The sequence below is a fragment of the Mustela putorius genome, unplaced genomic scaffold, assembly GCF_011764305.1.
Source record: "Mustela putorius furo isolate JIRA1106 unplaced genomic scaffold, ASM1176430v1.1 tig00004007_pilon_pilon_pilon, whole genome shotgun sequence".
Lineage (NCBI taxonomy): Eukaryota > Metazoa > Chordata > Mammalia > Carnivora > Mustelidae > Mustela > Mustela putorius.
In genome coordinates this window covers 8,087,107-8,229,626 of record NW_025422145.1, presented here as the reverse complement: position 1 = coordinate 8,229,626, position 142,520 = coordinate 8,087,107, and the positions used below count along the sequence as shown (strand labels likewise).

General features: G+C 50.3%; 4 long non-coding RNA genes across 13 annotated transcripts; 2 read left to right on the top strand and 2 right to left on the bottom strand.

The window, feature by feature from the left end:
- The first annotated feature begins 27,744 nt into the window (after positions 1-27,744).
- On the top strand, positions 27,745-36,529 carry LOC123389716. 2 transcript variants are annotated; one of them, XR_006604359.1, is made up of 6 exons: positions 27,745-28,303; positions 30,349-33,189; positions 33,872-35,166; positions 35,258-35,452; positions 35,960-36,126; positions 36,408-36,529. It is a non-coding gene; the product is annotated as an uncharacterized LOC123389716 (long non-coding RNA). The 2 variants fall into 2 exon arrangements; XR_006604358.1 differs by having other exon boundaries at positions 27,745-33,189.
- Positions 36,530-36,899: 370 nt separating this feature from the next.
- On the bottom strand, positions 36,900-57,120 carry LOC101672792. Its single transcript, XR_001179087.2, has 5 exons — positions 57,080-57,120; positions 54,374-55,389; positions 41,462-41,552; positions 39,021-39,119; positions 36,900-36,991 (listed from the first exon to the last, which is right to left on the bottom strand). It is a non-coding gene; the product is annotated as an uncharacterized LOC101672792 (long non-coding RNA).
- A 94-nt stretch (positions 57,121-57,214) lies between these two features.
- On the bottom strand, positions 57,215-134,254 carry LOC101672592. 9 transcript variants are annotated; one of them, XR_001179075.2, is made up of 11 exons: positions 134,085-134,254; positions 132,227-132,282; positions 132,046-132,135; positions 126,604-126,746; positions 125,207-125,466; positions 124,005-124,141; positions 111,760-111,859; positions 99,455-99,626; positions 89,997-90,184; positions 81,628-81,759; positions 57,215-57,258 (listed from the first exon to the last, which is right to left on the bottom strand). It is a non-coding gene; the product is annotated as an uncharacterized LOC101672592 (long non-coding RNA). The 9 variants fall into 9 exon arrangements; XR_001179080.2 differs by having other exon boundaries at positions 89,997-90,179; XR_006604347.1 differs by lacking the exon at positions 134,085-134,254 and adding an exon at positions 132,942-133,182.
- Positions 95,666-103,107, top strand: LOC123389714. The gene is made up of 4 exons (XR_006604350.1): positions 95,666-96,110; positions 96,460-96,770; positions 97,469-97,702; positions 102,485-103,107. It is a non-coding gene; the product is annotated as an uncharacterized LOC123389714 (long non-coding RNA).
- Positions 134,255-142,520: the final 8,266 nt, after the last annotated feature.

The following is a 142,520-nucleotide window of genomic DNA, read 5'->3' as shown; positions in this document are numbered from 1 at the left end:
CTGAGGGCTGGAATCCATTTTGCAGAGATTGGCAAGACCCGTCGCTTCTGTGAACCTCAGTCTTCCATCTGTGGAATGGGCCCACGAGTAGCCTGTCACTGGGCGTTCTTAGAAGATGCAATATACAATGTGCAGAGCTGGAACACACGGGTTCGCTACAAGTGATGGCTTTGACCGGGACGGTGACCTGAGAGCTATTTCCATCTGGAATCGCGTCAGATCCGCCCCTCCTGCCTTCTGCGGCCAGGAATCCAAATTGTTTCTTCCCTTCCCTAATTACATCTATTTGCTTTTTCTCTGTCTTTTGTTACATAATCTGAGATATTAGACTCTTTGGCTGTGAAGGTTGAATTCTCTTCTAATTACAAAAAAAAAAAAAAAAAAAAAAGGCTCTTTCTTCTATTAGTTCTGATGGAAATTAGCATCATACCTCTCTCCCAGCTCTGGGGGTAAATCTTGGGCCCCCAGCTCTACTGCTGAACGCAGGCGTTGGAGGGAAGCGGGCAAGCGTCCCTCCCTGCCAGAGGCCCGTGCTGTGGTTAAGAGTTGTGTAGACCTGAGACTGAATCCGGTAACAAGCCACGTGACCCGGGGCAAGCCGCCTCACTGTTCCAGTGTCACTTTTCCCAACTGTAAAGTGCGACTAATCCTTACATGGTGGCATTAGCGTGTGTTCTCGTGCTGCTCTAAGATCTCGAAGGGTGAAGGTGGGGGTCTCTCTCTTTTCCTTTTTTTGAGATTTTATTTTTTTTTTTTTTTTTATTTATTTTTTTTTTTTATAATTTTATTTTATTTTTTTTTTTGAAGATTTTATTTATTTATTTGACAGAGAGAGTTCACAGTAGACAGATAGGCAGGCAGAGAGAGAGAGGGAAGCAGGCTCCCTGCTGAGCAGAGATCCCGATGCGGGACTCGATCCCAGGATCCTGAGATCATGACCTGAGCCGAAGGCAGCAGCTTAACCCACTGAGCCACCCAGGCGCCCCGAGATTTTATTTTTTGAGTCCTCTCTACACCTCATGTGGAGCTCGAACCTACAGCCCCGAGATTGACAATTGTGCGCTCCACCAGCGGAGCCAGCCAGGTGCCTTGAAGATGGAGTCTCTCCATGTGGCACCTTCTCCCACCTGTCACAGGCTGCGTCCCGTCATGCCACACGCCTGGGAGAAGCGTGGTCCACCCTCCTGGATGTTCCCACGTACCCCATGGAGCCCGCTGTCAGAATTCCCAGGAGACCAAACGCTATTCTCCTAGATCCTAGTAACCAGTGCTGTGCTCCTGGATCCCCTTTCCTCACGCTGTTGGGATGCAGAGAGGTGGTGGTAATTTCTGGACTTGACTCAGACCCGCAGGCTTTATCACTTACCCAAGACCGTGGTGTCTCCCCAGCGGCATCTTTTCTATACACCAGAGTGATCGTCTCAAAAGAGAAGCCTTTGAAGGACCCGTCTCAGGGATGGCTTACATAGCTCATCCCTCACCTTTGATGTCCCCACAAAACAGAAGGGAGGGAAGGCTTGCTGAAGCCGGGTCGGCGGGGGAGGAGTGTGGATGGGGGGCGCAGTGGGTGAGGGAGGTCAGACCATTCGCACCCTCTGCGCTGTGGCTCGGGTTTTCCGCACGTCACTTCTTCACCTGCAGTCCTGTGGTGGTGGGAGGGTTCTGGGCCACATGCTCCAGATCTTGAAGGAGAGGCAGGACAGGCAGGAAACCTCAAGAGACCCTGCGAGGAGCCCCGGGGGAGGTTTTGTTTTTTTTTTTTTTTTAAATATTTTATTTATTTATTTGACACAGAGAGAGATCACAAGTAGGCAGAGGCAGGCAGAGAGAGGTGGAAGCAGGCTCCCTGCCGAGCAGAGAGTCTGATGTGCAGAGTCCTGGGATCATGACCTGAGCCGAAGGCAGAGGCTTTAACCCACTGAGCCACCCTGGGGCCCCCCCCCGGGGGGGGGTAGTTTTGTTGTCTTGGCTCTGGGGCCCCTCCCCTCTAACACCACACCCACGGTCTGTGCAGCAGGACGTCGACAGCCAGCAGGGCGGTCCGGAGAGCCTGGCACAGCCTGCAAGTCTTCCCGTCAGCCAGGTCTCCGGAGTAGCCGGAAGGCAGAGGTGGGCAGGAATGGCCAGTGAGGCCTGGGGAGGGGAGGAGACCTGGCCTTCGGAAGCCTTTGTTCTGGAACTTGACGGGGTGCCCTCAGGGAGGGAGGAGGCTGCGTGCTGGGGAGAGGCTGCGACCTCTGGAGGCCTGTGGGAGCCTCCCCGGGCTTGAGCCCTGAGGAGCCTGTATGTTCTGGGTCTCCACTCTGTCTCCAGCTTGCCTGGCGGGGGGCTGGTGCCCTCCCCGGGTCTGGGAGATGGGGTGTTTGTGCATGTGTGCCCGCACATAAAGGGGGCAGAGAAGCACTCAGAGAGGAAGTACACAGAATTCAGAGGGAAAGCAATAGGAGGAGAGGAAGGCAGCACGGAAGGAAGGAGTGGGGAAGGGAGAGAGGGAAGTGAAAAATAATATCCCTGCATCTTGCAGAGGGGAAGGGGACCACCCGGCATCCCGCAGCTGGGTGGGGGCGGCCGACTCTGGGCTGTCTGTGGGCTCCACATCTGGTCTTGCAGCTTCCCCTGGAGGAAGCACCGCTGGTGGACCTAGTCATTGCTGTTCTCAGGAAGCAGGATGCTGTGGACCCTCAGGGAAAGACTCTTCCAGCCTACCAGGCCCAGAGCCACCAGCACCCTGGCAATGACACTGACCTAGGAACAGCAGCAGCTTCCTGTGCTTGGTTCTTGGGGTGCAGAGCGAGGGGCGAGCGGAGGCAGGGCTGAGCAGTGGGCACCATACCCATGAGCTGCTCCGTCAGAGCCCAGCCTGACCCTTCCCGCAGCCCCTGGAGAGGGGCAATGAGAGTCTGCTGATGTCAGAGTCTTGGTGGGGGCTGAGCTTCCCACAGCCTCTTCTGGCCTGGGGCATAGCCATTAACTGGCCTGGCAGCACAGGGTCAGCTGTTGCAGGAACTGCACATCTCCCTTCCTCTCCAGCAGGTGTGGAAGGTCAGGAAGCAGCCCGGTGCCATGGGGAGAGCAGGATGTGGCCAGGCAGAGCTGGAGTCAACATCCCAGCTGGACCGCCTTCTAGCTCCGCATGTCGCATGTCGCCGCACTGCCCTGAGTCCCTGCTCCCTCCTTCTTCATGGGGCGGGGTGGGGGGGGGGCAGAGATGATCACAGTAAAAATGCATTTGCTGACATTTGTGGAATACTTATTATTCCAGATGCTTTAGGGCATTAACTCTCATTTATCCTGCTAACAAGACAGTCTGGGTTTCTATTTCTGCCGAACATTGTGGCGTGATCCTTGTCTGCCTCACTTCTGTGGGCTGGCTGGGCTCAGCTGGTGCTCCTGGCTTGGGGTCTGCCGTGCAGGGGTGGGGTCAGATGCCCCTGTGGGGCCAGCTGAGTCTGCTCCCAGGCGCCGTGGTGCTCTTGGCCGCTCTCTGCATGGGCTCTCAGCCTCCCGGACACCTCCCTGTGACTCTGTCACAGCATGGTGGCGTCTTCCTGTGACAAATTACCACCAGCGTAGCAGCTTCCATAATACGCATTCATCAAGTCGCAGTTCTAGAGGCCAGGAGTTTGGGTACGGCTGGCTCAGAGAGGCCGTGGTTTAGAGCCTCACAAGCCCAAAAATCAAGGTGTGGATGGGCTGTTCCTTTTGGAGCCTCTGAGAGTGAAGCCACTTCAAGTCCTTACAGGTCGTTGGCTGAATACAGTAACATAGGTGGGGTCCCTGCTTCCAGCTGGGGGCTGGCCTGGGTCCCCAGAAGCTGCCCCCACTCCTCTCCACGTGGCCCCTCCAGCAGCGGTGGGCCCTTTCACGCTCCGAACTTCCCTGACTTCTCTTTCTGCTGCATGTCTGTGCTTTGAGCTAGAGAAAGTTCTCTGCTTTAAGGGCTCATCCGATAGACTGGACCCACCTGGGTGGTCAGGATACTCTCCCTAGCCAGACGTCCATAACTTTATCACATCCGGATAGCCCTTGTTTTATTTAAGGTAACATACAGGGTCTGCACCCCCCCCAAGAGGTCTTTACGTAGCTGCATTTCTACCTGGCAGCGGATTTGCACACGGCCAGGCCAGTGAAAGGCTTTGTCTCCCGCCCAGGGTTACTTCTGCTGTGTTCTATGGGGCGGAGCATCATAGGCCCCAAGCAAATTGAGGAGGGCAGAGAGGTGGACCCTGGGTCTTGGTGGAGAGTTGCACCGCAGGAGAGCATGCAAGGGTGGGGGGGATATATTGTTGGGGCCAGCTCTAGAATATAAAACTGGCAACGCCGCCCTGGATCCTTCTTATCTCCATTTATAAGTGGGGAAACTGAGACCCAGAGAGGTGACAGTCCAACAGTCTGTAAATGACAGGTGGGACTTGGAACAGGCCGGCTCAGCACCCGCACACGACAGCATCAGACACATTCGAATGCACGCGAGGGTCTGAGCACAGGGCCCGCGTGAGCCAAATGTGTGACTGTTAGCTGGAGTGTCCTTTATTAGCGTTCGTAGGTGCCTTGATTTTGGACTTCCAGCCTCCAGCACTGTGGGAGACCGAGTTTCTGTTGTTTTAAGCTACCACAAAATTTTTTTTAAAGATTTTATTTATGGGGCTCCTGGGTGGCTCAGTGGGTTAAAGCCTCTGCCTTCAGCTCAAGTTGTGATCCCAGGGTCCTGGGATGGAGGAGCCTGCTTCCACCTCTCTCTCTGTCTGCCTCTCTGCCTCCTAGTGATCTATGTCAAATAAATAAAATCTTTTTTTTTTTTTAAGATTTTATTTATTTATTTGACAGAGAGAGATCACAAGTAAGCAGAGAGGCAGGCAGAGAGAGAGGCGGAAGCAGGTTCCCCACCAAGCAGAGAGCCTGATTCAGGGGCTCTTGTACCCCAAGAACCAAGCCAAAGGCAGATGTTTAATGGCTGAGCCCCACAGGTGCCCAAAACTACCACACTGAGGTAATATGTTAAAGCTGCTGTGGGAGACCAGCCAATACAGCATGGCCAGAGGGCCTGTGGTTCCAGGCCTTGAGGTGGAGACAGGCAGGGCCCGGGTGTAGGAGGCGGCGGGGGTTTGCATATGAAAGGCGTTCTCTAGGGCATGTCAATTGCTATGAGGAATTAGCTCTCCCTGGCCAGGCCCATAAGATCCCAGAGGCCAGGGCATCATGAGGACAGAAAACAAGCAAATAGACTAATCCACAAGGGAGGAAGGATCTGCTTCAACTTACCCATGAGAGGACCATGAATCCAAGACTTCACCAGGGGCCATCGCTTGTAAATGAAGGTGCTGGGTCACATCTCAAGCCACTTCAAGGAAGTCCTTCCTGAATGAATAAACGTGTGAGCGAATGAGTGTTGGGATCCTGTTCCCTGCAGAGAGTGAGGCTCCTTGGTAAATAGTGGGGCTAATTTGAGGGATATGTTGGCTATAGGTGCCTCTGCTTTGGTTAGCAAATCTCATTGGCAGAGACTGCCTTGTCTGATTTGAGTTTTGTTTTACTTTGCTAGCACAAGCTAGGTTGGCCCTCTAGTCAGTGAAAACTTTGGCTCTGTAACTCTATGTATTTTGATTCCTTGGACACCTTTGCCAATATGTCGGTTGTCTTGTTAATGTCTATGTGGAGTAATCGTAATTATAAACATAGATATTATTGACTGAGCTTCTGTTATGTGCTAAGTGCTTCAGAAGGGTCATCTTGTCTGGTCTCTGTGTTGTGCAGTGATCTCCATAGTAATGACAGTAATATGACCGCAGCAGTGGTTGGTACTCATAGGAGTGGTAATAACAATATTTACGGAGCGTGAGGCATGAGGCCCCGGGATGTACCCTCTTGTTGTCCCCATGCCCATGTGGACATTCGGGTGGAATCTCAGATTCTCCCCAGTGCTCTTGGCCTCCTGAATGAGATGGCGTGATTCGCAGGAAGAGAACGGGCTATCCTTCTGCCACTGCCATCTCCCCCACCGGCCCCCTGGGGACTGGGAGGGCCCCTTCCCCGCTGGCCTCCGTCTGGAAGGTACAGAGAGACCCACTGGACTTGGGGAGCTGCCGCTGTTCTGATCAGAGGGTGCCCTGGCTCATGGGCAGACCGCTCGGAATTTCTAATAGAAGCAAAGGGCACCTGGGGTGCCTGGTGGCTCTGTGGGGGTAAAGCCTTTATCTTCAGCTCAGGTCGTGATCCCAGGGTCCTGGGATTGAGCCCTACATCGGGCTTTCTGCTCAGCAAGGAGCCTGCTTCCGCCTCTCTCTCTGCCTGCCTTTCTGCCTACTTGTGATCTCTGTCAAATAAATAAAATCTTGAAAAAAAAAACCACCACCACCAAAAAAAACAAACCCCAAAAAACAAAGGTCCTTGATGCCTTAACTGCCATGTCCTCAGCCCTTGGGACTGGAGTGACTTTGGGGCTCCTGGGAGAGACTGCATGCTCTGCCCCCCTCATTCTTGGCACCGGCTCTGCTGTTCCCCAAGAAGACAGCAGGCACCAGGCTGCCTCCGCTGCTGAAGACACGGTGTCGGGGGTGAGGGAGGAGGCTTGCTGTCCTTCACTGATCCGCCACTGATTCCATCCATGCTTCCAGAGACAGGCTCTCAGAGCGACACTACAGTTTGAGAAAGAGAACCCTCTTGAGCTCCCATTCCACGACGATCCTTCTTCCCACTTCTCTGCTTTCCTTCCCAGCCTGTTCCTAGGTAGTGAGAAAACCCATCTCGCGTTGGGCACCTGCTATTTGCTAGCAGAGAAGGACACACATGCGGGAGCTTGGCTCTGTGGGGTCCTGGGGCTGCCGCTCGTAGCTGTGGGACTCTGGGCAAGTGACTGGCGTCCCTGAGCCTGAGTTCGGTCACCTGCAACGTGGTGCAGCAGCATTGCCTACATCCTAGTTGCCAGAAAGGTTAAATGAGACGGGTGGGTTAACGCCTGGGCCTGGTGCCCGGTGTCACGTCAGTGACCGTGGATGGAGGCTCTTGGTGCGTGGGTAGCTGCTGGCCCCCTGCAGGCCATGGCCCACTTCCACCCGGTCCACTCCACCTCGTCCTTAAGATCTCGGCTCCAGCAGAGCCTCCTGGCGGATGCCCTCCTGGTGAGGGCTGCTCCTTGACCTCTGCCCTCTCCTGGGCTGCACTCCCCTCACTGGGCGATGCTCTAGTGTCACGATGGCAGCGTTGCCTGCGGTGCTGGGCTTGGTTTGCATTCAGAGGCCATCGGCTGGGCGTGCACAGTGAAAGACCAAAAGAACCCCCCTGGCTAGAAGTGCATTTTTATCCTGTTAACCAGCTAGTTTCGCTTCTGTACGAACCCTTGCTTTTTCTCTTGCACGGCCTAACCAGCCAGTTCTGCTTCTGTAAGACTGTAAGACTGCTTTGCTTGTTTCGCGCGCGCGGGCCCCCTGAACCAATCTGCTGTCGCCAAGTATGCCTGTTCAAACTGTCAACCAATCAGCTCAGCCCCACCCGAAACTTGTTTGTATCTGTCTATAAAAACCCTGCACCAACCCAGCTCTGGACCTCTCGGCGTTATCGGCAACGGGCAACGAGCGGCACAGAGGTCCAGGTTCGAACCTGCAATAAACGACCCTTGCTGCTTGGCTTTGACTCACGTCTCTGGTGGTCTTTTAAGGTGGGAGTAATACTCAGTTGGCATTTCACACAGCAGCCCCACCCGGGGGAAAGGCAGCCCAAGTGGGTCCAAGTTGATGACTTGTTGCAGCTGACTGTGGAGAGCGTGGAGGCAGCCCTGCTCCCCCAGCTGGGGCCGGCACTGCCTTGGGCCCAGTCAGGAGACTGAAGGCAGGGCTCTTGGAGGCCCCCCGGGAGAGGAGGGTGAGGACGGAGGAAGTCGGTTCTTCATTCCTTGCCTCGACCACTCTCGAAGGGTGAGAGTCTCCTGGGTGGGCTTCATTCCCTCCCTACAGTTCTGGGAGACTGACAGGATTGGTGAAGGCTCAGTAGCTTTTACAGTGCTCTTGGGACAGACTTGCCAGGGACTGTCTCTGCTTAACGACTGATGATAATGACACCGGTTGGAGCCCAGTGCATATCACCCGTTGGTAGATTTCACTCGCAGGATCCTGCCGTCCCTTTGGTAACACGGCAGTTTGGTAGCTAAATTTTGCACCCTGGTCTTAGCCGAGTCACAGCAAACCAGTTATCCAGGTTCCTGGGGACACATTCATCCAAGCCTGCTTTGGATTGTCCTGGGAGACAGTCAAGGATCGAGGTTGTGGGCTTTGGGAGAGGAAGACTGGGTTCCAGTGTTGGCTCTTCCATGTTCCAGCAGCCTTGGACAGGTGCCTTCGTCTCTCTGAGGCCCATCTTGCTTCTGTAAAACGGAATCATTAGCAGGAGGAGCACGGGGCAGTGAGTTCAAGAAATTCTGTTTCTTCATTGAAAAGTCAATCAGGCTCCACTGCATCTCTTGACCAAAGGTCACAGCTTCCTGTCCAGATAGCACTCGGCTCACACCTGTCCTTGTCTCCAGATTCTGGTAACTTCTTTCTTCCTCCTCCTCACCTCGGGATTATTGTTCAACAAACTAACTTTGTCTCTCGTATCTTTTTGCCCTCCTTAACCCTTAAGCCCTGGGTCCCTCCTCCCTCCCTCCTCTTTCCTGGGGCTCCCCCCCTGGGGTCCACACGTCCTGCAGGATTTCACATCTGTCTGCATTGCTGTAGGCAGAAGGCCCATGGCGTCCACATCTCACCCCCATTCTCGAACCATAAAAATGTGAATTAAGAACCCCCAGATCTTAGGTATCTATCACTTCTCCTGGGATCATTAGATTTTTCACAGATGACTTTGAATAGCCAAAAGAATGAATCTTTAATGGTGGGAGCACAGGGATGGCAGGGCGGGGCGTGGGGGTGGGCAGCCAGGAGCCTGCTCAGTTGGCCCTACACCGGCCACGCTTGCCTGAGAGCTGTGCTCAGTAGCTCAATGTATAGCGACCAGTTTTATTATCCCCACGTGGGAAAACGGAGTCTGAGAAATTCATGTGGGATTCTAAAGAGACCAGATTTACTATTCTCTAAAACTTTCCCAGAGTGAAAGACAGAGGACAATGCTAATAAAAAACAACAGGCTCAGTTAAATGAACCAGAGAACAGATAACAAATCTCGGAAACCAGGGACTTTGGCTGGCCGATGTAGGCTGGGGAATATTTAAGTGGGAAAAACGGGTAGAGAACAGGGAAGGGGAAGTTTCTCCCTTTTTGGCTGGGATGATGCCATCTCTCCCTCTGGAAACTAGGAAGCAGAGGGCACATACCTTCCTTCCTTAGTGACCTCAACCGGTCTGACAACAGGTGGAGGGTAGATTTTTTTTTTTTAAAGATTTTACTTATTTATTTGATAGACAGAGATCATAAGTAGGCAGAGAGGCAGGCAGAGAGAGAGGAGAAAGCAGGCTCCCCGCCGAGCAGAGAGCCCGATGTGGGGCTCCATCCCAGGACCCTGGGATCATGACCTGAGCTGAAGGCAGAAGCTTTAACCCACTGAGCCACCCAGGTACCCCGAGGGTAGATCTTTTTTTTCCAGTCTCTTTGCCTTTTCCTCCTCCTCCTGCTCTCTCCTCTGTCTGTTTTCTGTTTTTGTCTGTTGCAAAAAGCCCTGACAAGATGCTAGTTGTGGCGGGAGGCAGTTTTACCAACATCGTCTTCGGTTTGCCACTTGCCAGCTCCCCCGACCTTGGGCAGGTGATATTAAGGGAGCTGAGATCTAGTTTCTTTTGTGGGTGGAAGGGCTGTGGAACTTGCTAGAAATGACACACCTAAAGCCATTATATATTGTCTAGGAGCCACAGTCAATTAATAAATGTTAACTCTCCTCCTTGTAACAAAATTAGCCAGCCCCTACTGCATCTGATTAATAAAAGTGCATTTGAGAGAGAGGGACAGAGTGAACAAGGCACTGTCTGTATCTGTTTTTTGCCTCTGAAAAGAGGTACCTGGAAACAAAGGGGGTGAAGCTGCCTGTTTATAAATGTTGGGTGGGATTGTGATTCTGGTTTTAAGGTGTGGAGTAGGTAGCGGTGGTTTTTGAAATGCAAATGTGCATTGTGTTACCATGACAAAGACGTGGCAAGGAAATAGAAAATCACAGAACTTAAGTGGCAGAACAGACTTTCAAACAAAATACCTCTAATTTCTGAGCCCAGAGTGGGACAGAGGGTCGGGAAGGGTGCAAATGTGCTTATCTGGACAGCAGGACAATAACTGAAGCCCTATTGTCTAGAGTTTGAGATGCTTGCTTTTAAACCTTTTAAGAGCTCTGAAATTAAAATGTCTTTTGTGTGTATTTAATGTAGATTTTTTTTTTTTTAAGGCTGGAAAAGCTGTTTATAATCCTCACTGTCTATCTTACAGGCAATAGAATCTTAAAATCAAGCAAGATTTGGTTCTGAAATCAAAGCTGCCTCAATCAGTGATCAATCCAGAATGAGGCTCCTTTTCCTCTTCTGTGCTATAAAGAGGTAGACCAGTTGCCCGCTCAGTGTCCTCCAAGCACTAGAGGGCAGAAGGTGTTGGTGTTCTACCTCCTTTTGGCGTCCGTCTCTACATGCCTGTCTTCCTGTGTTTGTACTCTGAGGGCCCTTGGGGCCAGTGGCACGATCTGGCTGTGCATGGGAAGGCCGGAAGTGCAGGGAGTGGCCACCACTGGAAGCAGCCCCCCCACCAAGGGCTGCAGATTCCTCACCCCTTCGATGGGAGCCGGAGGGGCGTTCAGCACTGTCTGCCGAGAGTCACCCAGTGGTACTGAGCGCCATTTTGTATTCAGGGGATCTTTCTGGATAATGCATGCTTGGTTGTCTGTCTGTCTCTCTCCCGGCCTCACTTCCCTCCCTGTACACCTGCCATCCCCTTCCAGATGAACTACGTTCACTAGAAAACCTGCGCAAAGGTTCATTTTATGTGTCTGCTTGATTGGGCCACCAGATGGCTGGAAAAAAACCAGGATTTCTGGGTGTGACTGAGAAAAGCAAGTGGCCTTCCTCCATGTTGATTGGGCATCACGCCGTCCATCGAGGGCCTGCACAGAACCAGAATGGTGGAGAAATGAGCTGCCTTACCGCGGAGCTGCAGCAGAGCTCTCCTGGCCTCGGTGCTCCTGGACCTGGGGTGGAATCTCCACCCTCAGCTCTCGGACCCTCAGAGCATCAGAGTAGGCTGCTGACTCTCCTGGGTCTCTAGCTTAGAGATGGCACACAGGGGGACTTCTCAGTCTCCGGAATTGTGTGGGACAGTCCGTTATCATTAATACTGTATCGTATTGGTTCTGTTCTCTGGAGAGCCTTGCCTTGAACACCTTGTCTCGGGGTCTGTTCCTGGGGAGCCCAGCAGAGATGGCTGGCCATCTGTGATTTTGTGGAAGCAGCTTGACCTCAGGAGCAGGTACTAGGACCTTTCTCTAGGGGTTCCTGTCGATACTGAAATGGCTGGACAGCTGTAGAGCATTAGACAGAGAGCTGCCTTTAAAGCTAGATGACTCTGTTCAGGTCCCAGAATTGCCTCTCACCACCTGTGTAAGCTTGGACATGTCTTAATCCTGGGGGAACTCAGTTTCCCCATCTGAAAACGAAAGGAGTAACCTCCTTCACCAGGCTAGAGCAAAGCTCTGAAACAGTGTGCTTGTACGTGGAAGGACTTCATACATTGAAGTGCATGCAGCATGAGCCTTGCAGTTGAGAGGCTTTGGGACTTAGGAGAAGGACACAGACCTTGGGGTCAAACACAGCCTTGTTCTGTCCCCGACTGGCTGTATCTTATCTGCATGCACTTGGTCAAGTAACTTAATCACTTTGAGACTCAATCCCTCATCTGCCAGACAGACACACTTATTAGGGTACTAAGGCTATATTAGTTAGGGTACAAGGCTGTAACAAAGAGGCCCCTAAACAGCGGTTTTAAGTATATAGAAGTCTATTTGGTCTCTCACACAAGAGTCAAGGTGAGTGTTTCAAGGTGGCACCTCCATGAAGTCATTCAGAGACCCAGATCCCTTCTGCTTTGTTACTCTGCTAATATCAGCATGGCCAAGTGGGCTCCCCAGCAGTACACCAGTGGAATGGGGACTAGCATCTCCTTTGAAGGAGAGGACATGGAAACTCAGCAGCTCTGTTTAGTTCCCATTGGTCAGAGATGGTCACATGGTCATACCTGGTTGCAAGGGAGGCTGGGAAATCTCCTCTCTTACCTAAGTGCCAAAGCTATGTGTCTTGCTACAGTTTGGAGTGGGGCTCTGTTACCTCCTTGTTGTGAAGCTTAAACCAGATCTTATCTGCCCAGAGCTGTCACATGATACATATAGCCTCGATGATTTAGTTGCTATTTGTCTTTATTATTAGAGTGGGAGACAGGAGGTTCTGGATCCTGAGGATAAGTTGAGAAGGGGCATCTGTACTAAGTCAGAGCCTCCTACTTCCCCGCCCTGCTCCTGTGTTCCAATTCCATTAGCACCCCAGCCCTGGTTCCGTGGTTTCACTTTGTGAGTGAATGTACTTTCAAGCCATGGCTGGGCAGGGTGGTGGGCTAAACTGGAGAAATTCAGCGTTGGCTGGGATGATCAAGCAGAAGACATTAAATCTGGGCTCGCCTGTCTAGCCCACCAGCATCAGTGAAACCCCACCTGGGTTGGGGGGACATTTGTCCGAGGGGTGGCAGAATGAAGGAGAAAGGAGAGGGATACGGTGACTAAGCCAGGAGCCTGGGAACAAACTCTGGATTCCACTCCTTCCTTTGCCTTGAACCTGCTGAGTGGCTCTAAGCATACCTTTGTGTCTCCCTTGCCCACTCTTTCCACATCTGACTCTGGTTTTTTATGAGGCCAAGGCAGACCATTCAAAGAGTATTTATTTATTCACCTCCGCCTGGCTTTTTCAAGGTTTGTTTGGGAGGTGAAATTCATGTTTGGGTTTGGTTCAACTTCGGACTTAGGAACAGGGTCCATGTAGGCATTTATTCTAATGGTGTTTATTGAGCACCTACTGTATGCCAGGCAGTGCCGTTGTAGGTTCAAGTTGCTCATGGGTAGAGGGTGGTGAAGAAACAAGCAGGCTTCCCCTGCAGTCCCATGAGTGCTGGAAGGTGGGCTGCGGGAGTCAGGGCTGACCCTGCCCAAAAGACTTCAGGAGAGGCAGCAGTTTGAATTAGCAATAGGAGGGGCTGATGTCTGCTGCATCTTTCCCATGTGCCGGTCCCTGTGGGATTGCAAGCAGTATCTCACAGGTCTTTCCTTTAGCCCCAAGAGGTAGGTTCTGTTATTCACACCAGTTTACAGATGAGAAGGCTGAAGATCAGAGAGGTTAAGTAACTTGCATCAATTCACACAGCTTCTAAGAGGCACAAATGGGATTTGAAGCCAGGCCTGCTGTCAGCACACTGCAGTCCCATAAGCCAAATCCTGGCCCATGGTTTGCTTTTATAAATGGAGTTTTATTGGAACATAGACATGCCCATGCCTTTGCCCATTTTCTGTGTCTGCTTTTCCTCTAGCGGCAGAGCTGGCTCTGCACAGACGTTCATTGAATCCTGCTTTGTTACGTCCAGTTCTTTCATTCCTACGACGGTCTGATTATTGCCTTATACCAGATGGAGAAACTGAGGCAGCGGCACTGTTGCTCATCCGAGGTCACCCAGCAGAGTGGCGGCGGTCTGGTCCCTGAGTTGCGCAGTGACTGTCCTGTCCTTCCAGTCCTCCCTGTGAGGGCTGCTCCTTCTGTTTAATTTTCACATTTCATATAGCATGAGGAAGAGAAAAGGTACTTGTTAGAGCCGGCTATGAGCAGATGTCAAAATATTTTCTGCAGCACCAGAAATGTGCATCGGGAAGGAAAATCTCAAGGACCGGGACTTTCAATATTTTCCTTTGTGGTGACCACACGTCGGGGGCGGGGGAGCTTTGGCAGCCTGCCCCAAACGGTCTGACCACAGGAGGCTGTGAGCGGGCTGGAAGAGGCTGTGGGTGATCGCTTTGGGCGACTGGGGTGGCTGCAGGGTTTTAATCAAGGTGACGCGTGCGAGGAGCTCAGACCGCATCTGACAACTCGGAGGGTCCCCACGTGCATTTGCGCTTCTGTGTACTAGAGCCATTCCCAAGGAATATTCTTAGTCGGGGGCGGGATCTGAGTTTCTCACCTGCAAGCTTGTTCTCCCTGGTCGTGAGGCCTCAGATCGCTGTCAGGCTGCTCCTGCACGCTCCTGGTCCCCGTTCCGCTCCCCCGCCTTCCCCTCGGGGCTGTGAGCTCCCCCAGGGCTCCGGCTGTGTCTCCCTTAGCCCCAGGCTGCAGAAGGCCAGCCCCAGAAGGATTTGGCATGGTGGTGGGGCCACCTGCTTTTCTTGTCACTGTTGTTATTATTTTGCTACTATTGCTTCTACTTGGTGCAAGTGTTGTTGAAAATCTTCAGCTTTGGAAAAGGTTTATTTCCAACCCCCTCCCTGACACCCCCCCCCCCCCCCCATGAGCAAACACCACACTTTACATCATTACAGGAATTTAAAGAAACAAACCACAGTTCATTTCTGAAACTTTGCCCCCACCTGAAGGAGAGCCTTGGAGAAGATAAAAGGGACGCCTCTGCTGAAGCAGGGCTGTCCCCTCCCATCCTTTAGAGCGATCAGATTATGGACTGTCACAGGAGAACGGATGGCGGAGGCAGGAGGGCGCGTGCTCCCATCCGCGTCCAGATGGTGCCACTTACTAATTCACGTGTCACTGTTGTGCACGGCCCCGGGGAAGTGTCAGCCACGCTTTCACGTGCTGAGCCCGAGCAAACTGAATGGGATACATGAGCTAAGAAGTGGACATGACTTTGCACCGTGCCAGGCCCGCAGCAAATGCTTCACACCCCCTGGTCACTATTCCTGCTCTGGACTGAAAGCGGTTCCTACCTGGGATGACTGTGTTGGGTACCCGCGATGCCTTGACGGGCAGCCCCCCCAAAAGGCCTATCCCTCCCCAGAACAAGTGAATGGGACCTTGCTTGGAGAAAGGATCTTTGCAGGGGTCATTAAGTATCTTGCGATAAGATCATTCTGGATTATTTGGTTGGTCTTGCCCCCAAATTCAATGAATGGTGAATTTGAGAAGGGAGAACACACAGAGATAGAGGAGGGGACACTGAAGAGACCACTGTGTGATGACAGTGAAAGAGACAGGACTGGGAGGGGCATGGACACTAGGCCAGGGAAGGGCCAAAGATCGCGGCGGCCACCAGGCGCGAGGAGAGAAGCCTCGGAGGGAACCAGGCCTGCCGACACCTGGGTTTGGATGTCTCACCTCCAGAACTGTGAGAGAATAAGTTTCCTCTTTTGTTTTAAGCTGCCCAGTTGCTGGTCATTTGTTGCTGTGGCTACAGGTGAGAGACCAAAAAAATGCCCCCCCCCCAAGTGCGTTTCTAACCAGCTAGTTTCGCTTCTGTACGAACGCTTGCTTTTTCGCGCGTGTGCGCGGGCTAACCCGCCAGATCTGCTTCTGTAAGATTGCTTTGTCATGCTTTGTCAGCTTTCGCGCAGACCCCTGCTTGTGTACACGGGTCCCCCTGACCCAATCCACTGGCGCCAGGTATACCTGTTCAAATTGTCAACCAATTAGCACAGCCCTACCCGAAACTTGTTTGTATCTTTTTATAAAAACCCTGCACCAACCCAGCTCTGGACCTCTCGGCGTTATCGGCAACGAGCGGCGCAGAGGTCCAGGTTCGAACCTGCAATAAACGACCCTTGCTGAGTGGCTTTGACTCACGTCTCTGGTGGTCTTTTAAGGTGGGGGTAATACTCTATTGGCATTTCACAGGAAGCCAGTGCAGTACCCAGGTTGGATGGTGCACTTTTCCTTTCAAATAAACCTGTTTTTTGCTCGACCTGGGATGTTTGGCTCCCAGTGTCACTCTTGGTCACACAGAGAGTTACTTTATTAACCCAAGGGGCATGTCCACTAAGTGCCCTGCCTTTATAGGGATCTGGGCTGCCGGTTGGCTGACTTGTGAGCTTGGTAAACTTTAAGGTGTCGTGCGCATCTGAGATTCTTTGATCGAAGGGTGGAGTAGGGACTAGGAAGGGGACATTTGAAGACTTTTCTTAGTTCTTCATTCTCCCTTCCGTTTTCCGTCCCTGCGGACTCCCAACCTGGGGATTGTGCTACAGCTTCAGAGAGAAGCAGTCACACTGTCCAACGAAATTACAGCCCCAGCCACGGATGCAACCTGCATGTACAGTGTCTTTATTTATATAGTTTTAAAGATTTTATTTATTTATTGGAGAGGGAGAGAGAAAAAAATGAGCTGAGGCAGAGGGACAAGCAAGCTCCCTGCTGAATGTGGAGCCTGACATGGGGTTCGATCCCAGGACGCCCAGCATCATGACCTGAGCCGAACGAAGTCCGATGCTTAACCCACTGAGCCACCCAGGTGCCCCTGCACACACAATTTAAAATTTTCTGGTGGCCACATTAAGAAAAGTGAAAGGAAAAAAAAAAACCCAGGTGAGATCAACTTTTTCTGTTATCACTATTTATTCATTTTGGTTTTTCAGCGATGTGATGACCAGCTTTTCCAAGCTGATGCTAGAAGAAGTCTTTGAACATAAGGTTTGATTTTCCAAGAGAGTATTACGAAAAATAGAATGAAAGAAGTCATCCCAAATAGGAAGACTGGTGTTTCTCAAAGAGGGTAGTGTGTGCCATCCTGGGGGCACGAAGGATCATTCCAGAGGGTTGTCGGACCAGACATTAAAGAACTGCAAATCTTGTGGCCGAAGATCCTTTTTTAGCTCCTTCCCCTTCCCCGATGGCTCCTAGCGACAGTCTGGCTCACCGTCCTCTGTCTCGAACTCCTGCTGATCTCCCATTTAAATAAGATGAAACAAGCCTCAGGGTCAGCTGCTTCTTCCTGCCGATTATGGAAAATCATGCCTGTTTCCCATTAATAGTGATAAGAGATCTTACTGGAAAAGTTATTTATTTCAGTAAGAAAAGCAATTTGGTCTGGAGGACAGTATTAGGTAAGCAATTACACGCCAATGCTGAAGGTGATATGCGCTTCACGACGTCAGATAGACGGTCCCAGCTGAAAGTGTGCGTGCGTGCGTGTGTGTATGCACACCTTGGAGTCACACAGCCGGCAAGTTTGCTTTTCGAGCTCTAAGTCCCTGGGATGCAGGTGTTTATGAACCGAGGTAAATCACTTCGAACAGCAAACAGCAGCGCCAAATTAAAATCCCTCAGCAATTAAAGGGCAAAGCTGTCACCGGTTATGAAATACCCACTGGAATGAATAAAGCAGCACGAAGGTTATTTTAGAAAGACGTCAAAACTATACCAACAGCCCCAAACCTGAGCGAATTTTCCCTCCTCTTTGGGTAGGCAGAGGCCAGCCAGATGACCTTCCCTTGACTTTAAGCCAAGCCAGAGACACCCGCCTCGTCGTTGGCGGCCACCTCTAACGAGGGCAGTGTGTGGAGAAGAGATAGGTGCCTTGAATCCGTTTTTCACTAGAGAATCCGAATGGAGTCGGCTGTGCACAGGATGTTTACTGCAATCTCAGACTGCAGGCGGAAGAGTGGGAAAGATGTAGGGAAATCGATGTGTTCAAGCCTTCTTGAAGAGCTGTGCCCTTTCAGAAAGAGAGGGACCTTCTGCAACACCCACGACAGCTAGCCTAGAAGGAGCATCAACGCATGGAAATAAACTCAAGGCTGCCGGACCTCTCTCGGTTACGCAGACTAAGGAGACACGTGATGACTAAGTGAAGTACATGAGCCTTGATTGGATTCTGGGTTAATTAATTAATTGAAGGAAAAGAACATTCCTGGGCGTGTTGGGGAGATTTTCTCATGGACTGCCTGTAAGGTACTAGGATTGTCTGATTAAATCTCGTGGGCATGCTAACGGCACTGTTGCACAGCGCTGACGCTGTTGGACGTATTCTTTTTTTTTTTTTTTTTAGATTTTATTTATTTATTTTTCAGAGGGAGAGCAAGAGAGAGCACAGGCAGACAGAGTGGAAGGCAGAGTCAGAGGGAGAAGCAGACTCCCCGCGGAGCAAGGAGCCCGATGTGGGACTCGATCCCAGGACACTGGGTTCATGACCTGAGCCGAAGGCAGCTGCTTAACCAACTGAGCCACCCAGGCGTCCCGTGTTGGACGTATTCTTGAGAAATATAAGCTGAGGTACTAGGGATGAAATGTCACTATGCTCCCGGTTATTTGCAAATAACTCAGCAAAAAAAAATGGTCAGATAATCAAATGTGGCAGTGTTAATGACTGATAAACCTAGATGAGTCTTGGTGTTTCTGATCCTATTATTATTTGAACTTTTCTATGGGATGATGATAGATTCTCATAAAACAGAGGTGGGAAAAATGTCCCAACTGCATGAATGGGCTGCTTCGTGGTTTTCCTTGCTTCTATGGAAATGTGCATTTGGTAGTTTAAGTGTGTCAGTGGGACCCCTTAGAGGTTCTGGTTTCAGTGAATGGTCTCTTTTCTTTCTTTTTTTTTTTTTTTTAAGATTTTCTTTATTTGACACAGAGAGATCACAAGTAGGCAGAGAGGCAGGCAGAGAGAGAAAGAGGGAAGCAGGCTCCCCACTGAGCAGAGAGCCCGATGTGGGGCTTGATCCCAGGACTCTGAGATCATGACCTGAGCCAAAGGTAGAGGCTTAACCCATTGAGCCACCCAGGCGTCCCGAATGGTTTCTTTTTTAGTGCACTGTCCGTGCAGTCAAGGCTCCTTAGGGAAAATGATTCTCTTCTGGGCTCTAGAGGCATTAACAGACCACAGAAGTTGCCTCTGCTTTGGGACTTTGTTCTCTGCTGGATGCAGGGCAAGATGATTCTGCTCTTCCTGCCGCCCATGTATTTCAGGCTGATGGCATCTCCCTCTTGAATCGGGGCAGTGATTCTGAGGGTCTAAGCTGGGTTGGCAAATAAATGGCACACCTGCTTATGCTGCTAATACTGGCTCCCTGGAAGACCTCACTAATCAATCCCAACACAATGCTCCAGCCAGTCACTACTAATCAATCATGGAGAAATAATCACTTGACATTCTGGACAGCACCCTCCCCCTCAAATTTTCAAGCAAAACAAGTATAAATTCGAGTTACTCCAAACCTATTACAAATGCTGTTTTGTGGTCACTCATCCCTCCCCATAACCTTCTCCTACCAACATAATGCAACAGGACATTATCTTTCCTAAAATCACTTTTAAACATCTGGGGACTTCCGTTGAACTAATACATGCTGCGTTTCCTCTGCTAGGGCACCTCTTACCCATTTTTCTTTCTTTTTTTTCCCCCCTATTTTTCAGAAGATTTTATTTATCTGACAGAGGGATAGAGAGCACAAGTAGGTAGAGCAGCGGAGGGAGAGGGAGACGCAGGCTCCCTGCAGCCAGGGAGCAGGGAGCCTGATGCGGGCTCAATCCCAGGACCCTGGGATCATGATCTGAGCCACAGGCAGCCACCTAACTGACTAAACCACCCAGGTGCCTCCTTATTTTTCTGATGTTGGAATTTCTCTTAGCTGATCCTCTGGGGGCCCTTAAAAAGTGCCAACACTTAAAAAAAAAAAAAGCTAATTGAAGCATATTTTCTATACTGTATAATTCATCTGTTTCAAGTGTGTAACTCAGTGATTTTTTTTCTTTAAGTGAATTTACCAAGTTATGAAGCTACTGCCCAGCCCTAATGACAGTCCTCATGCCCATTTATTGAGGCCCTCAGACTCAGACCCGGGACTCACACCAGGGGCTCCCCTGGTTCTCAGGCTTTTGGATTTGGACTGGAACCATGCCACCGGCTTTCCTGGGCCTCCAGCTGGCAGGCGGAAGATAGTGGGATGTCTCAGCTCTAAAATCATGTGAGCCAGTCCCATGGAACAAACTTTCTTCTATATGCTTGCATATTTCCCATTGGTACTGTTCTTTTCGGGAACCCTAACTCACCCAGGGGTCACACTGGAGGACTGATCATTTCCTCTCCGTCCTACAGATGTGCTCCAGGCCTGCTTGTCCATCCTTACATGGCTGGAGTCTGCAGAAGGGCCTGGGGCTGGGCAGCTGGTGGTGTTCATAAAAGCCTCCTTTTTGCTTGTTTTTCTGTGGCTAATCCTGGGAGCAGAATGTGCCGGCGACACCCTGGCAGATGGAGAGGAAGACCTGTCAGTGCAGAGAAGTACCCAGAGGACTGCTGCGTGGAAGGGACTCAGGGTCTTCTTATCCAAAGCAAACACCATGAAATTACAGTATCTTGGAACTGGAGGACATGGAGGGCAGACTGCGGAAGCTCCACAGATCAGCCTGGAACATTCTGGAACACAGCCCCTGCTGTGTGCTAGGCCATATTGCTTTGTTGCTCTGGGGAGCCTTCTTACGCTATCTAAGGCCAGATCATCTCTCTAGAATCCCTGAAGGATGATCTTCCTTCCTTAACTTGATCACCTCCAGAGATGGGGTGCTCACTGCCTCACCTGGGTCTGGGGAGCTGAAATGATGCGCTCCTGCTTAAATGTCACCACGTGCAGATGAGAAGCACAAGGAAAAGAATGTGTTTTTTCACCTGCCTTTTCCAAATGCCAGGTTCCTATTAGAGGTGAGTATGCAGATGGCAGGATTTGGATCCGTTTCCTCTGGCTGTGTTATTTTTTCTTCCTTTGGTAGTTTCCAGAACATTTTTTTTTTTTTTTAATTTTGCTGCTGCTCTTGATAATTTTCAACTCCCACCTTCTTAGAACACTTGCTTCTCTGGGTTTCAGTGTCCATTCAGTCTCTTGGTTTTTTTTTTATCCTGTTCACTGACAGCTGCTTTATAATTCCCCTTTCCTGCTTTCCCGCCTCTGCCCCAGGCACAGATTCAGACATTTCTGCATCGACCCCTGGTTTCTCTTGGCAGCGAGTGGTACTTAGAGCCCATAGTCTGGGTGCTAGGGGGTGCCTTTTTTGGAGATAAAAATACATCTTGAGTTTATAGGAGACTTTTAAAAAGTTCTTTTAAAAATATTTATTTATTTATTTAGCACAAGTAGGGGGAGGGGGAGAGAGGGAGGAAATCTCCAGCAGATTCCCCACTGAGTGCAGAGCCCAGCGTGGGGCTCAAGCCCACAGCCATGAGATCATGAGCTGAGTCAAAAACCAAGAGGCCGATACTTAACCAACTGAGCCACCAGGTGCCCTAATACTGAGTCTTTGGGTGTCAACTCAGGACGAGCAGATTTTCTCTTAACCTCCCCAATTTTACATCCATGCCTTCTTTCTTCCATACCCAAGTTCCAGGAAAGCCTACATAATTACGCATTTGCTTTATTTTATCACGCACAGAATGGTCTCAGGAAAATAATAACATTCCCCATGATGATTTGATGAATGAAAACAGACTTTTGTTTGCTGTCCCTTTTTTGTTCTTCATGTATTTCTTACTAGGGATGCTTAAAAATTAGTTTTATTTCTCCAAAGACTTTATTTATTAGAGAAAGAGAGAGAGAGAAATAGTGGTAGAGAGCATGAGTCGGGAGGAGAGGGGGAAGCAGGCCCCCACTGAGCAGGGCACCTGATGCGGGGCTCGATCCCAGGACCCCAACATCATGACTGAGCCACCCAGACACCCCCGAAATCACTATTTTTAAAGCCACCCGACTAAACTTTTTTCCATATGGGGATGTCACCAAGTCGATACACAGTTAGGCTCATTGGTTTCATTTTGTTTTTAATTTTTTTTTTTTTAAAGATTTTATTTATTTATCAGAGAGAGAGAGGGAGAGAGCGAGCACAGGCAGACAGAATGGCAGGCAGAGGCAGAGGGAGAAGCAGGCTCCCCACTGAGCAAGGAGCCCGACGTGGGACTCGATCCCAGGACGCTGGGATCATGACCTGAGCCGAAGGCAGCTGCTTAACCAACTGAGCCACCCAGGCGTCCCTTTGTTTTTAATTTTGAGGAACTAAAACAATTTTGAAATTTAAATTTTTAGGGGCACCTGGGTGGCGCAGTTGGTCAAGTGTCCGACTCTGGATCTGGGCTCAGGTCATGATCTCAGAATCCTGGGACTGAGCCCTGGGTGGGGCTCCACGCTCCGCAGGGGGTTTGCTTGTCATCTTCTCCCTCGGCCTCTCCCCCTGCTTGAGCGCTCGCTCTCCCTCTCTAAAATAAAATAAAATAAAATCTTAAAAAAAAAACCATTTAACTTTTAAGTAAAAAATGTGTTATTTAAAATAGCACAATATTTTAAAGTCAAATCGAAACAATTTGTTCAGCGACATCTAGTTTCTCCCTCTTCCCCTTCAACTGTCTCTTCCCTCCCCCTGTAGGAACTCATTCTTATTTTTGCTTTATCTTCCCATTAAAAAACATCTGTTCATATTCCAGCTCTTTTCTTAGGTAAATGGTAACAAAACAGACACAATTTTCTCTACCTTGCTTTTCTAATAGGACATCGTGGCGATCACTGCGTAGCAGAGGGCAAGGCTCTGCGCCTTACTTGGAGAGCTGTGTCGTGGACAGGACCGGCTCAACATACCGTGTTATTTTAACCAGCCCCCTTCTGAGGCCCCAGGACCGGGGATCCCCAGTCTTGTGTCGTCATAAGTGATGCCCCAGTGAGTAGCTTCCTGTACCCTTTGTCATTCTGCCAGCGTATGTTGGAATAGATGGTTAGGACTCGGATTTTGAGTCAGTGGACAAATGCCTATGAAATTTTGCTAAATGTTGCCAAATTCCCCTCCATAGGAGCTGGGCCCTTTTATATGCTCGCCAGTAACATCCAAGAGGCCTGTTTCCCCACCACCTACCACAGGAGGTTGTAAAACTTCTGGGAAATGTTTGCCAACCCCTGGGCGGGCCTTGCTTCTACCTGACAGTGTGCTCTGTTTATAATGTTCCCGAGACCATGCCACTCCCTTGCCATCAAACCCCGATGGCTTCCAGTTTCAGCCTCCAGCCCTCTCACCCTGGCAGTAGAGTCCTCCAGGATCGGGTGACTTTCTCCACCTGTGACCTCATCTTGCCACTCTCTGCCCCTGGCTCTGCTCGTCCTGGCCATCCCGGCCTTGTCTCTGCTCTTCCCTCTGCAGCACTGCGGTCAGGCCTTTCTTAGGGCCTTGGCATGCGCTTGGCTCTCCTTGGGACTCCCTTCCCCCTTGACACAGCTGCGGCCTCTCCGTGTTCGTAAACCAGCACTGCTCCTCAACGAGGCCTGGCCTGACCGACCACTGAAGGCATTCCTCTAACCATATGTCCCCTCCTCACCCTATTTTTTTTTTTTTTTTGTACTGATTTTTTGGTATTGATTGACTGATTGATTATAAGTTCCTTGAGAGAAGAGCCTTCCTCTGACTTTGCATCCCAGGACCCCTGGTGCCTCGCATGTGATAGGTACTGGATGCGTGTCAGTTCAGTGGATGAATGAATTCCAGCACCTGTCTTGCCTGGGATTTGCTTCGCATGTTCATTCCCATTGTCCGCCAGGAGAGGGCGCTCCTCGAAGTCAGGCATCCCGTTTGGATTCATCTCCGCAGCCGTACTCCCTTTCCTCCTGGCACTTAACAGGAGCTCACGGAGGGCAAATCCCAAATTCGTGCAGCCTCAAGCTTCTACAGTTTGAGAGACAACATCTCTAAGCAAAAGAGTACAGAATTACAAATAACAAATGAGGCAGAAGGCTTTGGGAGAGACCCATCGGGGAGACAGCCCCTGAAGCTTCAAGCAGGTGACTTGCGGGGAAACCCACCTCTGGGGCTCATTCAATGCCTGTCGAATGAGTAAATGAGCCTAGGGTAGATTTGTAAATGCCTGAGTTTTACAGGTTTCGTTTTCGCTGGGTAGAAGCACAACGAAAGCTGTGGCAGCAGGACAGGGTGACCTGCTTTACTTCATCCTTGCGCGTAATTAGGGTGTTTTTTATCTTTCCAATTTAAGGCTGCTTTCGACCTCAGGCTTGTACCCAACGGGGAGGAATATAATCAGGCATTGTGGCATTTCACTGAGGCCGTGCTGGTAGGCAGCTGCTAGTCTGGCCCTTCTGCCTGCCAGCCTCCTTCCTTTTGTTAAGAGCAAATCCATTTCCTTGTGGAGATTCATCCTGTGCCCCTTAATTCTGGTGGCTCAGGCGGGGGCAGAGCTGGGTTCCAGGTAAAGAGGTGCAGCCTGGGCCTGTCGAAGCGGCATATTTTGACCCCCAGCTCTGGTATTTTAATTAACACTCACTTGTATAGCCTGTGGACTGTGTGTTGGTAACTGTTCTAAGCATATTACAGATGTAAAGCAACCCGTTAATTATTAATCACCGCAAGTCTTTGAAGGAAGTATATTATTATTCCCATTTTAGAGGTGGAAAAATGGAGGAACAGAGGTTAAGACTGTTGTCCAAGGGACACAGCGAGCGGGTCAGTGACACAGCAGGGATTTGAACCCAGGCAGTGTGGCTCCTGACCACTCCATTAGTTCAGGTGAGAGGGCAGAGAACTGGGGTCTCCCCCCGCCCCCAAGCCTTCGGACTACAGCAGAGGATTTCTCTTTTTCTCAGGAACTCCTGGCTTCACGTGGAAGCTGCAAGTGTCCGGGGTCACGGTGGAGAGCCTGAGGGGGTCGTGCTGGGTTGGGAGGAACGCGGGCACCCTCTAGGGGAGACGCTGTTGCCGCCCATTCTCAGCCCATCTTGCCTGGATGCCCACGCTGGAGGGAAAGCAGGAGGAGGAGGAGGAGGGAAACACAGATGATTACCTACTTTGTGGTAAAGGACACACACGGATGCAGTCACACACACTTGTAAAGTGGAGACAGCAGGGTTTGCACTGGCTTCTGACATCGCCTCACTCTTCTGCCTTGGGCAGGCAAGTCAGGGGAACTCTCTGACCCTCAGTCTCTTTATCTGTGAATGGGAAGTCACGGTAAAAACACCTAGTTTGCAGAATGGTGGTGAGGATGATGCCAGATAAAACACATGCAGGGTTTTTAGTTTCTGCTGTCTTTGCACGGCCTCATAGATAATCAGTGGATCAGAGGGTTAGGGCTGGGTTGGATCTGGTCGTGCCCACTGTCTGCCGACTCTCGTGTTCTACCCAGTGCTGCTGCTGGCCAGCTCAGGGTCAGCTTCGGCTCTCAGCCACCCTGGGTTTTGGTGTTTGTGTTTACGTTTAGCAGGGAATGTTCTGGTAAAGGAGCAGAGAGCCATTAATGAACGTATCATTTAATCATGGGAGACCATGAGCAGGTGCACGAATTGTATTATGATCCGGTCACTTGAAGTTCGTACTGTGATTCAAGCTCAATGTTTGAAGTATTTTTAAGTGGGAGACCAGATTTTCAAGTACAAGGGAGGGAAAAAAAAAAGAACAATTACCTAAAAGTGGTAAAATTAGCCTCCCTTCATTCCTGGCCTACAGAAGAGCGTTCTGCCTCTGTCACTTCTGTACCTTCATGGCTCATCCAGGCCACGAGGCTCGGGGGTATGGGAGAGTTCGGGAATGGCCATGTGATCAGAAGCTGCCACAGAATAATTCTTGAGACCCGGAAAGGCCAACTGGTGAGTGTGAACGCTTCCTGAACGGTTTGAAAGCCACAAGGCATGTTTATCTCTGTCCCATCTGGTCCTTGCTGGGTGATGAAAATCACAAGAGGTAGATGCTCATGTGCCCATTTTTCCAAGGGTGTTCACCGAGGTTCAGAAAGGTGACGTGACTTGTCTAAGGGGAAGGGGTGGTGCGGGGAGTGTCCCAACCATTCCCTTAGGCTGCCTGCGGGAGGCCCAAATACGGTGAGAACGGAGGCATTTCATCTCAGGCTGGGGAGAGTCGGGGGCAGGGGCAGGGGCAGAGGGAGAGGCAAAGACAGACTCTCAAGCAGACTCCTGGCTGCGCACAGGGACTGACATGGGGCTCGGTATCATGACCCTGGGTCATGACCTGAGCTGAAATCAAGAGTCAGATTCTCAACCTTCAGAGCCATGCAGGCCTCTGTCCTATTGGCTCTTCCTATGTGGGGGCGGGCGGCGGGGGCGCTTGGTGTGCTTAGATCTGGCCTGGAGTTCACAGGCCAGCCATAAATCAGTTCTGAGCCCTGATTCTACCTCATCTTGTCCTTCACTGTCTCCTAGACCCTTTCCACCTGTCCAGAATGGCTGGATTTCCCTAGGGTGTCTGCATCCCGTAAGTGGGGCCTCAGCTTTCTCCAACTCAAAAAACAGGTATGCATTTATGCATTTATGTTCATAGATCCCTTCTATTTGTGGCTGTAAGCCCTGGCTCTGCAGTTAGGGTAGTGATATGCAATTTCATTTTGCAGTAAATGTGTTTATGCTTTTTAAGAATGTATAGATATAAAAATATTTAAACAGCCAGCAGGCATGGTGGCAGATACGCTAGTAACAATACGCAGAGGTTTACTGAGTGCTTGCTCTGGGCCAGGCACAACTCTCAGTGCTTTCTACGTACTGGCTCACTTAGTCTTCACGCCCATCGAGCTTGGTTTGATAATCTGTCCCACTCTGCCGCGGAGCATTCTGGAGGCGCTGCGACTTGACCATCTTGCCAAGGCTGCATGACGAGGGAGGGATGGAGCGGGATTTGAACCCAGATCCTGGCTCCCGAGTTCCACTCCTGAGTGGTTGTGTATGTGGAGTATGAAGTGACGTCTGGGGAACGCTCACCGGGGCTGTGGCTCGGGTGACTGGCTTCCCTGGTTTGCCTGAGACTCCCTGTATTTTAAACCTCGAAGGGCCATGTCCAGGAGATTCCTCAGCCTCTTCCTCCCGTCTCAAGTCTGCTGCAGACTCTAGGGAGGTGGCGTCGCTGCAGTGCCGGCACCGTGAGCCGAGCACGTGCAACCGACCCGACACGCCAGGTCTGCACGGGTCTCGAGGCGTACACATACGTATCCAACCACATGCAGAACATCCTGAAGCCCTTGCCTAAAAATAAGAGTACAGCGCCCGATTGCTGTGACGCTTGCCTTATTGGTATAAATAAGAGAGTGGAAACATCCCGTATCTCTATCTACAGCAGGGGAAGAAGTGCCACATCTGCATGTGCGGAAACACGAAGCTGGGGCCTGTGGGCATGTACCATGCAGGAGAGAGAGACCTCACGGGCAGGTCGGAAGGGAGAGCGATGTTGCTAACGACAGAGCGGGAGAGAGCTGTCCTCTATTTAGCTCTGTTCCCACCGCGAGTCGAGCAGTTTGTAAGTGTTCTCTTAATTCATCCATACAGTCCCTGTGGTGGGCCACTAGGACGACCGTGTCTGTTTTACAGATGAGGAAACTGAGGTGCAGGAATTTTCTGACGGTCACCACGCTCACACAGCCGGGAAGCTAAGAAGCAGAGACTCAGATTCAGGGAGCCTCGCTCCCGGGCTGGTGCTCCAAAGCCCCGGGAGAAGGGCGGGGCCCGCTATGTAGAATCAGCAGGTAAAAATGGGCTCTTGGGCTCTGACTCCTTTTTTTCTCTTTTTTAAGATATTTTATTGATTTGACAGAGACATAGGGAGAGAGGGAACACAAGGGGGGGGGGGTCAGAAAAGCAGAAGCAGGCATCCTGCTGGGCAGGGAGCCTCATGGGGGGCTTGATCCCAGGACCCTGGGATCATGACCTGAGCCGAAGGCAGACGCCTAATGACTGAGCCACCCAGGCCCCCCTCCTTGTTTTCTTCCCACGCTTGTGGAATGTCCCGTTTCCTGCTGACGGACAGGCGGTGGCGGGAGTGGGGGTGTCCTATGTTTTTCTAACTAGTTCTGCAGCCAGCACACTCGTCTCTGTCTCCTCGTGCCCATTGCGGGCTGTTTGCCTAGGACGGTGGAGGGGGCGGAGTCATAAAGATGTTCCTGGATTCCCTTTGTCCGGCTCTTCGGACACGGATCTAGGTATTGCTGGGACGGGGTATTACAGGTGCGCGTGAGTCCCAAGTCCGCTAACTTCAGACGTGCAGGTGACCCAGGCGGCCCGAGTGCACGCGCCCTTCAAGAGCCGAGCCTGTTCCCTGGCTGGGCGCAGAAGAGGAAGCGGGAAGGTGCGAATCAGGAAGCCTGAAGGGGTAGAGAATGCCACACTGGAATGAAGATCGAGGGTCCTCGTGGAGACGAGCGGCTCTAGAAGCTGAGAGCACCCCGCAGCGGACACCCAGCGAGGACATCAGGGACCGCTTTCTGCCAGTAACAGGAATGTGCCTGGAAGAAGGTCCTGCGCTCCGGAAAAGAGCACAGCGGCCCTGAGACCCCTCGCCTTCAGTCTGAGCGGGGACTCTGGCCGCACCAGGCTGAAAGCTCCGATCCAGGGAGCCGGGACCTGATAGGTGGGTGCTATTTTAAGTTGTTCATTTGTTAGGCAACCACAGAAAACAAGTGCAGAGCATTTCTTAAAAAGTGAAATCAAAGGTTCTTTGCATTTGAAATCTTGATTCTTTCAACAAAGAGGCATTGCCCATCCGGGGAAGAACTGCTCCAAACTTTGGGGGCCCAGCAGGGAACAAGTAAGCCACAAAGTCCCTGCCCTCTTGGTGCTGACATACTGTGGAGGTGTGTGTTGGAGGAGGCAGGTGAGAAACAAAGGGATAGGTAAAACGCATGTGTTTCTGGTGGTCTGTGGATGCTATGGAAGAAGGGCAGAGAAGAGAGCGGACAGAGGAGGAAAGTGTGTGTGTGTGTGTGTATGTGTGTGTGTATATGTGTGTGTGTATGAAAATATGGCTCAGGATATATGTGACCTGGGACTAAACACTTAAAGGGAATGAGTCACGCGGGGAACTAGGAAAAGAGCATTCCAGGCAGAGGCGCTAGCGAGTGCAAAGGCCCTGAGGCAGGGACATTCCTGGTGATTATGAGGAGATTTTAGGGCAGAGTGAACAAGTGGGAAAGCCATAGGAACTGAGGTCAGGAAGATAACTGCATCCAGATGGACAGTGCTCCATTCTGCCATGTTGGAGGAAGTCCTCTCTCCACCCTCCCACGCTTGCCAAGACCTGTTGAGATCAGATGTAACATGTTTTATCAGCTGGCTGGACGATAACTGGGAATCCTTCCTGACCTCCGTTGGTCATGTGCACCTCCTTTCCTCCTGGGGCAGGTCTAGCCCCAGTACATGCATCTGAGTCTAGTACAGACAAGAAAGCTTGACATTTCCATCCGTATCTCCCAGGGCGTGGGGCACAGAGAGGCTGTCTCTAGGCTTCTCGTTCCAGTGCCTTGCTCTGGCCATACGTGCTTGTTTTCCCGCTCCTGCTGGAGATACGTAATCAGAACGCAGTGAGTGAGGCTGATGTTCCACGGGAATAACCTTGAATCTACTTGTACATATATTTGCAACATTTGGGACTAAATTTATTCTTAGCAACAGATTACTTGATGACACACCTCACAACTGCTCGCAACACCATACCTTGGTTGAGACTTGCTGGCAGAGCGTGGGCACTGTGTGGTGTGTGTGTGTGTGTGTGTGTAGCGCGTGCATGCGCGCACGTGTGAATGGGTGAGAGAGAGAGCAGACCGGCATGATTTTTTCCCTCAGAACCACAAGGTTGCTTCTTAGATACTGGCTATTTCAAACTGCCTCAATAAACAGGACCGAAATGCTCTGTAACATTAGAAGTGGAATCTCTAAGAACCCACTTTAGGTGTCCTCGGGGGTGGGGGGCTTCCCTTCGCAGCTGGCTGGGACCCTTTCTGTGAGGTCTTCCCGAAGAAGCCTCTTGGGTGGGGGCCCCAAGATGTCCCTTGCCAGCAGCGGAGTGAGTACCTTGGGACCCTGGTCCTAGCTGTGTGAGGACAGAGGCGGAGATCAGTGTGAAGCCCCTACCAGCCAAGGAACACCAGAAGCCAGGAGAGAAGTCTGGAAGGATTCATCCCCCCAGACCTCAGAAGGACCTGACTCTGCCTCCGGCTTGATCTTAGACTTTGGTCTCCAGATCTGTAAGACAATACAGTTGTTGTTGAAATCACCCGGTTTGTGGCAGTCCTAGGAGATGAACACACAGAGAAATACAAGTAGTGGGGAAGAGGGAAAGGCAGAGTTGGGGGTTGGGTGGGGCGTGGGGTCAAGGACATAAAGAAGGAGACGGGTCTGGCATGGGATCTAGAACATCAGCTCCCCATTCACAGGAAGGGGAGTTACAGAATGGGAGCAACTTGCAGGCTTGGGGATCAGACTTGGATTCACATCCCGAGTCCCCTGTGTGATCTAGGGCTGCTTACTTCACTTACTTCACTTCGGTGCGCCTCGGAGCACCCATCATTCCTAAAAGCCTCATGTTACAAATCAATTTATTCTGAAGGCCCATTGGATAACATGAAATGCTATCAACGAACTTAATATAAAAGAGAACTCCATTATATGTTTTTACAGACATTTGGTGAGAATGAAACTGCAGGCCCTTATTATAAAGCTACAAGGTGATTGTTTCCTTTGGGGCATCTTTTCTTCTTCGATGGGCAGGGCTGCCTGCAGCATTCAAGACCGGAAATCTCCAGCCCTGTGGACGGACAATGTTGCCTTTTCTTGGTGACTCACCCCGCGTCGGGAAAGTCATTCTGCATTCTGCCTTCCAGGAGTCCTTGGAACCGTGTTCAAAACTAGGGTCACCTATCTGGAACGGATCAATGTCATTCTGACATACGTGAATGTTTCTGAATGCCACAAAAGTTTTTGAATGGCAAGTGCCAGGTGGCACAGTTTCCATGGTGATGTGGGAAGCCCACGCCAGCACGGAAGGTGCTAGGAGGCGGGTATTAAACACTTGTGTGTGTGTGTGTGTGTTTTTTTTTTTTTAAACTTGGGAGACTTCTTTGTAGGGAGACTAGTCCAAAAAATGTGTAGGGTCATCATTCGAGGTAGTGTGAGTTTGGGGTTCTCTTGTCCTCAGCAGCTTAGGTAGCAAGCCTCGTGTGTGTCTGTGTGCCTGTTTCCTTGTATGTATCTGTGGGTGTATGTGTACATCCCTGTGTCTCTGAGTGTGTGCATATGCCCATCTCTGCGCGTGTTCATGTGTGTGTCTCCGTGTGTGTGTGTCTGTGTTCAGCTGCGTGTGTGCATGCTGTTACTCCTTTTTCCCAGAACCCAAGCAGACGTCACCGATCAATTTCATCAAGCCCCACACTCCACGTCTCCCTATGCTAGCCACGAACTGGGCTTGACCACTAGAGGAAACCGAGGTGCTTTTCCAGGTCTCCAGTGTCTAGGTCAAGGTGCTCAGACTGACATCTCATGCTTTCAGAGCCTGTCTTTATTCCCTGCCAGAAACTTTCTGCCTCAAGCAATTCCCTGAGCTCTAAAAATGCCCATTCCTCCCTGAGCTTTTGAAGTTTTCCTCTCAACTGACAGGGGACTTGTTAAGCATCTGCCTTCTGGAATCAGCCTCCATGGGTTTAATTCCTGCTCTGCTATCTCTTGAGTCAGGCAGCTCCAAGCCTGACTTGGACATTCAACGACAGAGCCTCACCTTCCTCTTCTGGAATTCGCAGAGGCTCATCCTAACACTACTTCACAGGGGTGACAAGAGCAAAACAAGATGACCCAGGTAAGGTCCCCAGCCCAGAGTCCGCCCCAAGTGAGCTCCGTGTGTGGAAGTGGCAATGACTGTTCGCTGTGTTCTGACACTGCATGTGGCCACTGACATACGGTCAGTCTCAGTGTGTGTGGGGGTCACCTTTACCTGCTTTGCACAAGGTGGGAGTTGCCACTGGTGACACTGCCTGCATCTCCAGACATGAGGGGACCAAAGTTTGCCTGAGCTGGGAGCCTGGGTGCTCCTGAGGGCAGAGGCTCTCAGCCAGCGTGTGCAGGATGAATGGGGAGCAGGAAGGGGCTGAGACGCCACTGGATCTTTCTCTTGCAGGCCTGGGGTCAGCACTGAGGGTCGGGGACCAGGAAAAATACTGGTCTAGGAGGTCAGGGAACAGCTTAACACCTGCCTGGTGGCTACCTGTAGGGCCCTCAGTGGTCAGTTACGGAGGGCAGGTATTCCAGCATCGGCTGTACTGATGTTTTGGACCGAATGATTCTCTACTGTGGGGGCTGTTCTGTGCTCTGCAGATGCTTAGCAGCCCCCTGAGCCTCTGCCCATCACATGACAGGAGCAGCCCCCATTGCCAGTCAGGGTAACCAGAAAGGTCTCCAGGCATTGCCAGATATTCTCCGGAAGACGCTACGCGGCCAGTTGAGAACCACTGGGTCATGACTCCAGTGATCAGCTGTGCTCCCAGATCTTGGCTGGGGGATAGCCCCCCGTCAATAAGGCAAAGGCTGGGAAAGGTGGGCCTGTCCTTCCACCTGCAGAATAAACCAATAATCTGGAATTTTCGAGGCTTGGCATGGGGGTTGCTGAGATGCATCCCACGCCCTATCCAAAATCTTAGGCACTAACTTGGACCTATGGGGACAAGGACAAAGCCTAGGAGCTCGCGACTAAGGTAATGTCCTCTTTGTGTTACCAGGTGAGTAGGGACTGGGTTGTGTTGGGAGGGGGAGGAGGAGACTTGGGATATTTCTGGGATTTGGGAGACTGTGCAGTCTGGTCTGGGGTCAGGCTGACACCTAGGGCACAGGCTTGTGTGGCCAACAAAACCTGGGTCTTCCCTTTTTCCCTTCCTTACCTGCGTAATTCAGCTCTGTGGGCCCAACTTGGTTCAGATCCTCCCGAAGGCCTCTCTGACACCTGTCCTCTCCAGCTGCCTTAGGGTCCTTCTCTGGTTTTCCCCCATCCCCGTCCCTAAGCATAGCAGGTTCTGCCTGACCAAAGAGCCACAGCCTCTGCTATCTGGTCCACTTTTGTGCACCCAGTACCTAGCAAGAGGACCTGACACAGAGGCCTCTCTATTCCCAGCAGTTGGCTGATGGCCCACTAGGGCCTAAGCCCCCCAGCCAAGCACAAATCATTTCCAGCCCCGGAAAGGGTTGCAAGGGGTGTCGGTGCATCACAAAATGGGGACATCTAGTCTGCTGGTCATGGTTGAGGTTTCGTGTCCCTCTCGTGTCCCCATAGAGGGACCAGTTGTCCCGGTTCACCCAGAACTAAGGGGTTTCTTGGGACAGGGAATGTCAACATTGAAACAGGCAAAGTGCTGGACAAATCAGGAGGAGATGGATATTCTAGTTCGTGCACCTGCCTGGAAGATTGACTCTAGCACACAGTTTACATCCTGGAACAAGGTGCCAACGTAGTGTCAGAGTTAAAAGCCCGTTTGACAGGTGAGAACCAGGCCCCCAAAGGAGACGGGGACCAGGGGCAGGGTGGGAATTGGAATCCTAGAAACTGGGAGCTGGACCCAGGGACTAAACAAAGGCAGTGACCATTTAAGGGGTTCTTTCCCCTGTGGGGGTCCTGAGTTTATCTCCATTGAGCTCCTGGAATCTTTAGAAGAATCTGAGGGTCTGGGTGGCCCCCAAGCCAGGGAATGAACTGCTAGCTCAAAGGATGTAGCTCAAGGATTTCCTTTGGATCCCCACTCAGCCTTGAGAAGCAGAAGCCATGAATACCATACCTGTTTTATCATAGAGGAAACAGACCCAGAGAGAGTCCTCGATCTGCTCGGAATCACACAGTGAATTGGCAGCACTGTGTGGATGAACTCACGATTTCCACTCTTAATCCATTGCTTTGTTTGAGTTCTGTGTTAACACAAAGGCTCTAGAGTTCAAATCATGGCTCTCTGCTGGTAACCAGTTTTGTGACCTTGGCTAAGTCATTGGACTTTCCCAAGCCTTGATTTTCTCACCTGTAAAATGGGTGTAACTTGTACACTTCTTCTTAGGGTTGAAGCCTCAGTGAAATGGTCCATGTAAAGAGAGATCTTAATCATACAGGAGAAAGCTCCCAAGGACACAGTAGCTGTCACCTCTAAACGCCGCACAAATACATTTTCCTTTGCAGGGCCAGGTACGGGGGCTGGAACCCAAGGGATCCATCATCTCACACCCTCATGGCCAGAACCAACCGCCAGGTTCTAGGTTCTCAGAAGCTGCCCAACTTCCTGGGAACCACGCATCCCTCCTCCCTCCCGGGAGCCCAAATTCCAAGAAATGCAGCTAAAATTGGCCCTCGAACAGCTTTTGCAGAGCACGTCGCGGCTTTTTTTGGGTCTAGAGAGCCGGTTTCCATGATGAAAGTGGCACAGAAGGAGAGACCCAGCTAAAAACAGCCACCGCCCAGACTGGTTGTTCGCAGGATGCCGCCTCCCCAGCCTCTTGCGGGGTTTGGACGCCTCACTTCCGCAGCCGCCGCCGCCGCCGCCGCCCGTCGCCACTAGGTGGCAGCATCGCAGCGCGCGGCGGGGACGGCGCCCCGGGCCGGCGGCCGAGAGCCGCTCCTGAAAACACTGCCCATAAAATACGCACCAGCCACAAAATTCTCCACTAAATTATTTCCCTTTCATTTGGGGTCATTTATGTGCTTTGCAGGAGCTCCGCGGAAGGGTCTCTTCGACGGGCCGACCTAGTGCCGCCCCAGCACCGCTCGAGTCTGCTCCCCGCGCCCCGGGGTGTCCCTGACGCGGGCTGATCCCCCCACCAGCCCCCCGGACTTAGCAGGGTCATCTTGCCTCGGGTCCCACGTCGCAGCAGAAGTTTGGAATTTTCCAGAAGAAGTGGCCTAGCCCTGGGGGAGGGGAACGCCCCCATTTGGGGCCTGTGGTCCTGCCCTGCAGAGCCCCTGGCTTCCCTGTGTGGGCCTCAGGGATGGAGTTTTGGCTCAGGAGTGTGGCTGCCTTGCTCTTAGGTCCCCAAATCGTGGGGAAACAGGGCCCTGGGGGCACCCACCTCTGAGGCCACGGTGAGGAGTAAATGAGTCCCCATGTGAACGGGACGGTGCCCGCCGCCTCTCAAGGGCTCCCAGTCCAAACTACTTGTCATGGTTCCTCAGTGTCCCCAGGGGCTGGTATGATGGTGCCCCACAAGGAGTAACTCAGTGGGTCTGCCCTTGTTTCAGAGGCAAGAGGGGGAGGTGGAGATCATCTCCAAGGTCTTGCTTCTCAAAGCCTAGTTCGAGGCTGGCAGCAGGCGACATAGGTACCCTCCTTCGAAACGGGGTCTTGGCCCCATCAAGCCCACGGAGCCAGACCCTCCCTTCACAGCACCCACAGGGGCTTCGTGACACCCTGAGGTTGGAGGGACACGGCTCCAAGGCACCTTCCGGCCTCGGTGGGCTGGGATTCCGCACCCACGTCCCAGGTGAGTTCTGTCTCCCAGATTCACAGCCATCAGAACAGCGACCGTCAGGCAAGCCCTGCGTTTGAACACTTTCTCCTGCTTTTCTGGAAAGCTTTCTGCAGCTGCCTGGGTGCTCTGGTGTGACGGGAGGTGACAGGCTGCGGTGGGCCTGGCTGTGCTCCATGCACTCCCGCAAGCGCCCAGATCTGGCTCACCACGTGCCTGCAGATCCTGCTGGCTCCCTCTGGCCTGGCCACAGCAGTCTCCATCCTCCCAGTGACTCTGGGACCAGGAACTGACACTGTCTGTGAGTCCCCCGCTCCCCACCCCGCTCCTGACCCTCAGCCCTGCAGATCCCTTGGCCAGAGCGTTTCCTCACTCAGCTCTCTGGGGAACCATCCCCACGTCTGCCTGGCCCCCTGCCTGTCTCCCCTCCCCAGCTCCCCAGATCCCCTGACTCGCTTCTTCCCACTTCGCTCCCCGCAAGCTGGCCTCCGAGCCGAGCCGTTCACTGCACGCTCCGAAGTCCCGCACCCGCTTGCCACTCCTGTTTCAAGGTCTGCTCCCCCTCGGCCTGCTAGCGACCTCCGATTTACCCTGTGTGCCCCACCTCTGCCTGCCTGCCCCTCTTGCTCTAGACCAGCGGCCGGCTTGCCACATGGCCCACGGCAGGCCTGTTTACAGATCAACAACCACATGGCGGGAGAGAGCTGAGCGACCACACGGTCTGCAAAGCCTCAAATATTTACTCTCTGGCCTTCTGCACGCTCCAGCCTCTGACCTCCCCTGAGTCCTCTCCCATTTCCACCCGCAGTGACCCTGTCCACCCTGGAAGGTCCGGCTCCAAAGCAGCGGCACTGGGCATTGCTCGTCAGCACTGATAGAACCTGCCGTGCGCCGGGATGGTGTCCTCGTTCCCGGGCCGCTCACGAGTGACTAACCCAGCCTCCTGGGATCCGAAGCACCTCGAGAGCTTTTAAGGTGACAGCTCGAGGCCCCTTGTTTTATTATTGTAGCGTTTGGATGGGCTGAGGTCAGCTGCCTGCCCCGATTCCCTAGCACTCCGCCCAGCAGTTGTCTGTCCCACACGGAGGGTCACGGTCACGGTCACATCGTGAGGGTCACACACTGTGGGTCCTTACAGTCCACTTGGATGAACAAAGGAATCTCTCTCCTCCCTGGGCCTGTTTCTGAGTTCTCCCCCATGCTTCTGGCATCTGCCGGCCAGATGATACTTGACAGCACGCCTCAAACTTTCACAGGCACCACAAGAATCACCCGAGAGCTTGTAGGGATGCAGATGCGGATTCTCCGGGTCTGGGATGGAGCCCAACCAAGACTCTGCATTTCTAACGTGCTCCAGAGGCTGCCGAGCCGCAGGCCAACACTCGGAGCCACAGAGATTGGTTCTCACCTGAGGATCCCATGGGGGCTTTTGCATGCCCGTGTCTGGGTCCCACCCCAGACCATCTGAATCAGGCCATGTCTCCGGGTGATTTCGGTGGGTAGCCACAGCCACCAGCCCAGGAGCGAGTAGAAAGGCAGGTGCTTAGGCTCTTCTCCAGAGCCACAGAAGCAGAAACACTAGGAGTAAGGCACGAGAACCACAAGAACCACCAAAGCCATGAGAGCCATGAAAACCACAAGAAACCACAAGATCCACGAGAACCACGGTCCTAGGTGTGCCTGACCTTGGCTCCACCCATCAGCTCCTACCTGGTCTGCCTCTGGCCACGCCCATTCAGCTCATTCTTTATTGGCCTGGATAGTATGGATCCGGAAATGACGATATGTCTAGAGGCCTCTTCTGCTTAAAACATTCCTAGGCTCGCTGTCGCCCTCAAACCTGCGGAAGAAGAAAGGCTCTCTGAGGTCTGAACCTTCCCAGCTCTCCTCCTACAGCATCCTGGGCCCTGTTCCTCCCTCCATGCACCCCCTGCCCAGCCCAGCCCAGCCCAGCGAGACGTAACCATGCATAGTCCCCAAAGTCCGAACACTTTTTCTCTTTCATATTGGTGTTAAAAGTGCCTGGTCTCAGGGGCACCTGGGTGGCCCATTTGGTTAAACAGCTGCCTTCAGCTCAGGTCATGATCTCGGGGTTCTGGGATTGAACCCCACATCAGGCTCCCTTCTCAGCAGAGAGCTTAGCTTCTCTCTCTCTGCTGCTCCTCCTTCTTGTGCTGTCTCTCTCCCTCTCTGTCAAATGAATAAATAAAATCTTAAAAAAAAAAAAAGTGCCTGCTTTTGAAGGACAAAAGTCAACAAAGGGATTTCTTATGGGACGGGGGCTCGGATCTGCTGACCAAGGCAGAGACTGAAATCAGGCCTTTTTGGCGATCTGAAAAGAGCTGGTTGCCTGACCTTGCCTGTGCTAACTAGAAAGCCCACTTGGGCAGAACACCTATTGCCTTGCTTCCGGCAAGTGTTTTTTGGGGGGAAATCTCTGGTTCCTTTACTTCTTGTTCACATTAGCCTTCAAGCCGGTAGCAGACGTTTTGGGGGACACATGTAGGGAAAGGCCATCCACCCAATTCTGCAACCTCCAGCTTTGTTTCTCTACCACCCGTTAGCTCCAGATGTTCGAAACCTGGTCTGTCCATTGGAATCCCCAGGGAGCTTATAAAAAAATGTTGACATCTGGCACCCATGCCCAGAGAGTCTGTTTTAATTGGTTTTGGGGATAGCCCAGGCATTTTTTTTTTTTTAAAGAACCTCACCCCTTACTTCTGATGATCCCAATGAACTGCCCCAGTTGAGATCTGAATTTGGCTAGAGACCTGTTCTTTGAGTCCAGAAAGCCCATTTGATATGCGATAGAACAAGCCAATTTGATACGCTGTGCCTGAGAAATGAGGGGCCTGGGTCCCACTACCTGAACCCCAGTGCAGTTGCCAATTCAACACAAAGCTGGGGCTCCCGATCTTGGAGGCATTTGTGCAAGCCCACCCCCAGGGGCGGTGGCTGGATCTAGCAGTAACTGCATCCCACATATATTTACTCTTGATCTTTAAGGACACTTGGCCAGGTAGAGACTATCTTGGTATCTCAGGCTGGTGAACCAGGGTTTGGAGAGCTTTCTGAAAGCTCCCTTTCATCAGCAACTCCAACCTGTGCTAAGTGCTCTACGTTCAGTTCCTTATTAAATTACCCCAGGAAATAGACATATTCTCACTGAATAGGAGCTCAGAGAAGCAAAGTTACATGACTAAGGTCACACGACTAGTTCACACAGCTCTTAGAGACCAATGAACCTAGACTTTGGATCCCTTTTAAAAATAACCCCCAACTCTACTTCTCTAGACCGCTCTAACCTTCATCTCCAATATGGAGCAAACATTAGGGAAAAGAAAAAAACCAACACTTAATGTGAACCCAAGAGATCTGCAACTTAGCGTCAGGCTATCTGCATACAAATTTCCCCTTTGCAGTTTCAGCTATCAGGAGAGAGTCTAATCCTCGCCGAAGCACGCCTTCGAGGTTGTGTTGGTAAAAATTACTTTATGTAATGAACTCTTAGATCAATTCTTATTGAAATGAGCTGGAATTAGATTTTTGCTCTTCCCATATGTAATGCTTTCAATTCGGTGATGAATTACCTGAGTCGGCAGCAAGCTGACATTTCAATGCGGAGCACACCGTGTGAAACCTGCTTGTTTGCTGGCCCTTTGCGCAGCGAAAGCAGACCTACTGGAGTGCATTTTTTAATTTAGCAGGGTTGTTTGATAGAGGTGTTTCCCCCCCCCCTTTCTTTATTCAGGGGATATTTGCCATTTTACCATTTGGATTCATTTCTTTTCAGAATCTCTCCTGGGTCACTGTGTGGATATGACCGATCATACAGGTACACGGATACCTCATCCGTGTGTGTGACTTACCGCATCCCTGCAATCGCCTCCCTGCACGCTTTCTTCATCTTTGAAACCGAAGGACCGCATCAGGTCACCGTTTGCCCAAATCCTCCAGATCCTGAGGTGCTGAGAACAAAATGCAAGAAATGTTGGATTTAGCAAAGTCAGGACCTCTGCCTTCTGAAGGCGACCTGCCCCTTCTTTCTTCTCCGTGTTCCCGTCCCCAGCCTATAAAGGGAGGACTCATCCCAACACGCCGGGCCTCTTCCCCCGAGTGTGGGAAGCAGCTCTGACTCCAGCTCCTGGTTCCTTAGGTGCCCGGAGAGCTGAGGAGAGCCTGCCCGTCCACGGATCCTCTTCTCTGGCCGTGGACGCCACAGCCAGAGGCTGAGCTGGGTGTCCACAGGCAGGACCCTCCGCGGGGAAAGTGGAGAAGCACCTACAGCACTTGGTGCCAAGTTGTTTGCTTGGGCGCCCGCTGTCTTCCAACCGTCTCTTCCCGGTGAAGTGACCCTCTCTATCCCGAGTCATTTCTTTTTTTGACTTCGAGACTGTTTTATCAGGCACGAATATGGCTACTCTATCTTTATTCTGTGAGTGTTTGCCTGATGTGACTTTCTCCATCCCTCTTCTCACGTTCTAATGGATTAGCTTTTTGGCAGGGGGGGTTTTGTTTGGTTTTGTTATTTGTAAATAGCATGTAGCTGGGTTTCTCCTTCTGCAGTCTGACCATCTCTTTAATTGGGATGGTTATCCCATTTACATTCCTTGTGAACTCTTTCTTTCCTTCATCTATCATCTATTCATCCTATCTATTCATCCTATCTATCTACTCTGTCCGTCTATCATCTATCTATCTATTCTGTCTACCTACCTGCCTTATCATTTATCCATCCATCCATCCACCCATCTACCTACCTACCTACCTACCTATATATCTGATCTATTCTATCTACATCCATCCATCCATCCATCCATCCATCCAACCATCCATCCATCCAACCAACCATCCATCCAACCATGCATCCATCCAACCAACCATCCATCCATACACCCATCCACCCACCCATCCATCCATCCATCCATCCATCCAACCATCCATCCATCCATCCATCCATCCATCCAACCAATCTACCTATCAATTGGTTAATCTATATATAATTGTTTTTCCTGGTCTGTAAAAATTTGAAATTTTTTATTACTTCTCTCTCTCTCTCATAGCCCCTATGTTTACTCTTTACACGATTACCTTGGGAATTGTACTCTGCACCTGCAACTCGATGCTCTTGCATGACGACTTTAACCGTTACCACCTCCCTGAGCTGCCCGAATGTGCAGACACCATGGACTATTTTAACCCGGGTCACCTTCTTGCTAATTCACATGTTCTTCGGGTGTGGGTGTTAGTTCTGTTCCCATGGAGGCTGCGTATGAGGCGGATACACACAGTGCCCAGCGACCGTCCAGATTCACCGGCGCCTGCTTTTCTGCCCCACCTCGCAGGCCTTCCTGCATCTCGGACCTTCCTATGCGGGGGTCACTGTCATTCCTCCTGAACTGTTTCCTTTAGAAGGTCTTTCATTTGGGCTACTGGCAGCTAAAGGTTTCAGTTTTTTTTTTTTAAAGATCTTATTTATTTGGCAGACAGACATCACAAGTAGGCAGAGAGGCAGGCGGGGCGGGGCAGGGGAAGCAGGCTCCCCACCGAGCAGAGAGCCCGATGTGGGGCTCGATCCCAGGACCCTGAGATTATGACCTGAGCTCAAGGCAGAGGCTTTAACCCACTGAGCCACCCAGGCGCCCCTAAAGCTTTCAGTTTTTGTTCTTCTGAAAATGCCCTTATTTAACCTTAGTTCTCGAGATAGAATTCTGTTAAATGTGCCGCCATACATTGAATGTCTGTGTCCCCCCAAAAGTTCTTATTTCCAAGCCTAATCCCTAATGCGCTGGTGTTAGAGGTGGTCCTTTGGGAGGTGATTAGGTTGCAAGGGTGGAACCCCCATGATGGGCTCCGTGCCCCTCTGCCCCACGGGGCTCCCTACCCACTCTGCCACATGAGGACACAAGGAGAAGGTGGCCGTCCATGAACAAGAGAGCGGTATTTATATTTCTAGGATATTCTTCTATTTACACTAGAGATTAGCCGAAAAACTCCCTGCTAGCTCTTGAGAGACAATGATTTGGACTTAAACACTGACTACAACAATGCACCAGGGAGGAAAATACAATACGGCTGAGGCCCTGGACCCTGCAGCTAGACGTGCCGAAGTTGCGGGTGGAGGGGTAAGGGGGGGAGGCTGTGGAGCCAGGGGCACCCTTTGCTCCTTTCACGGAACATTCTCAAGTGGGTGATGCCGAAGTGGGCTGGGGAATCCTGTTTCTAAGCAGCCTCAGAGCTCCATGCGGCATCCGGGGACACAGAGAGTTTAGTTTTTTTTTTTTTTTTTCTTTCTGAGCTTACCGCGTACCTGGCCATGGTTCTACGTGCGGTGCGGGAAGGATGAACAGCACAAAGTTCTTCCTCTCTTGGCACGGATGTTCTCGCAGAGGAGATGGACACTGTCAAGGAAGGAAATAAGCCACGGGGTGATTTTAGATGGCGGTCGTGTGGGGCGGGAGGGAAGGGCGTTTGTCGTGGCGCTGGGGGCTGGAGGCTGAAGGCGGGGAGGGAGAAGAAGACCACAGTGAAGGCAGGGGAAGAGGAAAAAAGTGGGGACCCCGAGATGGGAAGGCCTCCGGTGGTCCCCCCTCCTCTGTGATCTCTCTTCCTGTGGTTTCAGTGGCCTGCAGTCGACCGCGGTCTGGAAGCAGACGATTCTGGTCACGATCCCCATAAGAAGGTCCGTGGGAGCCTGATGCTGCGTCTGAGGCCTACGTCACCCCCCTCGCTTCCTCCTGTCCTCTGGGCATTGTGGCATGTCATGTGCTCACAAGAAGCAGGGTGAGTAGGGGACAGGCAGATATTTTGAGAGCAAGAGAGAGAGAGAGAGCACATTCACGACAGGGCACTACAGTGTTAATAATGGTCCCATGTTATTGTTATTGCTGGTCATCTCTTACTGGGCTTATTTATAAATTAAACTTTATTATACAAAGGTATGTCTAGGAAAAAACCTGGTATGTACAGGGTTTGGTGCTGGGCGTGGTTTCAGGCACCCACTGGGGGTCTCAGAACGAACCCCTGTGGATGGGGGAAGGGTTTCCTCCGTATTTGCAACCAAGGGACAGACGGAAGACCCATGTCAGAGGCTGCTGGGAAGATGGCGGAGTAGGAGGACCCTGCGCTCACCTCTTACTGCAGGGCCACCTCGAGAGCACCCGCACTGGCATAAATAACCCAGAAAGCAACCTGATAACTGGCAGAACAGACTGCGAAGCAGATCCGCCCCCTCTAGTCGCTCTCGGCTAGATCCCATCAAAGCAGGGCCCCAAGACTGGCCGTGTGCCAGCAGCCCGGACAAGGGTCAGCATCGCTCCCAAGTGAGTCGTGCTCCGGGGAGAGGGGACGAGAACCACACGCACCAGTCTGACTGTGACCCCAGCAGCAGGTTGAGGGTAGGCAGCTGGTCAGACTGCAGGCCCCGCCCACGGACAGAAGCTTCTCGAGGGACGATGCCTGCGGTTTGCTGCTACTTCATCTCTGGTAAACATCTGCTCTGACTCAACTTAAACCCGGGGCAGCTCTGGACTGGCCACTAGCACCACAGGTGCCAGACTCTGCCCGCAACAGGCAAGGAGCCATTGCAGCCTGGACTGAGGGCACACACAGTCTGCCACGGTGGTAGGACACCCGTGTAAAATGCAGGAGACATCCTTGAAGCCCCATTTTCTGGTGGAAAGGGGACACTGAGCTGTAGGACTTCTTCATAAAGCTGCTGCTTTCAAGTACGGGAGACGCCGCTGACCTTTTGGACACAGAAACAGACGCCACAATAGACAAAATGGGGAGACAGAGGAATATATCCCGAATGAAAAGCAGAACAAAATCAGAGCAAGAGACCTGAGCAAGATGGAGATATGCAGTATGTCCGAAACTGAATTCAAAGTAATGCTCATAAAGATACTTGCTAGCATTCAGAAAACAGTTCAGGGCCTCTACAAGACCTGCCACCAAGAGACAGGCAATGTGAAAAGAACCAATGAGTGCATTTTTGGGAGGAGCAAGATAGGGGAGGAGCAGGCTGCCTAAATTTCGTCGGATCCCAGGAACTCAGCTAGAGAGTGATAAAATCATTTCGCGCACCTACAAACTCAACAGGAGATTGGAGAAGAGCAGCAGCTCCATGAACAGAAAAGCCATCACTTTCTAGAAGTCATATTCTATCCCTTCATTGTATTTAACCTTATTTTTTGTATGTATGTGTTTTTCTTTCTTTAAAATTTCGGTATACAGTTCCTTCTAACAGACCAAAATACATCTAAAATCTAGTGTGTGGCTCTGTTCTATTCACCAGCCCAATCATACTTTTTCTTTTTCTTTCCTTTCTTTTCCCCAGTTTTGGGTCTCTTCTGATTTGTTTAGTGTATTTTTTTCTGGGGTCTTTGTTACCCTGTTAGCATTTTGTTCGCTCATTCATCTATTCTTCTCTGGACAAGATGACAAAACAGAAAAACTCACCTCAAAAATAAAAAGAACAAGGGGCACCTGGGTGGCTCAGTGGGTTAAGCCTCTGCCTTTGGCTCAGGTTATGATCCCAGGGTTCTGGGATCGAGCCCCGAATCAGGCTCTCTTCTCAGTAGGAAGCCTGCTCCCCACCCCCACCTGCCTCTCTGCCTACTTGTGATCTCTATCAAATAAATGAATAAAATCTTAAAAAAAAAAAAAAAAAGAACAAGAGGCAGGACTGACTGCCAGGGGCACAATCAGTACAGATGTTAGTAAGCTTAAGTTGTTGGACCTGGAGTCAGAAGGACGATTACAAAGATACTAGCTGGGCTTGAAGAAAGCAGAGAAGATACTAGAGAATCCCCTTCTGGAGAAATAAAAGAACTAAAATATAACCAAGTTGAAATCTGAAAGGCTATTCATGAGGTGCAATAAAAAATGGAGGCTCTTACTGCTAGGATAAATGAGGCAGAAGAGAGAGTTAGTGACATAGAAGACCAAATGACAGAGAATAAAGAAGCTGAGCAAAAGAGACACAAACAACTACTGGACCACGAGGGGAGAATTCGAGAGATAAGTGATACCACAAGATGAAACAGTGTTATAATACTTGGGATCCCAGAAGAAGAGGAGAGGGGCAGAAGGTATACTGGGGGAGAACTTTTCCAATCTGGGGAAGGAAACAAGCATCAAAATCCAGGAGGCACAGAGAACCCCCCCTCAGAATCAATAAAAATAGGTCCACACCCTGTCATCTAATAGTAAAACTTACAAGTCTCAAAGACAAAAAATATTGAAAGCAGCTCGGGACAAGAGGACTGTATCATTTAACAGTAGAAACATTAGATTGACAGGAGACCTATCCACAGAGACCTGGCAGGCCAGAAAGAACTGGCATGATATATTCAGAGCACTAATGAGAAAAATGTGCAGCCAAGAATATATACAGCTAGGCTGTCACTGGAAATAGGAGAGATAAAAAGCTTCCAGGACAAACAAAAACTAAAAGAATTTGCAAATACCAAACCAGCCCTATAAGAAATATTGAAAGGGGTTCTCTAAGCAAAGAGAGAGTCTAAAAGTAACAGACCAGAAACGAAGAGAGATAATATACAGTAATAGTCACCTTACAGGCAATACAATGTCACTAAATTCCTATTTCTCAATAGTTACCCTGGATGTAAATGGGTTAAGTGCCCCAATCAAAAGACACAGGGTATCAAAATGGATAAAAAACCAAAACACATTGATATGCTATCTGCAACAGACTCATTTTAGACCCAAAGACACCTCCAGATTTAAGATAAGGGGGTCGAAAACAATCTACCATGCTAATGGACATCAAAAGAAAGCTGGCAATCCTTATATCAGAGAAATTAGGTTTTAAGCCAAAGACTATAATAAGAGATGAGGAAGGACACTGTATCATACTTAAAGGATCTATCCAACAGGAAGATCTAACAATTTTAAATATCTCTGCCCCTAACATTGAAGCAGCCAATCATATAAGCCAATTAATAACAAAATGAAAGAAACATTGAAAATAATACAATAATAGTAGGGGACTTTAACACTCCTCTCACTGAAATGGACAGATCATCTAAGCAAAAGATCAACAAGGAAATAAATATTTTAAATGACACACTGGACCAGATGGACTTCACAGATATCTTCAGAACATTCTATCCCAAAGTAACAGAATACACATTCTTTTAGAGTGCATGGAACATGTGCATGGAACATTCTCCAGAAGAGATCACATCCTGGGTCACAAATCAGGTCTCAACTGGTACTAAAAGATTAGGATCACTCCTTGCATATTTTCAGACCACAATGCTCTGAAGCTAGAACTCAAGCACAAGAGGAAAGTTGGAAAGAATCCAGATACATGGAGACTAAAGAGCATCCTACTAAAAAATTAATGGGTCAACCAGGAAATTAAGGGAGAATTTTAAAAATTCATGGAAACAAATTAAAAATGAAAACAGAACTGTTTAAACTCTTTGGGACGCAGCAAAGGCGGTCCTAAAACTAAAGTATAGAGTAATATATACAAGCCTTTCTCAAGAAACAAGAAAGGTCTCAAATATACAACCTAACTCTACACCTAAAGGAGCTGTAGAAAGAACAGCAAATAAAGCCTAAACCCGGCAGAAGAAGAGAAATAATAAAGATCAGAGCAAAAATCAATGAAATAGAAGCCAAAAGAACAGTAGAACAGATCAACGAAACTACGAGCTGGTTCTTTGAAAGAATTAAAAAGATCGATACCCACCCCCACCCCTGGCCAGACTTATCAAAAAGAAAAGAGAAAGGACCCAAATTAATAAAATCATGAATGAAAGTGGAGAGATTACAATCAACACCAAAGAAATACAAACGATTATAAGAACATATTATGAGCAACTATATGCCAGCAAATTTGACAATCTGGAAGAAATAGATGCATTCCTAGAGACATAAAAACTACCAAAACTGAATCAGGAAGAAATAGAAAACCTGAAAAGACCCATAGCCAGTAAGGAGATTGAAACAGTCATCAAAAATGTCCCAACAAACAAGAGCCCAGGGCCAGATGGCTTCCCAGGGGAATTCTACCAAATATTTAGGGAAGAATTAATACCTATTCTTCTGAAACTGTTCTAAAAATAGAAATGGAAGGAAAACTTCCAAACTCATTTTATGAGGCCAGCATTACCTTGATCCCAAAATAAGACAAAGACCCCATCAAAAAGGAGATTTACAGATTAATATCCCTGATGAACATGGATGCAAAAATTCTTACCAAAATACTAGCCAATAGGATCCAATAGTACATTTCAAAAGGATTATTCACCACGACCAAGTGGGATTTATTCCAGGGCTGCCAGGTTGGTTCAACATCCGCAAATCAATCAATGTGATGCAATACATTAATAAAAGAAAGAACAAGAACCATATGATACTCTCAATAGATGCAGAAAAAGCATTTGACAAAGTACAGCATCCTTTCTTGATCAAAACTCTTCACAGTGTAGGGATAGAGGGCACACACTTCAATATCATAAAAGCCATCTATGAAAAACCCACAGCGACTATCACTCTCAATGGGGAAAAATGGAGAGCTTTTCCCCTAAGGTCAGGAACACAGCAGGGCTGTCCACTATGATTGCTGCTATTCAATATATCACTAGAAGTCCTAGCCTTGGCAATCAGACAACAAAAATAAAGGGCATCTGAATCGGCAAAGAAGAAGTCAAACACTCACTCTTTGCAGATGATATGACACTTTATGTGGAAAACACAAAAGACTCCACTCCAAAACTGCTAGAACTCATCCAGGAATTCAGTTAAGTGTCAGGATATAAAATCAATGCACAGAAATCAGTTGCATTTCTACACAACAACAACAAAACAGAAGAAAGAGAAATTAAGGAGTCGATCCCATTTACAATTGCAACCAAAACTGTAAGTCACCTAGGAATAAATCTAACCAACGAGCAAAGAATATGTACTCAGAAAACTAGAGAATACTCATGAAAGAAATTGAGCAAGACACAAAGAAATGAAAAAACCTCCATGCTCATGGATTGGAAGAACAAATATTGTGAAAATGTCTACACTACTACCTAAAGCAATCTACACATGCAATGCAATCTCTATCAAAATATAATCAACTTTTTTCAAAGAAATGGAACAAATAATCCTAAAATTTGTATGGAACCAGAGAAGACCCCACATAGCCAGAGGAATGCTGAAAAAGAAAACCAATGCTGGTGGCATCAGAATTCTGGACTTCAAGCTCTATTACAAAGCTGTCATTATCAAGATGGTATGGTACTGGAACAAAAACAGACACATAGATCCATGGAACAGAACACAGAGCCCAGAAATGGACCCTCAACTCTATGGTCAACTAATCTTCGACAAAGCAGGAAAGAATGCCCAATGGAAAAAAGACAGTCTCTTCAACAAATGGTGTTGGGAAAATTGGACAACCACATGCAGAAGAATGAAACTGGACCATACACACACAAAAATAGACTCCAAATGGATGAAAGACCTCAATGTGAGACAGGAATCCATCAAAATCCTTGAGAAGAACACAGGCAGCAACCTCTTCAACCTCAGCTGCCCCAACTTTTTCCTAGAAACATAGCCAAAGGCAAGGGAAGCAAGGGCAAAAATGAACTCTTGGGATTTCATTAAGATCAAAAGCTTTTGCACAGCATAGGAAGCAGTCAACAAAACCAAAAGACAACTGACGAAATGGAAGAAGGTATTTGCAAATGACATATCAGATAAAGGGCTAGCATCCAAAATCTATAAAGAACTTATCAAACTCAATTTCCAAAGAACAAATAATCTGATCAAGAAATGGGCAGAAGACATGAAGAGACATTTCTGCCAAGAAGACATCCAGATGGCCAACAGACACATGAAAAAGTGCTCAACATTATCTGCCATCATGGAAATCCAAATAAAAAAACCTCAATGAGATACCACCTCACACCAGTCAGAAGGGCTAAAATTAGTAAGTAAGGGAATGACAGACATTGGCGAGGTTGTGGAGAAAGGGGAACCCTCTTACACTGTTGGTGGGAATGCAAGCTGGTGCAGCTACTCGAGAAAACAGCATGGAGGTTCCTCAAGAAGTTGCAAATAGAGCTATCCTATGACCCAGCAATCACTACTGGGTATTTACCCCAAAAATACAAGTGTAGTGATCTGAAGGGGCACCTGCACCCCAATGTTTATATCAGTAATGTCCATAATAGCCAAACTATAGAAAGAGACTAGATGTCTATCAACAGATGAATGAATAAAGAAGACAGGTACACACACACACACACACACACACACACACACACGAATATTACGCAACCATCAAAAATGAAATCTTGGGGCGCCCGGGTGGCTCAGTTGGTTAAGCGGCTGCCTTTGGCTCGGGTCATGATTCCAGGGTCCTGGGATCGAGCCCCGCATCGGGCTCTCAGCAGAAAGCCTGCTTCTCTCTCTGCCCCTCTCCCTGCCACTCTGCTTACTTGTGCTCTCTCTCTAGCTGTCAAATAAACAAATAAAATATTAAAAAAAAAAAAAAGAAATCTTGCCATTTGCAACCATGTGGTTGGAACTAGAGGGTATTATACAAAGCAGAAGAAGTCCATCAGAGAAAGACAATTATCATATTATCTCACTGATATGAGGAATTTGAGAAACAAGACAGGAGACTGTGGGGGAAGGGAGGGAAAAATGAAACAAGACGAAACCAGAGAGGGAGACAAACCATAAGAGACTCTTAATCTCAGGAAACAAACTGAGGGTTGCTGGGGGGTCAGCAGGGGAGGGATGGGGTGGCTGGGTGAGGGACGTTGGGTAGGGTATGTGCTATGGTGAGTGCTGTGAATTGTGTAAGACTGATGAATCACAGATCCGTACCCCTGAAACAATAATACATTATATGTTAATTAAAAAAAAGAACCAATTAGAGTGATTGGCCTCACTAAATAGGAAGAAAAACAGACCACCTGGAATACATAGCAAACAATAGGAAGTAGAAGAATGGATCAGCCACCTGGAAGACAGCTTACTGGAAAGTAATCAAGCTAAGGTGATGGGGGAGGTGGGAAATACACAAAATGAGAAAAGACCCAGGGAACTCATTGACACAGTCAAGCATAACAGTCTCATGATAGGGATCTCAGAAAGAGAAAAGCAAGAAATTGGGGCAGAAGATTTTTCTGAAGAAATAATAGCTGAAAACTTATTCAATCTGGGGAAGGAAAGAGAGATCCAGATCCAGGATGCACAGAAAGCCCCCCAAAACCCAAAAGATCTGCACCAAGACACAAAGTAAATAAGATGGCCAAAAGTAGTAATAGAGAATTTTAAAAGCAGTAAGAGAAAGGAAAGGAGTGACATACAGGGGAAACCCCATACAGCTATCAGTGGATTTTTCAGCAGAAACTTGGCGGGCCAGAAGAGAGCGGCATGATAAATTCGAAGAGCTAGAAGGAAAAAAATCTACACTCATGAATACTCTATCCAGCAAGGTATTCATTTAGAATAGAAGGAGAGATAGAGTTTCCACAAAAACCAAAAGTTAAAATCAAAACCAGCCATGTCCCTGTCACACATGAGGCCATGGACCTGTGGGTCCCAAATTCATAGTCCAGCCTCACTCAGCCTGAGTCAGCATGCACAGCCTGCCACCTGCTCAACGCCAAGTCAACACACCTTCACCACAGATTGCCAAGGGCTCAAACGGACACTCTTTGCCCCAAATCCCAGCTCCTTTGCTCAAGTTTGTGCAAAAAAGTGGGCATAATTATAACAGTAACCCAAACCGTGATACTAATTGTGTGGAATATATAATGTTTAAAAGGAGCATGCTAGGCTGAGAACATCTCCAACGCGCACATCAAAGGACAACGCATACAGCAGGATTCTGGTTAGTAAAAGAAACAAACCTGGGAAAAATAAAATAAGATGAAGACAGAGAGGGTGACAAACCACGAGACTCCTAACTACAGGAAACAAACTGAGGGTTGCTGGAGGGGGGGGGTGGGTGAGGGGATGGGGTAACTAGGGGGATGGGCATGAATGGGGGCACTTGATGGAATGAACACTGGGTGTGATATGCAACCGATGAATCACTGAACTTTACCTCTGAAACTCTAATACACTGTATGTTAATTAATTAAATTTAAATGAAAAAAAGGAATCCCCCCCCCACCCACCAAACAAGAAAAGAAAAAAGAGCTGTGTGTTTGGCACTGTATTCCTTATCTGTTTCTTCCTAACACATTACAGCAATCTTGGCAGCTCAAAGCCACACACACTTATTACATCGTTGAGGGCCAGCGGGTCAGAAATTTGATCAGGGCTCAGCTGGGTCCTCTGCTCGGGGTCTCACTGGGCTGCTGCTGGGGCATCAGCCAGATGGCATTTTCATCACAAGGCTTAACTGGGAAGGATCCTCTTCCAACCTCATTTAGGTTGTTGGCAGAGTCGGTTTCCTTATGGATGCATGACCGAAGGCTCTGGCTTTTTGCTGGCCTGCTGACTGGGGGCAGCTCTCAGGTTTTAGAGTCTGAAGTTCTACATCCACCCTGCAGCCACTTGCTCTATGGTCTTCCTCAATAAGACTATCCACCTCATCGAGCTGCCAAGGAGGGTCTCTGCTCACGAAGACCCCAGCCCTTCTTTTAAGGACTTTCACCTCATTAAGCTAGGCCCACCCAAGAAGATCTGGCTTTTGATGAACTCAGAATCAACTGGTTTGGGACCTTAATTACACCTGCAAAATCTCTTCATCGTGACCCTGTTCTACTGGCCACGGCAAGTCCTGCCCATCCTCAAAGGGAGGAGACTAGACAGGATGTGAGCATCAGGGGGCAGAGGTCACAGGTCCCGTCTTCCAATTCTGCCCCCAGGGGCACACTGTGAAGCAGAATGGCGGCCATGTGGCAGGGGCTTCTGGTGTGGTGGTCTGCCCAGTGTCTACATCCCCTTTCTTCTGTGTCAGTAAAGCGTGACTTTTTTCAAGGAGGCAAAATGCCCATTTTCCCAGGCTCCTTTGGGGCCACCACTGGTGATGTGATTGAGTTCTGGCCAATGACCTGTAACAATGTGAGGAAAAGTTATCCATTTCCTGATTTTATTTTATTTTATTTTTTTTAAGATTTTATTTTTATTTATTTGACAGAGATCACAAGTAGGCAGAGAGGCAGTCAGAGAGAGAGAGGAAGGGAAGCAGGCTCCCCGCTGAGCAGAGAGCCCGATGCCGGGCTTGATCCCAGGACCCTGAGACCATGACCTGAGCCGAAGGCAGAGGCTTAACCCACTGAGCCACCCAGGCGCCCCATTTCCTGATTTTAAAAAAGACCCAATTGGCATGTTTTTTTTTGTTTTGTTTCTGTTTCTTTCTTTTTTCTTTTTCTTTTCTTTTCTTTTCTTTTTTTTTTTTTTTTTTTTTGCTTTGCTTCTTTCCTTTCTTCCTGCCTGGAATGTAGACACAAAACATAGAGGTTGAGCAGCCATCTTATGACCATGAGGCTTCTAATTTTCTGAAGGAAGATAGAAAATGCCTCGATCTCCAAGGGCATTTTGGAACTTTTCTGGGACCACTCTAGGACTTCTTGTCATGCAAGAAAAATATCTCCCTGTATTTGGTAATATATGCAAATATACTTAAATTTCTATTACATGGAACCAAACACAATACCTAACATGCAACCATATCAAGCAAAAGTCAGGTCATGGAGGTCCTTGTTGGATGCATTATGGAGTGTGCGTTTCGTTCTTTATCCATTAAATGGCAAGACGTTGAATCAGTCAGGTGCCTGGATAGATTTGTATTTTGGAAAAAATCTCCTGGCTCCATGGCAAAGAATGAAGCTCGAGATGGGACCTGTGTGCAAGACTGGAAGCGGAGGCTCAGGGAAGGTGAACAGGTGAGTAAGTGGTCCAAGGTAACACAGTGAGAGAAGGCAAAAATGGGATCCAAAGTGCACGTTTGTTTGTCTTGACAATCCTGGCTTTGGCTGTTGTCTCGGATTTTGATCAAGGCTCCTTTTCTGCCTGCTCTTGCTGGAGGAGCCCCAAAGCTACCACCTTGCTGGATTGATCTCTGGGTGTTTCATTCTCTGAAAAATCTCATGATTTTCACAATCATAAAAGAAACTCATTCTGGGCCTGGAAATGCTTCCAGATCAATCTGGGTCAACCTAATTAAAGCTAATGAAAGAAAGAAGTGTGTGTGTGTGTGTGTGTGTGTCTGCATGTGTGTGTGGGAGAGAACTTCTCTTTCCATTATGATTTGCTTATGATTTCTTTTAAGTCCCTATTAACTAATACCACCTGATACGAAATTACTTAAGCTTGGAAATAAAAATGATTCTGCATCCTAATCAGAACTCTAATCAGCCTTAACTGATGCTGAATGCCAAATGAGCCCGAAATGGGACACCTCCCTTGACATGGTGTTGAATTTCATCCAGGGGTCTCCAAGGGAATCATGCAGAATTTGACACCGTAAGGCGGGGTAGTGTCAAAGTATATTGGACTTCAGACCCCAGTCCCCACTGATTTACAGGGTGACCCTGGTTAGACACTTCCCCTCTCTGGTCTTCAGTTTTCCCATCTTCCAAGTGCCGCTCCCAAGCGAGAACAGAGTTTTCTAGTCTGTGTTCCCCAGAGCCCTGGGGTTTCAGGGATTGCTCCTGAGAAGGGGGCGGCCTCTTTGGATCAGCTGAGTCTGGAACTCAAGGTCGCTAGAGGACAAGGAAGGAGCTTCAGAAGTAGACACCTACAACCTTGTCCCCGAGAGAGCTCATTTGCTGTCACAGCTCCAGTGTTTTGCTCCAGAGGAAGAGGTGGGGAAGGAGAACAGAAAAAAGCATCTGCTCTAATTAGACCCTTCATGGGTGAGCAGGTGGCCTCTCTCCAGTCCTCCTAGGGGGTTGGAAGCTAGCCATCTGCTCACTTCCCATGAGCAACGTCTCCTTTGCTCTCCTGGAACTGTGGGCAAAGCTGACCTGGTGAGTCGGGTGGGGGGGGGGGGAGCTGGGACAGCTCCTGGAGAAGAGGAACGAGGAAATAATGGAGAGATACAGTGAGAGAGCTTGGAAGACGTGCCCTAGACCTTGGAAACATTAAGCCCGGAGGAGAGAAGCCTGGGAAATGGGGGTGGGGTAGATATATGGGATGGTCCCCTGCAGGACACCAGCTCTGGAAGGTTCTGAGGGTATCATTCACTTCCTTCCTGAGTTTGGTCTGGTCATGTCAAGCCAACCCAACCAACCTAACCCAACCTGCACTAACCCAACCAGCCCAACCCAATCTGTCCATGCATCCACCTACTTATCCATCCATCCATCCATCCATCCAACCTTCCTTCCAACCACCCATCTCTCATTTCTCCACTCACGTATTCACTTATCCACTGGTCCATCCATCCGTGCATTTGCTCATTTGGTTCCCCTCCCTGCCTTATGCATTTATTATTTCAACCATTGCAAAAATACCTGCTGAGCACCTACTAGTACACCTGGGAAGGCAGAGGAGAATGAGCTCTTTGGGCAGCACATAATTCAGTGTTATAAACACACAGGCAAGCAAGTCTGCGAAGTGACTGTAATATACGGAGGGGCAAAGTGCCATTAAGTTTGGAAGAGGGAGGAACGGTTCAGGGAAGTGAATCAGGGAGGGCTTCAAGGAGGCCACAACCTCTAACCTGGTTCCTGAAGGAGGGGCTTCAGTTTACTGGCCGCACAACCAAGAAGAGGGTAATGTTGGGGGGGCGTGGCCAGTTTGAGGAGAGGAGGTCATGCTCACTCTTTGCAGAGAGTATCAATGCTAGCTCCCTTCTTCCCTCCTTCCAAACTTCAACAAAAGTCTCGGTTATTCAACTCAAATTTCTAGGCTGTTGCAATTCAGGTTTAATTCAACAGCTGATGGTTCTTGTTCAAAACACTGGAGGGGGGAAAAAACCTATTCAATGAAAAATCATAGAATCCCATAGCAGGAAGTCACCTAAGCAAACCTCTCTCTCTGTGTGGCATCCCCAGCAAGTGAGAAGCCAACGTAACGGCCACCAGACATTCATCGCGCTGAGAGGCCAGATCTGTGTGCACGTGTGTCTGTGTGTGCGTGCACGCGTGTTTCTGAACTGTTTCTGCTTCCATCAGACTGTTTTGTAGGGTCTGGTACTATCCTGTCAAAGGTGCCCCCTTTTATAACTAGCATGTCACATTGTCACCAAACGTGACTCTTCAGCACACTCAACACTCACCTGTCCGCCCACTCGTCAATGTTCATTAAGTCTCTTCTGTTTTCCAGGCTTGGCACTGGATGCTGACGGCTATACGTCACTGGACAAGAAGCAGAGTTTGCCCTTAGAGAGCCCAAGGTCTAGTGCAAGGATCAGCAACCTTTTTCTGCAACGGGCCACACATTACATACTTTAGGTCTCGCAGGCCACATGGTCTTGGTCACCACCATTTACCTCTGCTGCGGTCCAAGCTCTGCCGACTTCCCAGCCCTTGTACTTCCTCTTCCTGCACGGAGAGGCCAGTGGTTTCCGCCTTGGGATTTTGTGGCCAGAGCACAAATGCAGTGCAAGTTGAACCCGGACAGACCCACATGGCTCTGCTTTCTGCAGTGTTAAGTGAAGTTTCTGACTCAGCTCTTCAAGGCCTGATGGCCCCTCGTGAGAACGGGGCATGCAGGACAAGCGTTTCCAGAAGGGGCTTCTCAGAGCAACACTCCTTTGAGAAGCAGCTCCGGCCCTGGCTCGGATGTCCTTGTGCAGCAAGGTCGGCCTCTTCCAACACAAGCTCCGGTGGTAGAGCTGCTTTCCTTCAAGAGAACAGCAGCTCCTGCTATTAACCTGGCCCTGGGGCCCTGGAGCCCTTTTGGCCACATAGCCAGTCCTTACTCTGAGATGGGGCAGCGTCGCAGGCTTAGGGTCTGTCCTGAGATATTGGCTTCCTGATGCCTCTTGAGAGAAAGAGGTTTGGGGGCCAGGCTCTTCAGGTACAAAGTCCAGTCCCACTCCTTGTCGCTGGGTGACTCAGTCTCTGCATCTGCCCAATGGGGGGCACCCTTCCTGGGTTAGGACCAAAGGAATCCAAGGCAAGCTGTGCTCCCAGCAGTGTCCAGCCCATCGTAAATGCTCAGTACGCCCCATCCGTTGTTACGGACCACAGACGCCGGACCTCACCTCGATTCACATCTCAGCTCGGCTTCTCCTTCTTCTTGCCTGTGTGACCCTGGGAGAATGACTTGACCGCTCTGAGCTTCAACACCCTATCAGACAAGCGAACAGAATGACGATACGTGGTTTTGGGTTTTTGCATCTCCTTGGGACAAACGGGGGCATTTACATGAAGCCCGCGCCGCTGCTTTTTCTGTGTGGGTTTGGGTTTTTTTGTTTGTTTGTTTTTTAACATCAGCTGAAGCAAGGCCACCCTTACATCTGTGTGAGGATGGCGCTTGGCAAACCGCTCCTCTCCGGGAGGGTCTCCGCTTTTGTCTACAGGCACTGATTGTGCCAAGGCCTTTAATATTTTATTGCATTTTTGCAATTACTGTACAAAACCAAGCAGAAAGAAGTGCTGATCCTACTGGTGAAGGGGCCCAAGTCTCATAAACTAAATGCAACGGAGCCAAAAAAAGAAAAAAAATAGAGAGAGAGAGAGAGAGAGAGAGAGAAATCACAGAAACCCCCAGCCCAGCAGATCTTTACCTTTAGCTGGAAGACCTTTGGGCTCAGCTGTCTGTCACTCAACTTGAAAAGACAAGGATAAAACGGAAGAACAAAGATGGAAATGCCAGAACTCTACGGTCGAAGGCAGCACCCAAAAAATGAGGTGGATTGAAGCGTGTGTGCAGAGCTGAGCTTTCCTTCCCTCCCCCGACAGGAACTGCCTGTTCATGTCTGTACACGTTTGCAGCTGGGCATTGCCTACGTAAGAGCGCTGAAGACTGCTCTGCAGGTCAAGGCCCCCCCAGCAGTGCACGGTATGGAGGGGTGTGCCCCCGAGCCTATGAGGTGGGATCCCCATCCTCATCCTCATCCTGCTTTTCTGAAAAGATCCAGGGTGAGCGGAGTACAGCTTGGAAGCATCAGCACATCAGCCATCACTTCGGTAATTCAGACACTAATGCTGATTTCCCCGACGAATGTTCCCTCACCTTCTGCTTGGACTCCCGCAGTCTCGGGGAGCTCCTTACCTGCTCTGCGGAGTGTACTCACTTGGTGCTGGCATAGGGCTCTGGGACATTTACCAGCTCGTGAGTTTTAGGCTCCTTAGGGAGCCACGGAATTAGTGAGACCTCCTTCCACACAGGAGGACACCTAGACAGGCTACCCTTCCCTGAAAGGCACCTTCACTCACTCACAAAACCTTCCTGAGCGCCTGCCCCTGGGCTCAGTTTTGGAGAAGCTCCAGGGCCCTCCTCTGGAGGAGACAGACAGCGGCAAACTGGAACGGTAGCAACGGGGCAGTTTCAATCTGGAAAGGGAGGGCAGCCCCGTGGAAAATCCCAAAGAGGCTCTGAGGCCAGCTGGGGGTGGCGGTGGTTACAGAAGGCTTCCTGGAGGAAGGGGCATCTGAGCTGAGTTTCAAGCCACGGAGGGGGAGGCCAGGGGAGGGAAGAGGAAGGCATTTCAGATGGCCCAGAGAGTATGTGCAAACAGACGAGTGGCTCACAGACTAGTGACAATGGACACAAATGCAGGTTCAGAGTGTGTGTGTGTGTGTATGTGCACGCGTGCATGCGTGTGTGTCTGCATGTGTGTGCGTGCGTGATTCTGGAGGGTGCAGAGTGCCTGAGGAACAAGCCACTGAGGTCGAAAGGTCCAGGAGAGGCCTCAGCCTGGCTCCCGGCTCCCCGGAAACTTTAGTCGCCTTGCTTATAAGGCGGAGGCCACAGCAAAAGCAGCAAACTTTACAGGCAGTTGCACTGTTCTAATCATTTTACAAGAGTTACTCACCGAGGGATGCCTGGGTGGCTGAGTGGGTTAAGCGTCTGCCTTTGGCTCAGGCCATGATCTCCGGGTCCTGGGATCAAGTCCGACGTCAGGCTCCTTGCTTGGCAGGGAGCCTGCTTCCTCTCTCCCTCTGGCCTGGCTCATACGGTTTCTTTCTCTCTCTCGAATAAACAAATAAAATCCTAAAAAAGAAAAAAAAAAGAGTTACTGCATCTTCACAACAACTTCGTGAGTTCGGTACTATTATTATTCCCCTTTTACAGATGAGAAGACAGAGGCTCAGAGACCCAAGCCTTCCCTCTGGTGAGCGGCAGGGCTGGAGACCACTAGAACCTGTCTGCTAGGGTTGACCTGAAGATCAGAGGAGCTAACACGAGCAGGGTCCTCGACGATGTGTGTCCTGGTACAGAAGTTACGAAGTGACGACGGTCATCATCGCGAGCGCGCTGAGAAACATACAGAATGACGTCATCAAGGACAGAGCAGTCCCCAGAGTGAAGCAAATTCTCTCCATCCAGGGGAACCCAGAGAAGGCCCACTTCAAGCTGACTCCTTAACTCCAGACAATAGAAAATGACAGGTCGGGGCTTTGATGAAAAGATTGGGGGGCCGCCTGGGTGGCTCAGTGGGTTAAGCCTCTGCCTTCAGCTCAGGTCATGATCTCAGGTCCTCGGATTGAGCCCCGCATCAGGCTCTCTGCTTGGCAGGGAGCCTGCTTCCTCCTCTCTCTCTGCCTACTTGAGATCTCTGTCTAATAAACAAATAAAATATTAAAAAAAAAAAAAAAGATTGGAAGAGCCACTGATTAGGAGCCAGACTTGTTTCTTTCCTCCCCAGCGGACTGAGCGGCTTCTGAGGGCTCTTCCCGTGGAAGTGGGGAGCTAACCGAGAGGTCAGGCATGTTCCCTCCGTCGCTCACCCTCGTGACGGTGGGAAGGACACGTGACGCAGCACGGAGTTCCTCCGGCCCGGTCCCGCGGCTGGAACCCAGCAAAGCCCTGCCAGGCAGGAAGAGATCTCCTGCCAGGCACCAGGAACTGAGTTTGTCTATACCTTGATCTTGCCCTTCCCAGCCTCCGGAACTGGGAGGCATAAACGTCTCTATTTAAGCTACGTGCTCTGTGGCGTTTAGTTAGAGCAGCTCAGCTCGGGCTGAGACAGACCGCTTCAAATAAGAATCCTGCAACAGCTCGCCCTTTCGGGGAGCTCGTGGAGCAGGCTTTTCTCCTCTCCCTTCACCCCTAATGTGCTCTCCCCTATGAGAGAAAGAGGGGCTTTTCCACTAGCTAGAGACTGACGTCCGTGGGTCACACTAGCAGTGGGAGCAGAAACGGTCCCCCGATGGTCGGGGGATGAGAAGCAGAGCAAGGTGCTGTCTCCCTCGGTCTCCTCCTCCCCTAGGCATGGGCGGGTGGGGATCCCGGATAATGCGGGGGCCTCATCCAATCGGCTGGACGCCTTGAGAGCGAAAGGAGATTTTTTGGAAATGAGAAGATTCTGCCTTAAGACCTGAGTTTCCAGTCTCTTGGCCTGCCCTGCAGAGTAAAGATGAGTCTCTTCCAACGGCCATCGGTTTCCTGCCTTTGGATCACTTTGCCCGATCATTTTGTTCAATGTTCTTGGCTTGAGAGACAGACAGGCCAGAGTCAAGGACCCACCCCTAGGAGTGACCCTGGATGGACAGCCTCAGAAAGGCTGCGTAGCCTTGTGGAGGGAGAAGTCCCCAAAGGAAATGGAATTCTCTGATAAGTGACGTGGGGAAGCTGGCTGAGGTAGGTTAACCCGTCCTCCAGACATTTTTTTTTTTTTTAAAAATTTTATTTATTTATTTGAGAGAGAGAGAGAGTGCCCACAAGCAGGGGGAGCAGCAGGCAGAGGGAGAAGCAGGTTCCCTGCTGAGCAAGGAGCCCGATGCGGGACCTGATCCCAGGACCCTGGGATCGTAACCTGAGCCTAAGGCAGATGTTTAACAGACTGAGCCAGCCAGGTGCCCCCCTCCTAAACCTTTCTGACCTCTCTGCTGCGGAATTAATTTTTTCCTTCTTCTGGTCTTTACCTTGTACATATAAAAGGTTAATACTGTGCACACGATTTCACTGACCATATGGAATTACGTTTCTTTATGTACTTTGCTCTCACACGTGACTCTATCTTTGAGAGCCGGGTTCTGAATGCCGTACCTAGCATGCAGTAGGTACTCAGAATTGCTTGCGGCATCGAAAGAAAGAGTGGTAAAATGAAACCTCAAAACCTGGCTGTGTTCAAGGTCCGCCTTTACATATGGGCTTCTCTGAAGAGCAAAGTCTGGTTTTGACTTTGAGAGCAGCTTTTAAATCTTTTTTTTTTTTTAGGAGGCTTTGGGTCTTGAAACGTCTATAAGGAGTTGGTTTTAACAAAATCGATTTGCTGAATGGTTGTAACGATTATAACTAGAGGTATCGTCCCCTGCAAAAGATAATGCCTGAGGACAGAAGAAGAAATTAGGCCTTGTTCATATCAGAGACTTAAGGGAAATTTAAAGGGGATTTAAAGGAAAAAGGATCATTTTGGATACAATATGTAATAATGATGCAAAAAAAGTGATAGACTGTAAATGCAAAGAAGCCTGCGTTTATGTTGTGCTTGGAGGGAAAAGGAAAAGAGAGAAAAAAATGAAAACCCAAGATCAAGTCTGTAAGTGGTTAGAGCACTTGCCTTGAAAACATCCTCTCTAGGGGTGCCTGGGTGTCTCAGTGGGATGAAGCCTCTGCCTTCGGCTCAGGTCATGTTCCCAGAGTCCTGGGATGGAACCCCACATGGGGCTCTCTGCTCAGCAGGGAGCCTGCTTCCTCCTCTCTCTCTGCCTGCCTCTCTGCCTCCTTGTGATCTCTGTCTGTCCAATAAATAAATAAAATCTCAAAAAAAAAATCCTCTCTCTATCCCAACAGTCACTGACGTCTACTATGCAGCGGACATTAAGTCAAGCACTTACACACATGATCGCCTTTAATCCTGACAAATCCCATTTTACAAGTGAGGACACTCAAAATTCAGCAGTTAGGTGGTCGGCCCCAAGGTCACGGAGCTAGGAAGCGGCAGAGACAGGATTCAAACTCGGGTCTTCATCATGTCAAAGGCGCCAGGTTAGGGATGGAGCACTTCCCCAAAGGGGGGACCAGCGTGCTGACTCCTCGAAGAGCCCCAGATGTTGGGTCTGGGCTCCTCCAATCCATGGCCAGCACTGGCCTTGCCATCCTGGGAGGGGTGAGCTTTCCTGTTTAGGTTGAGGGAGCCACTAGAAAATTCTTGGTGGGATTTGCAACTGAAATGGCTGAACTCCTGCCAGAGAAAATCCCCTCCTGGTAGGGGGAGGATTTCTCTCTGCCTGCCTGGCGTTGATGACGGCGAGTGAGTGTGTGTATGCGCACAAGCGTGTGTGTTTGCATGTGTGTGTAAGCCCACGTGGGCCTGCACAAGAGGGCACGCGTGTCTCTCTGGGAATATATGTGTCTCCATTTGTATACTTCCGTGTGTTTCTTGGTGGTGTACATTTCAGGATCATTTACGCCCGTGCGTGTGTGTGCGCGCGCGCATGTGTGTATGCACGTGCAGAAAAACTTACAATGAGGAAAGGTGTACGCAGACACCTCTGACTTGCTGCCAACCTGTTTAACCGGTGCCGGAGAGCGTCCGTTCACCTCTTCCTAGAATTGCTATCCTCTGCTCTGCAATTTCATTTTCCATTTGACCAAATGGGTGTTGTTTATCTTCCATAAATCTCGCTTTGGCAACTCCAGCCCCGCGGACTCCCGTCTCTCTCGTGGTTCTCAACCCTGGAGTGTCTTTCACGAGGGTTACTGTTCTGCCCTAACCTTCCTGGGCTGCTCGCTGTGGTTCCGTTTTGTTGGCCTGGACATGGAGGAGCCTGGCTTCCCCAGCTGCTGTCCGGACCTGTCCGATTCCCTCTCTGGACGTACAGAGGTGTGGCCTTGGCCTTTGGCGCTTCCGGCATCATAGAAGGCAGCATGATACGAGGCACAAAGACGGGTTTTTGCATTAAACGAAGCTATTTCCAGTTCCGGCTCTGGAATTTACCACGAGTGACTTCGGGCAAGTTCTTTTTGTTTTCTTCCTGCAGTGAAACTTCTTATAAGGAAGAGGATTATAAATTCTTAGTCGCGGGGCTCGAGTAATATATTGGAAACACCATTAATAGGAAGGGTACTGGACAGATACGGCTAGGCGACAAACCATCTCAAACCTTAGTGGCTCCCAAAACCACAAGCATTTGCTTTTGCTCCGGATTCTGCGTGCTGGAAAGCTGCTGCTAGTTGGGGTGAGGGGGCTGTCTGCCGGGCAGTCACCCTCCTCCCAGTGGGGCTCCCTCCCATGTCTGTGATCCGCTGAGCATGTGCTTGCTGGCTTTTTCTGGGGGCCGGCCTGCTGGTGGCTGACATGGTCTCTGGTTTCCCTTCGGCAAAGTCTCAGCCTCCAGAGGGCTCGCTTGCGTGTGAGGCAAGGGCCCAAGCCAGGCAGTGGAAACCTGCAAATCCTCTGGACTTCCGCTCAGATCCCCTGGCCACTACTGGCGGATCAGGCATATGGCCAGGGAACTAAGGGGAAAGAGACTCTACCCCTTGATGGGAGAAGCCGCAAAATCACACTGGAAAGCTCTGGAAGGAGGGAGGCCATTGGGCAATCAGTGCAATCCATCCACAGCCACGGGCACTCAGTGTGGAACCGCCTGGAAGCAAGGAGGCACTTCATAAACATGAATTAATGGTACTTAGGGTAACCTGTGTAAATTTGAACATGCATGTGGTCTACTCTCAGCACAGATTTGTATTCGGACGAACTGAATTAAATGAATTTATGGAAGAAAATTTCATCAAGAAAAATAAAACTGGGGCGCCTGGGTGGCTCAGTGAACGGTTAAACCTCTGCCTTCGGCTCAGGTCACGATCTCAGGGTCCTGGGATCGAGCCCCGCATCAGGCTCTCTGCTTGGCCTGCTTCCTCCCCTCTCTCTCTACCTACTTGTGATCTCTCTCTGTGAAATAAGTAAATAAAATCTTAAAAAAAAAAAAAGACAGAAATAAAACTATTTCCTTGGTCTTTAAAAAGCTTCGGGGTGCCTGGGTGGGGCTCAGCTGGTTAAGCGGTGGACCCCTAATTCTTTCTTTTTTTTTTTTTTTAAAGATTTAAAAAAAATTTATTTGACAGAGAGAGGGATCGCAAGTAGGCAGAGAGGCAGGCATCGAGAGAGGAGGAAGCAGGCTCCCTGCTGAGCAGAAAGCCCAATGCGGGACCCGATCCCATGACCCTGAGATCATGACCTGAGCTGAAGGCAGAGGTTTAACCCACTGAGCCACCCAGGTGCCCCATGCATTGGACTCCTGATTTCAGCTCAGGTCATGATCTCAGGGTCCTGGGGTCGAGCCCCAAGTTGGGCTCTGAGCTCCGTGGGGAACCTGCTTGAGATTCTCTCTCTCCCTTTCCCCTTCCCCTGCTCTCTCTAAAATAAACAAACAAATCTTTAAAAAGCTACATATATGAGAATGAAACTGGACCATTCCCTTATACCACACACAAAATTAAAGTCAAAATGGATGAAAGACCTCAACGGGAGGCAGGAATCCATCAAAATCCTGGAGGAGCACACAGGCAGTAACCTCTTCAACCTCGGCCACAGCAACTTCTTTCAAGAACTGTTTCCAAAGGCAAGAGAAACAAAAGCAAAATAGCCTTTTGGGACTTCATCAAGACAAAAAGCTTCTGCACAGCAAAGGAAACAGCCAAAAAACTAAGAGGCAGCTCATGGAATGGGAGAAGATATTCGCAAATGACATTACAGATACAGGGCTGGTATCCAAGATCTGTAAAAAACTCCTCAAACTCAACACTCGAAAAACAAATAACCCAGTCAAAAAATGGGCAGGAGCGGTGCCTGGGTGGCTCAGTGGGTTAAGCCTCTGCCGTCAGCTCAGGTCAGTCTCAGAGTCCTGGGATCGAGCCCTGCATCGTGCTCTCTGCTTGGCGGGGAGCCTGCTTCCCCCCCGTCTCTGCCTGCCTCTCTGCCTACTTGTGATCTCAGTCTGTCCAATAAATAAATCTTAAAAAAAAAATGGGCAGGAGACATGAACAGACACTTCTCCATACAAGACATACAAATGGCTAACAGACACATGAAAAAAATACTCAACATGACTGGCCATCAGGGAAATTCAAATCAAAACCACAACGAGAGACCACCTTACACCTGTTCGAATGGCAAAAATGAACAAAACAGGAAACAACAGATGCTGGTGAGGATGTGGAGAAACGGGAACCGTCTTACACTGTTGGTGGGAATGCAAGTTGGTGCAGTCACTCTAGAAACCAGTATGGCGGTTCCTCAAGATGTTAAAAATAGAGTTTCTCTACGACCTAGCAATTGTACTACTGGGTATCGATCCCAAAGACACAGATGTCATGAAAAGAAGGGGCACAGGTACCCCAATGCTCATAGCAGCCAAGTCCACCACAGCCAAACTGTGGAAGGAGCCATGATGCCCTTCAACAGAGCAATGGATAAAGATGTGGTCCATATACACAGTGGAATATTATCAGCCACCAGAAAGGATGAATACCCAACTTTTGCATCAACGTGGATAGAACTGGAGGGGATTAAGCTACATGAAGTCAGTCAAGCAGAGAAAGACAATTATCGTGTGGTTTCCCTCATCTGTGGAACAGAAGGAACAGCGCGGAGGACCACAGGGGAAGGGAGAGAAATCTGAAGGGGGAGAAATCTGAGAGGGAGAGGAACCCTGAGAGACTGCGGACCCCAGGGAGCAAACTGAGGGTTTCAGAGGGGAGGGGGTAGCCGGGTGGTGGGCATGAAGGAGGCACGTGTTGGGATGAGCCCTGGGTGTCCTACATAACCAAGGAATCACTGAACGCTGCATCCAAAACTAATGATGTATTATCCAGTGGCGAACCGAACACAATAAAAAAAAAAGCAATCTTCATGAGAACGTTTCTCCAGTCTCTGTCTAAAACTCTGTACAAGCATCTGGGAACCACCACCTCCTCTCTCCTCCCCTGCTCTTAATTCCCCAAACCCTGACACACAGCCCCAGACAGCGTGGTCCTCCCCAGGCTTGTCTCTGTCTTTGTTCTTTCCCCTGTAGATCAGCTCTGCCTTTCTGACTTTTTAAGCTTTCCTTCCATTCTGTCCTTTGGACACATAAAGAAAGCGGCATCCGGGAGCCGACCCCGGAGGGAAGAACTCACTCTCCGTACAAGGTCCACAGGGAGGGAGCAGGGAAGAGAAAAGCAGGTTGCAAATACTTTGAATAATTTCATTCTATGTTTTATTTCTGCCACCCAAGGATTGTTCTATTGCAAATATGCTCGTACTCCCCGCTCTGAGCTCTTTGTCCAGCTCCTTCTCTCCTTTTGGCTTGTCTTCGCCTACAGAAAGTCTCTTGGCAGGTCAGTTTCCTGGGAGCTAAGGTCAGGTGTATCGGGCATGGGGGGCGGGGGCGGGGAAGCACCCCTTTCCCAGAATGCTCCAAGAGGAGGGTGGGAGAGGTGACACCTCAAGGTTGTAGGCCGCTCAAGGGGGTCCATTTCCTCCTTCCAGGAGGGGTCTTTCTTCCCCATCTAGTGGGAACCCCAGAGCTGTTGAACCGCTGAGGCATTAAGGCATTGCATGGAGCGTGATTACCCTTGAATCGCTCCCCAGCACTGCCCCTCCTCACCCCCTCCCTGACCTGCACGGGGTTCTCTGACCTCTCCTGTCTGCTTCCGACGTCCGTGGCCTTTGGATTTCTGTTTCCCGCTGTCCCGCTGCACCCCCGCATTTGGCTGGCTTCTTGCCTTCCTGCTTGGTAGGCACTGAGATGTGCCCTGGTAACTCACTGTTTTGGAATGATTAGTATAAAAACCATACTTGGTGCCCACTCGCTCCAAGGCCCAGGCTACACACTTTGCATTACTGGTCTTTATCTTCTAGGTCTGTGAAGGAGGCGCCTTCACCGCTCCCCTGGCAGAGGCAGGTGAGTCAACTGCCCAAAGGTCACGGAGCCAGCCCAGCTGAGATTCAAACCCCAGTCTGCCCGACTTTAAAGTCCACACTGGAGGACCTATGAGAAACCGTGTCCCCTACCGAAGGTGATCAACTCATTCCAGTTTTATGTGGGGCTTCCTGGTTCTTCAGCAGAAAGTCCTGAATTCTAGGAAATCCCTCTGTCTTGGGCAAAGCGGGATTTTTTTTTTTAAATTCTACCCCAGCCTGAGCCTTCTTGCCTTGGGAAGGCCTGGCCCCGCACTGAAGACCCTGCCTGCTTCCCCAGTCCCGATCAGAAGAGGAGGTTCCCATGTCCAGCTGCGTCTCCTGCTTCCCCTCTAATTCCGGGTGCCTGTCTCACTTTGCTGCTGGCTTCCTGCCTAGGCAGGCTTCTGGGCGGTCAACATCAGGCCTGTTCCACTGTGGAAATGCGCACGGCAATGCAGGCGGCCCCCCCTGGGATTCCCTGTCCCACCTCCTTGGGCTCCTTAGTGATGAAACAAAGTTGGAATCCCATCTGGTTTACAGATTCTTTAGAAACTTGCTGTATTCTCCATGTCCTCCTAGTAGCACTGGGGTGTGTATGTGTGTGTGTGTGTATGTGTATGTGTGACGTCTGTGACATCTTTTGTAAATCCCTCCCAGCATCCTCCAACCCAACCATCCTGATAAACCATGGCTATTAACAGGAAGGAGTGGGAAAAAAAATATCCAAAGGAGCCCCTTTCCCCCAATCATGCCTGTTTGCTCTTAAGGATCTCACCTTCTTTTTATGCATTCCTAGATTTTTTTTTTTTTTTAAAGACCGTATTTACTTACTTGACAGACAGAGATCACAAGTAGGCAGAGAGGCAGGCAGAGAGAGAGGAGGAAGCAGGCTCCCTTCTGAGCAGAGAGCCCGATGCGGGGCTCGATCCCAAGATCCTGGGATCATGACCTGAGCCAAAGGCAGAGGCTTTAACCCACTGAACCACTCAGGTACTCCTACATTCCTAGATTCTTAAAATAAAACGCTTCTGACAATCATCACTCACAAACGTCCAGGTGAATCGAGGACTACAAAGCTTGAGGCCCCCGGCTCTCTCCCACAGACCGCGGGCAGACTGGCCTGGTGAACACGGAGCATGCCAAGAAAGAGAAAAAGGGACGTCGGCTGTCCCCGAACGCTGACTTAGCAAGTGCAGAAGCACAAGAGGACAGACCGCTCAGAAACGCAAACCCAGACGGCATTGCTGCGAAGAGCCCACGGAATGTGCCCTGTTCCAAATCAGAGGCCTCCCTCTGTCCAGCGTCTGCAAGCTCGGCCTCCTTGGGATTTCGAAGGTACCCAGCGGAGCGTGGGGGGAAGAAGCCCTCCCCTGTGTGTCAGCCACGGCCATGACTTTTCCGTACTCGACGTCTGTAACAAAGACATCGGAGGGAACAAGTGGAGGGACCAAAACCAAACGACGCAGGCACTCCGATGGCTTGGAGGCGGACAGTGAACCAGAGCCTCCGTGCCTCTCGCTGCTGGAGGCTGGTGGGCACCTGCGATATGTAGCAGAGTCAAATCAATATTCCCCCGGAGAAACAAATCAGGAAGGAGCAGTTCCATACTTAGCCATGCATGCCAAGCTCTCCGAGGAGGTAAAAAAAGGAATGATTTCCTTAGTCCTGTGTGCACGCATGCCCCAAAGAACCCCGAACGGCTCCCCAGGGTTAACCCGGGAATAACGAAGACCTTTGGCTGTCGTGATGGGGTGAGAATTTCCATGAGATAAACTTAATGGGATCCGCAAAGTACTTTTTGGTCCTGATGAGGTCCGTGCTGGGAAAATAATGGGGGAAAAAAAACAACAAAAAATGCTTTCCAGGGGCGCCTGGGTGGCTCAGTGGGTTAAGCCGCTGCCTTCTGCTCAGGTCATGATCTCAGGGTCCTGGGATCGAGTCCCGCATCGGGCTCTCTGCTCAGCAGGGAGCCTGCTTCCTCCTCTCTCTCTCTCTGCCTGCCTCTCTGCCTACTTGTGATCGCTCTCTGTCAAATAAATAAATAAAATCTTAAAAAAAATGCTTTCCAAAAATTAATGAGAAAAAAAATACTAGGAAGAAAAAAAAAATTCCCTGCCGAGGAGAGCATGTTTCTGGAGCTGGCCGTCGTGCTGGTGGCTTCTCCGTCAGCCCTGTTATGAGTATGGGTGGTTTCAAGAGGGATTGGGAATAGCAACCAATGGGAATGAAAAGAGCCGTCTGGTCGCCAGAGCCCAGGGAACAGGGGATTCTTGGCAAACATCCTCTCCCTTTGGCCGCAAGTCAGCTTACGTGTTTGGTGTGTGCCTCCTGTCCCACACTGAGAACCAGAGTCACGGTTTCCAGATGGGTGGGAAGTTGGACGTTGGCAGTCTTGCTTGTTCTCCAACATGGCTGCCCATCACAAGTCCTTTGGATGATTTAAAAAACGCATTCTCAGAAATCGCCGCCAACGCCCCGAGTCAAGGTCTTTGGGGTTGAGGCAATCAATACTTTAAAAAAAATTACTATGGGGGCGCCTGGGTGGCTCGGTGGGTTCAGGCCTCTGCTGTCGGCTTGGGTTGTGATCCCAGGGTCCTGGGATCGAGCCCCGCATCAGGTTCTCTGCTCAGTGGGGAGTCTGCTTCTCCCCCTCTCTCTGCCTGCCTCTCTCCCTACTTGTGATCTCTCTCTGTCAAGTAAATAAATAAAATCTTAAAAAAATTATTATGTCTAAAGAGTCACTCCCTGGGGAGTTGTGTGTGTATGTGTGGGTTGTGTGTACCGCATGGTATATTTCAGTTTAAGTAAACAATCCGGGTGATTCCACAGCATGAGCAGGTCTTTGGAAAAACAGAGCTGGTCTCTTTTACCAATAAGGAAACTAAGTCGTCAAGAGAAAGGGACTTGCTTAATAACCCCCTCACAAAGCCATAACTACAGGCTTGTACTTCAGCTCAAAGTGAAGGCCTTCTCCTGTAGGCCAGGCCACAGCTCATGTAGTAGTTCCAAAAATTTCTGGAAAATTATGCCACTCCCCACAGAAGCCCCAAAACAAACATCCATGCAGAAGCTGGCTTATCTGGCAGAATATAACGGTGTTATCAACTCTGAGAGCCGTTCTACCAGATCATTCCCCAGAAGCCCCCAAATACAGAGATATGACCTCCTCCTGCCTCTGAGTGCTCTCCATGGGCAACTGGACAAAACATACTTCTGCAGCAGCGGATGGATTAGCCTATAACATTTATCGAGCATTTACTGCCTAACACAGTTTTCCATCCCCTTGAGTACCCTTAGGATTAGGAATTGTGAACACTATTTCACAAAGAGGCTCATTGTATAAAACTTACAGAACAGAGGATCAGAGAAGTAGAGAACCTCACCCAAGATCACACAGCTCAAAGATTTCTCAGATCATTATGTTGTACATCTGACGTTAATATGATGTTATATATTAATGATATCTCTTGGATATATATGATGTTATATATTAATGATATCCTTGGAAACAAAGGAACCTGTTTTAAAAAGCCCCACCCAACACTACCAAGGATTCAAGCCCATGTCCTACAGCTTCCTTGCCCGTCCTATATGGTCCCCTTCCTAAATCTGTCATCACACTCAAAGGATTCTAGTGACTCTCACCTAGTTTAGAATTCAATCCATTCTCTGGGTTAAGAAAAAAAAAAACAAAAACTCTGAGTCTCTTTTTCAGGTGAAAATAAGCTCCAAAGATGTTATTTAATACTTTATAAAACGTGCACATGTATTGAAGCAAGAAAGGAATTATGACCAAACGGTGATGTCTTCCTAGTGGATCTCAAAGAACTTTGAAATAAGAGAACTCTCGATGGTGAGCAGGGCCTGGTGAGCTCGGCACCCGCGTTAATGAAGTTTTTCATGCTCACGACATTTTTTGAGTATCAGGGGTCAAGTTCAGGCATGTGTAATCAGTTGATAAAAGACATGTGTGTGCAGCCACGTGGGAAATCTGTGCATATTATCAAATAATGATGTAGAGTATAATTAAGGTTGAGCTATTAAGCCCTAATTAATTAAGCTGTCAGATTTTAATCAAGGAATTGATTGTTTCTGTAGAGAGCAGGGATGGTTCTGCATCCTTGCTGAGGTCTGGAGCCCTGATTTGCAAAAATGAACCCATTAAAGGGCCACTCCAAGAAGCAGGGAGCGTCTCTGCTCCCCAGCGTGCAACCCTACGATTCTTCCAGAAAGTCAAAGAGGCGAGTGGGCTCTCTTGGTTTAAATCTGGTTTTCCTACTTACTGGCTGTGAGAACTTGAACACATTCTCTTCCCTGAGAACTCAGCCTTCTCATCGGTTCAGTGGGAACCACACCACCATCTTGCAGAAAAGGAAATGCTGGAATAGCCACATGCTACCGAGGCGTCCCCCGTCTGCTGGGCACGGGGCTACGTGTGGACCTTCGTCCGTGCATTTGATCTTCACAGAATCCTCCGAGATGCTGTTGCCCCACAGAACGGCCCGCCCTGACGGAAGCATCCTGCACGGCTGCCCTGTCCAATATGGTAGCCGTTAGCCACGTGGGGCCCACGAGCACTTAAAATGTGTCTCCTGCAACCGAGCGATGGAACTTTAAATTTCTTTCGATTTTAGTGGATTGATGTTCAGGAGTATCCACATATGGCTGGTGGTGGCTGTGTTAGCATGGTTCTGACGACGGGCGCTCCTGTCCTCATTTGCCAGATGGAGGCTAAGAGAAGCCATGGAACGTGCCTACAGTCCTATGGCCTATAAGTGGCAGAGCTGGGATTTGAACACCGGCGAGGTGGCTTCTTACCACTGCACAGTACCCAGTGGGAGCTCTTCAGGAGGTCAGGGCTTATGGAAGCAGGGGTCAAAACATGCCTTTGTGGCCCTGGGTTGATGCACTGGGCCTCCGCCTGCTGTCGCCAGTGCTCTGGCCCTTCAACAGGGCTGAGGGACCCAGCAGAAGCCAGGCCACCATCCTTGTCCGCCCTGGGTGGGCCCTCTGTGCAGCAGAGCGGATGGACGTGGGCGGCGGGTTGGCCGCCAGGGTGGAGATGAACTGTGTGGCTGAGCGTGCTTCTTGGCGGGGATACCCCATGCTTTGACTTTCAGTCCATTGGGGAAGGGGCCTGGTGTCGAGTGCATGTTGGGTGTGTGCCAGGTGCCACGTGGGTCTTGTCCACGGACGATCTCACGGAATGCTGTACGGCAGGTGCCCCAGAGATGAGACAACCAATGCTCTAAGAGGCTCCACGACTTGCCCAAGGTCACACCGCGTGGCAGGGTCAACGTACGGGTCTGAAGGCAGGCATCTGGCTCTGTAATAGTTCACGTCTTCACCTGCTTTATTCTTTTTTTTGCTGAACTTTTCATCTCGGCTGCCTGTCGCTATCAGCCTAGGTCTAGCTTAGGGTGGGGTCGGTCTTTGGGGTCCATCTCCGTAGGCAGGGGAGCAACAGAGGAAATGGGGTTTTGTTGAACTTGGCCGTGGGAGCTGTGAGCAGGGCAGGAGGAAGGAGGTGGGAGCTGAGAAGGAGCGTGAGATAGGGAAGAACACCAAAGGCAGTCATTATTACAGTAATAATGATAATTACGCTGATTCCCCAGCCCTCTCCCTGGAAACCTGTGACTCCCCCGTGGTCCCACGCAGTGGCCCCCTCTGGAGCTGTCTGCAGGGACGGGTAGCTGTCATCCTCCAAGGGATTATTATATAAGATGGGCTGTCATATCCGGAGCCCAGAAAAATGAAACCGCCAAGATATCTAAGAAAACGCGGCTGCGTGGAATCCTTCGTTGCTTTTATGAAGAAATAGGAATGCCAAGATTTACACATTTCGGGATTCCTAATTGAATTGTTTAAGTGTGGAAAATGGGAGCTCTGGGAATCTTTGGAAACGCAGGCGGGTGGTTTGTCAATGTCAGATTGCCACCGCTGCCACCGCTGCCTCCTTCTTGGATGGCTCGGGGGCCGCGCTGGTGCCTGGTGGAGAGTCTTGTGCACTGAGGCGTGTCTGTTCTGGCCCGTCGCCTCCCGGGCTGCGCTGTCCCCCTGCGGGGACACTCTTAGGAAACAAGGAGAGCAAGACAGGCTTTCCGGCCCTTGGTAGGTGGTGTCTCCCCTTCTAGCCACATCTGACTTCCAGAGCTACGGTTTTCCAAGATGTTGAGGTGGTGGGTGAGGCGTCAAAGCCTTGGGGGCTGGGACACTGCCTCTGCTTTGTCCTGCTGCGTGACCTTGCCCAAGTTCCTAAACCTCTCTGAGACTCGCTATCCAATTCTGTACAGCGAGGAGCATTAGGGGTTGTGGTAAGTGAGAGGGCATCCCTCCAAATGGTCTGCAGAAGTCCTAACCCCTGGGACTGGTGAATGTGACCTTATTTAGAAAAAAGATCTTTGCAGATGGAATTTCGTGCAGATGAGGTCATGTTGGGGTAACGTGGTCCCTTAGTCCCTTAGGTGACTGGTGTCCTTTTAAGGGAAGAAGGTGCACAGAGGACACGAGGGGAGATGGCCGTGTGAAGACAAGATAGATACGGAGGGCCTGGAGGCTGAGCCACAGGCCAAAGAAAGCCTGGGGCCACCGGAAGCTGGGAGAGGCAGGGAAGGATCCCTTCCTAGAGCTTTCAGAGACAGTCTCGTCCTGAGAACACTTTGATCCGCAGCCTTTCTGAAGGGCCAGAGCATTGATGACAGCAGGCGGAGGCCCAGTGCATCAACCCAGGGCCATGAAGGTGTGCTTCGACTCCTGCTTCCATAAGCCCTGACCTCCTGAAGAGTTCTCATTGGGTACTGTGCGGTGGTAAGAAGCCACCTTGCCGGTGTTCAAATCCCAACTCGACTACTTACAAGCCGTAGGACTGTAGGCACATCCCATGGCTTCTCTTAGCTTCTATCTGGCTTGGCCCTTCTTGTCTCAGGTTCTGAGAAAGAGCAGAGCAGCCCCTGACACCCGGGAGCTGGCCAGTGCGAGCTGCTCGGAGCTGGCTCCATGCTCACAGCCGGAGCCTGGAATGTTCTGAGCATGAACTCCATGAAGCATCAATATCAGGAAAGGGCCCCCTGTTTTTGGGCCAGTACTGTGCTGTCTTGGTGATCACAGCTCTGTAATATAGCATGAAGTCAGGCAACCTGATGCCCTGGCTTTGTTTTTCTTTTTCAACATTCCCTTGGCCATTCGGGGTCTTTTCTGGTTCCATACAAATGTTAGGATTGTTTGTCCCAGCTCTGTGAAAATTGCCAACGGTATTATCGTAGGCCTGGCGTTCAAAGTGTAGATTTCTCTGGGCAGCACAGACATTTTAACAATATTCATTCTTCCAGTCCGTGAGCATGGAATGTCTTCCCGTCTTTTTGTGTCTTCCTCAATTTCTTTCATAAGTGTTCCGTGGTTCCTAGAGGAAACATACTTTACCTCTTTGGTTAGCTTTATTCCTAGGTATCTTAGGGTTTTTGGTGCTATTGTGCATGGAATCAATTTCTTTAATTTCTATTTCTACAGTAACATGGTTAGTGTATAGAAAAGCAGCTGATTTTGTATCCTGCCACATCGCTGAACTACTTGCTGAATGAGTTCTAGTAATTTGGGGGTGGAGTCTTTTGGGTTTTCCACATAAAGTATCATGTCATCTGCGAAGAGAGAGAGTTAGATTTCTTCTCTGCCAATGTGGATGCCTTTTCTTTCTGTTGTCCCAATGTGGAGGCCAGGACTGCTTGTACTAGGATGAACAATTATGTTGTGAGGACAGCCCTGCTGTGTTCCTGACCTTAAGGGAAAGGCTCTCAGCTTTTCCCCAGTGAGAATGATATTTGCTGTGGGCTTTTCCTAGATGGGTTTTAGGATACCGAGGAATGTTCCCTCTATCCCTATACTCTGAAGAGTTTTAATCAGGAACGGATGTTGTATTTTGTCAAATGCTTTTTCTGCATCAATTGAGAGATCATATGGTTCTTGTCTTTTCTTTTATTAATGTGTTCTGTCACACTGCTTGATTTGCGAATGTCTCCAAAGGCAAGGGAAACAAAAGCAAAAATGAACTTTTGGAACTTCATCAAGATAAAAAGCTTCTGCACCGCCAAGGAAACAGCCATCAAAACTAAGGCAGCTCATGGGATGGGAGAAAATATTTGCAAATGTCATTACAGATAAAGGGCTGAGATCCAGAATTGGTAGAGAACGTCTCAAACTCAACACTCAAAAAAACAAATAACAGTCAAAAAATGGGCAGGAGACACGAACAGACACTTCTATACAAGACATACACATGGCTAATAGACACATAAAAATGCTCAACATGACTAGCCATCAGGGAAATTCAAATCAAAACCACAATGAGAGACCACCTTACACCTGTCAGAATGGCAAAAATGAACAAAACAGGAAACAACAGATGCTGGCGAGGATGTGGAGAAATGGGAACCGTCTTACACTGTTGGTGGGAATGCAGACTGGTGTAGACACTGGAAAACAGAATGGAGGTTCCTTGAGATGTTAAAAATAGAGCTACCCTATGGCCCAGCAATTGCTCTATTAGGTACTGATCCCAAAGACACAGATGTTGTGAGAAGAAGGGGGGCATGCACCCCAATGTTCTAGCAGCCATGGGCACAACAGCCAGACTGTGGAAGGAGCTGAGATGCCCTTCAACAAATGAACAGATAAAGATGTGGTCCATATACACAATGGAGTGTTACTCAGCCATCAGAAAGGATGAATACCCAGTTTTTGCACCGACACGGATGGAACCGGAGGGGATTATGCCAAGTGAAATAAGTCAAGCGGAGAAAGACAATTATCGTGTGGAACAGAAGGAACAGCGCGGAGGACCACAGGGGGAGGGAGAGAAATCTGAAGGGGGAGAAATCCGAGAGGGAGAGGAACCCTGAGAGACTGTGGACCAAGGAATCACTGAACGCTGCATCCAAAACTAATGATGTACTATCCAGTGGCGAACTGAACATAATTAAAAAAAAAAAAAAAGAAAAGAAAAGAAAAGAAAGAAAAGGGCCCCTGTAGCTTGTAATAACAACCTTGAATGGCGGTTACCAGGGGCTGGAGGGTGGGGGCGCCTAGGGTGATGCCGTTTCAAGGTACAAACGTTCAACTAGTATGTAAACGAGTTCTGGAGACATAACACACAGCCTGCTGATTACGGCCACCACCACCGCACTGTCCACTTCAGAGTTGCTAAGAGACTAGGGCTTAATTGTTCTCTCTGCAAGAAAGAAATGGTAATGACATGATCCCACGGTAGGTGTGAGCTACGCCACCACGCTCATCCCAAAGCAGGACAGAAAGGTATGGAACCAGCATGGATGCCTCCCCTTGCGCTTCCCTATTATTACAGGTCCAGCATATCTCCGGAAGAGAAATAAATTAAAAAAGGAAAGGGCGCTCTGTAAGTCTGAGAGCTCAAGGCAAAAGAAGCCAGACTTTGTGGTCCCGTCTAAATATGGACAAAACATAAGCATTGTCCAAACCACAGAAATGACCAAACGATTCCTTCTCCTGGCTGATAGGAGGGACTGCCTTTTTACCCATCCCAGCCGTGGGCTTGGTTTGTCCTTCTCAGCTTCTAGATGAGACTAATGAAAATAATCATAGAATATGTCCACTTCCCGACAGCACCCAGCTCAGCACAAAGCCTGGCTTCCTCATACTCTTCCCCAAATCACCCAACAGGAGCCCAGATCCTACCACACCCGCTCCCAACAGCCCGTTCCTGAGCTCCGCCCCGATGCCCTCGTCGCCAGGACTCAACAAGCCTGCCCGTCTCGGCGGCAGGTGCTGGGTGGTCTTTGGTCCTTGTGGGGACCGGTGGGTTGGCACGCTCGTCACTCAGAGTGGTGCTTGGCACATGTCCAGTGCTACGCCAGTGTCCCCTGGAAAGGTGACTTTTGCGGTCTGGGCGCTCTGGTGTGCTTCCTTCTCTCTCGGTGATGGTGCCCGTCTCTTTCGTGTCCCATGCTTTGGGGGGCTGTGGAGCCTCTTGCTGACTCCTCCACCTTGTGGCAATGGCCTAAGCTCGATTTCATCCTCTGCGTGACGGGGACGAAGGAAGGGTCGCTGTGAGGCTTGTCTGTGGCAGCAGCTTGGGAGACGCATGCTACATTGTGCTGGTGCAGACTCGCTCCCCGAGGAACAGCTCTGACTCCAGCTGCTAGGGGGTCCATTTCCTTCTGGAAATGCCAGCGATCATGCTCATGTTGGTCAGACGCTGTGGGTCATCTCTGGAGGGTTCTGGATGTGCTCTTGCCTCCAGCACAATTCCTCTGGTTAGCCGGGAGCAGGTGTGAGGGCCGGTGCTCCCCTGATGTCCTCTGCCTGCCCAGTGGCTCTGTGACCTGCCTCGTGACTCTTGGATCCAACCTACCAAAGGGCGTGGGAGGAGCTGGAGCCGGCTGCGTCCCCAGAACTCCAGAAAAGCCCAGGCACGTAGAGGGGCCGGGCCGGCTCGGGGCCCTCGGACGGCCCACCTGATCCCACCTCTGCCTTCCTCCCCATGATTCGTGGCCATAAGCCCCCCAGCCCTCTTATGCCGCCTGTAGAATATTCCAGACATGCTCTTGACCCTCTGTCTTTCGGTGTGTGTTCTCTCTGCCCGGAACATTCTCCCTTTGGCTTTTCCCAGGACCCCCTCCTCATGCTTCAGCTCTGGGCTCCAACGTCGCCTCTGTAGGCAAGATTTCCGCAAGCTGCCGCAAGTTCCTTGCTGCCTCCCGCCAGGCGGGGTGCTTAGGGCAAGTGCTAATCAGAGATGTGTTTGCTGACCGTCTGCCTCCCTGAACAGGCAGGAACCGTGCCTGCTTCTGCTGTCCACTGCGGTCCCAGCACTAAGCACACAGCCTGGGGCGTGTGCCCGTGTACCCACGTCCGTGAGCGTGTGTCTGTCTGTCCATGCATCTGTCTTTCTATGCGTCTGTCGTAAGGTGTGCAACCTGGTGATTTGATGTATGCATACACTGGAGAATCGTCACTCCAGCCAAGCTAATTAACACATCCATCAACTTACAAAGTTACGTGTGTGTGTGTGTGTGTGTGTGTATTGAGGACACGTAAGATCTTCTCTCAGCAAATTTCAAGGGCACAGAGAGGATTATTAACCGTAGCATCCGCTATGCACTGGATCTCTACAACTTATTCACGTTATACCTGGAAGTTTGCACCTTTTGACCGACCTCACCCCGGCTTTGCCTGGCCCTGACATCTGACAACCACATTCTGGTCTCTGCTTCTGTGAGTTCAGCTTTTTAAGACTGTTCAGGTGAGTAAGACCACGCCGTATTTGTCCCGCTGTGGCTGGTTCACCTCGCTTTGCACAGTATCCTCCAGGTTCCTCCTTGGTGTTGCAAAAGGCAGATTTCCTGCTTTTTTTATGGCTGAATAATATTCTCCTGTATGTATGTATATATACGTATATGTATATGTATATGTTCATACACATACACACTACATCATCTTTATTGAACTCGGCACTGGGAAACTATGGCCCGTGGGCTGGCTGGTCCTTTTTGTAAATAAAGTCTTATTGGCACCTGCCCACACCCATTCGTTTACAAACGGTCCATGGCGGCTTGTATGTTTCCGTGGCAGCGCCCAGAGGACGTACCAGAAGGCCAAAGGCAGGCAAAGCCTAAAATGTTTGGCCTTTAACCAAAAAAGTTTGGTGACCCTGGGCAGGGAACACGGGTCTCTTTCCATCTAGGCTGAGCAGAAGATTTTGTGGAGCAGGAGGGATGAGACCGTGCTGTTGGCTGCGCTGATGCTGGAGAAGGCCAGGTTCAGGTTCCCGGAAACAGGCTGGGATGTGTGGCCTGAGAAGGTTCTCCGGTGTCCACAATGGGGGTCAGAACGAGGACTGTCCCACCCTGGGGAGAGCTGAGAGCGGCTCTTTGGTTCAGTGGAGGGGGTGAGGGTGTGACGTGTTATAAACCCGCTCATGGTGAAACTCCCTTTGAACAAGGGCGATCACAGTATCGAAATTCCAGTGTGATCACCAGAAGTCGTGTCTAGTTTCTGCCTCCGAGACTCCCCTCTCCAGATGAGAATCCTTCTGGGGGACACAATGTGCTGCTGCTCAGACCCGGGTCCGTAAAGCAGGACACAGCAGTGCCTGGTCCAGATTAGAGGTTCTCAGATGGGTGACTTTGCCACCCAGGACATCTGGTAATGTCTGGAGACATCTCGGGTTGTCATGACTCAGGGAGGAGAGGCGTTACCAGCATGTATTGGCCAGAAGCCAGGGACTCTGCTAACCACTCCCCTGCCCGCCAGTGCCTGAGACGGCCCCTACAACAATCACATGGCCCCAATGTCGACAGTGTAGAGGTGGACTGCTTTGGGCTCTGCTCCCTGATTCCCCCACCTCCTGCGACTGGGAATGCTGTGAAAGATGCTGTCGTACGGATGAATTCTAAATCCGTAACACGGCCTAGGTGTCTTCCACACCCAGTCCTTTGTTCCTCTTCCCAGCCTCATCTGCCCTCAGGAATATTCTGTGGCCCCTCTATGTCATACAATGATAGGAACTAACATGTTTTCTATGGGACAGGCATAAGCTAAGCATTTTATGCACGCTTTGTCCTTTTTCCAAATACAAGGAGTGTCCCCAAACAGAAATCACTTTTCTGCCTTTCAGTTGCAAAGTCCTCCATGCTCCCTTTCTTGAGCAAGTAAACTCCTATTCATCCCTCAAAACCCAGTTCAGCCAAACCCTCCTCTGCCAGGTGGTTTCGAGCATGGGCCCGAAGCCAGCTGTCTAGATTTACATCCTCCTTGGCCTCTTACTGGCTGTGTGTTCTTGGGCAGACTGCTTTATATCTCTTTGCATCGGTTTTCCTTCTAACGAATGAGATGATGATACTACTATTTCCCTTACAGCACCGTTGTGAGAATTAAAAGATAACATGTGTACATGTGCTTAGAACCATAGGTGGCATGTAACAGCTGCCTAATAAATGGGAGGCTTTCTTTGACCTCTTTCCCCATCACCCACACCATCACAACTCATAGACCCTGGTCTCAAAGGGCATTTCTGGATTTGTCAGCAAGTGCCTGTAAGTGATTGTGGGAAGAAACAGTGGGATAGGGAGGCAATATCACGGAGCCACGTGTTGTAGGAGTGAGAACAAACCCCAACCTTAAACAAACTTCTGAGCCCCAAAGAGACACACTGGGCACCGCTGAGGACACCTTATGACAGAATTGGCGAGAACGGTGCATAATCTGCCCTCGCGGGCCAGCCCCAGCACCGGTGGTTAAACCTCTTCGAAGAACGCTACGTGGCTAGTTGGTGCCATCCCTGTCGCGTGGTGTTGAGAAAGCTTCTGAGGCTGTGTCTGGGCCCGGAGGAAAAGAGTGACGGAATCACTCACGGCTGTCTTCCAGGGGCAGTGTGGGAGGGATGGCACGTACACGCGGGCGCCTACTATCTCTGGAACGATGAGACTTTCTGGCAAATTCCTCCTAGGGTCCGGCGCTGGGTAGACGGGACACACTGTAACTGGGGAGAGCCATCTCTTGTTGTTCTTACGCGGACACCTGCTGACTCCAGGCGGCCCCATCAGTTGTCCCCACAGTGGACAGACACCACAAAGGCACACGGCAGCGTGGCATAAAGCAGACAAATTCAGGGTTTGGCATCCAGCTCGTTAGACGCGCCGCCGTGGGACCCTTTCCTCCCGTGGATCTGTTCGTCGCTGCGAACGCCCTCCTCGCGCGGTGGCCAAGTCGGCATCTTAAACTCTGAAAATCCCGGGACTGATTTCCAAGCCACAACAGAACTCAAAATCGCTCCCGAGGCTTCTCGCTCTACTTAAAACATCCCCGAGGGACTCGTTTCCTTTTGCAAATAGAAAAAATAAAATAGAGGTGGGGGGAGAAAAAAATGCTCCCTACCCACACTCTGCGGGTAAAGATCCGTAAGTCGTTCAATTGCAGGCACAGTCTTCAGTAAAGGACGGCGCGGGCTGGCCAGAGTCCCACGCTGCGTTCAAGATAATCCCCGGACAAAGCAGGTTCCCTGAGAAATGCTGACACAGGCTGTTTCTGTGTGGCTGTGTGTGATACATACAAATGCAGGGTACACGCAGGGACTGGACCCTGAAACACGGAAGCTGAGCTTGGGGTGACCAAGCCTGTCTGTTCGGCGAGCGCACACCGGTCCTTGTGCCCTGCTGAGGACCACTGTCTGCTTCCTGGATGGCTAACCAGCCTCCCCGATGGTCCCCACAACTTAGCTTCCTTCCACTTGGAAGATGTGAGCAGGAGCTTGGAGGCGAGCTGAGGAGGCAGTGCCTTGGTCGAAGCGGTGCTCAGAGGCACAGCCCTAGGCAGCGAGGGGCCCGGCGTGCACACCTGGCCCATACTTGCCGTTTCGCTGTGTGTCTCTAGACAGGTCGCTTGGCGGTTCTGGTTACGATGAATCAGAGCCTTTCACCTCGGCAAATCGGATTCTGGGTCCTAAGGTCATGTCTCTTGAGTTCTGATGTGCATATAAATCACACGGGGGATCTTGTTAGAATGCAGATTCTGAGCGAGTGGGACCCGACACTCTGTACATTTTCACCTACAAATGATGATACTGTTGGTCCCTTGTCGCGACTCTGACGAGCTGCATTTGCAGACGCAGGGAGGTGCTCAGCACACAGAGCGTCTGGGCTCTTGTCTGGTGCTTTACGTGGGAAAGAGAGATGCGGAACTTTTGTCAGCTGTTCCGTGAGGCAATGCTTATCCGGCACCTTGGAGCTACCTAATGGTACCCCAACTTCAGAAGAAATGGCTTGAGAGTAAGACACTGCCTCCCCCAGCACGGTGATGGGGGAGAGCCAGCACAAAGCTGTCGGTCCCAGCAGACCTCACTCGGTCTGCATCCCAGCTCTGCTCTTTCACGGTTGTGTGGTGGGAAGCAAGTCAGCTCACCTGTCATGGCCTCAGTGGCCCCATCTGCTAAATGGGAATGACATCACCATCCCAGGGGGAGCAGAGAGGCTGAGGCAAGACGACGCAAGCAGGTGTGGGGCCCGGCCCAGCACCAGGCACGAGGCAGATATGCCTTCTGCATGGGTCACGGGCACACACCAGGGTGACAGTGCCGACCCTCTGGGATCCCGCTTCCTCAGGCCAGCGGTAAAAGGGGAAAAGGCGGTAATATCCCTAAGGCATTTTTCAGCTCTCATGGCCTTGGCCCCAGCCTGGGCGCTCCCATGGAGACCAGCAACGCTCACACCTAAGGCAAAAGCCTTTGGGAGGGGACAACATGGCTTTCCGAGCCACACACACCCGGGCTCAATCCTCATCCGAGCCGCCTCAGTCTTCTCATCTGTAAAATGGGGTCCCCCTGCCTCCCTTGCAGAATTAGGTGAGGATCAGAGAGAGAACAATGATGACAATCAGGGCCGCTCCCTTCTTACGTGCCAGCCTGGGCTCCCGGCACTGGAAGAAGCAGAGTCCTCCCAAACCCCACGGCCCCGGGCTCATGAAGCCACTCAGCTACCAGTCAGGAAACTGAGGCCCAGAGAGATTCAGGAACACGCGTGCGGGCATACAGCCAGCAAGGGGCAGAGTCACCACGTGAACGCCAGGAGCCCCGGAGTTTGAAATCTCAGCCACATTCCACTGCCTCTGCATGAGTTTTCTCCAGAATTTACCCTGGGGCGGGGCTGGGCGGGGGAGGAGCTGGGACCACTGCTTGATGGGGTGCTGGGGTCACAGGCAAGTCGCCTCCCCCACCTCCCGCGGCTTTGGCTTCCCATCCACCCAGGGGCATGATGTCACCCTCGAAACACGGCCGACAGGGCTGAGCAGTACAGTGGACGCCAAGTGCCTGGCCAGTGACACAAAGGTATCACCAGTGCTTCCTTACTCTCCCCTGCCCTGGACCCCAGTCCCCCCAGATGACACTTCTGTTCCCTCTGTGTGTCTAAGAGGCTGTCTGGGGCACGGCGAGAAGCAATTCCAAGTTAAGTGACCTGGGCAGCAAGACCGGCACCCTGGGTGTCTCTAGTCCTGACCGGATCCTGTACTGTCAGGGGTTGGAGGGAGAGGGCCGGTTTCTGGGGGCCCTATCGATCTTTCTGGAAAGGAAGAGAAAAAGCCTTGAGATGGCTAGGTGGTGGGCAAGGCTGCCGCAGAAACCAGCTCTCTGTGCAGCCACGAGGCAGTGGCTACAGCTTCCCAATGCTAAGGAGGTTGTGCTTCCCAGAGCCTGTGCATTGCAGCAAATCGTGACTAATAAAGCTGTCCGGGATGGGCTTCCTCCTGCTCTCTCGGAAGCCTCGCCTGCCCCAGGCTGACCACTGTGTGTGTGCCTCTGCACCCCCATCTCGCCTCTGACTCCCCTTCAGGAACCCGCAGCAAACAGGAAACATCACCACGCCGCTGGGATTTGGGTGGTGTGGGGGTTGCACTAGGCCAGTATGTAGAGCAGCCGGGGTGCAGGGCAGAGGACAGCCAACTTGGAGACCAACTCCAAGGGGCTTAACTCTATGTGGCCTCAGCTCTCTCCTCTGCAATATGGGATCACAGACCTTGATTCCAAAAGGCAGGGCGGTAGAGGGCAGGAGCTCGGTGCGTCTGGGCTTGGACCTTGGCTGGGCCACTTGTAAGCTGTGCCTTCCTGGGAAAGCTCCCTCATCTCTCCCGTCCTCGGATCTGCTGTTCTGCGAGAAGGGAGGGGACAATGGTATGAGATCTCGTAGAGTCACCGCACAGATTCAAACACAATCACGCGTGCGAAGCGCGTGGTCTGTCACGCGGCAGACTGCGAATGCTTGGAAGTGTTCATTTAAATCCTTCCGGGTGGCTTGTCGGAGCTGGAGATGCAAAAGCAAAAAGGCCCCTAAGTGAACCTTTAGCATCATCAGAGCGATTCACTGAGAGGATGCACCGGGAGGACCCAGCTCCTGTGCTCAGGAAGTGCGTCTCCCCCTCACCCACTGTCCCCTGCTGACAACCCAACAATTACCCTTCTGGGGCTTGCTCTATGTGCCAGGCATTGTTTCCTGCTCTTTATAAATGCTAATTCACCGAATTCCACGGCATACGAGGTGCGGATCACTATTATCCCCATTTGAGAGATGAGGAGACTGAGTCTCAGGGTAGTGGGGTTGCTGGCGAGGGGTACACAGCTGCTGAAAGGTGTAGCCAGGATTACAAACCTGCTGGTCCAGTTGCTGGGTCGTGCACTGAGCCGCTGCACCAGAGGCAGAGTCCATTATTTCCGCATCGCCCCTTCTGCCTCCTGCCCTTAAGACCATGCTGTCCACACCATTACAGCCCGAGGAGCTGCTTGCCCCAACTCAGCTCAGTACCTGACCCAGGTCCACGTGACTCAGCTAGACCCAATTCAGTTCAACCCAAGCAGGACCATGTGGCCAGGGGACCTTAGACCAGAAGTGAGGGACTCCAAGGAATGATGCAGAATTTGGGGACTGTCTTCCATGCTTGTTCCATTCCCAAGGGTCTGATGGGAACCCTACGTCCCCCATTCATACAGAAGAATACCCAGACATTATGTGCACCAAGTTTTTGAAATCCTTTTATGTGTGAAGCTTTACAACACGTGTGCTACGCCAAACCCGCTCACAGGTAGAGAAAACCAGGAGGCTAGCCAGAGACTGGTTGATAAAAATACCTACTCTTCGCTGGGCAGCCCCTATGTTCCAGGCAGAGCGCTAGGTGTTTAGCAAACATTATCTCATTTAACCTGGCAGCTCAGGGAATGAGAGGACTCTGGGTATTTTTCCGGATGAGGCATCTGAGCTCTGGAGAGGCTGAGCAACATTTCCAAGTCACAAAGCTGGCTGGAGGCTGAGTCGTCTCCTGAAGGCTGTGTCCTTCCAGAGCCCCCCTGCCTCCACGGGCTGGCCACATTCAGGGAAACCAGTCTTTAGGTCTCCTCAAGAAACTGAGGCAAAGGAATGACAAGTGGTGTGTCCTTCCATCACCGGCCATGAGCCAAGACCGAAAGGAGCTGGGAGCTCTGGGACAGCTGGAAGCAGGTTTCCCGGCCCTAATGTAAAGGTGCTTTATGGACCTACTAGTCTGTCTTCACTCCTCACTTGAGGGTATGATTCTTGCTGAGTAGATATGATGCCTCTGTTTGTGCTGCGGACGTCTTCATGTTTGGGTTGGAAGGAGGCCACAGACCAGCACCCTCGACCTCTTGCCTTGGGCTTTGCAGACCACGGTCACGAGAGGGGAGCCCTCAGAGCCAGGGAGCCGAGACACCAGAGCCCAGACCTCCCCGCAGCGTTCGCTTAGGTTAATGCAATCAAAAGCTTTAAAAAGGAAGGAGCACCGAGGTTTGGCTTTTTTAAAAATGAACATCCATCACATTATTGATCCTTTCTTCTTTTTTTTCCTTCCTCTTTGTCTTTGGGGTCCCCGGGCTGTGCTTGCTGCCAGCTGCACAGATGATAAAGGGGATGGTCATTAAAGGGCCAGTGCGGACGGCGAAGGGGGAGCTCGCTGTGGGAAGGGGTGGAGAGTCCATCGAGTTGAGCCCAGAAGCGGCGCGCCGCTGGCTTTGAGCCCCTCCTGCTTCAAAGGGAGGTGGCTTCTGCTGAGAACAGCTGCTCCAAGGCCTATCCACTTTTTAAAAAAAAAAAAAAAATTCTTTTGTCTGGATCCAAGTTCTCATTTTTCATTTGCTTTGAGACGTGGGCTCCGGGAGGTGGCAGGACTTGGCGGAAGAGCCACTCCGAATCCCTCGCGCACCGCCCTCCGTCCACGGGATCTTGACCATGGTTCTCACCTTCACTCGAACTTACGATTCATTAAAGCAGGATGAGCCCCCCCCGCCACATGCTGGATGTCAAGGCCTGTATGATTCAACAGTTGGTCATTCATTATTAATATTAAGGCGGGGGGGAAGTGCATCTTAACAGCTCTAGCCCAACTTGATAGTGATGAGAACAGACATGCCCCTGCCGAATATTCAGAAGTTCCCTCTCAGCTCCTGAATTCTGGAACGTCTCGTTCCCTGCCAGGGCACCGAACAATGTGGCGGGGCTTCCGACCTCACAGGGCCCCAGACGGGAGACAGAGTTGTCGGTGACCAGGCCTGACTCGATGCCACAGGGGTCCGGCGGGGGCTGGAGATGCACCCTGGCTGTGCGCCTGGCTTTTCCCCACGTTATGGGTAGGGGCTCAGCCTCCTGCTGTTTGGAGAGGTCATGGTCCCTTAGCTCTCAGCTCACGGGTGATGCCTGGTTCTCCCTCCGGCTCGGCCAGCAATGTTCTTGATTCTCAACCTGTCCACAGCTATTCTGCTCAGGCACAGAAGTTAGAGAGCCGGGGAAGGCATGTGCTATAGCGAGGCCCGGCAGTGCCTGCCCCCAGCTTCCAGCCCCGCCTGTGAGCTCTGTTACCATGGAGCCTCTCAGTGATAAAATAAGACAGAGGAGTCCGACCTTCCCCACAGCTTCATCCTGGGGAGTATATGAAAAGCATGTCAGACAAGCGCTTAGCTTAAGGCCTACACGCTACCTGTTATTATGACGGTCTTTTTTTTTTTTTTTTTAATCGAGAAACTATTTCCAACTGTTTCTTTGTCCACCTTGGTAAAATCTTCTGAACACAGAGAGATCCCCTAAACGGGCCAGCAGGACCTCACTCTGCCATTGTCCTCGTGGAGAAAAGAACATTCCAAGTGGGCCGGTGCTTTTGGACAGGATGGCAAGTGTTATTTGCGGGAGAAATCAGCAGAGAAGAGATGTCAATGTCTTTGGCTTGCTTTGCGAGGCTCCGTGATCTGGCCCTCACCTGCCGTTTGGCCCCCTTGCCCTCCGCTCCGCTCCCCCTCACGGGCACACAGAGCGACTGCAGTGGAAGGGGTCGCACTTTCCCACCCCCCTCTGTGTCGGGGTCACCCCCTGGAAAGTCGTTTTTCATCTCAGCTTTCGTAAACCCAAATGGACCCATCCCACCGTCTCTGTGTCTTCCCAGGCCTTCCCACGCAGAGGGGGCATCTGTCACACCGGCCTTGCGAAGTCCTTCTTTTGGAAACATCCCTCCCCCAGGGAATCAGCCTGGCACTGACCCCCCGTCTCTAGCTTGCTGGCGTGAGCCCCATCAAAACATTCCAATCCTATGGCAGCAGGAAAAGGGATGAGGGGAAAGAGCACAGGGGGATCTTTTCGTTCAACTCCTTCTAAAGAACCTTCCGGGAACTCCCTCTCACTTCCTACCCCGGCCCCACAGCTGCTTACATCTCACTGGCCAGAACGTGGTCATGTGGCCACCCCTGGCAAGGGAGTCTGGGAAATGTAGTCTTCTCGCTGAGTGCTGAATCTAGGTGTTGATACTGGCCCATAGGGGAAATCAAAGAGGCACCACGAGTTGACACCACACAGAGAGCCAGAACGGTGGTGAAGGTCAGGAGCCAAGCACCTGACTTTGGAGACTGGCTGGGGAGAGAAGCCCTCTGCAGCTGGTGACTTGGCCTGGAGTCTTCCTTTTCCTGTGCATGAACCTGGGGGTAGGGGAGTGTGTACACTCAACAGAAGGGACGGCTGGTGGCCTCTTCGGTTCTTTCCATGATTCTGGGATTCTAATGGAAGCACCACTGCCTATCCTGGTTCCAAGTTTCTGTTGTCCCTAAGCTTCTTACCATTGTCTTTGCCTCCCACTTATAAATGTTTAAAAATATTCACTTGACGCACAGTGGGATTATAGACTCTCTCATTTCCGAAATGAAAAGCAGCTCATGCATTATTCAAGAAAAATATTGTATTATTGAACAAAGGATGTGTGCGTTCATCCCTCATTATGCATTCCAGTCTTTGCTATCTTATTAGTAGCCGTGTTCTGTGAGGATTTTACTGATGGGGATTGTAAACAAAGGCAGAGATCAAACGTGGGTGTATTTCGATAGCCAGATTAAGAGACGATCATCAAATGATCAGATTGCAGTGCCTGGGCTCCTTCTCCATGTTCTACCAGGTGGAAGTTCGCCCTTGCCTTAAACTCTTCCAGTGACAGGAAACTCACTACCCTGATTTCATTTTCGTGGAGTGTATGAGGAGGTTCATCTTTTGGTGGGCTGAAATCTTTCCTCCTGGGGCTTATGCTTGGTTACTACACACAACCAGCCTGTTTCCTTTTCTCCATGGCCGCTTGCACGTGTGGATGGTGACTGCCATAACCCGTCCAGGTCCTTTGGAAGACTAACTATCCCTTGATTCTTCAATCACCTGCCCTTTGCAAAAAAGGAGAGTTGACTGGACCCACCAAATAGTCAAAGAGCCGGCTCTCTTTGTGTTCCAGGAACACAGATAAGCGTATTGGTAGCTTCTCACACTTTGTCATTCAGGGGAGAATTTGGATTCAATTAGCTGGGTTCAAAATTCATGGCCACTCCATATCTCTGCAGCCCTGTCCTCCAGCACTCTCCCCTCATCCTCCTTCTTCAGCCTCCCTGACTTTCTAGTGCTCCAACACATGGAGTTTCTCCCCTGAGCTCAGGGCCTTTGCACATGCTCTTCTCACTGCCTGGGATGCTTTCCCAAACTCTTCATATCTGCTGCCCGCTTCTCACCATGCAGGTGTCAACTGAAAGGACACCTACTCCGAGAAGCCTTCTTGGACTTCTGTCGAAACCAGAGTCTCAGTCTTCATTCTGCCCCAACGCTCTCCACCCTGTTACCCTGCTTCGTTTTTCTGTAGCACTCTGCTTTAAATCAGTCTGTTCCATGAATCTTTACTGAGCACCTACTATGTGCCAGCACTCGTTAGGAATCTGGGCTACACTGGTGAACGTAGCAGTGATGCTAACCTTCACGAAGCTTCCATGCTCTCAGGAGGGACAGAAAATACACAGTAAACATGGATGGATGAATGATCATTTCATCATTCCAGAGATGGGTTGTGAGTCAGGACAACTTCGATATATGAAATAATCTTTTTTATTTGTTGATATATTTACTGTTTGTCTCTCCTCCCTAGAACACAGGAGCTGCACAGGCAGGAAACTTATCTGTCTAGTTCCCGTCTGTACCTGGAGCCCGGTGCATTGGAGGCATTCAGCGGCCGTTCTGTTGCATGACTGTCGAATGTCTATACGAGATAAGAGGTCGTGGTGGACGTTTGTGTCCAAGGTACGATGTAAAATCCACAGGGTATCTGTATCCTCTGCTTCTCCCTGGGAGCGCTTGATTTATTTCTAAAAGGTGTTGCTGCTCCCCTTCCTTTCCCATAGAATGGCCAGAAGAAAGGAACTACAGCCACTTGTGACTGGCATATCCTGGGATGTGGCTACACAGACAAAGGCTAGCATTCCCATTCTGCAGATGAAGAAACTGAGACCAGAGAGGTCAAGATCACGCAGGCTCAGTGGCAGAGTGTGGACTTGAACCAGTGTCCTTTCCACCAACCGGAAGACCAGCAGCGAGCCCACTCCCACCAGCTTTTCTGCCCCCTCCACGGACCAGAGCTTCCGTGAGCAGCGGGGATGGTGGACCCTGCACAGGGGACTCTCAGGAGAGTGGCCTCTCTGCACCTCTTCCGAGTCAAGCAGTGGGATGGAATTTTCCCGAGAGTGAAAATTGGTCAATTTGCTGCTTCCCGGCTCCCTCTGAACCAATCCGGTCAGGACAAATACTGCTCAGTCTGATGGATCCTCTTAAACAGATCCAAATAAATAAGCAGGAGGCTTTGAATAATTGGCTTTTGCTTCTCAAAGCCAACTGCTATCAATATGAATCCTCCATCGACCTCTTTCATTACGTTTCACTAAACTGTCTTTGGGGCTCGGCAAAAAGCTTAACTCTTTCCTTCCCGGCTGTTTTCAGGGCAACCCTCCCTTCCCTGTCTACAGAATTTTATGATCAACACAACACGTCCACACCGACGGTATGATTTCAGTCCAGACAGCTCGCCATCCTGCGAAGTCCACAGGGGCTTTGAAAACCTGGGAACCCATGGATGGGTGCGTAGTTCATTTTCCAGCAACAGAAAGCTCATCTCCAGTGGACATAAAAATAAAGGGAATCCACTGAGAGAGAACTGAAATATGCAAAGGGAGTACCAGTTTTGGGTGCACTGTGATCATTACGATGGCTTAATTTCTCTGTCTCTGTCTCTCTCTCTTTTTTTTAAAAGTTATTTTGCAAGTCAGATTCATTCTCAAGCTGGTTTCTTTCACGACTATAATGGGGATACAACCAAGTGGTGCTTCCCGCTTTTCTCATCCGCATCTCATCCCTGGGGCAGAGGGAGCACTGTTGTTCCCAACGTGCCACGGCAGAGGCTGGGGCCTCGGCTCCAAGCACCTGCGTGGGTCACATGCCCACCCCTGACCTGGGCACCGCGGTTGGGGACTGACAGACGCTGGTGGGCTTCCTCCAGCCCGTTCCAGGGTTTGGAGTCAATTTTCCCCCAAAGCCCACTGATGCTGTCAGGGCGAGGGGAGAGGGTACAGATGCTGGAGAGGTGGTCGTCACATCTGTACTACAGATCCATGTGAGGACAGGGAAAAACCGAGGGGGGTGGGATTTCTCCAAGGGCGTTTGGTTACTTGGTCATGGGGCGGAGACCAGAAGCCAGATTCAAGCCTTTGCATTCAGAGATCTGTCCAGACACCCATTTCTCCTCGTCCTTCGCCGGTGCTGATGTGTATCTTCCTTTTGGTCAGGAGCTGGGCAGTATCAGCAGAGTAAGATACTAGGGGCGAGGGAAGGCTCCCTTTGTGCCTCGTGGAGACCAAAAATCCCACGGAATTACCTTCTTCTGGGTTATAGCATGGCTCATTCAGTCACCAGAATTTACCCATGGAGCTGGGAACGCTGCTGGCCTCGGCCATCTGGAAACCTGTCTTTTAATCAAGCATCTTTCAGTTACAAGTAGTAGAAATTTATTCAAGCCCGTTGGAGAGGGGAAAAAAAAAGGAGGGGCTTTATTCTAAGTATAGGATTCTCCATCTCATCCCCTATTCTCCTACGAAATGACAACACAACCTTCTAGGCTGAAATATTTACTGTGGGAGACTGACTGACCTCGAGGCCTCTGTAGCCTGTGGGGTGGCTCACATGGGTCTTTCGGGGGGAGACTCTGTTCCTGTCACTCTCTCTGGGTTTAGGCGACTTCATGTAAGACCCAGCCCCATTAGCATCCCTTCCGGCTAGCTCCCTTAGACTGAGTTTGATGGATGCGTTGGAGAGGAGCGGAAAGCCAGAAGGCCTTTTCGGGGAGTGAAGGGAGGGATGAAGCAGAAATCTGGGAGACGACGTTTGCTCATGTCCTTATCCGCCTCGGATTCTCCGGAGCCCGGCCCCGACGGTGAGTCACTTTCTGCAGAGTTGGCTTTCTGGTTCCGGTCCCACTGGGGCAAGCAGGAGGCTACTCCGGGCTGCCGGGAGGCACGTTGGCTTTATAAAGTCTCCTTCACTCACTTTCATGCAAGAGCTGGGACCATGGAGAGCTTCTTGGCTCTTCAAGTAGCCAAACACCACCAAGACAGGTGAGGGGGCACATCCTTAGGAAGATACCGGACAGCCCTCTGTGGCTGCCTTCCCCTACCATTGGACTAAATCATTTTGAATGACCTTTCCAGTTCACGGACTCCATAATTCCCTTCTCTTCCCAGGAGGATTCCCAACGTTGAGATAACCCTATGAGAAAAGCAGATGCCTTCCCCCAGGAAGGAGTTAGTCCCTCCTTTGCTTCCCCAATGAATTCTGTAGAGTTTCCTCACTCCAATGTGTAGCATCGGTGTTAATTAAGAACTTTCTGGAAATGCAGACTCTTGGAGCCCATCCTAGACTCCGAAGCAGAATGTGGATTTTAGTAATATTCTCTGAGTCACTCATCTGCCCATTGAACTTTTGAAATGCACGCAATGCTGTAGTCAAGGCATCTCTAACCCACAATCTTCTACTGCACTCATTGGATTGCTTACCCGTGTCCAGGAGAACAGCCAAGGTCATGTCTATTCACCAGTGTATCCCCTTCTCTGTGGAAACGCTGGTCTCTAGGGTGTATGCCATAGCTCTTGGAGGGATGGGTGGATGATGGATGGATGGATGGATGGATGGATAGACGGATGGATGAGGCAAGTTTCACTGCCAGTCACGGAGGCCACCTGCCCTGGTGGAAGAAGCAGTTTGGCTGCCATCACTGTTTCTTGAACATCCAACTTCTGAGAGGTGGTTTGCCGACGTTTGACCATGAACTCTGCACAGAGCATTAGCAGGGGGTACAGATACAACCGTTTTCACACCTGACTAAGCGACGGAGCTGCTACGACAACCTGGAACGATGTGCTTTCTCCCCTGCCGCGCTGCTGCTCAGAGTACGCGCAAGCTCGCATTTGCCACCCAACGCCCAGGACTCTCTTTTCTGCTCTGGTGCACGGGCTCGTCTCTCCCCTGGCGCTTACAGTTCCTGACAACAGCTTCTGCCCTCGGGGAGAGCACAGTGCGGCCTGAGGGCACTCTCTGGGTCCTGGGAGCAAGAGTGGCCAGAGAGCAAGGCAAGTCAGGATTGTGCGGGGAGAGAACATTGCCAGGAGAAGCCCTCCACAAACAAGAGTGGGAGTCGGTGGGAAAACTCTGGGCACGTGCTCTACCTTGCCTCCCAGAGTCTCTTTTGGGATGGAGCCCCACTAGCCCACAAGGGGGACCAACTCAAAAAATAACTCAAAAAATACCCTTGGTTCTCTTCCCTTCCCTGTCTTACTACCCTCGGATGCTTCCTAGGATCGCCTCACAAATGCACGGTATTTAAACCCTTATCTTACAATCTTCTCGGAAACCACATCTGAGATGGCATCTTCTAATGAACACCACTGCTGCCAGCAGGCTCTGATGGTCTGACACTGTGACAAGCACCTGTGTGCCTGATCTCCTGCAGTTTTGGCAATAGCCCTGGGAGGTGGGCACGGCTGGATCTCCAGACAAAGACGACGTGGCCCGGGCGGACAGAGCGATGTGCGAAAGCTCCCAGCGGGTAATGCGCCGAGTCAAGGTTTGGACCTATTTAGGCTTGGAGTCAAACCTCACAGTCTTTCTATACTCACTTCCCAAGACTATCTGACTCATGACCTGAGATCACGGATGTGAGGATGCTTGGTGACGAGGAGGAGCTGAATTCTCATTACCGTGTTTCCAGAAAAGGCGGACTTTATCAAAATCTTTCCCTCCAGGGGGTTAGGACAAGCCGGCCAGGGCTTGAGTTGCAATGGGTGTGACGCTTGGGTGTTGGGGCAAAGCCAAAGCCTGTGACAGAGGAGAGTGGAGATAGGAAGCAGGATTTTATGTCATCCATGGCAGTCAAAGCTGGCGACCAGCCTTTATCTCACACGTCAGCTCTTGGTGGGCCACAGTGGCTTCCCGGAGCCCTGCACAGCGGGCAACTCTGAGGCTGCTTCCCCACCTCTGAGCGAAGGCAAGTCGCAATCGATTAGTGATGTCTGCCAAGGGTAGAGGCGTGGGGAGCGGTGGTACGCACGCGGCATGGAGGCACAGACTGGATTCCAGCGTGAGTCAGAAGTCTTCCTTTGGTGGGGACGGAAGCAACATTTACATTTCAAGTAGGCTTCCACTTTTGAAAGGGATGATTTCCCCTTGAAGAGAGTTTATCTTTAATTTGAACATATGTGGCGAAACCCAGGCACTATGCAAAATTAGAGCTTGATGATAACTCTCGAGGGGCAAGGCAGAGAGAAATCAGCACACGATTTACTGAGTAGGAAGCACAGGGAAGAGGAACCCATATGCACTGGGTGACTTGCTTTCTCTCCCTCTCTCCTTCCTTCCTTCTTGCCTTTATTCCTCCGCACAGTGTCCCCTGTGCTCTGGTGGGGGAGGAGGGGGCTCGGATGATACGGAGTCTTATCACAGCCTGTTCCGAGTCTGGGCTCTGCACCTCCAGACCCTCCAGATCCTTGGTCTCACTCAAGCAGCACCGACAGGTCCGGAGTCCTGTTTTCTCAACTTGCTGTGGCTGGGGGTGGGAGGCAAAGTGCCTCCCCAACAGGTCATGGTGAATGGTGCAATCCGCCCATGAGGCGTGCTGAAGGGGAACTATAAATAATGCAGCCCCTTCTGCCCTTGAGTTTGGAGCTCCCGTATAGAGTCTGCCGCGTCACATCACTGAACCTCAACACAGACCTGCGTGGCGGGGAGGTTCAGGCTTAACGCTCCCAATCTGACCCAGGACTGGTGCCCTTGACTGCAAAGGGACCTTGGCCACGAGCCGTTCAGGTCCTCCTGTGTGCGATGCTTTAGAATTCGGCTCAAATTTCCAAAGGGAATTCAAATATTTAGGTGAAATCCCATGGTATGGGCTTGTGAGGAATTCACCTTGGGATGATTTCTGTTCCTATTTAATTAATCATGGCCAGGTTACATGGTTTCACAGCGGAGAGTCTCTAATAGGAAGTGGCTTTTCTTTTCTTTTTTTAAAATTTTTTATTTTTTATAAACATATATTTTTATCCCCAGGGGTACAAGTCTGTGAATCGCCAGGTTTACACACTTCACAGCACTCACCAAAGCACATACCCTCCCCAATGTCCATAACCCCACCACCCTTCTCCCAATTCCCCTCCCCCCAGCAACCCTCAGTTTGTTTTGTGAGATTAGGAGTCACTTATGGTTTGTCTCCCTCCCAATCCCATCTTGTTTCATTGATTCTTCTCCTACCCACTTAAGCCCCCATGTTGCATCACCACTTCCTTATATCAGGGAGATCATATGATAGTTGTCTTTCTCCGCTTGACTTATTTCGCTAAGCATGATACGCTCTAGTTCCATCCATGTTGTCGCAAATGGCAAGATTTCATTTCTTTTGATGGCTGCATAGTATTCCATTGTGTATATATACCACATCTTCTTGATCCACTCATCTGTTGATGGACATCTAGGTTCTTTCCATACTTTGGCTATTGTGGACATTGCTGCTATAAACATTTGGGTGCACATGCCCCTTTGGATCACCACGTTTGTATCTTTAGGGCAAATACCCAGTAGAGCAATTGCTGGGTCATAGGACAGTTCTATTTTCAACATTTTGAGGAACCTCCATGCTGTTTTCCAGAGTGGTTGCACCAGCTTGCATTCCCACCAACAGTGTAGGAGGGTTCCCCTTTCTCCGCATCCTCGCCAGCATCCGACATATCAGATAAAGGACTAGTGTCCAAAATCTATAAAGAACTTAGCAAACTCAACACCCAAAGAACAAATAATCCAATCAAGAAATGGGCAGAGGACATGAACAGACATTTCTGCAAAGAAGACATCCAGATGGCCAACAGACACATGAAAAAGTGCTCCATATCACTCGGCATCAGGGAACTACAAATCAAAACCACAATGAGATATCACCTCACACCAGTCAGAATGGCTAAAATAAACAAGTCAGGAAGTGGCTTTTCTAAGCTGAGTCTTGCATTCAGCCGATTAACGGGAGAGAGGGGAGATATATATTGTTCTTCTGGGGCAAAGGCTGGTTTGGAAGCTCGGCTTGATGCAGCAGTGCCACAGAGGAAGGACGGGAAGTGGATTTCCTTGGTTGGCAGGAGATGGCTGGTGCTTGAGTAACTGAAGACTGAGGCGGAGGCCAGGATCTGGGGGATGCAATGCCGAGATTGATTACACATGTCTGTCATGGGCAACGCTGGGGGAGCAACAGTAGCCGTGCATATGTACCATCTCTTCTCCGAGAGGAAGTTGTCTAGAAAAACAGGGCATGTGGAACAGACACCAACCGTCCTGGAAGTGAAGAAAAAAAAACAAAACCAAAAAACTGGACAAGGTCCATCCTGACCACCCGTTACTGGAGGGAGAAATTTTGATTTAGATGTTGGCAGTCTCCAGAAAGAGCTAGTCTCTCCGTCCTCCACTGTTTCCTAAGAGGATGAGCCAAAAGTATTGTTTCAGACCTCATGCAAATGAGGTTTCCAGGCAGAGGAGAGACAAGAGAGAGAAAAGCAAATGCTGCCTTTTGGCACCGGGTGCTGACTAGCAGAGCCGTGAAAGAAACCGCTTTGTGGGACCACCTTAAGAATGGGGTTGTGATTTTCCCTGGCACTTGCATCTCTTCTAAAGCAGGGCGGTGGGAAGAGTTTATTCAGCTTCAGATACAGATTCAAATACTGACTCCGTCATCTATGGCCTGAGCAACCTGGGACAGGCCACTTGAACTTTTTCTTTTTTTCTTTCATTTTTAAAGATCTATTTATTGTCTTGAGGGTGAGCGTGCGCACACAACACCAGTGTGGGCAGGGGGAGGGGCTGGGGGAGAGGGAGAGAAAAGGGATCCCGGCTGAGCACGGAGCCCGACCTGGGGCTCAATCCCACAACCTGAGATCATGACCACAGCCGAAATCAAGAGTCAGAGTTTCAAGAGACCGGGCTACCCGGGCGCCCTGTCACTTGAATGTTCTCAGTCTAGTTTTCTTCTCGTGCAAATTGAGACTAAAAAACAAAAAAACAAAAAACATTTAAGGGACAAGATTTTCCCCAAAGTAGAATATTAATACCTTCCATGGGCAGTCAACAGGTGTGGACGCAACGAGCGAGGTGTCAGGTGCCCGGAAGGTACACAGCAGCGTGGATTCCCAAAGGGGAAACACTGGCTAATTAGGGCCAGGCCGCCCTGGTTTTACCCTCCTCTTTTGCTCCTACCCCTGAGGTCCTGGATCTCTTCTTTTCAGAGGTCATGCTTTCCAGAATGTCTCTAGAGAAAAGAAAAAGAGCTTCCGATCTTGGTGGCTTTGGTCATTTTACCACCTCCCACGGATTCGGAAGACTCTGTGGGACACAGTGGTGAGTTGGTTTAAGCTTATCTCGGCGGCGATGATTCGGGTCACCAGATCTCCTTCTGTATGGATGTCCTGGATTTTCTGCGGTTGGGAGACTGGGGCTGTCTTCTACCCAGATCTCTATGAAGCTCCCAGGCAAAGGGTCAGTGCCCCGATGTTTTCCCACCGTCTCGTTCTTTCTGAAGTTCAAGTTCTGCATTTCATTTTTGAAGGGTCTGGAATCACGCAGCCCCTTCAGACCCAAGGAGAATGAGGTTTCCGTCGGAGCCACTGAGGGCCTCAGACAGGAAGGACCTGGGGGGACTGGCAGGCTGTTCTTACCCAAACATCTCTGCGAGCAGAAGGAAAGTCTGTGCAGATGTCTGGGCCCACAACCTTCTCGGTCTCAAGGTGAGCCACGACTCTCCAGCAGCCCGTGGATGGGGAATTCAAGCATTTCTAGCTTGTGTTTTTACCACCCTCCATTCTGGTTCAATATAGCTAAGCTTCTGTGGTAGGAACACATCCAAATGGTACATCTGTCTGCTAATTCTGCACCCAAGACCCCCCCCCCAATATTCTTCCATCCTTGGCCCCAGCTGTGTAGACACCTGGTCTACCAGGGTCCTTCCTTACTTTGGAATTTAAACCACAGTAGTTCTGTTTCTGTTTTGTTTTTCCCCCAGCCTGGCTACTAAGAGAAGATCAAGGCTGGTGCCTGGCTGGCCCCAGATTCTCCTCTTGCAAGCTGAGAGGCTGGAAGTCTACGTCCAGAGTGAGGCAGCGACTGGGATGTGTGGTTGGCCTTATGCAAATAATGTCTTGCTCACGCAATGGAAAGGTCCCGGTCTCTGGGCCTTTTTCAGAGCCCTGAGACATGGAGCCCGGGAGGCATCTCCCCACAGGCAATCAAGAGAGAAGCTTAAGCCGATTCTTCTGTTTTCTGGCAGCAGCCTTTGCTTGCCTTCTCCCTCTGGGGAAATTAGCTTGCTGGCTCAGAGAGAGGGAAAATAAACAAGTCTAACCTGAAATATGCATTAGAGTTTAGCTATTTTTGGAGGTTCCCGAGATTGAAAATGGCTGAAGGCTGACCACTTGGCATCTGTCCTGCATGAGCTCTCGGAGGCTCTGCAGGGAGAGGGAGGGGGGAGCCGTGCCCATCACAGGGCTGAGGCGGGCGGGGGGATCTGTGCAGCTGGTCAACAGAACTGGGGCCTGGACCAGCCTGTTCCTCTTAGCACCTGGCTCCGAGAAGAGGTGAAAAGGGAGGTGAGTCAGGATGGGTACGTAAGTTTGTGATTCAGCGGGCGGCTGGGCTCTCCACCGTGACGAGTGTGTCTCCCCCGAGTGACGGAGCCGGAACTTTGGGCATGTTTCTGTCCTTCTGCATCAGAAGGGAGGGGAGGTCTCGTTCAGCCACATTAGACTGTGAGTTTGCCAAAGGGGGGGGACCGCTTCCACTATGGACTGAAGCCTGGTCTCCCCAAAACTCCTACGTTGAAGCCCCTCAGGTATGGGGAGGTGGGCCTTTGGGAGGTGATCAGGTCGTGCCGGCGAAGCCCCCTGTGGTGGAGAAGAGAACTAATCCTTTCTCCTTCTCTTCCGTGGGGGCACCCAGTGAGAAGGCAGCCATCTGCAAACCAGGACGAGCTCCTTCCCAGAGACCAGATCTGCCACCACCCTGACCTTGGACTTCCAGCCTCCAGAACCACGACAAATCAATGTTTGTGGTTTAAGCGCGCCCCCCAACCCGTCTGTGGTATTTTGTCACTGCAGCCCGAATGGACTAAGACCACCCGTCATCTCTCTCTGCATCCACAGCCCTCAGTAGGATGCCTGGCACACAGCAGGTGCTCAATATATGCTTGTTGTGTAAATGGACCTTTATCCATGACCTCACCTGCAGATCCTCTCACGAAGGAAACAGAGGTGAGAGCAGGTTATGTCAGTGCCCATGCCCTCGCCTTGTGGCTCTCTGCGTGAGAGCCACGTCCCCACCCACAGGCAGCATGGGGTTAAAGCCCCAGGAGCCCCGACAGGTGGGGATTGGAGGGTGAACACCCCAGTGTCTTTTCCCTACAAGTGGGGCAACCCAGGGGCCCCATCTTGCAGAGAGGCCTGCTGGGTACAGACTGGGCACCCCCTCCTGGTTTCTCTCCTTCCCTGCCTCTCTTCCCTGCACCCTCCCTCGGGCTCCTGGGGTCCCCTCCTGAAGGTCTCGCCTTGCTTGCTCCTGAGGGCTCTGGCTTGAGATTCGGGGGGGGGGGGGCTGTGTGGGCTGGCCCAGGGCAGGGAGCTGATGGACAAGGGGTCAGAACGTGGCCCAGGTGCACTTCTCTCTCCACCTGCATCCTCCCCACGCGGCAGCCGAGCAGATGCGATGCCTCCCGGTGCACACACAGCTGGCCCTCAGGGGCCCCTTTCAACTCAGCAGGGGCCTGATACACCCACCGGGCTGCTGACACACTCATCAGGGAGCAGACACACTCATGGGGAGGCAGGGGAGTCAGAGGCGAGCTTGCGTGGGAATCAAGAGACAAGGGTCCGCTCCCCGGTCTGCTTCCCAGAGCCGTGTGACTCTTGGGAGCCTCCTGGGCTCACCTCACCTCCCTTCCCTGCTTTCATAGGAGGTGACGAACAGCAACCCAGAGGTCTGCCAGCAACCCAGAGGTCCGCGGACGGGCGAGTGCATAAACAGAATGCGGTAGCTTTGTACCTGGGAGACCCGCCCCCCAAGCAGGAATGACGTCCTGACACAGGCTGCCACGTGTGTGAACCTTGAAGACACGAGATCCCTGAAGGCGCCAGACAGGGAAGGTCCCAGGCCGTGTGACGTCGTCCCGGTGGGATTTCCGGAGCAGGTGAATCCACGGAGATAGAACATAGATGAGTGATTCCCGGCGGTTGGGGCAAAAGGGAACTGGGGCTGCCTGCTGAGGGGGTATGGGGTTTCCTTTTGGGGGTGCCGGACGGGTCTTGGAACAAGGCAGAGGTAGTGGTTACACGACACTGAGGGATACACGGACGGCCATCGAGCAGCTCGCGTCATAACGGCTCATGGTCAATGTGATGTTAGGCATGTTTCCCCTTAAAAAGGAGGAGGATGTTGGGGGTTAACCCACTGGTGCTCCTTCCGCGGCTGCACAGTCGGGTCTCCAGGGAGCTTTAAAAATACCGACAGCGGGCCCCATTCCAGAAAGTCTGATTCCGTTAGAAATTTTTATGAAACTTCTCCTGGAGATCCTAACCTGCCACAAGGTTCAGAATCCCCGAACGGTGCTGGAGGTTCCAGCCGTCTCGGCGCCTCCCTGCGTAGCATGGATTTGAGTCTCCAGACCTCTGTTCTGGTGCTATTTTAAATCTTCTTTGCTGATTGTGGAGTAAAAGCCTGAAGAACAATTCTTGTTGTAAAGACGTTAGAGGCACAGGCTCATAGGAGAGGGAAGTTTTGCCACAGGGGGTGGTTTCGGAGGAGATGAGTTCTGGGCATCTGGAACCATCTCTCTCGCCCCTGGCCCTGGACGGCCAGCCACCTTCCGCCACAACAAAGTGTCCCTCCCAGTGGTGCCCTGACCCTCTGCAGAGCTAACACGTAAGGTCACACGGGCAACTCCAACCACTTAAAGATGTTAAGGCTAAAATGGATTCTGTTCCATCCAAACACCCACTCTGAGGACCTACTGTGTGCCAGGCCAGCCTGGGTGAGGACCTACTGTGTGCTGGGTGGCGGAGATGAACAGGAGAGAGCCACCGAGAGTTGGGCCGGACAGAAACGTTGTACGAGAGAACAACAATGTTCCGAACGGTGGTTAACCTGGGTCAATGACTGTCTGCGTGCCAGGCCCTCCCCTCGGACCTTCTCATTCCGAGGTGGCTAAGTCACCTGCGCCAAGTGGAGGTTAATTTTGTGCGTGAACCGGACTGAGCCCACATGGATGCCCACGTGGCTGGTAAAACCTGACGTCCGGGTGTGTCTGTGCGGGTGTTTCCGCAAGAGAGTAGCATCCAAATCAGCTGAGTAAGAAGATTGCCTTCACCCATGCCCATGTGGGGGGCATCGTCTGCTGTGCTGAGGGCCCAAGTAGAACAAAAAGGCAGAGGAAGGGCAGACTTGCTCTCTGTGCCGGAGCTCAGATGGCCGTCTTCTCCCGCCCTCAGACATGGGCAAGTCTGGTTCTTGGCCTTTGCAGTTGGACTCGACGGGTGCCTTTGGCTCCTGGGTTTCTCAGGCCTTTGGGTTTGGGCTGGAACAACATCTCTTGCTTCTGTGGGTCTCCAGCTTGTAGACAGCAGATCGAGGGACTCCTCAGTCTCCTTAATTGCATGAGCCAATCCCTTTTAATAAACCCCCCTCTCTCCCCGCTGTCTCTCTCTTTCTCTACCGATTTGGTTCTGTTTCTCTGGGGAGCTGTAGTTACATGGCTGGGAAGTGGTCATCACAGAAACCCGGTCCCTGACCACCACGTTTGCCCTCACGGGTTTCAGGGCACACCTTGACCTTGCTGCTTGGAGACGCGGGTGGTGTCGCAAAGAGAGAGGAACAGATGATTTGTTCCCCCTGAGGGAGACCTTCCTCCACTTCCCTACCCCCCGGCCACCGACTGTGTACTCACCTGGAGCTTTGCTGTGCAAGAGGGTGGCCACGGGCAGGTGGAAGGCAAGGCTTGGTGATTTTAAAAGTGGGTGTAGGGCGGGCAGAGGGAAGGCTTTCTGGAGTCAGCCGGCCTGAGTCTGAGTCTCACTTGGTGACCTCGGACGAACATCTCTGAGCACCCGCGGCTTCACCTGGAAATGGAAAAGACGAGAGTCATCATCATGGTAAAAACGAGAAGAGAGAATTCATGTCGAAGCTTGGCAGATTGTAAACCCTCAAATGTCAGTTACCATTTGGAAGCTAAAAATGCCTTCCCATTACGGTCTGAATGCGTTCTAGCTTTGGAAATAGCTCCAAATTCCATTTATGTTAAGAATCGCCTTCTGTTCTCCAGGCCTGTGTGTGCGATGGTCCCTGGGACTTGGGTGACCATCAACTGTGGCCGGGATGAGGTCCTGCGTGCTCTGGAGGCCACGGAGGGAGACTGGGGGACCCCGAGCGACTCCCTTCTGCTCTGTGCTAATGGATTTGGAGACCTGGAGGTCAAAAGCCTGTGATGCTTCGACACATCTAATAGACACTCTTTCCGCATCTTGAGTGCGATGGAATTAGCCGGTGCGGATGTATTTCAGGAAATTCCTAGAATTCCCGGGTTATAGGAGAATATATTTGGACCATTCTAACAATGCTTGCGCATTCTTTGTGATAGTCTGCTGAAACAGTCATCCCTGTTTAAAAGGCCCAGAGATAGCAACTGTACTCTCTTTTAAATTAAGAAAAAAATGAATAGGTAATCCAGGCACATGGCGTAAAATTTAAAAGGGTTCGCAGCCTCCGCACGGCAGCTTCCCTGTCCAGAGTCAGCTACTGATACTGGTCTCTCCTATGTCTTTCCAGAAACAGCTGCACACGCGTGCGTTATCCACTGCCCGCCCTCCCTCCCCCGCGCCCGGCGGACGCTGACTACAGTCACCATTCTGTACTGGCCCCCTCCCACCCTGGTCAATTTTAACAATATGTCTGGGCGATTGTTCTATATTGCTCCAAAGCAGTATTCCATTTCCAGGATGTACCATAATCTATCTTCCCCAAAACTTATTTATAGCTTTTAGGTTATCCTTGATGTTTCGCTCCTGCCAGCAATACCGCCCATAACCTCTGTGTTTGCAGCATCTCCCACGAGTCCGAGTGGGACTGCAGGATAACTTTCCCCGGGGGAGTTTCTGGGTCACCGAGTATGTGCATTTTTAATTTTGAGAGTTTGGGCCACTGTTGGTAGGACTGCAAACCGGTGCAGCCACCATGGGAAACAGTATGGAGGTTCCTCAAGGAAGTAAAAATAAAACGGCCCTATGATGCAGCAATCCCACTTCTGGGCATTTATGTAAAGGAAACGAAATCACTCTGTTGGAGAGAGATCGGTAGCCCCCATGTCTACATTATTCCCAATAGTCAAGACACGGAGACAATGTCAGTTGTCCATCGCCAGATGCGTGGATAAAGAAAACGTGATAGACACACACACAGAGACAGACAATGGAGTATAATTCAGCCATAAAAGAAGAAATTGCTAGGGGCACCTGGTGGCTCAGTGGGTTAAAGCCTCTGCCTTCTGCTCAGGTCATGATCCCAGGGTCTTGGGATCGAGCCCCGCGTCGGGCTCTCTGCTCAGCGGGGAGCCTGCTTCCTCCTCTCTCTCTGCCTGCCTCTCTGCCTACTTATGATCTCTCTGTCAAATAAATAAATAAATAAAATCTTTAAAAAGAAAGACAACATGGCTGGACCTTGAGGGTATGAGGCTAAGTGAGATAAGTCAAAGACAAATACTGTATGATTTCACTTACACGGGGAATCTAAAAAAAAAAAAAAAAAAGCCAAACTTACAGAAACAGAGTAAAATGGCAGTTGCCAGGGGTAGGAGTGAGGGAAGTGGGGAGAGCGTGGTACGAACTGCAAGTTCTAAGATCAACGCGTCAGGGAATCTAGTGCAGAACACAGTGGCAACGGAGAAGTTCGAGATGAGATTCCAGCTTTGATGTCTATGTGTCTTATAACTTAGCGAGTGAGCGTATTTTCAGGTGTTAAAGAGCTATTAATATTTTATTTTAGTTTTTAGAGATTTTGTTTATTTATTAGACAGAGCTCACAAGTAGGCAGAGAGAGAGGAGGAAGCAGGCTCCCTGCTGAGCAGAGAGCCCGATGCCGGGCTTGATCCCAGGACCCCGAGATCATGACCTGAGCTGAAGGCAGAGGCTTAACCCTGATATTTTATTTTATTTTATTTATTTATTTTAAAAAGATTTTATTTATTTATTTGAGAGAGAGAGGGAGAGACAGAGAGGGAGAGTATGAGAGGGGAAGTCAGAGGGAGAAGCAGACTCCCCATGGAGCTGGGAGCTTGATATGGGACTCGATCTCAGGACTCTGGAATCATGACCTGAGCCGAAGGCAGTCGCTTAGCCAACTGAGCCACCCAGGTGTCCCCTGATATTTTATTTTTAAATGAAGGACATTTGGTCCATTTTTTCATTGAGCTGCTGGCCTTTTTTGAACAGATGTACAGGATTTCTTTCCATTTAGCAAATGACCTTTCCTTCCGCTTTGCATAAATATTTTCCCCACTATGTCGTAAATCTTTTTAAACTCGGTGGCTTTTAAAGGCAGACATTGCTTATCTATTTGTTCAAAGGCATCTCTCTTTTATAAATGGATGCTAACGTGTAGTAGTGCTTCATGTTTTCTTTTCAACAAGATTTTATTAAAAAAAAAAGAAAAAAAGAAAACCCTTTATGTTTTCTGTTCGTATTTTAATGGCTGCATTATGTTATGTTTAAGTCTCGGCTCTCCATCGGGGATTTCAGGGCAAGGTGCGGAATGAGGATCCCCCTTTCTCTCTCTCCAGATGCTTTCCCAGTCGTTACCTTTATGGAGTAATCAGTCTCTCTCCCACTGATGGGAGTGTGATATCCGTATACGCTAATGTCCTGTACGTACTGGGGTCTGCTGCTGGCGTTTCTCCTCTGACATTCTCCACCCTTGGTCTCTACAGACCTCCCGTCTTTTCGTCCCGACTCCTCTAAAACACGAGAAAGGAAGTTCCTGCCTATTTGCCTGGATTCTGCCTTTGCGATGGCTTCTCTCTGGGACCCAACTCGGATCGAGAAATGCATCCCCTCCATTAGGCGCAACCACAGTCTCTCAGAATTCAGAAGTTCCAAACTGCTGCACTGGACTGGAAAGACAGGATGAAAAGCGGGCTGACCTCCTCTCTTGTAGAGAACCAGCTAATGATAATAATGATGACGCCAATGATTATAAACTACCATCCCGGTGTGCTCGGCAGGCTACATATGTTATTTCATCGATCCCTCGGGCAACTGCTAAGTTCGCGTTTTTGTATCCGCATAGTACAGAGGAGAGAAGTGAAGGGACGGGTGCCCAAGACAATGCGACATAGAGATGGGGTCTGGACGCAGGTGTAACGGATTCCAAAGCGAGGGTCTTCCTCTTTCTGGAATGTGGGATCTCGGTTGCAACACATCCAAGGAGATCACATCCCTTTACTTGTCCCCTCCTTCATAAATCTATCCCCCCCCTTTTAAAGATCTTATTTATTTGAGAGCGACAGAGACAGAGACAAGGACAGTGAGGGGGAGCACAGATGGGGAGGAGAGGGAGAAACAGACACCCTGCGGAGCAGGGAGCCCGACGTAGGGCTCAAGCCCAGGACTCTGGGATCATGATCTGAGTCAAAGGCAGATGCTGAGCCACCCAGGCGCCCCTTATGATCACTTTGGAGCGCTTGGTCCCTACTGACAAGAGTCAGAAAATCATCTACCTTTGGGGCAGACAGGGGACGTAAACGAATGAAGTTGCCCAGACGGGATGAGTAGGGAGCTTTGAGGACCACAGGAAGGTGAGGAGAGGGAGAAGTAGGCTCCCTGCCGAGCATGGACCTGACACAGGGCTTGATCCCATGACCCATGAGATCATGACCTGAGCCCAAACCAAGAGTCAGAGGCTCAACCGACTGAGCTACCCAGGGCCCCCTCTAGATTTTTTTGTGACAGCTCCCAATTTTTAGATGTCAGTGAATTAGAAAAACAATCAATGTATGTTCTTTAGTTGGGGCGCCTGGGTGGCTCAGTGGGTTAAGCCGCTGCCTTCGGCTCAGGTCATGATCTCAGGGTCCTGGGATCAAGTCCCGCATCGGGCTCTCTGCTCAGCAGGGAGCCTGCTTCTCTCTCTCTCTCTCTCTCTCTCTGCCTCTCCGTCTACTTGTGATTTCTGTCTTTCAAATAAATAAAATCTTTAAAAAATAAAATAAAATAAAATGTAAAGCTTAATTCTGAAAGTTGCCTTGTACAAAGTGCATTAAACAAACATTTATTCCACCAAACATGACTCAGCAACGGAAGGGAACGAATTACTGGTACACTTAGAAAACGAATGACTCTCGGAAACAAAGTGCCGAGCAGAAGGCAGGCACATAAAGGGACATGTGGAGTACATCCACTTCTTTGAAATTCTAGAACAAGCAACACTCAGCAGCGACAAGGGCAAGGATTGACCGGGAAGGGAGAGAGGACCCTTTCAGATCTCCAGTATCTTCAGAGGGGTTTGGATTATGTTGATAGATGGTTTTGTCAAAGCCGAGGGAACGTATGCCTGACACGTGTCTATTTCAAAGGATGTAAATTCTACACACAAAAAAATGCAGAGACAAATATTAAACTCTACTGAACGACGATCGTGCCGTCGTGTTTAGGAGGAAGGATCCTGATGTCTGCAACTTACTTGGAAATGAACGAAGAATTAGAGGGACTCAGGGATGGACAGATGCATGGAGGGAAGGAAAGATCAGTACCAGATCACGACTAGGAGAATGTTAATGAATCAACATTGCTGTGCACTTGACATAATAACCTGGTGGGGAAAATGAGCCAAACGAATGAAACTACCTGTGGGCTGGTACGCACCCCTAAACCTCTCTGACTTTTCGCCGTCACACGTCCCCACCATCCCATGACGTTACGTCATCGCAGCAAGTTCATCACCCACGGACTTTCCCTGAAGCCAAGCTCTTTGTCCTTCCATCCACCTTGCACAAGGCTTGACAGAGCCGGCACGGTTCAGTGAGCGAAGGAACGAGAAAATCCATCCCCCGATCACATCACGAACGCTTCTCCACCACGACCTGCCTCAGACGGAAGCGAGCCTGGCCACCTTCTCATTCATCAGCGGGAAAGAAGAAAACCATTCTGGCCACAGCTCCCTAGCGCCTTCTGCTAACCCAGCTTGCCACATTGGCAGTCTCTCTCCATGGGGCATTTCAGTTCAGAGGGGACAGGGAGGAGCCCAGAGCAGTCCCTTCGTTACAGATCAGGGTTCAGGAAGAATGTCTGCTGGGCGGGTGTGGATGCTGCCTTCAGAGGTGAGCAAATGGGCAGCTTTTCGGGGCGAGTGGCTGTGTCTGTGTTGCACAGCCACTGTGTGTCCTGGGCCATGGTTGGGACAACAGAGACGACGAACAAGGAGTATTAAGAGTCTCATATCAGAGTCTCAGAGGTGCCGCCTGTCAGAGCCGAGGGGGGAAGGGAACAGGGGAGGAGCTTTCTGCTCTAAACACACTCTCTAAAAGTGGCAATAATTTTAAAGATTTTATTTATTTATTTGACAGAGAGAGATCACAAGTAGACAGCGAGGCACAGAGAGAAAGAGAGGGGGAAGCAGGCTCCTTGCCGAGCAGAGAGCCCAATGCAGGGGCTCGATCCCAGGACCCTGAGATCATGACCCGAGCTGAAGGCAGAGGCTTTAACCCACTGAGCCACCCAGGCGCCCCTGAAAGCGGCAATAATTTTAAAAGGCAATTTGCCGTCATCACAGTTGTTAAGGTTATGATGCACACAGATCAGAGGCAGCAGGGTTGGTCTTATAAATATGGGATTGATCGCCGGAGGTCAAACCTGCAGCCATCTAGCCTGTAGTCAGAAGGGAGCCCCTTTCTCTGTGCTTTCCCCCAAACTAGCTGCATCACTTACTAGCATCTTGGCTTCCTCGCCCTCCCCCAAAGATACCACACTTTGGACTTGCCTTGGCCAATGAAACATGAGTAGGAGTGCCCCGAGTCCCGTCCGAGCGGAAGGTTTAAGAGCGAAGTTCTTTTTTCTCCTCGGACAAAAGACTGTGGCCGAGATTGTGCCCCAGATTGTGGGGGCTTGTAGGTCCTAGAGAGAAGCCACAGAACACAGCCCCGGTGGGCTCTGAGAGACACGGAACATGAGCGAGAGACAAATATTTTTGCTGTCAAGTCTTTGGGCTTTTGGGGTCATTTGTTTTTGCAGCATACCTCACGGGTCCTAACTGATACGCTCTAGCCAGCCAAGACGGCTTCTGCCCCAGTGCCATGGACATGGTCCTCTAGATATTAAGACTTCCCCATCAAACTTCGGTCTCCTTCTGGAGTAATGAAAACTGCACAGAATAAACTACCTTGGATAAAGATAAAGATAAGCCAATTTGGGTGTCACGACGCTTTGGGAGGGTGGCTGTTAAGCAGAGAGACCAGGCGGGCTGGTGAGGACAGGATGGCTGTCAGAGGCCAGGGGGCCACGGGGCAACGTGGAGCCCTGGACCTACTCGTCGCTAGCTGTGTAGCTTGGGCCCAAACCCTTGGCCTCTTTACTCCTCTAAACCCGCCAGACGGGGTGGATGTGAGCTCCTAGGGAAGAACTAGGTCAGCTGCAAGGCGTACTGTTGGGGTTCTTGTTGCTTTTTTTTCCCCCCTCCTTCTCCTCCTCCTCCTCCTCCTCTTAATTGGCCTGGATAACACGGGGGAAGGGCAGGAGACGTAAGTGGAGCATCAACAAGGCGGGATGAGCTTGGAGACTGAGGGGGCCCTAGGAAGGGGCCCCGTGCTCAGAGTTCCTGGCAGACACATTCGGAAGGCAGCGTAGCCTTTCGCTAATGTTAACTTTTTTTTGGCAGCATGGGGCAAAGGTAAGATGGGTGAAGACAGATCTCTTCTCAAAAAAGTTCTTTTTAAAAAAAATACATAAAATAAAAGAATCAGAATCACATAGGGAACCAATTTTACTGCTGCTGAAGTATTTAAAAATACCAATTTGTGACAGAATTAATATACATACTTCCTCGCTAGTGCATTCAACGACTAGATCCATTGACAGATCTAATAAATACCAAGACTTCAGAGCTGTACTGAGCACAGATGATGTTTTACAATGTCTACAACTATTTTAACGTGACGGGAAGGTGTGTTTGATTTCCCTTGGGAACAAAGTCATGATAAAGTAAGTCCTACCATGCCTGGTTGTCTCTGTTCAGTTGAAGGAAATGGAAACATCCAGGTAGAGGTCACTGAAAATGTTTTCCTAATTTGTTCCCATTCAAGTCCATGGACTCCCAAAATTAGAGCCAGGACACCTAGAGGCTCTGTGGATCCCAGGGGAAGGAACCCTGTTCTAGATGCATTTTCTCAAGGGGTTCACATCCTTTCTCTGAAGCCTCAAGGTCCTCATGACCAAGATGGCGTTCTCTGTTCCTGGTGTTCTTGTTAGGGGTGGAATTTATTTATCCTACAGTGAGCTGCCCTCGTGGGGCCTTATTCCCTGGCTCATCGGTTTCAGGGGATAGCACCAAGATAAGGAAGGAGCACACCCAGCCCCTCCTCCTCTTCCCTGAGGTCCCATAGAGGGACAAGAGACGGGGAGGGACAGGAGAAGCAGTGAGAGTACACGGAACAACAGACCAGGGAACAAGCAAGCGCGACACCCACAAAGCAGAATTCTTGAGGCATTCCTGACAGATCAAAACCACATCACATACTTCTGGAAGGCCAGCCATTGGAAATCACGGCCTAGAATATATTTCAAAGAATATCTAACAGTAGGGAGCATTTCCATCGCGCCAAAGCTTCTGAATTGGAATCCTCATAATAAGTCCTTTGCCTGAGATCACACAACCAGGCATCTTCAAAGCCCCATAATCTTGTCTCCTGCCCTCTGCTGGCAGGCAACTCCTGCATTTAATTCTTACTCAGGAAGAACCTTTCCTTTCTCCTTCTCTTATTTTTTAAAGTCCTTCTAGCATCTGGAGGCTTCAGAATGAGGATATAAACTCTTCGGGCTCCCTTCTGGGCTGGGAAAAGCTTAAGCAGCTCCATTCCATTTTAAGGGGGTGATGCTAATGAACCCCTCTCCAGGTCAGCACTGCAGGCTGGAGCCTACTGCCTTTGGGGACTGGGTGTGTGGGGGCGGCTGGGGTGTTGAGGTAGGAACCCCCCGCTAATCCATTCGGGAATATCCACGCTTGAACACAATTTCCTCACAGTTTCTCTTCATCTCTCCTCTGAACACCATTTTCCCTAAAAATACTCCTTAACATTATGCACAAACATTGGAGAGATACTTACTTGGCCCCGACCTTTGCCTGCTTCCTGCTGAAAGAGATTCAGTGACACACAAATGGGGCTGAATTATTTATAGGCCTGAGGGGAAACCAAAGTTGCTTTTATTCCTACGGGAAGTGTAGGAGGAAGGCCAAAAGGCACCAAATTAGCTCTGGCTCCTCCCAGAGGGACTCCAGCCAGGCCCAAGGGTGGCTGGGCATACTCCATGGCTGGGTCTTTGGAAACCCCCATCAATCCGGGCTGTTCTTTTCCCATGTCTTATTGGGCGACAGTGGTCCACACCCTCCTTGGCCAAAAGGTACCAAGACAAGAGAGTAGAGGCCTCAAGAGTGTCTGGGAGCTCAACACGCCCATGAGGTGGGTCACTTATGAATGTCAAGTGATACGGATATGGATTGAGCATCTGCTCGAGGCTGGGTGATGGAGAGGGACAGAGAAGTTCTTCAACTCATCTGTCCAATGATTCAACAAATATTTCTATGGCATCTTCTCTTGTGAGGGACTGTTCCAGGTGCCTGGGAAGGTAGGGCAAGACTGATGAGGTCCTACGCTTGTAAGACACTGTTCCTGTCCTCAGGGAACGCAGCTTAATGATGCCTCCTCCTTCTCCTTGCCAGGCACCATCTTGATCTCATTCATCACCATCACCACCATCATCACCATCATCACCATCATCACCATCATCACCATCATTATCACCACCATCACCACCATCACCACCATCACCACCATCACCACCATCATCACCATCACCACAATCATCATGACCATCATGAACATAACCACCATCATCAACACCACCATCACCATCACCATCTCCATCATCACCATCATCATCACCATCACCACCATCAAGACCACCATCATCACCATCACCATCATCATGACCATCATGACCATCATCACCATCACCACCATCATCATCACCATCACCACCATCATCATGACCATCATGAACATCACCACCATCATCATCAACACCATCACCACCATCACCATCACCACCATCATCATGACCATCATGAATGTCACCACCATCATCACCATCATCACCACCATCATCATCACCATCACCACCCCACCATCATCACCATCATCACCATCATCATCATCTTCGATGTTTACTCAATCCTTACTACTTGTCAGGCCCCCGTAAGGTTCTTAAAAGGAATAAATGAGAAACCAGGACAGTCATGCTTTCTTGGAGGTACGTGAAGGCGGGGCTGAGGAGCCCACTCTCCCCCTCTCTCTGTTCCTCTGTGATGTGTTCGGTCCTGAGCCGGATGCCCCCCAGCATGCCACACTCAGCCTCAGATGCCAATCCTCTTGGCCAGCAGGGCTGCCGGGCTTTGCATGAAGATTCTGATTCTTTACCTGAGCCGTATGCGGATAGCCCTAACGGGAAGACAGAAGGCACCCCGTTCGTGCTTTCTGAGTGTTTATTTCTCTTAGAAGCGCAGGGTGGTGCAGAAATTTGCGACGGGATCAAAGTCTTGGCTCTGTCAATGGAGGGGGGGCCCTGACCAGAGCTGGACCGGGGCAGCGTCAACGCATGACTTTGAGCTCACCAGCCTGGGTGACCATTCTAGGGTAACCCCCTCTGACACCAGGTTTGGGCTTCATTCCATTTGGCTTTTTGGTGAACACAGATCAGAACAATGGGGGTTTCTTTCTGGAAAATCGCACTGCGTTTCCAGTCATTTCAATGCACCAACAGAGCTTCCTGGGGAGGGATGGGGGCCGGCCCTGAGCTCCAGAGAAGTGTGTACGTGCAGACTCGAAGCATCAGTTCATGACAGAGACGGGGTGACGACTAATCCTGGGCTTCTATTTTGTGAGTGAGCAGCAACGTGAAGGGACAGAACTCGGGTCTTTTCTCCCAAAGCAGGAAGAGAACCCAAGTTCTTTGCATGGATGTGGGGGTACCTGTTGGGGTGAAACGCCACCCAGTCATCTTTCTGGGGAAACCCAGAGAGAAGGGTTTCATCCAGGCTGGCACTCCTTTGAGACAAGGGGTCTGAGAATTATGCCCGTTTTGCCCCGTTGCTTTTGGCCGAAGTACCAGGGAGTGGGAACTTCATGAGAGCTGGTGTTTTGTGTGTGTTAGGGGTGGGGTGATGGTGACCCAGGAGAAAGCAGAGTTACCAAGGACCAGAGTGTGTAAATATGTATGTGTGTGTGTGTGTGTGTGTTGGTGGCAATTCCAAAATAAAATCAAGATAACACACATCGGGGGCGCCTGGGTGGCTCAGTGGGTTAAGCTGCTGTCTTTAGCTCAGGTCATGATTTCAGGGTCCTGGGATCGAGCCCTGCATCAGGCTCTCTGTTCAGCGGGGAGCCTGCTTCCCCCTCTCTCTCTGCCTGCCTCTCCATCTACTTGTGATTTCTCTCTGTCAAATAAATAAATAAAATTAAAAAAAAAAAAAGATAACACACACCGGGGCACCTGGGTGGCTCAGTGGGTTAAAGCCTCTGCCTTCAGCTCATGTCATGATCTCAGGGTCCTGGGATCGAGTCCCACATTGGGCTCTCTGCTCAGCAGGGGGCCTGCTTCCCTTCCTCTCTCTCTGCCTGCCTCTCTGCCTACTTGTGATCTCTTTCTCTCTGTCAAATAAATAAATAAAATCTTAAAAAAAAAAAAAAGATAACACACACCAAGCTGTGGTCAAGAAACACTTTCCTGGGGGTGCCTGGGTGGCTCAGTGGGTTAAGCTGCTGTCTTTAGCTCAGGTCATGATTTCAGGGTCCTGGGATCGAGCCCTGCATCAGGCTCTCTGTTCAGCGGGGAGCCTGCTTCCCCCTCTCTCTCTGCCTGCCTCTCTGCCTACTTGTGATCTCTATCTGTCAAATAAATAAATAAAGTCTTAAAAAAAAAAAAAAAACCAAGAAACAATTTTCCTGGTTTCTCCTGGTACGTTGCAGGCATTCAAACATGTCTTGAATGAATGAATGGTTAGAACAGAGCAAAGGGATAATCACATTAGTGAATTAGTATTACAGTTCTCAGATGCACTAGGAATTGTGTAACATGCTCACTCCTGGGTGACCCCATGAAGCATTATTATCAGCGCCGTGTGAGAGATGCTGAAACGGAAGCTCAGAGACTTTACAGGCCGGCACCCGAGGGCCACGGAGCTCGAGCGTGGGCTGGGTTTCCACCCCCGGCTCGTCTGACTCTGGAATTCTGCTCTTTGCTGCCAGGCCACAAGGCGGAACAGATACACCCGGAAACAGATCTAATTTCAGATGAATCGAGGAGCTACACCCAACATAAACACCCGCCTAAAAGCCCTTACCTGTGACTAGGAAGGTAAGAAGGAACTACAGAAAAGTGTAAGGAGCATTGTATGTGACTTAATTTATTTTTATTATTTTTTTTTAAATAAGCACCTATTTTGAAACTGGGAAAGACACAGCAGCCCATCCCCCCTTCCGTTTCTCCCTGTTGCTTTCTTCCGTTCCACTCCCTGCTCCTGGTTCTTCCCTCTTTTTCCTGCTTGCCCTGTCCTGATAGGAAACGAGAAGCCCCCAGAAGCTCTGGGAGCGGGGTCTGGACACCGGCCGAGAGATGGAGCAGGAGGAGGGGGGCAGGGGGCGCGGAGCCCCTCGCTGGGTGTTTTATGCTTTCCTCATTGACGTCCCAACCCTGCAGTTTCCTGACCCCCTGCTCACAGCCCCCTTTCTTCCAGCAGCCGAGGGCTTGGAGGCTAAGGGTGGGACACCTTTCCGATGACCAGCAGAAGAGCCTCTGCACCCTGGTCTTGGCACCACAGACCCTGTGCTGTCCTCACTCCTCAAAGACTGACAGCCTTGGGAGCCTCTCAGTCCCGGCTCCTGAGAGCTGCGATCCTCCGGAGCAAGTCCCCCTTCTTCCGGCGTACACACGTGGTCCCTACCTGCCCGTCGGCGTCGCCCGTGCGATGTCCCGCTCCTCCTCCTCGAGCGTGGGGCTCCTGGATTTGATCCGACAGTTTGACCGTAATGTTTACATCTCAGCTAAAAATGAAAAAAAAAAAAAAAGGTGTAAATCTCCCTGAACAGATAGTTGGCCTAGATTCTTCCAGGCAGGGACCAGCCCACATAGAAATGCTGTCAGAGACAGGGCCTGAATGGGAGCGACCGAGGGACTGGAGGAGAAACTGTCCCGCTGGCCGGGCGTGGGACCACGGGGAGGGTGGTTTCTGTGCAACGCGGGGGCTCATCTATTTACGGGGTGTCTATCCTTGATTGATTTACTGTCTGTGACAGCCGGCCACCACGGCCCGACTCCCAGCCTCTGGGGGAGGGTAGCCCAGTAACTTCCAGAAGCTTCAGGAAGCAAACCCACATGGGTTCCCACGGACCGACGACCTCCCTTCCCTCTTCGTATACATTTTCACTTCCCCGTCTCTGCTCAAGCTCCTGCCATCTCCCGGCCACCTCGGCACAACCGGGAGGAGACCCGGCTCTTCCCCTACTGGCAGTGGTTTCGGAATGAAATCTGTTCCCACCACTTGAGCTCATGTCCACGCCTTTGATCCCTGCTGGGGGACAGCGTGGTCAGGAAGGATGTGTGAAGGAAGGAGTGCCAAACTGGGGCCCCCGGCGGGGGTGGGGTGGGGTGGGGAGAACATTCTGGGCAAAGGCTAGCTCGTGCGCATGGCATGGGGAGTCCGCGGAACTGGAAGACGTTTGATGAGGGTGAGTTGGGAAGAGAATCCGCCGGCTTCCCCAGCACGTGATTCCCCATGAGTTCATTTTCCCCTTTCTGTTCGCCACGCACCTACCACGAGGGGCCCTGCGGACTCCTTCTGGCTCGTCTGCACCAGGAAGGGGACTTGAGATCCATGGAGTTCCTTGCTCTTCTTGGAGAGCCTCTTGTCACACTTCTCTTGGCATGCCCAATCCTAGGGTGCCCTTGACTATCGTACTCGGCTTGACTAAGCTTCTGCTGAATTTCTTCCCGGTATTTTCAGACACGCGCGCTCCTCATTTTAAGAAAACCACATTTAAGAAAACCACGTTGTGAAGGATGAGCCTGTGGAATTGGTAACTAGGCCTTAGAACTCTTTTTTACACACACTGAAGCAATTTGGGGACTGGAACACATTTTTACAAGGTGGTCCCTCCCGGCAAAGTGTAATATTAGTGCCCACTTCTGGCAGTGCTAGCAAATTATGTAAGCAGAGAGAGAGAGAGAGAGAGAGAGAGCCGAACTCCCGAATTTGAAAATGGGAGTGCCAGGAGACTTGTGGCCTGCGAGATAATTTTGTTGCATGAATAAGATAATTCTTTTCCTGGCAAGAGAGAAAAGGGATTTTGGAATTCATGCAAGATAGTGCAACGCTCTGGAAAAGTCCTCCAAATCACCTGTTCTATTAACACCACCAACAAAAGAGCCGGAAACCTGGCCGCCCATGGTAATTTTTTTTTTTTAATTGATGTTGAATTGTTTTTGGGCTTTGTTTCTGCAGGGAAAACCTATCTACAATTTCATAAGAACGTCAACAGAGAAGCTGGATTTACTTTACAGATCACTTTCCGAAAATACATCTCTTTGCTAAGGCAACAACAAGCCTACACGGAGATGAATAGAAATCAGTTGCTCCAAAGTCAACATTATCAAAACTGTCTGAAGCAGTGTCTTTTGATTGTCACTTCTTCTCCAAGCTGTTCTGGAGACCCAGTGAGGGAACCAGGGCACTCCTCAAGGGGACGTCCTGTTGCAAACATCAAGTTATCATCTGGCTATGTTCAGAGATCAGCTGCTAAAAATACCTCCAGTCACCCATGTTTGGAGCGTGTCAGGTTCCTCTTCAATAACACCCCGGGCTTGAAGCGTGCAGGGGACAACTGAAATTCTACTGGTGGTCCAAGAACCAAGAGCCCAAGGAACCCAGGGAGCATCATTGCTGGCGCCCCCTGGAGGATGGCGTGCAGTTCTGCAGATGTAATTGGTCTCCTGTGACTTCTTTTTCTCCCCCCACTATGGGGCCCATACATAGGTCCTGCCTTAGAGCTCCCGTGGGATTTGATGATGTCTCCCACTGTGGGCTGTGAGCTTCATGGAATTTTGGGAACATTTTCAGCTAGGATTCCACTGGCCAATGAGCTGTTCACTCCTAGGGTGCTGTGCTTAGTATCTGATATGTACCATCCCGTTTAACTCTGCCTTGACCTAAAGGGTTAGCTGTTTATGTTACCTCCGTCTTACAGACAAGAACATGGAGGGACCAAGAGATTAAGGACTGTGACTCAGAGGTACAGCTGCAGCTGGAACATGGCTCATTCTGACTTCAGAGAAAAGGTACTGCGTGTGTAGGGCTATCCAATTTTTCCATAAGTATCCATAAAGTGAAGTTGGCTGATGGCATTCTTCAAATCCTCTAATACCTTTGAAATTTCCTGTCTACTTGTCACATTAATTACTGAGAAGACCTCTGAGTATAATTATAGATTTGTCTATTTTTCTTATAATTCTATCAGTTTTGGTTCATATGTTTTGAGCTCCATTTTTGGGAATGATAGCTTAGTACTGTTATGTCCTCTTGACGAAGCGACCCTTCCATCTTTCTGGAATGAACTTTTTTCTCCTGGGTAATGGGCTTTGCTCTGAAATCTACATCGTGTGATATTCTGACTCTCTCCTTTTTTTTTTTTTTAATTTTTTTAAAAAAGATTTTATTTACTTATTTGACAGACAGAGATCACAAGTAGGCAGAGAGAGAGGGGGAAGCAGGCTCCCTGCAGAGCAGAGAGCCCTATGCAGGGCTCGATCCCAGGACCCTGAGATCATGACCTGAGCCGAAAGCAGAGGCTTTAATCCACTGAGCCACCCAGGTGCCCCAATATTCTGACTTTCTTGATGGAAGATCTTTTCCTGTTCGTTTACCTTTATATTTATCGTTTCATTCTTGTAGGCAGCATGTAGTTAAGGTTTTTTTTTTTTTTAAACCCAATCTGATAATCTCTGCCCTTTAACTAGGGTTTTAGACTATTTACATTAATGTGATTATTGGTATTCCAGGTCTGTTCTATATTCTATTTATTTTCTATTCAGCTCACCTAGGGACTGTTCATTTCCTTTTTCTATTTTTCTGCCTCACTTGGGGTACTCTTTATGATTTGATTTTATTTCCTTTGTTGGCTTCTTAGCTATAATGCTGTCATTTTATGGTTATACTTCTGACATGAGAACAGTCTGGTCTCCAGTAGCCGGAACCTCACTCTTCACCTTGACAATGCCCAGCGAGTGGCAGACTGGCTTCCGGTCCTGCTGACCTCACCCCCACACCCGCCCATGTACAGTTATTAAAATGTTGCCATGTTTCCTCTGAGTCCCATCAAAGCTCTCCTTTACGTCCTATGTTTTCACTGTTTTTTCTAGAGCGACTTTTCACCACTGTGACATTTTGTTTCTCCTTTCCCCCAGAGCCTTCCCTATCCTTCAGTTTTTTCTCTTTCATGGTTACACAGACTTTTCTTGGAACTTTTCCTTACTTCTAATGTTAAGGTATCTCTTATCGCCATCATTTTGTGGGGATCGCAGAGAACTCATCTTCTGTTTCCTTGGTTGATTTTTCTTGAAATTGATATTTTTGAAAAAGTTCCTTTCATCGTGCCCGCCCCCCCCCACTTTTTTTGGGGGGGGGATAGATGTCATGATCTTGATTTTCTTATTGATTGTAAACTTGAACACCCAGAGCTGGATCAATGTGCAGCTCCGATTTCTTCTGACATCTCAAACTCTCCCATGAAAAACTCTGGTTGCTTTTCTACTTTTTGGCTCTGCAGCCGTGTTCTCCACCATGTTCTGTGCTCACTGCCGAGCTGTTTTGTTCCCAACCTCTCCGTGTAATCACCTGACAATATCTGTGCCTCCTGTGCGCTTCATTCACCTCCAGCCCAGCGGTGTCTCTGGCTCGGTCACGGGCCATGAAAATGGCCCGTCTGCTACGTCTCACCTTCAACGTCACCTTCCTGACCACCTGGAAGGATCCACTGGGTCAGCCCAGGACCCATTCTGGGGACTTAACCATTCTCCTGGGTGTCATCCTGATTTGAGATTTTGTATTTATTTTTGGATCAGCCCTTTCATATCTGTGACATTTATTTTCAAGGAAATTGGTTTCCTGCTCGATGTCTGAGAAGGTATTTGCTGAGACTCAGCTTCACCAAAAATAATAATAACGGCCATTGCGTCTGCCAGGTGCTTTGCCTACATTATCTCTAATTCCCCCAGCAGCCTCGCATGGTAAATATTATCTCTGTTCTGCAGATACATTTTATTTATACCGCACCACGTTCCAGGAAGGCTTCTAGAAGACTTTATAAGGATTCATAAAATACAGCATCGTCATGAAAGGTAAAGGTAGAGAAAAGAGTTTTATAAAAAAAATCAGTGTGGAAATGGATTCTCATTGCATTTAAGAATCTCGCCTGCAACCACAGGAAATGTTAAGTAGGAGGATTGTGATTTGAACCTGGCTCTTGTGGCGGCTCAACACTCCGGGGTTTGTGCAAGGCTGGACTGATTCAGACTGAGTCACAGGAAGGCACAGGCAAATGTCGGGGGTCAAAGCTCATGGGGGACAGTCCGAAGGTGGGTCATGAGCCATGCGAGACGCGCTGGGGTATGGCATCACTGTAGCACTGCTGACCACAGCCGTGAGCGGGATGGCTATTTCTCCTGTGCACTGGGCTGGGCTGGGTCTCAGGAGACCCAGCTCTGCACATCCCTGGAACGAATAATCTCCGAGTTCCTTTTTTTTTTTTTAAAGATTTTATTTATTCATTTGATACAGAGAGAGATCACAAGCAGGCAGAGAGAGGGAGGGAGAAACAGGCTCCCTGCTGAGCAGAGAGCCCGATGCGGGGCTCAATCCCAAGACCCTGAGACCATGACCAGAGTCAAAGGCAGAAGCCTAACGCTCTGAGCCACCCAGGCACCTCCCGAGTTCCTTTATAAAAGCCAGGCAACGGGGGCACCAGGGGGGCTCAGGTCATGATCTCAGGGTCCTGGGATCGAGCCCCGCGTCAGGCTCTCTGCTCACCAGGGAGCCTGCTTTCCTCACTCTGTCTCTGCCTGCCTCTCTGCCTACTTGTGATCTCTGTTTGTCAAATGGATAAATAAAATCTTAAAAAAAAAAAAAAAAAAGCCGGGCAACGATCAAGTGGCTACTGTGGTCTAAGCATGTGCTGACACGGGTGGGCTCCAGAGGTGAAGGCATCGCCTCTGTCTTCAGGGAGCTCATAGTTCAGTAGGTAAGGCAGGTGGTAGAGAAAGAAATATGAGCACAATAAACAAGTTACAGGTGCTTATGAGGGAAGAGAAGTGGATTCGCGGGACGAACACAGGGCTGAAAGGCGATAAGAACAGAGGTCAGGGGAGGGCTCTCTGAAGACATACCATAGGATTGGACTTTTTGGTTAACACCTAATTTTTGCTCGAACCTTCTCCCTTTCTTTGATAACAGAGGTTCTTTTAGGGAGACTCCTTCCTTCCCTGTGGACTAGGTGAAGCTGTCTCTTCTCAGCTGTAGGAATGTGACGCAGATCTGGTCTAGCACGATAATCCTCTGGCCATGGTGATGGTCCAGGCAGACACACATGGTCTGAGAGAAGTCGGAATCCATTCTAGGCTCTTCCTTCAGAGCCCATGGGAGAGGATGTTGCCTTTCCCCTGTGGTTCCACCATAACCATGGGCCTGGGGCTTCGGACAACAATCCTGGACCCACATGTCTGAGAGTCAGAGAAAAACCGAACACCGAGGGCATGCTTCAAATCCCCAAATCCAGCCTTCCCTGGAGCCTTTTTAGTTACGAGAACCAATGAGTTTCCTCTTTGGGGGGGGGGGGGACTAAACTACTGTGAATTGGGTTTCTGTTCCTTGTATCTGAAAGGAGGCTACGACAGATCTGAAGCGGCAGAGACTAGCCTTGTGGATATTAGGAGGAAGCATATCACAGGCAGAGGGAACAGCACGTGCGAGGGGCTGTCACGGAGTTGAGGAGGCCAGTGTGGCTAGAGGGAGTGGATGGTGGAGCAGGACAGCTGTTGGCCTTGCGCACTCTACAAGGCTGCCTGGGTAAGGGGTAAGGGGGTTGGTGGAGGTATGCAGGGTTGAATGGTATCCCCCCCCGCTGCAAATTCATGTCCTCTGCAGCCAGAGAGTGTCATTTGGCAATAGGTCTTGGAGATACCATTAGTTTAGAGAAAGTCACTTGGTGTTTGATGTGATGTCATTCGCTGTGATGTCTGGTGTTTGGAGGAGGCAGTGGGAAGACAGAGGGACTCATGGGGTGGGGTAGTGGGGGGTATGCCATGTGTCACAGAGACAGAGACGGGTGCGGTATGGCTGCATGCCCAGGAACACCCAGAATTTTCAGCAACCGCCAGACCCTTGAAGAGGTCAAGGACGAGCCCCACCCTGCCCCCAACCCCCGGAGCCTCCAGAGGGAGAAAGGCCCTGCCAACAGCTTAACTTCTAGCCTCCAGAGCTGAGAGAGAAGTTGCTTTAAGCCACCATGTTAGTGGTACTTTGTGGGCAGTCCTGGGAAATGACAACGGTGGGTGGATATCCCAGACTCCTTGTGCCCTGGTGGGAGGACTCTGAGGCCCGGCTGGAGTCACGGTCATGGTCTCCAGCAGGACCCAGAGGGGAGCCTGCTCGTCACTGCATCTGATGCTGACTCTTCTTTCTTCTCCATCACTGTGTCTCCTGAGATCACTTCCCGAACAAATGACTCCTGTCCAAATCCTTGTCCCAGGGTCTGCTTTCAGGGAATCCCAAACTCAGAGTGAGGCCACGGAAGCCAGCAGTGGCCTGGTGGAGAGGGGCTCAGGAGGAAGCTTGGGCAGTTGGCAGGAGACACATCACAGACAGATTAATGAGCTTGGCTTTAATCCTGAGTGTTTTCAGGAGAGCGGGAGCAGGGAGGGATGTCGGATGCTCCTTCCTCAAGGAGCCCACTGGCGGTTACTCCAACAATGGCTTGGCGGGGGGTGAAGCCTCGGCAGGAGACCAATCACACTGGCTTTTCTCCTTTTTCTAATTCAAGATCCAAGGTCAAGGTCCCCACTGGGGATGGAGTGAGATGCTCAGGAGGCTCTCAGCAGGATGTAATTTTCTCCCCATGAATCTCAGGGACCTCTCGTTCTGCCGTTCTGCCGCAGACTCTCTTAGTTAACACTCAATTGCTGAGTATTTCTCATCGTCTCTCCTCACCGACAACGGGCAGCTGTCAAGCTTGTCTTACAAAACAAGACAATTTTTTCCCCCTGTGAACGTGGCTTAGGATCGGAGCAAGAGGGGGAGCCCACATGGCCGTCATGAACCGCTCCTGCGGTGTCTCTGTTTTCAGGTGATGGACAATTTCCCTGCTGTCGAGGGGGCGCAGAGGGGACCTGGGTGCAAGGCAGAGGTGACCTTTTGGATCTGCTTCCCCGCTCTGGTTCCTGTTGCCCTTTCAGAAAGGAACCTCGTTGCATGGAATTTGTGGTGAATTTGCATTTGTGGCCACATGGGACGTGTGGGACACACTTTGACCTGAGACTGTACTTTAATTGCAAGTAGATGGAAAATGGTCTCATTCAGTGTCTAAATCCGGAAGGGGACAGAAAGGTAATGCGGCCATCGACGGAGGCCCAGCGCACAGTGGGCACACAATAAGTCCGTCTGTCTGTCCTTCTCGTCCTCTGTTCTTTGCTTTCTCCCTGCCTCCAAACTTTATTTCTGAGGCCTGTGCAATGGCATCCAGTCTCAGTTTGATTACTGCCAGTGACAGGGAAGTCACTCCTTCTCATTCCCTTCCAGTTTGGCTCTGACAACGAGAACATTCAGCTTTTAGATGCTGAGGGGTTATTTATCTCTCTGTATCTCCCACCTACTGGCTCTAATCGTACTTCCCAGTGGAGCCACAAAATAAATCTTGTTTCTCTTCCCTTAGTGCCACTCAGGCATATGAAGACAGTGCTTATATCCCTGACAAGTCTTTTTTTGTGGGTGAGGGGTATAAAAGAATAAGGACAATGCCTCAACCTTTCTGTCTGGTCTTCTACAAATAAATTCCAATCATCTTTATCTTTTTTGAAATGGTGGCCTTGACTTCAGGTATAAGACCTCACAGTGTGGACCAGACATGGAATATAACCTCCTTTTTCCTGGACAACATACCTCTATTGATGCAACCCAAAATACACTTAAGTCTTTCAAATGTCTCATGTTTCGTTTTTATGTGGCAGCCACATTATACTGCTTAAATCTGGAGCTGAAAAATCAAATACTGTCAGAGGCCAAGCAGGTAAAACAAATGAGTAAAACATTATGCGTGAGGCCTGTGGTGACCTGAAGAATTCATCCCCCTTTCAAAAATGGGCAGCAGCTCTTAGCTACAGCTGATTGTTGCCATGCAGGGTGTAGGCTTGGTGTTAAAAATTAGGAACTTTCACATAAAAATCCAGACTTGCAACTTCTTTAAAAGGAAAAAAAAAACAAAACACCCAAACATCTGGCAACTTGTGCTCAGATTCTAACGTGACTAGGGCTGAGCTGTGGCTGCCAGAGGCTCTTGGGTGATCCTTCAGAAGCAGCCAAGACGGCACCGGACACTTGCATGTGACCACGCTGACCTCTTCTGTCAAATGGCGTGGGTCAAACTGTACCCTGGTGCAGCAAGGTTCAGATGCTCTGTTTTCAGAAGTCATTTATGGAGGCCCCATCTGGGAGGTTTTGGAGGCTTCCCATCTTGCACTATATTATGAAAACTTCTGCAAGCTCATTACTTCAGTATCTCTGGTATAAAAAGGTTTATGGAACACAAAACCAGAGAGGAGGAGGGAGTAGGGGTGGCGTGGGGGCACTATGCAGTTAGAGAGGTCAGGGAAGGCTGCTCTGACAAGGTGACTTTGACTAACTAGAAGCCTGAGTGAAGGGAGCAAATAAGCCATGACGATGGTGGGGGAAGAGAATGTTCAGGCAGCTAGTGCAAAGGTCCTGAGGTCAGAGTATTCTTGGCATGTTTGAGAAGCGGCGAGGGATCTGTGACTGTAGAGCACAAGGAGGGCTGAGCAGTGCTGGAGGATGAGGTGAGGGGAGAGGGTGGGGGGCTCTGTCATGTACGGCTGACGGGCCACGTGGGGATCTGGGCTGTCAGTGCAGTGTCAGTATTCAACAAAGATGCATGAGCTCCTTCTACATGCTAGGTATCGTGCAAGGTGTTAGAGACCTATCGGTGAACAAAATGGATAAAATCCTTGCACTCACAGGGCTTAAATTCTAGTGGAGGGAATGCGTGTGTGTGTGTGTGTGTGTGTGTGTGTGATATAAAATAAACAAGGAGCTTATGTAGTATGCGCACAGAGAAAAATAAAGCATGGAGGGGAGACCGGCATGACCTAAGGTCAGTGTTTCTGACTCTCGGAAACCCAGTGTACTAGTTTTTGAGAGTTCCCCCTTGCTGTCAGGTCTACCCGACTCTGAAGACTTGTGTTCATCCTTCCAAGATCCAGCAGACCTCCGAATCAGGGGTTCTCAATGGCGGCATCATTGCCATCTGGGGCTGGATCGTTCTCGGCGGTGGGGCCACCCTGAGCTCCGCAGGAGGGTGAGCAGTGTCTCTGGGCCACCCCGTCGATGCCAGGAGCACCTCCCCCCTCTGCGCGGACGACCAGAAATGCGTCCGTCTATCTCCATGTGTTCAGACGCGGCCGAAACCAGCCCCTTTGAGAAGCACCGGCCTACGGGGAACTGTTTCTGACTCTACACGGGTCATTATAAAATCAGGTGGGTCTCAAGTTGTCCACAGAGTGGACAGTACGTGCCCTACTCCTGCCTGTCCATGGAGAGCCTGGTGTCTTTCCAGGGAGTGGGAAGGAGATGAAGGTACCAACACGTCATCAGGGGGTTAACAAGAAAACAATCGCTTCTTGATTCGACATCCCGGGGACACTGCCTTCCCCATCCGGGAATGGTGCCTCTTCTAACGTCTATCGTGGAAACTTCCAAACACGCACAACGACGGAGCGAACATGGCCCAGCACCGACAGCGATCATTGTAGGGCCAATCTTGTTTCGCTCCCATTCCTTCTCCGCCTCCCCCACCCCACAAAGCCTTCCTCTCTCACGTTATCTTGGAGTTTCATCTCAGCACTCGATCTTTTAATTTATAAAGCTTTCAGGACGGACCTCTAAAAGGTAAGGACAATTAAGAACGTAGCCACAATACCATGATCACAGCTAAGGGATTAATAATTCTTTAAGACCATCCAATATCCTGTCAGTGTCTAGGAGCTATAATTGCTTCCTCTTTCTTCTCCATCCTCCTACACGCAATCTGGGAGCCCCGTCATCCTGTCAACTCCAGACCCATCCCGAGCCCGGCCGTTCTGCCGCCTTTCGGCAAATGCCAAGCCAGCCTCGTCCAGGACGCTCTCTGGCCTCTGTCCACTTCCTGAGCCCACCTGCTGTTTCTGCTCCTCCCCCCCACCCCCCGCCAGCCATACTGGCCTCCAAACATGCCCAGTGCTATCTCTCTCTCTCCTCGGGGCCTCACACTGGCTCTCACGCGCTCCCTGGTGCCCAAACTCTCTTCAATCAGGGCCTGTCCCCAGTTTATCCAGTCTCTAGAGCACGTCAGGGGTTCATGGTGTAAGCACCAGACTCTCCCAGGAAATCCATTGAAAAACGCAGTGGCCCCAACTACCCCCCTCAGACACAGGCCCAGGGGACTCATGCAGGGGTCTCTGCGTGGAGCCGGCGCCCCGGAGCCTGCTGAGCTAAGTGGTCCCCCGACCCCACGGTGAGAAACCACGGACCGGAGCCAGTTCTGAGCGGGGGTCCCGTCTCTGTGCAACGTTGCCTCCCAGCAAACACAGGAGACGAGTTATGCAGTGCTGTCGAGACCTTCCAGAGATGCTCAGCTACCTTGTTAATCGAAGCTCAACAAAACTGGGGCCGGAGGTTGGGATAAAAATAGCTTTGTGCGGGTTAAAAGGTAAAATGAGCCTTTGGCATCAGGGATTTACTTCTCAAGTGTGGGGGGGGCAGTTGGGGGTTGGTCCGAGGTATGAATACTCGTGTCCTAGTATTTGAGTTGGTCATTTGAACCAGCTACGCTGTGTCGCACACGCTGCCCTGACAATGAGATCATCTCAGCAACGTCACGTAGGAGTTTCCAGGGGCTGCCGTGACAAATGACCAGGAATGGCTGAGAGCAACAGAAATTTTTTCTGTCACAGTCGTGCAGGAAGCCTGAAAGAAGGGGCTGGGAGGGCCCTGCTTTCTTTGAAGCCTCGAGGGAAGACTGTGCTCCGTGTTTCTTGCTTAATTTCTGGTGCTGCTGGAAATCCAGGGGGTTCCTTGGCTTACAGACACATCATTCACTCCAATCTCTGCCTGCTGTCCCCAAGTGGCTTGATTTATCCTGATGTGTTTGCATCTGTGTCCAGATGCCCCTCTTCTTGTGGGATCAAGGCTTTCCCTAATGATCGTGTCTTCACCTGATCCACTCTGTGGCAACCCTATTTCCAGCAAGGTCCCATCACAGGTGCGGGCGCGGGTGCAGGGTTACAGGTGGGGCTGTGTGTGGCGCCCTTATGTACACGGGGAACCTTGCTCAGCCCTATCCCCCTCACAGGTGGGCAAAATCCTCTGTCACACCCACCTGGGTTTGCAGCCACTTGGGCTCTGGTCCCGAGATCTTGGGAGTCTCAAAATTGAAGGCAGATGATTCAATGTCAGTGTCTTAGGAGATTTTGGTAATTACATGACAGCCCTCCCATCGGGAAACTCAAAGTTGGGTTCTGGACTAAACCATAGAGAAATAGGGGCTTTTCCAAAGACTGTACATTTCCAAATTCGGTCATTTCTTGGGTTCTCCCCCACCGTTCTGTGCCCTTCCCCAAAAAAGATCCTATGACGAGACCGGTGGGAGGTGTGTGTGGCGGGGAAGATGAGGGCTTGTCCGAACCCTCCAGCTACGTGGCCTTGTGTGATCTAACCCTTGTCTAATTCTGTTACTCTCTATTTATCGCTGAACTGACTCATTCAACGTTGGCCCAGGAACGAGGCGAGGTTTTGCTCTAGGCCACCTGCTAGGTAGCCACATGGGGGCTGAGGCTACAGACCAGAGTGAACAGAACACACCAAATCTGTCTACTTACGGAGCCTTCGTTACAGAGGACCAGACGGCGAACCAAGGAATGAATCAGCTGCCGCTGTCGGCTTCCACTGCGTCTTTTGGTTCTAAGAAGTCTGACATTCCAACAGGCCATGACCATGGGTCCCATATCGTCCAGACCTGAGAGGGGGGAAGAGACATGAGTCTCTTGCACACACACCTAGATGTGGGGAGGGCTGTGTGCCAGCCCTGTTCCAGCCCCGGGCAGGGCTGTCCGTGCAAAGGACAGCCAGTAGGCAGGGGCTCTCTCTTCGAAGCCACCTTTTCTTAAAGCGACTAGCAGCCATTTGGGAGCAGGGACTCAAGGACAAATGTTTTCCATCTTCTCTAATTTCACTATCGATTCTATTTTCCATCCCAGAACTCATTCCGATTCGTAACGTTCCAACCGCACAGGAGACGGCAGGCAGGGAGAGGACAGGGAGAGGCAGGAGCGCGCCCGCTCTTCAATGCGCCCCTCCGGGGCCGAGTCGAAGGTGAGGTGCGTGAGGCACTTGTCTGGGGTGCAGAATTTAAGAGGATGCTCCCAAACACAGCAATCACGGGAAGTACTATTTTAACGCGGTATTTTAACAGATCAATATTAACGCAGAACATCTCGAAAGAGAGACTGTATCGGCAAAACTCCTAGCCCCAGGCCTGGCATGTAGTAGGCATTCAGGAAATCAAACACAAGAAGGGGGAGACAGTAATCATGCTAAGTCCGTCCAGTGTTCTTTTAAAAACTCTGCTTCTCTATGTTTATCTAATCCCCATGATAATACCCGTGAGGTGACTTTCACCCCATTTTACAGATGGGGAAAATGAAGGCACGCAGATGGGAAAGGCTAATTTACATTCCTGCAGCGAACAAGGGCTGGAACCTTCCTAGGTACAGGGGATTAGGGCTTTAATGTATTTTTGGGGAGAAGACACAAAGCACCCCATGGCACGAAGATTTTCCCTGGAGAAAGATGGGAATGGAACCCCGGGTCATCTGGTGCCAGCATCTGTGGGAAGAACCATTTTCACCGCTGACCCTCAAAGCGGAAGAAAAGGGACCCCAATGTTTCCACTGTTTCTCTGAGTCTTGTTTTGGGCTCATCTGAACAGACTAAGGCCTACGGGGACATTGCCTAATGCTCGTGAATAAATAAAATTAAATCAGAGAAGCCATCTCTCTGGGACCCGAGAGCTTCAGAATACCTGTTCAACGTGGAAGGAAGAAAAACCAGCTCCTCGGCTCCTCTTGGGCTCAATGTCAGCCTCATTAATGACACTACTGATCTCCCCTCACTGGGAGGCCCATGGCAGCGGGAAAGATGACACCAGCCCGGAGAAGGAGGAGGGGGCAAAGCGGGAGAGCGCCCCGATGTCACCGCCCTTGACGGCAATTCCTGGGAAGACATGACCAGCTCTCCTCAGGAAAGATCCTTCGGACGACTCCGGCAGCCCTTTAGGTGGCCCTAAAGCAATGAGGACGAAAGAAAGAGGTGTCAGAACCAATAAGTCTCTGAGATCAATAACACAGCTTAATTTGGATGGAAAAATTCCATTATGGCCTCTTTGGAAAGCAGAGCGCTATGCAGAGCTAGGAGCTTAAACGGGATGTCCCTATCTCTCTGTCGGAGCTCCCCGCTTAGCAACTTCCCAGAACCCGCGGCGTTATGACTCAACCTAATGCGATTTCTTCACCTGTTTGCTGGTCTGCTGACCACGCTACCTACAAGCGTCTTCCCAATGCTCTCATGGGGGGATGGGCAGCTCCAGACGCTGCCTGGGAGCCTTTACACCTTGGCCATTGGACGTGCTGCTGCTCAGGCCCCGCCCCCTTAGATGCCCCACCCCCTGCCGTCCATAAGGATGTGAATGATCCTTCCCTGGTTGTGTGACTGCGCTCCTGGGGAATGGGCAGCACATCCTCTTGTCTTCTGGGTGCTGCTTTGCCTCTGGCTTAGGGCCAGGCATGCGATCGGTGCTTGGGGACGTATCCAAGTCAGGGGGCTTGAAAAGGCCACTGGAGGAGGGTTTGGACCGTGGAGATCAGCAACCCGACAGATGGCTCATTTGGCCCTGCACATTCCCTCCCCACATCTGGCAAGGTTAGTAACCCAGTGCAAGTGCATCACAGCCCTGATGCTTCTGCACTGGGAACTGTGGCTTTCAGTCACCAGGACATTTGGGCAGCACAAAGACAAAGCCACACATATACGCACACACACACACATATATATATACACACTGGCAGAACTCGCACACAAGCACATACACAGAAACACACACGAGAGATAGCAGGTCTCACGCTTTTTTGAACGGGCAGGGAAATATCCAAGGCATGACAGGAACACTGAAAAGGGAGGCTCTAAGTCCGGGAAGACTCAGAGACGCCCGGTGGTGGCACTAAGCCTGGCCTTTGTCTTCAGGGGTGAGAATGTGATCACTGGGCTGGGGTTCAAGGACATGGCCTGGCTGTGCCAGATGTTATCTGCACCTGCCCCAGTATTGTGTAGCGGACTGGAATTCACACATCAAGGCGACTTCTTCCCAAGACACCCTCAGTAAATCACAGGTAGATGGGTGGGCATGGAAAAAAAGATAGAGACCTGTGTCTGGTAAGGTGCTGACTTCCCAGAGCTTTTCCCAGGGGCTGTAGGCACGTCTGGGTCTCCTTGGTGCCTTCCGTGGTCTATTTCTGTCTTCTGCTTAGAAAATGGGAAGTCGACAGCAGGGCAAGTCCCAGAGCACCCTAGATCAGGAAAAGGAAAAAAATAAAAAGCTCTTTATAGCCTAGTTCTTTTCCTACCTTATATAAATCAACTCCAAAGATTTGGTCTCCGTGATTTCTCGCTGGGGCTGAGCTGGGCACCTTGGCCTCTCATGTCTGGTCTTGAGTAAACAGGTCATCGCCACAAAGACAGAGCCCGTGCCAGTGCAGCTTGCATTTCTTCTCCTGGTCCCCCTTTGGCTGCCACCTCCCACACACTGGCACAAGGATCACGTGAGCCACGGTGCACAGGCATCCGAGGGCCTGGATCCAGTCCCAGCCCCGCTGCCGCCAAGCTGTGAGAATTTGGGTGATTCACTTAACCTGTCTGAGCCTCTGTCCACCCACTGGGAAAACAGTGTGTCTACTTCACAGGGTCCTGGTTAGGATTAAATCAAACAACGAGCCATTAAACTGTTGGACGCAGAGCTGAGGCTCAATAAATGGTGATTATTATGATTACCGATAAATGCTTCTATCAATCTCAAACCAATTGCTTGGTGTAGTAGAAAGACACCACCACTGCTGTCAGATGGGCCTGAGTGAGAATCCAGACTCTACCATTTATTAGTTAGGTGAGTCACTTAATAACTCTGGACCTTGGTTTCTTCATTTGTAAAGTGGGTAGGATAACCTCTCGCCCCAGGACAGATGTGTCCCCTCACCTTCCTCATCACTTGCTCTGGGGAAACCAGCTGCCATATTGTGAAAAGCAAACAGGTAGCCTATGCAGAGTCCCCCTTGCAGAGGTGAGGAAATGACCTCTCCAGCCAGCTGGTGAGATCTCCAGTCCTGCCAACAGCCACGTGACTCATCTGGGAAGCACACGGCTTCCCAGTGGAGCCTTCAAATGGTTACAGCTCCTGCTGACATCTTGAACTGAAACCTTATGAGACACTCTGAGCCTCAACCACCCTGCTAAGTTGCTTCCAGATCCCTGCCCCACAGAAACCGTGAGATAGTAACTATCTATTATTTCAAGCAGCTAGGTTTTGAGGGTGCTTTGTTAGGCAGCAACAGATAACTAACACATGCACCCATTAACTTCTGCTTCTTATTGGTTGGCCTGTGTCACATGGTCATTCCAGCCTCAAGGGAGGCTGGGAAATGTAGTTTTAAACCAGAGAGAAGGCCAACGGGATCAAACAGAGGGCTCTGCTTAGCAAGGAAGAAGGGGAAAATGGATATTGTATCAGGCTATTTCTTTCCTGCTGCTTTATTACATTTCTTATAGCATAAAGTGACAGGGAGTTGAAATTTTCTCCCCCTCACCTTTTTTTCTTTTCCTTTACTAGTTTGGGGTAGAGAGGCAGTAATTCAGTTTATATAAAGTGGGAGCATTATGGCTTCAGTTGCATTGTTTCAAATAAATTTTGGGGACAAGAAAAGTATGCAGAAGTCTTATCTCCCCCCTGTAAATACGTCAGTTACAAAAGACATCTGCGTCATCCATCAACCATTTAATTTCTTAAGAGGATGTTAATTTAAGAACCTTTCTACTGGCCAACTGTACGGCTGTGCACAGATTTGGAAGGAAGGATTTATAGTCTCTTAATTTTTCTAACTGGCACATTCCCTTTTATTCCTTTTCAAGAGGAGAAGACCAAGATGCCATCATAATATTTTATGTCATGTACTTGAATATCTGCCACAAGAACATTTTACTTTCTTTTCCTAATTAAATAAGGGAGTGCAATCCAGTTTTTAATGTTCTCATAAAACACATTCATCACACCAAAAGCCTTTTTTGTACTGCTTTCTAGTGGGAAGGAAACTAACATTCACTGAAGACCTACTGTGCACCAGGTGCTCTACGTGCATTAGCTGCTTTATATGCACATAGTAGGCCTACAATAGAGGTCACTATTGTTATGTCTATTTTGGGGGTGAAATTCACAGAATTTCTTGCCCAGGGGAGAGTTGAGGTTTGCATCCATCTGGTTTCTTTTTCTCTCTCTCTCTCTTTTTCTTTCTTTTTTTAAAAAAAGATTTTGTTTATTTGAGAGAGAGTGAGTGAGAAAGATTGCGCACAAGCAGGAGGAATGGCAGAAGGAGAGGGAGAAGAGGTCTCCCCTCTGAGCAGGAAGCCTGACGTGGGTCCTGATCCCAGGACCCCAGGATCATGACCTGAGCTGAAGGCAGACGCTTAACCAATTGAGCCACTCAGGTGCCCCAGAGGGCTCTGGTTTCAAAGTCTTTCCATGCCACTAAATTACCCCTGCTCTCTCTAGGCACCCCCCAACACTTAAGAAGGACAAATCGATCCTTCATGACTAACATTTAACTTCCTTCTATTTGTTGGTTCTTTGACCCAGTTAAAAGAAAAGTTAATGCCAAAACTTTTAGGCACTTACACAGTGCCTAATTGGATTTTTAATATTTGATGTGCTCAGAAATCTATGAAGAATTTGTGCTAATTCTGAGCTGATTATCACATTCTGACATGTTTTATGGTTTGTGAACTGTAGCCTTCAGGACATTCTTGAACTTTTCCCTCTAATTATCACTGTGTGACTGTGAATGATGCCACTGTCCAAGGATCCTGTCAGGACTTCATTTTTCGTCTTTTTTTTTTTTTTTAAGGAATTTAGGGGAAGACGGATCTGGCTTTTCTGAAGATGTTGGCTCAATGACTAATTGGTGGTATTCTGTTGCCCATGATGGGTTTTCACTGGATTCCATCAAAAGCCAACCAGTGACCACAATGAATTTGGGTGACAGGGTCATCTTCAGTCAAGATTTTGTTTTCTACTCTTTTTTTTTTAAATTAGAAATTGTTGGGGAGGTTATTTTAGATTCACATTCAGTTGTAAGAAATAATACAGAGCGATCCCTTGGATCTTCTACCCAGATTCCCTCAATAGCAACATCCTGCAAAAGTAGGACAATATCACGACCAGGATATTGGCACTGATTGAGTCCAGATACAGAATAACTCCATCACCACGGAGGTTCCTCCTGTTCTCCTTTTATGGCCATATCCAGTGAAGGGATTTTGACTGCAAAGAATGAAGTCAACTGGGGAGAGTTTCAGTTAAAAAAAAATGTCTTGGACGTAGTTAATACCTGCTGTTGTCTGCACAGGATTTCCTGTTCCGTCTCTTCTTTTTCCATCACGTGACTCTGGTGCAGCTGTCGGTCACAGACCTTGGTTCAGAGACCAGTTGGGTGACCCCAGCCCAGCCAATCACAGGAGACCATGTCTTGGCTCACAGGGATTGGTGGTGGGCGACCACATCTTTGATTCTGGCCTAAAGACGTTCCTTGGGGCTTTCTGATGTGGAGCTGGAAAAGGGTTTGCTTCTGGGGTCCTGGAGCTAAAATGATGGGGAGCTGCGGCTTGCAACCTATTTCCTACCATGTAGGAAAATTCTGGAGGAAAAGAGAATGAAGTCCCCCACACAAATCCTGGGGACGTGGGAGATGAGCCAGTGGTAGAGAAGGCGACATTGTTTCCTCTCTGGGCACAGTTCTGCCGGAGGTCACCTCCTTCTCTGTACTTACTGGTATATAAATCAGTAACATCCTTATTTTAAGTTGTTTTGAGTTCTAGCACTTTCCACCCAAAGAATGCCATGAATGCTGGAGAGTCCCATGAAGTTTCCTGGGCCCAAGCACTGTGAGGCTTCTTGAAGGCTTGGAATTAGGAACTGAAGGCATGAGCACCCAGCAGGTCTCTCTACCTGGTTGTGTCCTGCTTCTTCTTCCTGGGTACCACTCTCTTCCCACCTTAGAGGGCTGCTGGGGATCCATCTGAAATTTGCTCTAGAGGGATCCCTACCCCAATCTTGGGCTACAGAGTTCTCCCATGTTGGCCATGCATATTAAAACCCATTGGGGAATCTGAAAATATTTATTTTGGTCACCACCACCAGAGACTCTCATTTTATTGATCTGGGCTGGGGTCTAGAAACCGGTGTTTTTAAACAGAACTTCCAAGATGATGCCTGTAGGAGGCCATGGCACAGAGTCACAGGGGCAGGTTTAAAGGGGATCCAGTGGTAAATCTGGACCTGGCCTGGACCACCTGGTAAAGCCACAGGGAGCCTGAGTGCATGCTCCTGGTTCAACTTTTCTTCTTTTCTCAGTTTAGAGGATGAACACAGATAACCACGATTAAAGATGGCCAACTGGTACTCCTGCGTCTTCTATAACTCCTTCTCCACGTCTTCTTTCAGCCAACTTGTGTGATTTATGTAAATTGGGCGTTCTATCTATTACCGCTGCTGGAACCAACATTTCAAGCAACATCCGGGTCCACCAGGAATGATGGGAGCTCAGAGGGTTCGAAGAGCTCATAAGAAGGAGAAATAAATCATTAGATGAGATTTCCAGGTACCCATACCCCTGAGATGAAAACAAAGGTCGTATTTCCAAGGTAGGGTCTCTCTTCTGATCATGCCCCTGCTGGTTGTCATGGGATGTTGGTTGTTATGGCGATGGAGCGCAGACCGAACCGGGACTGCGAGAAGTGGTTTTCAGAAACTGACGTGTGCCTTGTCCAAATTCAGCTCCCCAAGATAGGCATGGCCCAGCCATAGCTGGGCCTATGGTGTTTACTTACTTGATGTCTTCTATGACGGAGGAAGGACTGGGGTTCGTTTAGTTGTGTGACTCAGATGGCTGGGATGCCTTGTTTGAAGCTGTCTGTCTGGAGGGATGTACGTCTGAGGCTACGTGTGAGAGACAGGATACAGGTAGGGCTAGAATGCCCACAGGATGTCTTCAGACACTCATCTGGAGCCTGGGCCGGGCTGGATGGAACAGCAGGGAGCCTGGCCGCCACTGCCCTCTCCCCACAGCCTCCCGACATGGTGAGGTCAGGACACCTGGACTTGTCACGTGGCAGCCGGCTCCCTCCAGACCAGTCATTCCAACACCAAGGAAGTGGAAGTTGCCAGTCTCTTCAAATCAAGGGCCAGAAACTGGGACCCTATCACCGCCATAATGTATTGGTCACATGCCCCCAGAAACCACCCAAAGTCTGGGCAGACACCTCCGATCTCTTGAAGAGAAAAGTGTGAAAGATTTTGTAGCCCCTTAAAACCTATCTTTAGCACTTAGGAAAGGACTTTCATAAAACACTCCTGTGTTTTCTGTTGAGTGGGGGATTCGGAAGGTCCACAAATGCCCCACATACTAGGAGCTGGCCTGGGCTTTATCTCTGTCGTGTTAACTCAATCCTCCAGGAGACCACGATCCCCAAGGGGGTGGGGGAGTTCTCGTGCCAAAGGAGAAGGGAAGGCTTTGGGGTCTTATCGACCACGGGTCTGATACTTACTTCTCGCGTAACTTGGTGGAAATCACATCGGCACTCAGCGCCCCAGTTTCTTCCAAATGAAAGGAAGATAATGATGGTGACCTCTCAGCGCTGTGTGGGTAAAGTAAGGTCATATACAGAGAGCCCCAAGCTTCTAGAATCTCTGGCGGGTTGAACGCATCAAAACCACTGTTCTACCTACCGGCTGCTTCCCAACAAGGCAAATGACTGGACTTCTCTGAGCCTCTGTTTCCCCATCTGCAAAACAGGTGTAGGGGGAGGGCTGCTGTGACGACAACGTAGGGTGGAATCTGGGGTGTCCCCATCCAGCCACACTTCTCTTTCTCAGTGTACCCTCAGCGCCTCTGCACCTCCTAACCTTGTTTTATAAATGGTCACCAACCTAACATGGTATTGGTTATCAAGAATGTAAGGCGGAGGGGCGCCTGGGTGGCTCCGTGGGTTAAAGCCTCTGCCTTCAGCTCACGTCATGATCCCAGGGTCCTGGGATCGAGCCCCGCATCGGGCTCTCTGCTCCGCAGGGAGCCTGCTTCCTCCTCTCTCTCTGCCTGCCTCTCTGCCTCCCTGTGATCTCTGTCTGTCAAATAAATAAATAAATAAAATCTTTTTAAAAAAAAAAGAATGTAAGGCGGAAACTTCTCTTTCTGAAAACGGAGACTCATTAAACATGTCCTTGTTGTTACTGACTCCCTTGACACCAACTAGTAACTGACAGGCCATCTGGAGACTGGCCAAGGGGCACCTCTCTACCGCGGACTGTGATACGCCGTGTTGGGTTCCACCAAGCCCTGAAAAATGGTCAGGTTCCCCTCCTTCTCTCCTCTCTTCCTCTCTCCCCTTCCTCCCTGCACCCCTCCATCTCTTCCCTCCATCTCTCCCTCTTCCTTCCTACTCACCCGTCCAACGAAAGCATCTCTTCAGCTGTCCTGGACATTCTGAGTGAGAAACAGAGTCCAGAAATGACAAAGGTAGAGGTGGACGGAGAAGAGCAGTAGAAGGACAGGAGGGAGACACTTGCCCATTTATTAGGGTGTGAGGACAAGGGCTTCCTTCTCCTTCACAACAAGAAGGAGCCCTTTCCTCGCCACAGACATCCACTATTGCTATAAATTGATAAATTCTTTTTTTTTTCAAAGATTTTATTTATTTGACAGGCAGAGATCACAAGCAGGCAGAGAGAGAGAGAGCAGGAAGCAGGCTCCCTGCTGAGCAGAGAGCCCGATGCGGGGCTGGATCCCAGGACCCTGGGATCATGACCTGAGCCAAAGGCAGAGGCTTTAGCCCACTGTGCCACTCAGGTGCCCCTAAATTGATAAATTCTTTAACAGAAATTAGTCCTTCCCTGGGTGCTCAGCGAGCCACGTATCCACTGGGTCCCCTTGGCTCTGGTGGGGAACCATTTTTATTTAAAAGAATCAAGTTGGGGGGGTTGCCTTTTCTCTGCTGTCCAAAGGAATGTGAAGCTGGCTTTCTAGTCTACTCCCGCACCAGGGATATAACTGGGTTCCATTCCTGATAAGGATATTTTAAGAAATTCTAAAAATCAGTAATGAAAACTGTTCCCCTTTCTCTAAAGTTCTGCAACGAACACAATTTTTTTTTTTTTTCCTGGCCAACCAGACTACATGTGGCTGAGTTTGGGATTTGCTTATTGTGCCCCAATCCCAGTCCTGTTTAAACAGCACGTTCCGTGTTTAATGGCAGCAAACACAGACCCAAAGCCTTCACACACGGGCAGGGGTGAGACTACATGAATCACCTTACCTCGGGAGGAAAATGCGTTAGTGCTTGGTGCTGAGTTTCAGAAATGGGGCCCCTGGGAATGAGGAGATGGCCAGAGGTGGGGCCTCCAGGCCTGGAGAAATGCCCACACCAGCCCTCTGCGCCCGTCTTCTTCCCAGGGTCACCTGCCCAGAACACCGAGGAAGCATCTTTCAGCAGAGCAAAGGCTAGGAGATGCCAGGCTCCTTTATCCCGCGGTTACACCACCAGGGGCAGCAGACACAGCGAGATACACGGACTTATGAGAATACACTCACCTACGATATGCCAGGCACTGTGCTAAATCCCAGGGATCCCCGGGAGGGACTCTCCAGCCTGACAGGCGAGACTTGGGAGGCAGGCGCTGAGTCTGAAAATGGACTTTGCTTGTGCTGTCCTCATGGCTGGCGCGCCCGCCCCAGTCCAGCCTAGGGAGCTTCTATTTACTTGTAAAACCTCACTTGACATCACTTCCTCCCGGACAAATTTCCCCTGACGCGGGGAACATTCCTCTTCTTCCTTCCTTTTCCTGTGTCCCACCACGGACTCGGATCCATTCTCTTTCCCTGTCTCCCTGTCTCTCTCTCTCTCACACACACACACGGTGCCGTTCATACTCTGTGGCATCTGTTTGCTTACATGTCAGTCTCCGCCACGAGGCTTCCATGGGCTTTTTGAGGACAAGGCTAGTCTCTTATTTATTTCTGTATCCCTATTTTTAAAACTTGGTTCCTGGGATGTAGCAGGCACTCAAAAATGTTTGTTAAAGGAATGAATAAAAGTGTAATTTTGGATCCGTCCCATCCATTTCTGGATTTTTATGTCCTCAACTGCCCCAAATAAAACTTGTGATAATGCTGAGGCCCTTGTAAGGCCCAACATTCTCTGACTTTACAAAGTGCCGGCTTACGGGGCACTGTTGTGTGCTGGAGTCAACGGGGATGCGTTCGTGGATCCAGGAGGACAGGAGACATTTCGGTTTGTGATGGCGAAAAACAAAGAAAAAGGTGGTGCTGCGGGGTGACCTCAGGCTTAGCGATGCCTCCTGGTGCACGGGTTCCAACCTTGGTGATGATCCCAGGGGCACCGGGGGAGACACTGCTGGTGTTCCCCAATGCTGGCTTTTCTTTTCCTTCCTAGACACGGCGAAGGCCACTTTTCTAGACCCCTTGGAGTTATGTGGGATCATGCTGCTCATTGAGGCTGGAAAGGGCGTATGGAACTTCTAGGCTGGAGAGCTTTGGAGATAGAGGCTGCTTCTCTCTCCCAGCTGTAGTGAGGGAGGAGTCCTCCTGTCTCGAGGGTGCGGCTTCACGTTGGTGGGACCTCTGATGGCCCGAGTGACTGTGTGGAGCAGAGATCCCCAACGACCCAGCAGAACGTGTTGCACAACGGGAAATCAAATTCTGCTGTGTCAGACCACTGAGATCTGGGGCTGTTTGTTACTGTAGCAAGACCTGGTCTACGCTGACTGATAGATGAAGCTGTTTATTGGTTCTTAACTAATGGGCTTGAAAGCCCTGAGCCTCTCCAGGGGTACTCTTCATGCTACAGCTAGAGCATCTCTGAAGATGCCTTCATGACTTACCACCACCCTCTGTTGGCAAACTGCCAAACCCAGAGAGGGGAGCTTCTGATAGCTTGGGAGAGATGGACCAGGCATGATCTCTGAGCTAGTGCCAGTCCAACAGGGAGTTTTGATCTGCCCCCTGCGAGTCTGCTGATAGACGAGGACCATTCTAGCCAAGCATTGGCTTTATCTCTAAGTGGCTGTGGCATTCCTTATCTCTCCTTTATGAACAAGGAGGGGCGGACCATTTTGTTAACAAATGAATAAATCACCTGGTTAGTGAATCAGGGTTCCAGAAAACAAGATCCAGAATTAATGGGGGTCTTAGGCCTGGGTCTAAGCTCGTACCCCCAAATGGGAGTCCTTGCAGACTCTTAAGAATCAGAAGTAGGGAAATGGACTAGAGCCTCATGATCCAGGGAGGGACCAGGGAGGGCAGAGAAGGCAGCACATGGTAGCAGGTATGAGCTGGAGTTCACGGTCAAATGACTCATGCTCAGATCTCAGGCTCCTGTTTCCCAGCTGTGTGACTTTACAGAAGCTGCTTCAACTCTCTGAGCAGGGTTTCTGCAGGCGTCCAAGTGTTCAGAGGATAAAACCGATGTGCTTGGATTGCTGTGGCTGTTGCCGGCGGTGATGTCTTTGTGGCAGTTGGAAATCCACAGCTGTGCTTTGACCATGCAGATATGTACCCTTTTCTCGATCTCAGTTTCATCTTCATGACATATGCCTCATCATGGCAGAGTTTCTCCGCTTTTCCAGCCCTGACTGACATGCCTGTACTAACCTCATCTCAAAGGAAATCATCTGGCTATTTCCAGGGCCATGCTATGGTAGATGGGGGCTCAGAGGCAGCCTCAAGCCTCTGGCTGGGTACCTTTCATGCCATAATAGTTAACCTATCACTGCAGAAAATGTTGCCCCAAACTTACCAGCTTAAAAAAAAAAGGACTTGAACATGAATTATTATCATCTCATGGTTTCTGAGAGTCAGAAATCTGCATGCAGCTGAGCTGGCAGCCCCTGGCTCTGGCTCGGGGTCTCAGAGAAGCTGCAGGTGGTGGTGGTGGTGGGGCACTGCAGACACCTCAACCTCACCCGCAGCCCCAAGCCCTTGCCGGCTGTTGGCCAGAGGCAGTTCTTTGCACGTGGACCTCTGCAGAGGGCAGCTCTAACATGGCAGCTGGCTTCCATGGGCGTGGGGAGGAGAGAACCCAAGACAGAAGCCACAGTCTTTTAATGACCCGACCTTGGATGTGGCATATCTTAGCTTCTGCTAAGTCCTATTCATTAGAAGCAGGTCAATAATTCTAGCCAGATTCAAGGGGGAGGGGCTTACACAAGGGCTCGAACTCGGGGACACAAAAATAGATGGCGGGGGGAGGGTGTTTCAGGACTCACTTTCCCCCAATCTGCACCTGGGGAATAAGGTACAGGTGCACTCTTATTCTCTCTCAGCTCCCCAGACCCGTCATCTTCCTTCGGGTCTCTCCCCTGGGACTGGACCTGGGCCAGGGAGGGATTCAGGGTTCTCTCACAGAGAGAGCCGCATCTAATGCTCCCTCTTCCTCGCCATCCAACTCCTTGAAGGCAGGAAAACTCACCCTGATTGATTACGAATTCTCCCCAATCTATTATTAATGACATCATTTCTATGCCCAGAGTCTGTCAGGGTCCTGACTTGTAATGCTCAAATCATCTGAAACTCAGAAAATGATTCTCTCCCGTTCTCGTTTCTGCCACGAGATTTAAAAGCTTGTCTTGGAACTTGAAAGTGGAGAACTGATTCTTCTCCCCGTCCTGGCTTTCGGCTATGACCTCCTTTTCCAGAAGCAGGGAACACAGAAAACCCTAGTATCCTGGGTGGTGGAGGGGTCGGCAGGAATTGGGGGAGGCATTAGTAGCGTGCCTGTTATTACATGCGAATATTATTTTGCTAAACAGAGGAAACCCTTAGCACACTGTCATGTGCTCAGCACATACATTGTTTCTTCTTTGTCATCTTTGTTGGAAGTTGGACAGATTCTCAGAGTGAGCAGAGAGGTCCAGAGTATGAATGAAACTTTAGGGTCTCATGTAATAACGGATTATTGGGCTTCTGTGTCCACAGGTAGGGGGTTTAGCTGACTGCTGGCAGCACGGTGGGCTGGCCAAGTGACGCTGAAGCCCACCTCCTCAAACTGATGACCAGCCTGAAGACGCCCCCTTTATGGGCTTCTCTCTTTCCCTGTCTCATTATTCTCTGCGCCCCATTCCTATCCCCCACAGTCACTCCCCGAAAGAACCACCTACCGGAAAGCTCGTGTCTCAGGGTTGACTTTGGGGGGTGGCCTGGGAACCCTTGGCCAAAGCAGCTTCTTTTCGCACACAAGGTCCTACAGAAAGCTTTTACACATAACAACAGTCCGTTCAGTTGGCTATAACAAAAAATTCCATGGGCCAGGCTATTTATAAATAACAGAAATGGAGTCTTCCCAGTTCTGGAAGGCTAGGAAGTCGCGATGACATCTGCTGAGAGCCCCGCTTCATGGGTCAGAGATGGCTTCTTCTAGCTGGATCCTCACATGGTGGGAGAGGCAGAGGTGCTCCATGGGGTCTCTTAGAAGAGCAAAGATCCTGTGCATGAGGTCCCCTCACCACCCAGTCGCCCCCCACCTCCAAATATTATCCCACTGGGGACTCGGTTTCAGGATACGAATTTGGTGGGGAGGACACAAATATTTAGTTTTTAGCGATAGCCTATTCAGTCTCCATGACCCCCGATGCAATAGGTGTTCCATTTCACAGATGTGGAAGCAGAGGCTCAGAACGGAAATGACCTGGCCAAGGTCACCCGGCCGGCAAGTGTCAAAACTGGGTTTTGGCCTGGGTCAGCCTCACTCCGGAAAGCATTGCTCTGAGTCTGTTCTGCTCGGACTCCCATGTCCAGTGGGAGTCCAGGGGGTTCCAGTGGGTGCCATGATGTGCCCTTCTCTGGGCTCTCGAGGACCCTCTCGCCATGGCTGTACGTGATTGCTGCCTTTGTCTTACACCTGTGGCCTGCACCTGCTCCCTGGGACTTGATGTTCTACAATTACAGATTCAGGACCACAGCTAAGGGTTGTGAGGCTCCCACCCTCCTGAATTCTAAGTACTTTGAAACTCATTTGAGATTCATTGGCTGCTGAAAAAGGGGAAAATGTGCTTGACTTGCGCTTTTATTTTTCTTTTCTTAAAGAGACTCCAAAGTTATTCTGGTAGCAAGCCCGAGGGCCCCGGGCCCGGCACTTCCCACTTCCCGGCTGCAGAAAGGGCTGCTGGCGTCCACGGAGGCCGGCTTTGTTTTGCTGTTGCAAAGACCAAGGGAGTTTCGTTTTTAAAAGCCTCTTCGTGTCCTGTTCTTCTGCAGTGCTGACCTCTGGGATTCGAATCTCGTCCTGGCTAGACTTGGGATTCAGTCCTTGGCATCTGCCTTGGAGTGTGATTTAAAAGGCACCAGGAAACCTCCCGCTTCCCCGGTGGTTCCCTTGCGTGCTGCGGGGACTAGAATCCCACCTTTCCTTGAAGCAGAATATACCAGAACGTATAGAAGACATCAAACTGGCCAGGCACTGGGGGTTTTATAGGAAATTTCTCATTCCTGCCTACAATGTTCCCATTATACAGACAAGAACACAGAAGCCCAGAGGGGAGACCAGTGAGCCAGGGGTCAGCCTCTGACCTAGAACCCTCAGCTTTCAGAGTCTAGACCTATTCCACTTGCCCTCGACTTTGGATTAAGCCTTGCTCTCTCCCTGGGGGACTGTGAAGAGGAACTGACGAGTGAAGCCCTTTGAGGTCACCGATTAGGGAACGAGGATCCCCATACCGAGGCCAGTGGCTGGCTCAGCAATCGCACGAGGGGCAGGCTCAGTTAGCCTTTGCCGGCGCATCGGTCCTGTTGCATTGCAGATCTTTCAAAGCCTGTGAGACAACGGCGGGCACTTTCCAGGAAGGGGTGATGCAATGCAGATAATGGATTGGAGCCTCGGGAGGGGTGAGGAGCCTTCTGGAAAGGAACCCGCAATGCAGACCGCTGATCCAAGCCCTGGGAGCGGGGAGGAGCGTGCTCTGGTCCCAAAGTAGCCGAGTATGCAAACACTGGCAGCATCTCCCTCACCTGGGAGCTTGCTAGAAATACAGACCCTCTCCCGAGGGCCCCTGACCCGCTGCATCAGAATCTGCATTTTAACCAGGCCCCTGGGTGACTTGAATGCACAAAAAGGTCTGAGATGCTCTGAGTGTCTGCACCAGCAACCCCCCCACCCCCGGGCTCCGGTCTGAGGCTGTGTGTGCTCCAAGGAGCTCCCGCACCTTGCCCAGCGGTCAAGGGCTGAGTCTACGGGTGAATTATGTGACACGGAGGAAGAACATCACACCCCGCCCCGCCCCCTTCCGTTTTTACTCCACTGGTTTGACCTTACGTACAATGTTAAAAGCACACACCGATGTGACGGTTCTAGCGACACTTTCTGCAACAACGTGTTTCAGGGAGCACATTCCATTAAGTCATTTTAATCCAGGATTTAATTTTCTCTACAGCTGGACTAAACGGTTTCCATTTTTTCCCATTAAAATCTGTATTTGTCATAAAACTGTTTTCATGGGATCAATTATTTTCGGTGTGAAATTTACAACCAACGTTTGAGCCATCCGTCTTTCCCCTCACGCTGACTTTCTGCTGACTGTCACTTCTGCGGTCTTTGGGTTTTTCGCCGGCGTTCTTGTTTTGTTCGGGGCCTTTGTGGGTGGTCAGTCTATCAAGTTCACATCCCCTGAACCAAGTCTGGCAGATTTAAATTTTGTTGGCAATGTTGTTTTACTTATTTCTCTATTTTCAGCCTCTTCTAAATTCTTGTGTGCGTCATTTCAGACCTGTTAGTTTCACTTGTCACTGATTATTTCTGCCAGGGATCTACAGTAGAAATCAACGCTAGGATGTGAGTGAGGGAGGCTTTCTGTCTCCTCTACCTCCTCCCCTTCCTCCTCCTCCTCCTTCTTCCTGCCTTAACTTCAGGTCCTAGAACAGTGCCTGGTACATAGCGGGAGCTCCCTAAATATTTGCAGGCAGCATGAATAATATTCACTCGCAACTGAATCACAGACGGATGGTTTGTCTGTGTTTGTAAGAAGCCCGTGAGCCGCTTTAAGGGAGAGAGATGGGCAGAGAGCGTGGGAAAGCAGAGGAGAGGGTGCAGAGTCCACGTGCATGTGCTCACACACAGGCTTGCACACACACACACAGAACAATGCACACGCCCTTAAAGGCATAAGTGTGTACAGAGGCTCAAGTCAGACATATTCACGTGTGTACAAACACACGTGTGCACAGAGACATGGATCTGCTCACAGTCACACACATGCACAGCCTACGTGAATACACAGGTGCACGCATTACCCATGTACACAGATGGGCAGACGTGGACATACAGACGTATAGAGACGCATGCACACAGACCCAGACGCTCACATACACATATGCACCCAAGCTCCCGGCCGGTGGATCGCTCATCTCTTTAATGCAGGGTAGAGCAAAATACCTCTGGTGCGAGAACAACCGAATGGAAATTCAAGGTCAAAACCCGCTTAACACACTCCTCTCTGCAGTGTTTGGTGTCTCTGTTCTACAACTGGTACTTCATTAAACATATATCGAGGTGAACCGGGTATTGGAAAACCAGCTGCCACCTTTGTGTGAATTCAAAAACCATGCTCGGTCCTTCCGGTGGGTCAGAGCCTGTGAAAATCACAGGATCCTGGAGAGGAAGAGGGCTTGGCCCTTCTCTGCACAAGCCTGCGGTTGGCTGGGGGAGGAGGATGTGGGAGCCGAGCAATTAAAATGCAGCCCCGGTAAGTGCGAGGCAGGAAAATCCTCAGGGGGGCAGCGGGAGCCAGAGCAGGGCGTTTGTGCCGATGAGGAGTGCGGTTGGTGCTGTTAACTTAATGTCTGTGCCATCACACGTTTCTGCCCGGTTCCTTTTGGCGTGTTTGTTACTTAATTATAAAATAATTCTAATGAACGCGGCGGGGGAGGGAAAGGCCGCTGAAAGGCAGGAGGGGGAGGAGGAGGGTGAGAGACTTCAGTGGCCCGCTCAGCCTGCAGGAATGGAGCCAGGATGCCCGGCTCCTCTGGACCTTGGCACCTCAATTTATAAAACAGGGAATAAAAGCATCTCCTGCATAGGTTGGTTGTCAAGGCTAAATGAGAAAATGCATCCAGAAAAGCTCTGGAAACCGAAACACCACCAGCAAAGCCGGTGTTACTAGTATTCAGATGGGGCTGCAAAAGTGGGGTGGGGGTGGGGGGTCTGTTCTTCGAACCGTCTGTATCTGCCACAGCAGCAGCGTGTAACAAACATGCCCCAGATCTCGAGCATTAATTTCCCTCCCTCCTGAGTGTGCAGCTCAATCACGATTCGGCGGAGCCTGCCTCCAGACTGGGCACTAGATCCAAATCTTCTCTGCATGTGTCCTGGTTCTCCTTAACCTGGAATTTTCATCTCACGGTGGTGGGAGAAGTGTAAGAGGGGGAGCCAAACGGCACACTGATCATAGACACCGAACCCAACAAACCCGACTCAGGGCACGGAAGAACACGCGTCGCCTCCTTTGGCTGAGGGAATGGCAAAGTCACGCGACCTAAGGAAGGCGGGAGGGACATGACGCCACCTACCACACCTCCCAGGAAGGACTGGTGATGCTTAGGCACCCGAGATTGACAGACCTCATTGACAGGTCCTCATTCCTGGCACTTCTCCCCCACTTCCTAGCCCCAAGACTTCCGGTGAGTCGACCCCTCTGACCCTCAGTTTCTTCATCTGTGAGATGGGCATCATAACAGCTCCCATCTCAAAGAGTTTCGGTGAAGACCGATTTTTTTCCAAGAGCCTTGGATTGGGTCCCCTACCTTTTACTTGAGACCTCCCATACATAATCTCCTCTCCACCCATTAGCTGGGGACAGCCAGCTTCTGATACAGAAGTCATCCACAAAGAGACCTCGGGCCCATTTAAGCAGATAACTCGTTGCCAGTTATTTGCCAACTAGCTGGATGGGAGAAAAGAAATGGGGAGTGACTGGTAACCAGTAGGAGGTTTCTTTGTAGGGGAACGAAAGCGTGCTGACG